The sequence below is a fragment of the Lytechinus variegatus genome, chromosome 1, assembly GCF_018143015.1.
Source record: "Lytechinus variegatus isolate NC3 chromosome 1, Lvar_3.0, whole genome shotgun sequence".
Lineage (NCBI taxonomy): Eukaryota > Metazoa > Echinodermata > Echinoidea > Temnopleuroida > Toxopneustidae > Lytechinus > Lytechinus variegatus.
Window position 1 is genome coordinate 91,709,744 of NC_054740.1, and position 127,229 is coordinate 91,836,972.

The window sequence follows — 127,229 nt, forward strand, 5'->3', positions numbered from 1 at the left end:
GATTTTTCTAGATGAACTATGAGATTTTTTTATGATTCCCTGAAATTGATAAAATTAGTCAGTTTGTTATCTAGGATGGACACAGACATCAGACATAGTGTTAGGTTCGACGCAAGAAGAAGATGTAATTCTATCGATGAACAGGTAAGGAGAGTTTGACAGATTTCGGTGTGATGGCTGATTTTTTTTCACAATGCTTCCAATCGATATCTGATAGCTAAGGTTCCGTGTCAATAATGATGATTGGATGATTGTGTCTGTAGATACCAATATGACAATTTTTAAGAGTTATAATGCACTTGTAACTTTGACCGTCACTTATAAAATACGATTTCTAACTTTCCAAATGCAAGCTGCTCTGAAATAGCGTTATTTACCACTGGGGTTGTGCAATGAGCTCTATTCTGCATCGTCTAAATGGTCAGAATCCCTTACGGAAAATAAATATTCACAAACACAAATGATAAGCAACTTTTTTCAGGAGAAAATTGAGTGGTAGATGGTATCAAACACAAGAAACGGGAGTATAGAAAAGTGCACGTCCTACAGATAGAGTGCAAACCCTAAAAGTAAGGAGGCATTTTCCATGCATCGGTTTGCCCCCCCCCCCCTCCACAGGGGGGGGGGCAAATTTGTCCGCCCAAAAATTTAACAAGTAAAAAAAAGGTCTTGAACCACAAATATAGGCTTTCGTAAAAGGAAAAAGGTTGACAAGCAAAAAAAAGGTCTTCAACCATAAATATAGGATTTCGTACCACCAAAAAAAGGGTTGTGACTCGTTGGGGGGGGGGGAGACTGCCTCCCCCGTAGGTACGCTAGTATCGGTATAATAATATAGGGTATTTATATTTCGCACATATCCACCTTGTTAGGTACTCAAGGGGCTCCTATATAAATGAGAAATTTTGTTCTTGAGAGCGCGTCTTTTTACAGATTCAACAACTTATCCTGGTACAGCTTTGATCATTTTAATTGAGATTGACAGTCAAGATGGCGTCAACGTCATCGAAGCATAAATCAATATTTTATTATGTTTGCACAGCCAAAAAGGGCCAAGCGCTTCGCTTCAAACTTTATCGATAGTCGAGAGATAGAAATGTGAGAAACTTTATGATCGCTGAAATTTAATCAAACCCAAAGTTCCTAATGACTTGACTGACAGGTCAAATGAAGGAAGGTAAACAGGCAGTTATGCCATTATCACTCAGTAGTATAGTACTACGGATGGATAATATTAAAAATGACGCTCGTATGGCATGTATTGGAAAGGTTGGAAAGCTAAGTGGTTAAACGAATGATTGTGCACAAGTTGCTCGAAGATTGGAGTAACTTGACGATAACCAGCTATAAGCTATAACCAGGTGATTTAGACATGAATATAACAGACTATACAATCGTCCTATAGTATATGAGAGACTCGCCTGACTGTATTGCGGTGTCAAATAAACAATAAAGATTGCTTTCTTGCTGACTGGGTGTCACTAGATGCACATGACTTTTGAAATGCTCTTGCTTGTACTGATCAGTTACGAAAGGCCTTATCTGGTTAGTGAATATTATGGTCTACATGTTATAGAACCCATAATCATTCAGTTGTGGATACTCCAGACAGAATGCTATTTTTGTCCAATTGTTTCTCATATAGGGAGCTTTAAAAAAAAACAACCGTGGATGACTGAGGGTTCCAATATATCAAGACCAGTTACAGACTTCTTTGACGGTTGCATGATTACACTACATCCGCGCTTATTCATAAAGCTGTTATTCAGAAATAATTAATATAGACTTCGTGCTTTTGGGGGATTATACTATCATATTTTGAACGAAATAGAAAAGATTAATCTTCTTACGAAAATGGCGGCTGGTCAAACTTCAAACGTCACTATGAATATCACGGAAAAACCTGTAGAGACAACAATTATTTTTGTGTTAATCATTGTAGCCTCCTCGATTCTGAACTCGATTGTTTTAGCCATCTTGCCGCAGCAGAAGGACCTTCAAGAATACATGAGAGTTCTCTATCAAGTCTTAGCATCATCAGACCTTGCTCTTGGACTAGTTTGGTGCATCTGGTCTACCATTTGGTACTTCTTCCATGGTCATCAATCTTGTGCTATAACATGCAGGGTGTTTCCATTTCTACACCGTACTCTCATTGATATCGTGATAGTATGCCTATGTGGTATTACTCTAAACATGTATCTTCTGGTGACTAAACCACTGCGTTATCACAGCATCGTTACAAAACAGAAATTTTTCTCCGCTCTTGCAATCATGTTATTTGCAGCTGCAATTGAATCCTGCGTCTACTTACCGATACCATTTGTTCCATTTTCGTTGTTTTCTGATTTGCTGACGGATCGATGCATGGGCCACTCTATAAAGATCAAATCCAGTGGGATTGCGTTAGCCGATGGGTTACTCAGTATTTTCCAGATCTGCTTGGCTCTTGTATTCATATTTGGAATTTACGGGAGGCTTCTCGTGATCGCATACCACAAAACTCGTGTCGATGTCAGGTTCAATACGACATTTCAAAGAAATCTTCACCATCAAAGTCATCAAATGCCTAGTCCATCTGGCAGCAATGATGTTGAGCTCGGGGAACAACCAATTCAGAGAGACGGGACTGGGTTCTACAAACGATTCAAGGGATTTTTCACAATTCTTCTTCTATGGGGATCTTTTTGTGCTGTTTGGATCCCATACATGATCCATTACTTGGTAGATGGGAATTCACAAGTTTGGATGAAGGTGGTTGTTGATATCGTAGCCTCAAGCAGCACATGGACCCAACCAATGGTATATATACTGACAAATAAAGAGGCCAGGGATCTCTTTTGTAAGTATATAAAAAGTCGAATCAAAAGGAACTGAGTGGCTCGGACATTTCACAACCCTGAATCTCATATGGGCCTATATATCTCCAAGAAGCGTATGACCATGGACCTACTAGCAGGTCCATGGTATGACGAACTTGTAGTGTATATTAGAATTTTTTTATTTTGCAATACTTTGCTTAGCCACGCTTAACATGCCTATTGTGCATTGTAGAAAGGCATTGACACCAAACCCAGCTCTTTGTTCAAATTTGATTTCTATACAAAGGCGCGCTCGTTTAACACTATTCGTTCTGATTCATTTTTTTTTTTTAAATTAGGATGCATAAAGACTTTGTAAGCGTTTTGTATCCTGGCCTGGCAAATCCAAATTAAATGAAATATGTCATATAAAATTAGAGAGACTATATAATATTGACAAAATTTGAAATAAACGGCATAAATATGGCTCGCGGACAAAAGATTTGCATTCTGTTAAATTAAAGAACAGCCCTTCGTCGTCCTCGTTTTAGAATTGCGGTGAAAAAACATAATGAACCGACTCCTAGCAAGTAGCAATGAACGAGACCAATAAACTTACAGAGATATGATGGTTATTCAACAAAAAACCCCAACATAGCCAAAGTTCATTGACCTTACATGACCTTTGACCTTGATCATGTGACCTGAAACTCGCACAGGATGTTCAGTGATACTTGATTACTCTTATGTACAAGTTTCATGAATCAGATCCATAAATTTTCAAAGTTACGATGGTAATTCAACAGATACACCCAATTCGGCCAAAGTTCATTGACCTTTGACCTTGGTCATGTGACCTGAAATGCGTACAGGATGTTCAGTGATATTTGATTACTCATATGTCCAAGTTTAATGAACTAGACTAATAAACATTCAAAGTTATGATGGTAATTCAACAGATAACCCCGATTCGGCCAAAGTTCATTGACCCTAAATGACCTTTGACCTTAATCATGAGACCTGAAACTTGCACAAAATATTCAGTGATGCTTGATTACTATTATGTCCAAGTTTCATGAATCAGATCCATAAACTTTCAAAGTTATGATGGGAATTCAACAGATATCCCCAATTCGGCCAAAGTTCATTGACCCTAAATGACCTTTGACCTTGGTCATGTGACGTGAAACTCATGCAGGATGTTCAGTGATACTTGATTAATCTTATGGCCAAGTTTCATGAAATAGGTCCATATATTTTCTAAGTTATGATGACATTTCAAAAACTTAACCTCAGGTTAAGATTTCGATGTTGATTCCTCCAACATGGTCTAAGTTCATTGACCCTAAATGACCTTTGACCTTGGTCATGTGACATGAAACTCTAATAGGATGTTCAGTAATACTTGATTAAGCTTATGGCCAAGTTTCATGAACTAGGTCCATATACTTTCTAAGTTATGATGTCATTTCAAAAACTTAACCTCAGGTTAAGATTTGATGTTGACGCCGCCGCCGTCGGAAAAGCGGCGCCTATAGTCTCACTTGCTTCGCAGGTGAGACAAAAAGGAGAATAGAAGATTTAACTGCGGAAATTTTAGCAGCGAAAACATAAAGCTGACCAGAGGCGGTTGCAAAAAATAGGGGAACTCGAAAGATTAATTGCCCCTTAATCGAACGTCTTTCGAAAAGCATAAAAGTTGTTATCATAATTGATCTTTCAGTAAATTTGAACAGAAACAAATCTCCCACAAAAAAATATCTTAATTACTAATACCTTGATTAACTTTGAATACACAACCGAAATGAAGAAATTGAAATACCAATCAAAAGATACTATAGACTTATTTTTGTACCTAGAAAGACTACATTTTTGGTTTCAAGATCATGAATTCGATTTTTTTCACAGTATGTTCTGATTATGTCACCATGATGATTATCATGAAGAAAACTAATTAAGATAACTGGAGATCACTACTCCACTAAAAAACGCACGCTGTTTTAATAGAATTTAACATTTCGATATGATTTGCATACACTAGGGAAAAAATTATAATTTTGATGAATAGATGCATTCAAACACAATTCAGGTACAAATTTTATTTTAAAAAAAACCCCATGAGATTTAAACCAAGTTTGAATATACTATTAACACGTCATTTTAATGACGGATTTCTGGCATGTATCTTAACATTTATATCGAGATGTTGTTAGTTGTATAGGTTGAAACGATACCGACAAATGAGATCCATGCATAAACCAATTCATCTTGAAAATGATTTTTACGCCTGCTTTGTGTATGATTAATCACTAACAAGTCGTATGTTACAGGGTCGTTATCTGAGTAAGATGTGAACTTACCACAACGTGAATTGAGAATAGTGTAAATCAATGAGTAATGCATGGAGAGAAATTTACAGAAGACAAACAATAGCTTAACTGTAAAAATATGCAAACGATGTGTGAAAAGATACCCGTTATGTTTCTTTACCCATAAATTGTCCAGTTTGCTCATTGAATATTCATGAAGACACAGCTTGAACTATTTCACCGGTAAATGCAAATCTTTGAAAAGGACCATAACTTTGTTATTCCTTGTCCGATTTTGATTAAATTTTCAGTGTTTTGTTTGTCTGATCTTTCTCTATCTGCTCAAATCATATTATTTTCAGCCTGGATTACCCATTTAAATGGTCAAATTTTCATCATCTCAGCGGAGTTCTCCATCGTCCTCTGCCTCAGTAGCAGTAATGAGAATATCCATCATCACCAATGTTATCATTTTGTACCTTAAGGCGACCGCACACCTTACAACTGGTCTGCGACCGGATTTCAAAATAAAATGTATTAGAATTTGATGCTAATATTGACACTTGGAATATCTTACTGTGTAATGTTCTAAATCATCGTACGAATACCTATGTTAAAATCTGTGACTATGATGTCATCCTTCTTAGAATAAAAGCGAATTTAATATCTAGTCGAATTGACGTCATAGCAGTCGTACGATTGGCTACGATTTGAAACAAATTTTGCCTTTGATCCAAAATAAAGGCTTGCAATCTTTCAAAATTGTTATATTATTCTTTGAATTAATTTTAACCTCAAATAAAATGCTATGATCCATTCACATCTTCAGAAAATGAGCAAAATGCGATTTGTTCCAAAATCGGATCGCTAACAGTCGTAAGATGTGCGGTGGCCTTTACACCCTATATGGTGGTCTTCCATTTTCTTTTCTCCTTCTTATACTTCTTCTTCTTTTAACTGTATTTTTTTAATAGATCAAGCACGGACAGTCATCGATATTACTAGCTTTGTAAATTTGGAAAATGAATAGAGAATCGTCTGAAATAGTTGTCAGTTTCTTGTCAAACATTATTTTGCAGAAATGATGATCGTAGTCATTCATTTTAATCATGAGCTTGATCCTTTGTTTGCTAAACAAGATTGATGATTACTATAATATTGCATCCGTCAAATGCTTCGCTTAATTTCTATCTTATTGGAATTGGCAGTCAAATTTAACACACAGTGATATTTGTGTACAGATAAAATCAAGAAACATGCAGTGAACTGATTTTTTTTACGGATCGAAACAATATTTTATATAAGTTACTTTTCACCCAAAACAAACAGTATTTAGCTATTGGGAATGCCTACAACACAAATTCACTGGTTTGTATATGAAATTATATTCTGCACATTCGGAGGCCTAGAGATTGATTTGGTGAATGTAATATGTCTCCATTTTCTTATTCTCTCTTCTAACTTTGGAAAGGTGTGATCGGATTAAACTTTCCTTCTAATGATTACAGAAAACTTATCTCCCATTCCCTTGTATTGTCTTTATCCCAGGATTTAATTACGATTGCTTACCTAGTTGTGTGCATTATTGAAATTTAATGTGCATTGTGTATACCTAATGAAACTTTTTGGGTTGCTAAATCGTGTGATAAAGTAATCACAATAGTGTTATATGTTAAACTGCAAACATCATAGAAGTATATTAAGTTTATTTTTGGTTATTGCTTGTCACAACTACAATTCTGACGATTTAGGTAGATCGATTTGTGAGCAGAAAATATATTTAAATTGAGAAAATGCTTTTTCAACATTGAATACCTCCATTAATCTATTAGAAAAATTAGAAAAAACTTAGTGCTTTGCATGCACAGTATTTCATGCAGATATAACACGCGATACAAAGAGAGATAAAAGGTGATCAAAATGAGAGGCAAAGGATATTTTAATTTTTTATCACATAAGCCAATAAGTACCGGTACTTACATCAATGTAACACATGTACTTCTCACAGTATATTGCACTGTTATTATACCATATTTCCATATTATTTCAATATATTCATATTTGTATATCTTAATCAGGCTAACTCCAAGTACTACATAGAATTCATGTCATTTAATCATTGCAATGCAAATACAAATGATTTCATATGAATTAACCATTGAAATTAGTTCAGCAAACATATAAATTCAATATATAGCTGTCATTTGAGTATACATGTAATACTTTTCATTAATACAAGGTCGATGTGGTTTAAGTTGATATTACTAGTAGATGGTTAACATAAAATCACAAATAAGAGTAATGCAAAATGAAACACCCATACACACAAAACTTTATAAAAAAAGAGACCAAAGATATATAAACTGTAGAAACTAAACTATTGAAAAAAAGGAACTTCACATATACTACACTTCAAAAATAAAATAAACTATGAATTCGTTGTAGATTATGTAGGAATACATATTGCACAATCATGGACTGCATATTCACATTATACAATAAGAGAACCTGAAATGTGATGAAAATTATATTTACAAGGAATTACATTGACAATGAGGAATGTTTAATATTCCATTTAGTAATGGTACATGAAACCATTATAGACTTTCAGATGCACACATTTAGGAACAAAGAGACATTACTAAATAATATCAATTATCAACCTTTTAAGTAGATTAATTAAATACAATTTTTGGATTGTCTGTTTCTTTCCATGGAAACTAATGATCCTTTTGCTATCCCAAAGCAGTATATTAAATTATTATCATACCCTTTCTTCAAGTGAATGACAGCATAACCACTGTTTTCATCTCAGTTGATGAATATCATATCCAACAATAGAGAGGATGTACAAACCAAGAGGAAAAAATAAATAACAAATCAGAAGCCAAATTTAATGACGGGGAAAATAAAATATTTTGCAACATAAATTCAACAGTAATAGGACCACCTGCAAACGTGAGTCTGTAGGAAAGAACAATTGTTTTTATAAAAAATAATACATTACATTGTGTTGCAAGAGTATTTTCACTACATCCTTGAATTTCTTTCTGAATATCGAAAAGGTTTTGCAGTAGCATAATCGTGCTTTCAATTTTTCAAGTTTTCTCTGAGAATGGACCTCTTGGACAAGTTCTGCAAAAATAAAACAATATTTAAAAAGAAAATTATAAATGATACCAATAGATAATATTTCATTTTAATTTGGGGTAATTCTGTAGAAGAAATGCAAGATCTTGTCAATATATATGAAACTATCTAATTTGAATTTCATCTGTATATAATCTGATTGCATCTCTAGAGAACCAGCACAACAGTGCATTTGAGCAACGGACAGAAGCAATTGCACACTACATTAATAAAACTATAAATACATATTAAAAAAAAAATGAATAGTGCCTCATGCATGCACTCACCCCCATTAGATCTCCACAGGCTGGCTTGGCCTATTTCTTTTTTTCAGGGGGGGGGGGAATAATACTGTAATAATATTTATTAGAAACAGTTCTTGTATAGCGCAAAGCACATTATAGCACATTTGTGTGGGGGTGTCGTGGTCTAGTGTTTAAGACTCTCATCTTTCAATCTGAAGGACGTGGGTTTGATTCCAAGCCATGGCATGTTTTCCTTTAGCAAGAATTTACCATGGGTACTGGCAGGAAGTAATTCGTCAAAAAGCTATGCACATTGGAATCGGTAGACTAGCTTAACCGGGGTAATATATGAGCGGCTTGAGCACCTAGCAAGGTGGATATGTGCACTATAAAAATCCTATATTATTATGATGATTATAACGTCTCTCTGTGCTTACAAAGGATTTGGATATTTTTACCCCAGGTTTTGCTTGGCACCGTAATTACTTACAGTGCAAGTTTTTCAAATACAAAATATGAATAACATCATCCTTGTCATTCATATTTGGATTGACAAACACATTAACATGTAAATCAGAAACATTACATGAATACCTTGTTAAATATTAACTGGAGACTTCAGGTGTTCAGTTGGACTGTTTGGGACATTATTTTCAAATACAAATCAAATACTAAATAATCCCCACATGGAAATATTTAATTGATAAAAGGGATGTTTGTATTGATTAACAAATAGAATTTTGCAATATTCATGTCTGGATTGTTTCTGTCAAAAATGATTTGGGGCCATTATCCCATGTACGTTCAATATATCCCTTCTTATAAGATAGTTGATTACAAGTCAAACACAATAAACAAAATGATGTTTAAGTATACATGCCCAAATCAATAAGTGAGCCATGGGACTATTTTAACTTTACACATGTAAAAAAAAATATTAAGAAAAAAAAACCTCACTAACAAAATTAAAACCAAGGCTCTCTTTATCAGTTTACAGGAAATTCCAATTAACTGTAGAAAGCAACATAATTTAACTTAACATTGACATAAATAATACAAACCAGAAGACATTATGTTGATGAAAGAAATTCCAATTAACTGTGAATAATGGAGTCCTTGAACAAAATAATTGATTTCATCCTTGACATAAATAAGATAGACAACAATGAAACCCATTTCAATACAAATCATTATCTCATCACAAACCTCAATCATGAGTGCATTTGAGAGCTTTTAAAGTAGTCTTTAATGTAACGCAAAAAAAGTAGTGACATGTACAGTAAAAACACCTTATATTTCACTTCCACTTGTACTGGATATACTCGGAATAGGATTTCAGAGACATGTAGATATATTAACTTCATGAATGTTATGTAGATTGGCCATTTCTACCTGACTTTTCAGTAATATTATCAATATTAATTGTCAATATTGTTTTTTAAAACATGAAGATTGTTTTTAACAACATTCCACACACAGTACTACTTTCATATTACACCTTCTACATGCTCCTTACATTTTACATACAATTACATATTGTTCACATTTTTTGTTGAAGAGATAAATAGCTATATACACAATTTACAAGCATGGAAAGAGACATTTACACATATATGCAATGAATTATACTCAAATACATGTACATCATGCAGTAAGTCAATTACAAATGAAATGGTAAAACATCAGAGATAAAAATGAACATTCATGTATACAATATAAGTAAAAATGTGATGAATGCCAAGACATATGTGCGTAAAACAGACTCTTCTCATTTTCATGAGACTTGAGGAGAAGGTATATCAGTAAATAATAAACACATTCTGATCATACTGCATATTCTACATTATGACCCCTTATTAAATGAAATACAAACAAAATAACTTTGATTTCTAGATATTGCAATAAGCAGACATATCCAATGACTATTAAATAGTGGATTAACATTCAATTTTTTCCATTGTGATGCCAAAGTTACAAAGGCACATAATTACCAAGAAATCAGACGACACAATCATTTCTGCATACAATGTCACATTAACCATAGATGTCAAGACCTCTCTATTAGAAATGATATGATTTGCGTACAGTGAGAGCATATCTTTTGGGTATTAGTTTAAATATCAAGCCTCAAAATGAACACATACATCGATGTATACAATCTACCAGAAAATCTGTAATCTCTTGGGTTACATTTCATGGCAGGAGTTGATAGTGCTTTATCAGACATTGTATGCTTAATCCGACAATTACGATAGGATATTAGGCTTCTCAGTCCTCAACCAATCAAAACAAAGGATATTTGTTAGGTCTGACAACTTCTCAGACAACAGATTAATGAAATACTCTCCTGGGCCCAGTCTGAAGGCAACCGCACACCTTACGACTGGTCTGCGACCTGATTTTGGAATAAAACCTGGTAGAATACGATGCTAATACTGAGACATGGAATATCTTACTGTGTAATGTTCTAAATCAGTGTACGAATACCGATGTTCAAATCTGTGACTATGCTATCATCCTTAGAATAAAGATAAATAATGTCTAGCCGTAATGACGTCACAGCAGTCGTAGGATTGGCTACGATTTGAAACTAATTTTGCCTTTACTCTAAAATAAAGGCTTGCAATCTTTCAAAATGGTTGTATTAGTATTCTTTCAATTGATTTTAACCTCAAATAAACTGATATGTTCCATTCACATTTTCAGAAAATGAGCAAAATGCGATTTGTTCCAAAATCGGATCGTGAACACTTGTTAAGGTGTGCTGTGGCCTTTTAATACAGAGTCCTGTGATTGATCTTATCAAACTCCAAGACATAAAACCACCTAGGTGCTAAATGGGTACCCGGTAGGATGCGAGATATTGTATGTTTGATTTTGCCAGCGCCATAATGTGGCTGCGATGAATGCAAGGAATGCTCCCCAGGGAGTGGAAATTGTGCACGTTTCGAGCTTGATTGAAATGAATCCAATGACCGGGGTAATAATATGCTGTAACGCGCTTTGGGCCACTCTGGGAAAAGCGCTTTATAAAACTTGGCTATTATTATTATTATTATCTATCTTATGATTCTTCATCTATTTAGCACTTCATCATCAATTTGTTACATAAACTCAATAGAGTATGAAGAGCTGTGATATATAAATGGACCCATTATCATAGAGAAGCAGACTGATTAACCATAGCAATAACATACACATGCTTGTTACTCACATTAGTTATCGTAAAGGTCTCAAGTCACATTTAGCCACAAAGTTTCGTTTGAATTTCGTCAGAGCACTTTCCCTTCAAACCATCAAATTTTGACACAGACAACAATGCGATAGCCCTTATATGATTGATATAGTATCTTATCAGAATTGTTCTCAGTACTAATATAAGTTTAAAATGCAATGATTCATTTAGGATATACATACTTTGGTCATGTAAATATTTCTAAGTCCACCATCCATGACATGTCATACAAAGAAAAAGGATTTATACATATCTTTGATACTAATATTGTTCCTTTCATTTCAACTACTCTTTGGCTCAATCATATATTCTTTCATTCAACTTTATATTGCCCCCCCCCCACCTTCACTTTTTCTCTCCCACACAAGCACACACACACCCAAGTTCTCACTAGTTATTCTGACATTTTTCCCAAAGAATTTGATCCATTTATCACTCAATAAATCAAATCCTATAATCTCCAATTTTCATCTTTTACCTCTTATTGGATTCCTAAAGAGGCATTCATTTCAATTACCAATACCTTTAGGACTTGACAAGAGCAGAACTGAAAGAATGGCAGCTGTACAATGAAGGAGTACCTATGAGTGTATGCTAATATATAGGTTGGCTTCATCTGACTAACTTCACAGACAATGGCAGAAAACCATTAATGAACATCTAGAAATGGACATTGCTCAATGTATTCCATATCTAGTTTCACAATCTGACTAACTCTAAAGATTATTTGGAACATTTCAAGTTATCTTAGGGCTAGGTGAACAGACTTCATAGTTTAACAGCCATCTTTAAGGTTAGTCTAAAGTAGACCTTAAGATTCACCAGTATTTGCCACTCATACATTAGAGTCATGCTGAATCACTAATCAGAGATACTCAATAATTATAGCAACATCTTTCCCATGATTCACTTACAAATGGGCATACATGAATTGCTCTGGGGGTCATGTGTCCTTTAAATGATCATCATAATTTAGCGGTTAGTGTAATCCTCAATGTTTAGGAATCCTCGATGATTATGTCCACTTGAAGAAAACTAATAATGGCTGATGTTGAGAGAGGTTGGATACCAATCTATAATGCCTTGAGGTTGTCATTCTTAGTATGCATATAACAAGCCTTGAGTGTAGTAAACATGATACCTAGCTTACCATGGGTCAGGTTAGGGTCCATCATATCATCAATAAACTGGATCTCAGAACCTAGATGAGGGATCCTGGATAAATACAAAAAAGAGAAATGGGTTTATTAGTTATTTTTCCAAAGAAAATGGAAGTCAGAGAATAAAACACAAACTTTCAAAGCTCAGCTAACAGAATCTAGTAATCAGCAGGGCATTGCTGCATAAAGGCTGTTAGCACTGACAAGCTTGCATTCACAGGCAGTCACTAGTGGACTGATGGCTGAGAAGCGATGATCTTTGACTTGTGATATGGTAACTATATGACAGACATGTCGATGCTGAGAAACTCTATGAACTGTTGAAGCCCCAATTTAACAGAGTGTCGAAATGAGGAGATTAATCCCTGTAGTAAATAAATCTATACATATTGGAATGAGGTCACTATTATGATTATCATTATTATTACTTAAGGCTCTTTCAATCAGGGGCATCAAAGCTCAGTCATACTTTTTAATACAAAGTCTATGGGATATAACGGGTAAGTCTGAAGACAAGAGGCAAGAGATTCATTTTGGCACTCGACGGGTAAAAATGGCTTACCAATCAAATCTTCAAAAAAGTTTAGCACAAGTGAGAACAAGTATATGCAAAAGTTTCTATTCAGAGTTGAATGAAACAAAAGCCATCAATACAATTATCATTCAAATGACTCATGATTTAGTAATGAAATCATAACAACTACATAAGAAACTTCATCATGGAATCATATTTTTGTCACTAATTCTTTAATGCAAATTTGTAACTTCTTGAGACTTGAAGCATCATAATGCACACATCGATTAGCAAAACTAATGTGATTTTTCTCATCATATTGGAGCACTTTCAATAGTATTGTTGAGCTTTGTCACATCCTGTCTGAATAAGTCTTTTCCTAAAGCCATTGGTCATGGGGTATATTACCTTGCTCTGACGACGACATACTGGAACACAGGGAATAGATCATCCATAGACCATACGTGTCCTTCAGAATGTTGTGAGTTGACAACATTATTGATTCCTTCAAATGATGCTTCTATAACGTGAAGCTTATCAATGGGACAGAAGGTTGTACTGATGTTCTGGAGACTGTCAATGGCTTCCAAGAAGGATGCATCCTTTGTCTCTTTCAGCTGACACCATGAAAAGGGAAAGATTAATGAGCTTGATTTAATGAATTTTATACATAATCAAAACAAGATGGTTTCTTGACTGCATTTAGACAAAAATCTGCCTTTGCCATTGCTAAATTGAAATAATATTACACAACTTCTAATATGTTCCAATAATTACCTAAGTGATCTCTGACCTTTTAACACCTAAATCTATCAGATTGTCACTCCAATGAGTACAAATAAAGCCAACTTTGATTTCGTTAACATGGCAGAATAATAAATACAAAAAGAGAGATAAAGGTCCTTGATATTTGGGCAAACCTTTCCACTATCTCTTATCTTTTTCCACTTTTGGGTTCTTTTAGGATCTGACATGATATCCACACTGCCAAACTTTGGCAAAATGAAGTGACACATCAGTGAAATTTGAGTTATTGTTGTTTCTGAAACAACCTTTGTATGTTCCATGTTCAGGCAAAATTTGGGGAAGAAATGATCGTTCTAAGGAAAGATATTGAAGAAAATATACTGTTAAATTGCATTGATGCCTACAATGTATGTAAATGACGAACACACATTGCTCATTTACAAAAAATGGTACTTTTGTACCATTTTGCTTCCTTTTGCCAAAGTACGGCAGCATACCACTTGAACTTGTTTTATTCTGAAAAAAAAAACCGGGAAAAGCTACCCCCCCAAAAAAAAAACCACACACACACTCCACACTACAATATATTAACCTTGATTAATTTCACATCTACCCAGCATGGTTCTGCAATAATATGTTATACATGTTTCCCTCATTTCACTATCACATGTCCCATTATACATCAAATACAAAGACATAGGAAGCTATTCCAAACAGGATGTTGAACTTTCTATAGAGACCCACTCACTTCAAATGAGTAGGACTCAATGAGGAGCTAAATCCCTATTGTGTTTGATCACATGATGGTTTCATTAACATCAGAATCTAAAATGTAAGCTATTCATTCTGTATACAAGGGGATTAATCAAAGAGATTGACTTTTAAGTAAACTAAGTCCCTGTAGACTAAAGAGAAAGATTGATCAATGATGTTTCCTCATTCAGAAGCAGTTTGAACATTTATGTTAAAGATATAAGAGGGGCAACAGACTGATATCAAAGTGGTAAATACAAGTCATCAAATTCTGATTACCCTTTCCAAAAGAATATACATGTATACTCTAATATGCAACCCGATTGCAATCATTTTAATTGAATCTAATTTTACATTTATGAAATTCAATTACCACTTGTGAGTCAGTGTTCATCAATCAATTCTGTACACTTGGGAGTACAGAATACATGCTTAAGTATGCCTATACTGCTTATGAAATTGGCTTGGTTTGATCTACTGCCACCACATTGAGGTGTCCTTACATGCAGTAATATATACATGTAGTGGAGTTTAAATTGAATGCAAACCACTATGTGAAGTTTGTCCTTTTAAAATGTTAGATAAAATGCATCCATTTTTGCTGGTATATTTCATGGTTATTCCAACATAGGGATTATATATAACTATTCTTCTATAATACATACTTTATGTAAACAGCAACACAAACAAATAAATTCTAAACATCATACTATGAATGACTATACCTTTCCAGGGTTAGCAAGTGTGGTCTCATCTACATTCCAGAATTTTCTGTAAGGGAATATAAGGATAGTATAAGATATGGTGTATATATCTGAAATATGCTTAGTAGGCAGGCTCCCTGATATTTCAACATATGTCAAATTTTCTTTGATTCAAAATGCTGTATTATCTAATTTAGATGAATGGTGCCATATCTGATCAGATCATGTTGAATCAGCTGATGTTACATTGTTTTTGTATTATGTTCATTTGTGAAATATGTTAAATAAATTCAAATTCAAATATATTACAAATAACAAGTTTACATTTCTTCTTAACCCTGTGTTAGAAAATGCAGATAAAACTTTGAAATGATAATTGGTTTGTCTACATGATTGATTTATTTTGAAATGAAAGAGGCACCATCTGATTTAAACACGGATCTTAGCTAGAATCCTGTCTTTTCTAGTGTTTGTGGTAGATATATAGAGAAAACAATGGGGAATCAAGAAAGCCACTGAAAAAAACAACCATGCAGTAAATAAAGCAGATGAAGAAGAGTTTTATTGAGGTAACTACCTGACTCCCTGCTCTGCTCTATAGATCCTCAGATTTTGATGGAGAGTAATTTAGTTTTCAGAGATATCAAAATGTAAAAAAAAAAACCTCATCCACGATCTTGTATGGATATCTTGTTTTAACTATGTAAAAACTTTTGATGCTATTAATTGAAAGATTTCTAAAAAATGAAATTATATAGAGGTATTTTTATACAAATATTTTAAGGGGGTGTTGCAAGAAAATATTTGTGATCAATTGCAAATATTCTGTTGCAATTTTACGACTGATAGATCAACGTTAGCTGTAGAAAATCTTATTAAACATCTTGTTTCAAGGAGCAAATTTGCAATCAATCACTAATTTGCAATTACCTGCAAGACATATGACTGATTTAGGGACCGAAATTGACTTGCAAAACCCCATTAGAAATATAAGAAAATAATAATAGAAGATTAAAGAAACATTGAATAGATATTATAACACTTACTGATCTACACCGAGATAAGCCATAAGACCAAGATCAGATTGTTTGTTCAGTCTAGTCAGTCTGTATCGGTAGTTCTCATCTTCCTTCTCATTACGAAGAGCATACAGAGTGAAGATAACAGGGTAGAGACGTGGTAACAGGGTTGGATGAAGGAGGCCCTCGCTTGTTATCTGGTGTGATCTGAAATTCATCAAACAATCATATTTTGTTGGTTAGAGTATAAAGATGAAATATATCAATATGATCTAAGAAGTACCAGCAAGCAAAATACTACTGTGGTTAGTGAACAGTCCCACACATAACACATACTAAATCTCTTAACCGCTCTTAGGAACACCCAGTGTACCCAGTTTTACCACATAATTTCATGTGTGTTGTGATTCATTCACATCTGTAAGAAATTGAGAAAAGTATCTAGATTTTATGACCATTCTTCAATGATTTATAAAAAACACAAGATGAGTTTCAGTGCCTTAATGTATTGATATTTCATATTTCATATAATACTACTAAACTCAATATCACAATATATGATGTAGTCCAGGCCGACACTTCTGAGTCATAAAGCCGTTGGAGGCAACCTTCTCCCATAGACTTTGTACATGTGACTCAGAAAGAGGCCAAGGCCGGCAAAATGTGGTCTCAGGGCCGGCCTTGACGACATCCCTGGAAATCTCACAGCCCATTTACATACTCAGTCCCATCTACTAACTTACATGTCATCCTTGTCTTTCTCCTTGGCATTACTATAGTATGTATTCTGTGATTGTGTTGATTGTGTATCACCATAGTCATAATAATAATGAAAGGAAGGGGTCTGTTCCATCACAGGGGTCTTCACTCTTGGCTCTTCGCTTGGTAAGTCAGGAAACAAAACTCTGTAACAATTCAAGCAAACAAATTAACAAGAGTGTTTATGAATTCAAAGAGTTTTCAAGAGTCTTCCAGAAGCACCATTCTCAAGAAATAGAATAAATCAACACCAAACTTTAGAAAAGACAGATCTGTTTTTTTTTTCAAATTCCATGGAAAATTGTCTAAATAAATTCTTTTGACTATATTTGACTATATTCGACTTTTGACTATATTCTAATGGTTTTCTATAAACTTATAGGAGTTATGTTTTTTAAACAAGTGCTGTATAGTATGTAGTTTGCTGCTATGTATATGGACAGATTGATTTAAAAAAAATTACCATCATGTTTATGAACAACAAGTGGTATTTCCACTGTTTAATTCTGACTAGTAATTCATTCAGTACATTTCCAGCAGAACCTGTGTCACCAAACATGTTATCAATTGCAAGGTGATATAAACTACTGTTTTCAGCTAATCAAATTGTGCAATTTGATCAGTCAAACTAAAATTCTATTGAATTTGTCATTAATAACAAGTTAAATAAATTGGGCCTCTGAATGTGACGCTACATTCTGGTGGAATTTTCACATAGAGGTGCAGAATTCCCAGTTGCGTGTGGTAGAGAAGACACCATCTCACTAGTCAAATCATGCTACGTGGACACACACTGTGTAATAATAAAATTGCACATTATATATCATACAGTATAATATCATATATTATATATCATGTGCACTTTATCATAAAATCATGACTCTTAAAGTCACACTAGAGAATCTTCTGTTTTGTGACCCCCCCCACCATGATACTATTTGAACTGACCTTAAGAGATTGTAGAGTCTCTTGACGTAGGAATGAATCTCAGTGACAGCGTAAGGGAGTAACCAATGATGAGCACCTACACCTATATAAGTTGCACGGTAGACATTGACTAGATTATCAACTAATCTACCCAATGGATGCAGTGGATGGTCAAAGGCCTGTCATGGAAAGAAAACATTTGTTTACCAAACTGCATTTAAGGCATATAATTTAGATGCAAGCCAACAAGGAATAGAGAAATTTGTGTATAACTTAGTTAGGTATAATCAAATCATTTCTAAAGTGAGAAGAATAGGGGTCATGATTTACCTTCGAGATAAAATACGAATGGGAAAAATCACTTTTGAATGATTCTAATGACAAGGTAAGCCTTCAAGTGATGCCCTAGGTCCAAGATTTCAATCTGAAAGGAAATAATAATTAAGGCTTAGCCACATTTCAGAGGGAAACAATCGTGGCATCCACATTTGTTCATTCATCTGAGTATATGAATTTGTCACCTTGCCAGTTAAATATTTTTTTAAGGAAGATTATATTTCAATAATAAACCACTTCCTACAGAGCAAAACAAAATAAGGGGCAGTGTATGTGTGTGTGTTAATATCTTTTACATTGCGTTATACCAGGCCTGCGTTATATATCTCAATATCAATCAATTGTCTGAGGTGAAGTTTTGCTGTCCATGTGTTAATTTTATGAAAATTAAGAAATTAGGGATCAATGGATATATAAGTATTGGTAATGGGTTTTTTACCCGATTGCTAAAAAAGAAAGCAACCAGAGGAATGATGGCTTAAAGTCTTCTCTGAGGGACCTGGCAATGACAATTAATGCCTTACCAAAGGGCCTTGCACATCAAGTGGGAATGGTCACCGGAATCCAAACCCCCATTTTACCAACTGAGCTATCAAGCCTTCGCAAGTTAAAAAAAAAAAAAAATACGTGTAAGGCTAAGAAGGATCCTACAACATTTTCTTTTTATGAAACAGATATTTCTTTGATAATTTTAGGTTAATACCTTGTCTAGGTAGTCTTGAATGGATGTATAATCATCTTGTGTAATCTTTCCTCTGTTATGGGTTGGTATCCTCTCCAGACCATCTAGTGATATCCTCCTGTCCAAACTAATCACAAAAATGTAGATGCATGATTCTTAACAAAAATATGACTGGCATAAAACCAGAGATGCCAACTTTTGGAAATCAGAATTATGTCGGATTTGCAACCGACATCAAATTATGTGTGCGTAGCGCACATCTCGAGCGCTGAGCGCTCAACCCTTGCGGCCGGGGTCCAGGGTTTCTAGATGCTCTCTGGTACAATCTGACCCTTATTTTGGAGCATTTCACATGTTTTTAAAATAACATTGTTCCCACTTTTTTAACATAAAAATTAAAGAAAAAAAAATTTAAAAAAATGAGGGGACAATAGAGGAAAAGTACCTGTTCAACAATAATAATAGGGAGGAATTATAATAATCCAGTATAGAAAAGCTCAGCGCAGATAACGTCTTCCTCCTCGCTGGTCCCTATCAAGGGTTAAAGCTGGAAGAAATCGTCTTCGCAATGTCCATATTCCCTGAAATGTCCACGCTGCAAACTGTGCAAAATGCATGGTAAATTCCTCTTTCCGACTTCCGAATACACGGGTACTGGAGACTGTATTCAGTCTTATACTTCTGAGACCATTTCTTGGTCTTCTTTTGTTGATTTTCTGCCATTTCGTGTCGATATCAACCCATCAATATGCCGAAATCTCGCATGGATATTCCACCGCACCACACGACTTGACAAATCCAGCAGTCGCATGGGCACATGCCTGGTGAAGCTAGCCTAGCCGGGCCTACCGGCCTGGTGCACAGTGGATTCCCGTTGGGCATATCACATGCACCAGCTTTTCGCTGCTCCGTATTTGTCTGCCTTTCACACAGAATTTAGTAGCAGCGAACGTAATGGAGTTACTACATGCTAAATGTAGCAGACGATACATTACTTTCAATCCAATTTGATCAATGCAAAAAATTGTAATTTCGGGAGGATAAGGATGGTAATCCTAAAGGCGGGAGTTGGGATGAATTTTCGGGAGCCTCCCGATGAAATCGGGAGGGTTGGCATCTCTGTAAAACACAGCAGCATTTTCAAGTCTTCTCAATATCTTTTGAGTTAGATTTTTTTCAGCATATTCAAAAGGTTTTTCATCCTTATAAAAAAAATCACTAGACCTGTTCCCAAAAGGGATTTGTTGAATTGCCTTTATATGAAAAAGCAGCAAAGAAATACATGGTGTTCAGGGCATTTAACCCCCATTTTTTTATAGCCTTGATTAGTTGAAAATATCACTCAGTAAATGACCATTGCGTTCAATACAAAAGATAATTTGGAATGAACAGAAGGGAAATAGCTTCCATAAAGAAAATATTTAACTTGATTAATCCTTCCTGTACAACAGCACAAAATATTTTCATATAAGACTAATTACTCCTATATTTGTAATGATAATAAACTAATTGGATTTATCAAGCACCTTTCCACAGAGAAAATAAAGCACTGATTGAAGCTTAAAGCAAATTAAGATTTATAATCATATAATTGTGTGATCAGAAGCTATCTGAATAGGTCAAGTGAGATAATGTTTTGTAGAGTTGGAGGGAAATTTTCCAAAGACATCGGGCAATAGATTGAAAAGTTTTGAAGTCAGCAAAATTGTAATCAAATTGATAAACTGATGTAAGGTTCGATTCATCCAGGGAAAGTCAAATTACGATGGAAAAAAATATATATATTCACCTGGACTTACTTTGATTGAAACAGAGAACAGTTTCACGTCCAATTTGTAATCAAATTGTAAATAATTACATAATAGATGAATAGGTGAATGACATTTGCTTACCATTCCTTAGTATCTTGCTGTCTCTGTCCACTTGAGAGAGCTACAGCGACTGCTTCCCAAGCCTTATGAGAGTCAGGAGGGGTAGAGTCTACAAACCCGAGCTGTGTCCTACACTGACCAAAGATATCTTCCCATTTCTGATCAGGGGGTACAGTATGTTTCCCTATAGCACTGATTAGTATGGAAAAACAATGATAGTTCATCAGGTAGATCTTTTATTATGTGCTTTAGCACTGTAAAATGAAATTCACATATCTTTAATTGATAATAATGTCATATATTTACACATAAGTGTTCTTTCAATCATAATCATAATCATTCCTGCATTAGGTGTTAGATCTTAGATAGACCAATTCTTACTCAAACTCATTCACATATATTAATTTGTTCACATTTCTTAAGGAATCAGGTAAAATCTCATTTACAGTTTTTCAAAGTGCTAAGGTAGATGATTAAAAGCAATGAGAAAATATAAATGGTTAACAATGCAGAAATACACTCTTATCAAGATAACATGACAAAAATTTGAACCAGGCTAATTCACATCCATTTTCTAAATACTTGTATTTTAGACAAAAATCCTTTCTCAATCTCAACATCTGTGCACAGACACTTACCATGGTCTTTTAACTTGTTGATCCAGCATGCTTTTGCTGAAGGTACCGTTTATTTTCACTCCATCTCCCCAGATACCATTGAATGTACCTTCCAATACATCTCCATTTGGAAGAGTTAAGATACCCTAAAATATCAAACAGAAATGAAAATAAACTGTTTATTCTTATACCTCTAAAATGCAAATCAAATTACCTCTAAAATGCAAATAAAATTTAAACAAAGTAATTATGAATTTGTTATGAAAATAAGGGTAAACCTTACATTTCTTAATATAAAGCATAATGTTTTATACATTACACAATGTGACTATACTTTATTGTACTCTACATGAAAATTCCATACAAAAGAAGTGAAATCTTAATTTGTAAAATAATTTCATTAAAAATGAAGCAATGGACGTTGAGTTCTAGCATCATGATATATATAGGCAATTCGTTACATTTTTTGGGGGGGTTATCTATCAAGTAGGAAAATATGAGTATTACCTTTCCATTGAGTGTTGGTCCTGTAGCAAGCTCACCTTCATAGCAAGTACCATCTTCAGTGACCAGTACACCAGAACCCTATTCAATAATGATAGAATGGCACATTGAAACATGAGGCAGTCTCCATATTGAAGATAAAAAACATTGGTATATTACAGTGGTGTTCATGTTAATATCTAGTTGCAACACATGTTATTCTTTTGTACAAACTTATCTGATATTCAGCACTTGAACCAAATGGAATTTTGTTTTGAAATATTTACTTCAAACCATAATAGTGCAATATGAATCTTTACATGCTTTCTTGTTGTAAGAATTACAGAAAACCATATATCTTATTTGTTTCTGAAAAACAGAAGTAAGAAAGGCAAAAAAATTTTTCAAACTCACATTGACTTTGTTATGAGCAAATACTGCCTCATAGTACAATCCACTTAGCGTTATGACCAGTCCGTTTCCATGACGATGATCATCCTGCCACAGGCCCATGTATTTTTCTCCTCTTGAATTGTCATCAATCACTCCATACCCGTGCCGTTTTCCATGACGCCAGTTACCTATGTAGATGTCATGAACGGCTGCATTGCCAATTTGAAGAGTTCCATGACCATGCTTGACACCATCTTGGAATTCACCTTCATACACATCTCCATTTTGATACCTTCAATCAATAGTGATCAAAAAGTCATTGATCAGTAATTTTTTAAATATAAAGTAAATAATATCTTGTCATACTTGATTGATGATTACTTGATCGAGGTTTAATAACACTACCAACATAATGTGTTATATGTCTGAATATCAATCTGTACAGTTATGCTAAATAAGAGGATTTTTTGTAAATGTTATTTATATGATATATGGATTGATATAGTGCCATAGAGAATTTGTTATTATCATCTTAATTTCACTACAAATCATTTAAACATTAAATTCTCAAACACACCAGTACACTTATAGTACAAATATCACTGTTCTTTTTTACACTAGACAAATTCACTGAATAGTCGTCTGTACCACCCTAACATACACAGAATGTGAGCTTTCTCCTCCCTGGGAAGTGTTCCAATGGCAAGAGGGAAAAGGGTAGAAGGGAGAGGGGTGAGGAGTGGGAGTAATAGAAGGGAATGGAAGCATGGCATCCCTAATGAAGAGCAAACTACAGTGGCACTTGCATCTATCAAAACACAAAGTTGAAAGTGGGAAACCTAATAACAATACAAGTGGAATGCCTCTGGCCGTCTCACCTGCATCACGCGGTTCAATATAGCAGCAGTGCTGACTTTGAAAACTACTCTAACTCGCACAAGATGTTTAGTGATACATGGTTACTCTTATGTCCACTTTTTATGAACTAGACCAATAAACTTACAGAGATATGATGGTTATTCAACAAAAACTCCAACATGGCCAAAGTTCATTGACCTTACATGACCTTTGACCTTGATCATGTGACCTGAAACTTGCACAGGATGTTCAGTGATACTTGATTACTCTTATGTACAAGTTTCATGAATCAGATCCATAAACTTTCAAAGTTATGATGGTAATTCAACAGATAACCCCGATTTGGCCAAAGTTCATTGACCCTAAATGACCTTTGACCTTAATCATGAGACCTGAAACTTGCACAAAATGTTCAGTGATGCTTGGTTACTATTATGTCCAAGTTTCATGAATCAGATCCATAAACTTTCAAAGTTATGATGGTAATTCAACAGATACACCCAATTCGGCCAAAGTTCATTGACCTTTGACCTTGGTCATGTGACCTGAAACGCGCACAGGATGTTCAGTGATACTTGATTACTCTAATGTCCAAGTTTAATGAACTAGACCAATAAACTTTCAAAGTTATGATGGTAATTCAACAGATACCCCCGATTTGGCCAAAGTTCATTGACCCTAAATGACCTTTGACCTTAATCATGAGACCTGAAACTTGCACAAAATGTTCAGTGATGCTTGGTTACTATTATGTCCAAGTTTCATGAATCAGATCCATAAACTTTCAAAGTTATGATGGGAATTCAACAGATATCCCCAATTCGGCCAAAGTTCATTGACCCTAAATGACCTTTGACCTTGGTCATGTGACATGAAACTCTAATAGGATGTTCAGTAATACTTGATTAACCTTTTGGCCAAGTTTCATGAACTAGGTCCATATACTTTCTAAGTTATGATGTCATTTCAAAAACTTAACCTCAGGTTAAGATTTGATGTTGACGCCGCCGCCGCCGTCGGAAAAGCGGCGCCTATAGTCTCACTCTGCTATGCAGGTGAGACAAAAAATCACATTATGATACAATGTCTCTATGCCCTTCAAAATGATTTATCTCCGCTATAGCCCAGCAGTAGATAAATGTCTTGCAAAATGTTGCTAATGATTTAGTTAGTCTTTACATTTTGTTAGATCTTATCCAGCAACACAAGATCAAGGATCTTCACCATGTTGTTAAACAGTATACCTTAGAATGCCTACTCCATGCATCTTTCCTTCAAGCCACTGCCCTTCAAAGATTTCTTGTCTGGTAGGATCAGGTCCAGGCACTGTAAGTACTCCATGACTGGTAAAGTAAAACAAATTAAAACACAATTATATTATAAGCATCTCTCGCATACTCCATTACACACAATAATTTAGTAGTCACAATAGGGTGTTTTACATAATAAAACCCATACCTGCATTGATATTTAGAACAAGATATTAACAGGGAACAATTTACTGCAGTGTTTGTTTTGGTTAATTCCAAAAGAATGTACATTTGATCCCTATATGTAAGACCTTCCTGAAATGATTAATCTTTACTCTGTGCTTCATATTGACAGGGGCAATGTCTCAAATTATCATGGCATGAGTAGTTCATGAAATAGAGTCAAGGGGTGATCACTTTTTATATATTGCCCTTTTCCTTTTCTTCCTCTTTGCAGTAAATGCAAATGCTGGAATGATAAATGTGTAGGTTGTAGATTTGTGACTATGAATTAGTGATCCCTTGAGAAAATTATATTGTCAATGTCACGAAGGATGAAAAGAACCTGTTATTGATATCAATTCTAATAAACTCCCCCACCCTGCCCTGTCACTTATCCAACCAAGATCATTAAAACAAATTTTTGTCTTCCTTAAATAAATGATTTAAAATGATTTTGTTCCTGTTTTCAAGAGGCATATCTACTTACCCATGTTGCACACCCTGTACAAAGCTGCCTGTGTACTTCCTTCCATCTGGCCATCGTAGTGTTCCCCTGGAAGAAAACATTAAAAAAAGCAAATATATATTAAAAAAAGCAAATATATATTAAAACAAGTGGAATGCCTCTGGCCGTCTCACCTGCATCACGCGGTTCAATATAGCAGCAGTGCTGACTTTGCATACTACTCTGACTCGCACAAGATGTTCAGTGATACATGGTTACTCTTATGTCCTCTTTTTATGAACTAGACCAATAAACTTACAGAGATATGATGGTTATTCAACAAAAAACCCCAACATGGACAAAGTTCATTGACCTTACATGACCTTTGACCTTGATCATGTGACCTGAAACTGGAACAGGATGTTCAGTGATACTTGATTACTCTTATGTACAAGTTTCATGAATCAGATCCATAAACTTTCAAAGTTATGATGGTAATTCAACAGATACACCCAATTCGGCTAAAGTTCATTGACCTTTGACCTTGGACATGTGACCTGAAACACGCACAGGATGTTCAGTGATACTTGATTACTCTAATGTCCAAGTTTAACGAACTAGACCAATAAACTTTCAAAGTTATGATGGTAATTCAACAGATATCCCCGATTCGGCCAAAGTTCATTGACCCTAAATGACCTTTGACCTTAATCATGAGACCTGAAACTTGCACAAAATGTTCAGTGATGCTTGATTACTATTATGTCCAAGTTTCATGAATCAGATCCATAAACTTTCAAAGTTATGATGGGAATTCAACAGATATCCCCAATTCGGCCAAAGTTCATTGACCCTAAATGACCTTTGACCTTGGTCATGTGACCTGAAACTTGCACAAAATGTTCAGTGATGCTTGATTACTATTATGTCCAAGTTTCATGAATCAGATCCATAAACTTTCAAAGTTATGATGGGAATTCAACAGATATCCCCAATTCGTCCAAAGTTCATTGACCCTAAATGACCTTTGACCTTGGTCATGTGACGTGAAACTCATGCAGGATGGTCATTGATACTTGATTAACCTTATGTCCAAGTTTCATGAACTAGGTCCATATATTTTCTAAGTTATGATGACATTTCAAAAACTTAACCTCAGGTTAAGATTTTGATGTTGATTCCTCCAACATGGTCTAAGTTCATTGACCCTAAATGACCTTTGACCTTGGTCATGTGACATGAAACTCTAATAGGATGTTCAGTAATACTTGATTAACCTTATGGCCAAGTTTTATTAACTAGGTCCATCTACTTTCTAAGTTATGATGTCATTTCAAAAACTTAACCTCAGGTTAAGATTTGATGTTGACGCCGCCGCCGCCGCCGTCGCCGTCGGAAAAGCGGCGCCTATAGTCTCACTTGCTTCGCAGGTGAGACAAAAACGCTTTTATCTTTCCCATTTCTCCTTGGTTTTTGTAGATTATTCATTTTCTTCACTTTTCCCCTAATATTACAAATGCTCATATCTTAGAATTTCCATGTTTAAAGATATGGAGTGAAGATTCATAGGACTGGATTGGCTCAGACTTCATGATGAAGTTTGATGATTAAGTATTTTACTTAAGTGATTGAGATGAATGAGAAGTAGTTTTATCTGATATTAAATAAACACATATAAAATTATAAGGGAGCAAATTGTGTCCATTGCATGTTTCCCACAATGTACACACATCATAACTACATGTTGGAAGTTATAACAAAATTGAACAGCTAACCATAATTTATACCAATCAAGGAACTTGAACTTACTTTCCATTGCATTTTCCATTCAGCCAAGTGCCTTCATATACAGCATCTTTGTGTACTCCTGCTGAGCTGAATGCATGTCGTCCTTGTCTTGTTCGCTTAGGTGGTACCTAAATACATTTAACGTAAAGATTGCTTCAATAAAATCACATGAGGTACTTTGCAAAAATTTCTGTTTGTAATAAACTATGCAAATATTTTGATAAAGGGGTGCAAATCTATCCAGATCCACAGAAATATAGCAAAGTAACCATTGTATAAAGGTAGCCATGCAATATAAGATATCGTGGAAAATCCGCGGTGTAGTGGTTCTGACTCTTGCCTTGAGAACACAGAGGGTTGTGTTCGAATCCCACCATGGTCTAGCATCCTTTGGCAAGGCGTTAATCCACACTTTGCCACTCTCGACCCAGGTGCTGAATGGGTACCCGGTAGGATGCGAAAGATATTGTATGTTTGATTTTGCCAGCACCATAATGAGGCTGCAATGAATGCAAGGAATGCTCTCCAGGGAGTGGAAATTGTGCACTTTTTGTGCGGGATTGAAATGAATCCAATGACCGGGGTAATAATATGCTGTAACGTGCTTTGAGCCATTCTGGGAAAATCGCTTTATAAAAATTGGCTATTATTTTTATAATTAAGAAGTTAACAAACTGTTTTCACAAACAGATATTCACATCAAGGTGGTTGTTACAGTGAGATTGTTATTCTGGATCATGTTGCATATGGTAACTTGTCAATATGACAACTTTCATGGAAACCATGATTATGATAGAGTCATATTACCATGGCGTTTACATGAATAGTACAATTTCAAGCGATGTGACTTAAGGAAAGCACTCTCAACAATCATCTTTTGAGAGAGCAATCTATGCAATCATGATAGAATTTCAGCTATTAAGAAAGGTCCTACAGGAGACAATTCTACCTCAAAAGAGCTCTATGTATTATACACCTGAGAGTTTCATGCTGTGATATCTTACTTTCTGAAAGGCTCCATCTTTGTGTGTGATATCAGGGCTAGGACTCTTCTGACTGGCTGTAAGAATAGCATCAATGGCTTGATTGATAGACCACAACCATTCGGCTTTCTCAACAGGAGAGGGCGCTTGTAATACTAATGTCTCCTCAGGCATATGCAGCTGTATGGCATTACTGCGTATGGAAAATATGAAGGATATGTAAAAATACTACAATTATGGTAACAATATACACATATTATTAGAAAGGGAAAGACCTATTTTAAATGTTTGTGTATTATACACCTGAGAGTTTCATGGTGTGATAATGTTGAAATAAAATGAATTGACTTGAATCAAATTCGAACAATAACTTTCTTCAACTACATGAGCCAATTTCAAGATTCCACATATGAAGGAGAGTACGCATAAGTATTTTTTTCAGTAAGAAGTGTCTAGAAGGGGGATACAGAGACATACACAGACAGAAAGATACAGTTACACAATACTCTATTTTGTCTTCGAGAGAGAGAGAGAGAGAGAGACAGAGAGAGAGACAGACAGACAGACAGACAGACAGATAGATAGATAGATAGATTTAAATACTCACATGACTTGATCTGTATCAGGAATAGGTTCTGCCCATACCAGGGCCAAACTAAATATCTGATGGTTGGAAAACTGAAACAAAAGGAAGATCAGAGATATATGAATAATTGATTTATTCCTCGCATATCGTCAAAACAATGAACATATTAAATCCTATTTTTACAAAATTCAATAGCTTTAAATTATAATTTCATTATCAAAACTGCAGTATGGAGACTTTGTTTCTTTACTCTTACAAATCAGTACCTGAACTAAACCAAATAAAACTTGAACAAATTTAATTAAAAACTAAAATAAAAACAGTCCCAAACAACATTCAAGTTATTTTACAAAATTTCCAAACCATCCCTTACTTGGTTTAGCATGATTTTCAATATCTTTAGAATTAGGGCAATACTGTTGGCAATTGTGGGCAGAAGGATTTATCATTATTACAAGAAAACTTTGCTTTAATTCACAATAAAAGATTATAGAATTTACACAAAATTTAATAGTAAAATTAATTCAAACCAATATCATGCAAACATATTATCACATTTAATACAGAGACAGACAATTACTGCAGCACATGCTTACACTGTATACCAATATATATAGACTTTCAAGAGGCAATACAATTAAAAATATAATCAGCAATGTAAATCATAGATCTATGGCTCAATATTTTACAATGGACATCAGCTTCCTTTTGTTTAGGGTGCTTTATTTCTTTTCATTGTTGATTCTCATCAAATCTTAATTAAATCACCAATAAAAACTATATATTACAATTCAAAGATTCAAATATGCTGCTTATGGAGTCAGAATTATGTAGCACTAGTAATGAATGAAAACAAGTTTTGATTGATTGATTGATTGATTGATTGATTGATTGATAGATTTTAAATAAAATAATCTTTGGGGGAGTTAATAATCTGAGAAGATATCAGTGGTATATGAATTAGAATATTATACATGTCCTGCTGCTGCATAAAATATCAATCTTCAAGGATCTAGTCCACATTGCAGAAAAGCTACTATTACGGTAACTTTGTCTTCCAATTGTAACTTTCATGGAATCCTTGATTTTTATTGTCTGTTGATCAGCGTTACCATGGTAGTTACATGCACCAATGGACAGTAACGTTACCGTAATAGTACGTTTTATGCAACAGGGCCCAGGTAGGCATTTTTTAAGCAGCTTCTGTGTCTTCATTACATATAAACTAAGCTCATATAAGCTCATACAAGGAATACATCTTACGATTCCTGATCAAAACAATACCTACAACAAGCATACTAAACTGCATAAAAAGTGAATTGAGGTATTACCAATCCAGAACCCTGAGAGCATTAGAAATTGTGGAAAGAATTTGAATGATTTAGATCATTTAGAATTATTTGATGCATAATGATCAACTGAACATTGTAAGGGACAATTATGAGATATTTATAGTTTCATTAAGCATACACTTATGGAAATGGAAATGGAAAGTCTCTATGTGTCCTGTTTGCATCCTTTTCGGAAAGGGTCTTGGAAAGGGTGGTGCCAAGCGTCATCGCAAGGTTCTATGAGACAACAGTTTTACATCCTAGCAAAACTGTTGTCAACCTCAGTTGTCTGAGAATGAACATCAGGTCCTTTCATTAGGACTTAATTTTGCTATGGCTCCTAAGCAAGTGAACCGAGAAGAATTTATCCAGTAGTTGTGTCTACAACTAACAACATCCAAGGTATCACAAACCTATTCTTTTTGGTTAACTTGCTTAGGAGCCATAGCAAAATTAAGTCCTAATGAAAGGACCTGATGTTATTTTTTTAACCATCTCACTTCAGGAGCATGTAATGTGCAGTACATGTATGAAAATATAAGATTATGAATTGGCTCTCAAAATGATATAAAAGCAGTGTCATTGTGCGTAACATGTACTTTATGAACATTAATGTGCGGAATGATACTCAAACATTCTACTCTCCACAAAAAAACACTACCAGAACTTAATGCTAGTAAATAACAAAAAAGAAAAGAATATTTACAATTTTGTCAATGAAAGAAAAAAAATGGACATGGATCATGGCTCTGACTGAGAACTTGATGCTAAATTATGATATTTATCAAGCTGACTAAACTGGCTGATACTTAACTGCTTTCTTCATAAAATCTGTTGGCTTTGAGTTAAGAATACTTCATGCATACAATTTTCTAACTGCTACAACTTCAGCCATTCACAATAAATACAACTAATCAAGGTTACACAAAAAAACATAGCAAGCTCAACGAGTTCAAGACTTGATACTCATTAACACAACAAAAAGCCTTAAGAATGAGTCTACCTTTTGTGGCTCAGGTGCTCTTTGAATGGGAGGCAGAGCAACTTTTGTGTCCTCCTTTGATGTTAAATTATTCAATTAAATTTGTAGCAAAAATAGAAACAAATTTATTCTATTTTGGAAATAATGATCATTATTTCAAGATGTTAAGTATAGAATCTCATGATATTACAGGTGTACAAACAACACTCCTCCCACACAAATAATGCATTTACCCAATGTTAAATAATATCATTTCTACATAGATTTAATACAGTTGATATATACAAAAGACAGGGAGAAAAAAAAACACTGAAAGCAAACTTAAGCTCAACTAATATAAAAAGTATGAATTCTATTGCAAATGCAAAGAGATGTTGAATAATGATATAATATGATTGATGACCAGATTCCAAATCCAATATCATATTCAGATTAATTTATCTTATCAGTGTTAAGTCAAATTACATCATAATCACCATCGTCATCACCACCACCACCAACAGCTAGAACATCATCATCATTATTACATCTTGTTTATACAGCATAACTTCATCAGTGATGTACACTGATCTCCCTGTTACATCATCACCATACTTTCATTCTTATTATGATCCTGGTGACATTCATTTCTCTTAAGAGCACAAAGCTATCACAAAAAAATGAATCCTTCAAATCACAATGGTTTATCATAAAAAAAACACCTAGAGATAGGCCTTTGTGTAATTTTACTCACATATGCATGAACAAATATATCATTGAAGAGAAGAAACCAATGGGTTGAGAGTCGTTTAGCATTGGCAAGCTGCAGGGGCTTGGTTCGACTATCACGGATCAAACGTCTGTCTGGTGATTTGATGGATTCCTAGGTCAACAACATACATATTTTTATCATTACACATTTTACAAAACAGACTGTGTCAGGTAAAAAAAAATGTTCAAGAAGAACTGGATGCCATCCAAATTAACTGATATGTAGAAATTATATCTTACTTTGAGGGACAAGATATAATGGGAAGTGTTAGCCAAAATAGATTTGTTGATAACAAGATAACAGACATATAACACCTGCTGAAAAAATATAAAAATAAAAGAAAATTAGGATGATGTTTAAACAGCTGTTTGTAACATTATGCAGGACTATACAAGTGATTGGTCTATGGAAAGAAAAAGAGATTTTCTGAATTATTTTCTAGTCAGTTACAATGTAATTTACATGGTTTGATATTATTCTTAATGCACATTCTGAATGCAAATTGAATTTCTTCACAACTTGTCAAGATTGTTAAGAAATATAGCCAAACTTTTGACATTGTATTTAGCCCTCTATATTCCAAGTATTCTTTAAATCATGTATAATTTTATAGAAGCTTTGTGAAAAGGCCCCTAGAACTGATATCTACATGTATAAATGTGGTTTTGTCATTTGTTTGCTGTTAGTTTTCTTGACTTACCGCTAGTTTAGCAGGACATGACTCCCAGAACGTCCTTGTGTCATCAGCATCAGATTGCTTCTTCTCTAACGTCTTCTTCAATTCTTCCCATGATGCACCACTCTCATTAAGAAGACTATACTCGCCAGAATCCTGGTAAACAAATTGATATCTAAATTAATATTCAAATCTATATTCAAATTTGAATATTTCAAAAAAATTGGTGAATGATTGTACATGGGAATACAATCTTTCTAACAACAGCGAAAAGGGAGCAAGTGACATGTAACAATTTGAGGACTTAGTATTCTCATACTTTACAAATATTGTGCTCTTCTGCACAAAATTTTATCCTAAAATACTTCTACTACTAGGAGATATGTTCAGCAAGACATCAAGGTATTGAGGATATGTCAATGCAACAACAGATTCATTTTTATCTCTTAAGAAAATGTCACTGTTCCCCCTTCTTTCTATTTGCTATAGAGTAAGAAAGTAACACCATTCTCTTTTTATAAAACACTTACTACAATAGATCAAGATCAATGGAACATACCTCTGGATAGTAATCTCTGAGTTTGGTAAGGAGATATGAATATGATTTGATTCTATCCAATGGTAGCTTCATAGCCATCCTAAGAGGAGCTCCATATACTGTAGGTTTCTCTTCATTCAATATTTCAGTAAATACACCATCATGTTTGGCCAAGGCATCACTAGAAAGAGAAAAATAAGGGCAATTAGGGCAAGCTGTTAAAAGTTGATTTTGTCTAGCCCAAGATATTAAACCACAATTACATAATAGGTCTAAACATACTAAACCAGTGAGACCACACAGACACCAGAAATTAATGAAATCTTATCCATTATTACTAGATTGAGGCATTCTGGAGACAAGTCACAAACACGTATTTTGTCTGTGCAATTGATTTTAAAAATACAAGTATTTTTCTTAAGAAATAGAACTTTGATATTCCTTTATCATTTTCTTTGATCGAGGTATCAGATTAAAGAGCAAATAATGAAGTTATGATATATGTGACTTTCTTTTTTAAGTTCAGATACCATCAGCAAAATGATTTTTTGGTATCCTTTCTTTCGATTGTTTTTAATCACTAATGCATGAATGAGTAATTGTCTAATTTATGAAATAGGAGACTCTAAGCCTTACAATGATGAGTCATTTGTCTATTACATTGACATTTGTGATAGACCTATGATAAAACATCAACAATTTTTGGTTATACTTTTTCTTGGATGCAATATACAATTGATAAATGAATGAATAATGAATAAAATAAAAATGTCTTTTTTGTGTCATACTTGGCAATTTTTCCTAGGTGGTTGAATCCAGTGATTGTAATGAAATCACAGACAGCGTTGGCGTACTCCTGGAAGAGCTGAATATAGCGACCAATCTCCTTTAGCATCATTACATCCCATAAGTCTTTGTTGCGCTGAACGAGACCTGTCAGATGTAGACAGTTCTGTGCAACAAGGCCACACACTGATCCATAGAGATCTAGGATAAGCCTCAGAGGTCCACTGTAGATAGTTCCTTCAACAGACTTCTGAACCTCTGTAAAAAAAAATATATAAAATCAACCTAAAAATCATACATTCTGGCTTCATCATGACACCATTTGATTAATACACAGGTTGTTTGTAGTAACAGAAAAAACAAATAAAAAGTTCTGATTAAATGCCATGTTTTAGCTCTTCATATTCTTTTATATTTTTGTCCTGGAGTGCATTACAGAAATATCAGGAAAATCAAATCTCAAGTGCGATATGATTTTCAGCCCATTTGAAATGCACATTAGGAACTTCTATCAAACTATTACGAGTTACATCTTGATTTAATTGGTCAGCTCAAGCTCCCACACCACATACACATCAATGGGATTACACTTTAAATAATATAATGTATGCATATTCAGCTTAGTATAACTTTTAGTCATGCTTAAATCTGTGTGAAATGCCAACCACGATCTTATTATTGGCTTTACACGAATTCTGTTAAATCTACCGTTCTCTTTGTCCCTTAACATACAAGTAGCATTGTTCAGAAGACCAGGGCCCTGTCTCAAAAAGAGTTGTGATTGATCCAATCAACCTCAGCTATATGGAAATCCATGAATGTCATAATATCTAATATGTGGGAAATTTGCACAATGTCTGTTGTAAACAAGGACAAGCACACTGAATTTTCAAGAAAATAATGAATGTATAAATATGCATCATATATGGAAAATATTTTGAACAAGCATGCAGTTTAGATGTTGACGTTGCCGGCTTTCCATAGTTGTGGTTGATCGGATCAATCACAACTTTTGTAAGACGGGGACAAGGACCTTACCTGAACTTTGTAAGGTCTTGATGATAGATGACTTGATGGAAGAAAGTTGACTGTAAAGAAGTCTCTCTGTGGCTGAAAATTCATGGGTGATTGCAACAAAGCCGTTACTGCTCTTATCGGCTATACAGGCACACTGGTCAACCGAAGCCGCAACGGCCTGTAACCAACCATTCTGGAAAAAAAAATTATATTTTGTTAAATATTGCATGCTCATGTGATGAATAAAAAAAATAATAATCACAGGGAACAATTAACAATCTAAAGGTATGTTCAAAGCTTCTCTAAAGGTTTTGATCACTATTCCACTTACAATATTATACCCTAAAGCTGTTATGATGTGGATGATTTGAAATATAAACATGTTTTAGAAGATGAATTTAGCAATTTTACAAGGAATTCATGAGGTCGGGAAACTGGCTAAAATAAAAGTAACTGAATATTTCTTTATGGATTAAACTTTTTCTCAAGCACAAATTGGGCTGAAATTTGCAGAACATAATATTTGTTTGCAATTTGTTTATGGGCAATAAGTTAATTTCATAAAAAGTGATCAACAGGCCTTTCTTAAAAAAAATCAATGCTAATAAAATGTGATCTTCAAATTTAAAAAAGAATCAGCAGAAAACAAAACAAATGCAAAAAAAATCTCAATGATCACCACACATTTGTAAGTTTTAATGTAAAATGATATTCAAATTTACTCAACGTTTTAGACATATCTTCAATATTTTACTACCAAACTGAACACTAGACCATATTGTGCTTTATCAAGTCACTAACTAGTTGTGTGAGGGATTAATCTTACAAGTATTTTAAAAACTTTTATTTCATAACTTGTTGTTCTTTTTGCAGGTTATTGTGGTAAACATTTGACATACCTGTCTTGTATTTTTCCTGAGGAAGCAACTTATGTTATTTAGTTTTTAAGTCCTTGCTCTGTTCCAAAAATATGTTTAATTTTTCATATCTATAGTACCACTTACAGCATGAAAAATTATCATGCCAGAGATATTGCATCTCATTAATGCATGTATATGGTGCTGAGAAAAAAGATTTTCTAGAATGTATCATCATTTTTTTTCTGAAATCTCAAGTCTCAAACATTTTTAAAGGCAAATTGATCATGCCAGAGAAGATAATTATAATGTAATGTTAAAGGTGTAATTTCATGCTTGCATATTGTGCTAGAAATGGCTCAAAAGATCACTAATATTGTTCTTATTGATTAGAATTAATAGATTCTGTATTTCATTTCCTGATTATAAAGATGAGCCATGAGGTTTGCAAAAACCAATGAAAAAAAATAGTTAAAATAATAGGAAGAACATTTAAAAATTCATTTGATATCATATTTATGAAGAATATCTGTTAACATGATTTTACATAAACAAAAATCTTTAATTATAATAACTAACATAAATGTATAAAAGATAACTTTGCCTGACCTTATAAGGGCTACTAAACTTGGCCTAGTGATCATTCTGTATTATGGTGAAAGCAGTGGGATAATATTCCAAGTACTAACAGACTCCTAAGACTCCTATCTTAGGCAAATCTACTGATGTTTTTACCTTCTTAAGAAAGGTGAGTTTCTCAGGCTGCTTTGCTCTGGCTGCATATTTGACGGTGGGTGACTTAGAGATGGATGATGACATTGGCCGTTTCTTAGACTTATCACTTCCATCCCGTAGAGGACTCTCGGGAGTAGGAGTACTGTTGGAGTTCCTTAATTCTTGAAGGCTACCACAAAAAGTCAGTAAAAAAAAATCAGTCATTATATATTCATATATATTTTATGTATGAAAGTATGCAATTCATGCAGTATCAAAGAATTAAGACATTTCCTGATTTTAAGACTTGACCTTCCCCCCCCAAAAAAAAAAAAGCTACTTGAATTCTTTAAATTCCAAAATAATCTGTTTTTGATTAAGTTCAAGATGTATTTATGGACAACAGGCTATCCAACAAAATAGGCTTTAGAATAATTTTGATAAGAATAAGAATGTGGTTATCAGAGACTTTTATAAACAAATTTGTAAAGGAAGGGAATAACAGAATTTGCTTTTAGAAAGTAATAGATTACAATACCCAGCAATGCCAGCATATAAAATAAAAAGATGAATCAGCAATAATCCTGATTGTGGGATTGTTTTAATGTTTAATAACGTTTGATATCACTGATATGTTATGACTTGGAGTTTGTACTATTATAATGAGCAAAAATATATCTTTGGGGGAATATTTTCAGTGTACGAACAGGAAAGTTGTACTGTAAAAGTGGAAATTTTCACGGTGTGGAAATTTTCGCGTATTTCGCGGCAAGATCGGCAAGCGTGACTTTAAAAACACGCGAATTTATGAGCATCTATTTTAATGCAAGTTTTGAACTGCTGTTCAATTGCGTGTATCGTCTTGGCAAAGAGATTGCATAGTTTGACCTTAAGAGGGCGGCATTTACGCAAGCAAGCTTGAGCTCCAAATTCGTATGCATCGCGAGAATTTGTTTCAAAGCAATGTGATCATTCTTTAACAGTCACAGATCGTATTTAAATTGTGATTTTGATTGAAATATAAATTGCTTTTGCTGTTTGATTGGTGAGTGTTTAGATCTGTTTAGTTTTTGAGAAGACATCGGGTCGATCGCCCATGTTTGTTGATTGATCCCATGCACTTTGAACAGCCGTAATCCCCCCAGTCCGTACCCGGTGCTCGGCCGTTCGTACCAGGCCAGCAGCTAGCAGCGCCTCCATTTTGCCTTCCCCGATGTCCGCCCCACAAATAAAATTTGCGTTATATGTCACAAAAGCCCACGATTAGATCAAAACAATGCTTAATTATGCCGCCCGAGAGCTAGAATTATGATCAGAAAATACAATTTCGTTGCAGAAATTTTAATTAAAACCCCCGGGGGGGGGCCACTTCCATTCACGAGTGGATACCATGCGCGACCAAGGGGTCTCGAAAAGCACCCTAAACACGTAATTTCCATATTCTGAAAATGAACCCCTTAACAAGTATTGGCGTGTGAAACCCTACCCTTAACAAGTATTGGAAACAAAAACGATACTCTTGGCAAATATTTCCTGAAATGAACCCCTAAACAAGTACAGGAATGTTTTATTGTTACGGTTCCTTCGGTCGTCGGCTTTACCTTATTTGGTTTAGTACGACCCCACTTCTACACCTCGCGCAAATCGGACTCTAAACACGAAGTGTTGGGGCAAAAATGACATCCTTTATAAAACATTTTAATTTTGTTTTATCATCCCCGCAAATTAGACCCTAAACACGTAATTTTCCTAGCGAAATAGATACCCTTTTTTCATTATTTTTGTGTTTTTGGCACCCTTATCACGTTACGTACGTAACGTGCCCTATCCTGAGAAAGACATCCTTTTTACATGTTTTTTTGGTCGCGCATGGTATCCACTCGTCAATGTAAGTGGCCCCTCCGGGTTAAAACCATTAACAGATCGGCAAGAAGGCCCAAAAAAGAAGTGACTTTGTCATTATGGAGAGAGCAGCGCGAATTTAAAAACCTGTGAAAATGTTTTGAAGCCGCCAAGCGCGAAAAATTAATCCCGAGAAAAAAAACAGCGTTTACAGTAATTCTGTGACATCACAAATCCTGGAAGGATCTCCTGTAATAGCATTATTGATTATGACATTCAAATGCTATAACTTTCTTCTTGTCCGTTTAATTGTTCTTGAGCTTTCATTGATCATATCCTTTTATTTTTCATACAAGCTGACTTGCTCAAAGTGTTTCATTCTAATCAAACTAGCATTTCATCCCAATAGTTGTTTATTCAAAAAGTGGCAGGTATTGTACCTTGGTTGTTTTCCTAAGTAGTACACATCTGGCATGCAGTTGGTTCCATCTGCAAGGAGGAGGGTATGTGTTCCCCCTACTGCTGCATCCCATACAGGTGTGTTGTTTGGCATCTAAAAAGAAACAAAGTAGTCAAAATCAGAAAAATCAACATAAATATTTGCAATGATTTTATTTTCCATTTGCTTACGAATATTTGCTGTATGGCATTGTTGTTCAAATTAAAAAACAAGTAGATATTGCTATGACGGGCATTAAATGTGAATGTTGTGAATGGAGCGTTGTGGCCCAGTGGATTAGCCTTCGGACTTTGAAACAGAGGGTCGTGGGTTTGAATCCAAGCCATGGCGTAATTTCCTTCAGCAAGAAACTGATCCAGTGTGCTGCACTCAACCCAGGTGAGGTGAATGGGTACCGGTAGGAAGTAATTCCTTAAAAAGCTGTGTGCGCTATGAACGCCTAGCTTAGCTGGGTAATATAGGAGCGCCTTGAGCACCTAACAAGGTGGATATGTGCGCAATATAAATATCCTATATTATTATTATTAACAATAACTCATCATTGTAGATATCAGTGTCAGTTATATTTCTGAGCAGGATATTATCATTTGGAATAACATGACACATCATAGAATTGATCTGACCAATTGGAAGTGCATGTTTGAGACTTGGGTTTGGTTTAATTGCATATGATTATTTATGAAACACACTCTTGAGAAAGGTGAATTTCCATTCCAGATACATGAATGACATCTTTCTAGCATGGGGACAGGAATAAATTCAACTTTACAATCAGCCACCTAATTTCAATCAGACGTATACAGGAAGTGATTGACATCCTGAAATACCATATTCATGAGTTACCATGGCATCAGCCTTACTAATAAACAGTCCCAAGAACAGCCACCTCTATTTGACTGATGGAGATGAAAATGTAATTATGGTTTCCTGTATGAAACTTTCACAGAAAAAAAGGGGAATACCATACATAAAAACACATGCACTTTAAAGAATAATAGTGAGTAAACTTTGTGAAGTTGATACATATTAATTACTTCAAATAGAATAGCAGAAATCATATCTTTTACAAGTCTCTTCTAAAAAACAAGTGGATCGCCTCTAGTAGTCTCGCCTGCATTACATGGCTCAATATAGCAGGCTTTTAAGCAGATGTTGAAGACAACTAAAAGATGAATAAATATTTTTTAAAGCCATTCATATGATAATAAAATACTAAGTTCATTGACCCTAAATGAGCTTTGACCTCGATCATGTGACCTAAAACTTGTACAAAATGATCAGTATTACTTGAACAACATACCTTGGTTTGTTATCTTTCATTCAAGAGATATCCATCATCCAGAATTCTTAGGAATCATCAGACACTCAGCAACTTCTCAGGACCACACCTTTCATTAATTCACCTTGCATTTAACAAACTCAATAATATGGTAGTACCAGAATTGCCATTTAAAATATCTGCTATAGATCTAAAGGGAATTGGAATGGCTGACCTGTCCAAATGAGTGTTTTTCTGTCCCAAAACTGGATAAACTCAGATGGACATTTCCTACAACGACTACCTGGACAGACTGCAAACGATGGAGAACCTTATAAAGACACTCTCTCTTGCACTCAACCAAATATTCTTCACTCACCTACATGTACCTACAATTGAAACAATCAACTTTCAAGGAAACAACATCATGGATGTCTCTCCCATCCAATTCCATGCAGCAGCAGTGCTGACTTTGAAAAAAAACAAAGGTGATTTTTTTCTTTCTTAAAATGCATCATTCATTTGATAACAAGATAAATATGTTTATTGATTTTAAATGACTTTGAACTTGATCACATGACCTGACACTCATGTAAAATGTTCAGTGATTAACCTTGTGTTCGAATTTCAGGCAATTAATTATTAATTTACTTTCAAAGTTATGATAAATTTCAAGTCCATCCCAGAAAAATTATGATTTGAAAAAAATCAAACAAGCTTAATTCTGAAAATTTCATCAAAATGAGATCTAAATTAAAAAAAGTTATATTTAAAGCTACATGTAAACCCTTCGAACCCTGAATTGAGATGGACAGGACCCTCACCCTGAATTTTTTGCAGATATCAAGCTTATCGGCAAAATGAAGGATTTACAGGACATTTTACATAAATGATCTGCTATACTCATGACTCAAACAGAGCTGGTACCCAGCCTGGCCCAGCTGATGTTGTTCAGGATCATGTGACCTGCAATTCAGGCCAGAAAATCAGTGATACTTGATTACCCTTGTGTCCAACTCTGAAATAAAGATCCATATTTTTTTTAAGTTATGATATTTCATTCACTTAACCTTGGTTAAGATATCAATGTTGATAACCCCAACATGGTCAAAGTTCACTGACCCTAAATGACCTTTGACCTCAATAATCCTCCTGCAAGACAATCAGGGATACTTCCAAATTTAATGAACTAGATTCATATATATATTATACATGTATTTTCAAAGTTATGATGACAGATCAATGTGAGAATATTGAAATGAGAAGAAAGAAAGATAAACAGAAAGAAATTAAAGGATGGAGACAGATCTTAGGAAGGATGATGGGGGATGGTGGCATTTCCTATCATTCTCCATCTTCCTTACCTTTAATCTTTTTGGAACAAGTTGACCGGTGTGTCCAAGCTGACCATCAGAGTTACATCCCCAGGTATAGACTTGACCATTGCTTGAGATAGCCACACAGTGAGATGCTCCAGCCACAATACGTACAATGTTTTTACTGCTCAGTTGCTTGATTATACTTGGTGCATGCCTGAAAGAAATGTCAATCAAAAAGTAAAACTACATTTACTGTTCCTGAAAACATGAATATCGGCAATAAACATACAAGTACATGTACGTAGAATACAAGCTAAAACAATATTCTCATCCTGAAGCAGTAGCCAGATCCCAAATACATATGAGTACATGTGTGAATGCATCCTGAAATACATGCATTGTACATTGTTCATAAACATGTATCATAAAAACTTTAATGTAGATTCAAGCAGAATGGAGCAATGCAATTATCAGCCTGTTTTCATTTTGTGGTGACCTCAAAATCGATTTTAGTAAACTTGAAAATGTGGAAAGTGTTTTTGTTTGTAACTTTAGCTAATGACCATGAATTTGAGTGATAATTACCTTTTTTAAAGAATAGCTCCTTTGACTATCGATATTAAATTTTTATCATTTGTTGACAAAAAAGTCTCAGAACTTGCCAGTAAAAAGTAAAATCAAGTGGTCGACGAACTCAACTGATGTATACATTTTCCATTTGTGATCATGAACAAATTAAATAATTTTCATTCTTTAATGAATGAAAATATTATTCCTATGGAAAGCAGTATGAAATAATGTGACTGAAGATATCCAACCCACAAATAAAATCATTTCAAAATTTTGAAAAAATGGCAATTTAGGGAATTTATATCATATGACATATGATTGAGCTGCTTGTTTGTGATCTCAAAAAAATCAGTACTTTAAACATTCATAAAGTCTCTGTTTAATCTTTAACAGATTTTCTTCAAACCTGCACCAATACAACTTTATACATGTAATTTCTTTCATTTAAAACCAACTTATCGTTAGGATGAACTTCAAGTATATACCTCACATCTTTTCATGGTCAATAGCATCTTCCTTCCATTCTACCCTAAGAAATACCTTCCTCAATTAGAACCTGACAAATCTGATTGAAGGAAGAATGCTTTAATAATTCATGGTCATAATTAATTCAATGTCCTTGAACAAGTATGTGAGTAATTTGACATTGTCCTTTCAGGTCAATGTATGATCAACAAACAAATCTAGACGTACACCTCATACATTTAAAGAATTTATTGCTCTTAGGCTGAGGAAATAAGGCTTTTCCGTCAAGTCAATTCATACAGCTACTCTTGACATTAGCTACCTAAGGAACTCATTACTCACACTGACAGAAACCCTCGATGAAGGCTGGCCAGAAGGAATTGTGACTCAATTGAAAAGGGCTATATTCAGGTCATTCATACCCGTAGGCATTTCAAGTCAATTTAGCCTGCATTACATTACTAACCTGTACACAACCTGTATTGGTAACTTGCTGTATGATGGCATATGGCTAGATTAAATTCAGGATTTCAGCAAATAATATTAAAACTGACTGAAAAGGGAAAAATATTTGACTGATAAATAAACTGCTTCAGATAACATACATGTACACGTAATACATGTACACGTAAAAGCCTTGCTTTTACTTCCATTTAAACTTTCTATGTTGTCACTCCCCTCCGATACTTTAAATGTGGTCATATAACTGTAATATACACTGTTTTCTTTATTTAAATCATGCTCATATTGTAGGCAATGTTCATGACATCATTTCATGTTTTTAAAGGAAATGCAGATCAGAATGAATGAGAAAACCTAAGATGCTTTATAATGGCAATTTGATAAAAAATTCAAGGAAAACAGGATATTTTAGATTAAAAAAGATTATATAATTTTTGACATCACAGGCAGGTAACTGCCCCATACCTGTATATCATGTACACACTCCATAAACACCAGCATCACTACTGCTCAAATTGAGCTGGACATATTAATTATTAAATAATTTTTAATATCTCAGAAAATGGTATTGATATACATGTACAGTATGTACATGTACCTTGTATCACATAACTACCATTTTAAAGCTCAAAACTATGTTTTTCTTTGATGCATTTTCACAAACCTTAACCAACATACAGTATCTTTTTTCCCTCTTAGATGCTTTTAAATTCTCCATGTATGCACAGTGTCTCAAGGAATTATTTGTACACTACATTGTACATACTGTACAACAATAAAAACTGAGAATAAGCACTAGATGCTGGAACAAAAAAAAAAAATACCAACTTGGCTATCATGAAACAATGAATTATCATGAAACGAGGAGAGAATAGCCTTTTTTCTTGCACCAAGTTACAAATTGTGATCAGTCAGAATGATTATGGATCATGCGATAGTGCATGATTTCATACTGTACCTTGTTGTGTTTATTGCAGTGTACATGTAGCATACAATGATTCAATGTTCATGATTTATTACACTTTTATTCTGAAAGATGAGATGACATGCTTTTATTTCCTAGTATTTCAATCGGTATCATTGTGCACATGATTTTAGAATAATGGATAAATACCTCAATGGTACATGTATATGTACAGGGGTATCTCAATTACTCTTCAATGATCAAAAAAGGTATAAAAATATGCATTATCACACTTGAAATGAATTAGAATCATTCATCATACATGTAACTTGCAACAACATGGACATGTAGGTAAAAATTATGAAGGCTATACATGTACTCTTCTCTTTCACATACATTGTACATGTAGTTCATTAGATTTTATGAAAGCCAGGTTATGAGATTTTTACTTTCACCATAGTTTTTAAATACCTAATGTCAAATAATTACTGGATACACTGTACCGAGTAATATTATGCATCAGAGTAGTAATTTGATAAAATTGACTAATAGATTCAATTACAGAGATACCCTGCAAACTTCCTAAATGTCAATTTTGGAAGTAATGAATGAAAATAATTGGATATACGTACATGTACATGTAAGATTGTATCTTTGACGAGCAAAGATGTAAATGTACTGTACATTAGCAAGCATTCAGATTATCAACCCTGTCACTCAAAGATTCTGAAATTTGTCATGTCATATGATACACAGGTTCAAACGAAATTATGAAGCATTATTGTGATACTATACATGTACGGCACTTCAAACATTTTTTGATGAAGAGATTATCAAGAAATTAGTGAATTTGTGTACGTAGGTCTACCCCACTGTATGAATGTGATCAATTTGAGAATAAAATAGGCCTACATGTATCTATGGGCTTTCAAAACAGTGGCAAAAGAACAATATAAAAAGTGAGGGGGGACCACATGTGCAAAAGAAATCACAATCAAATGGTCATTTTCATACATGTACATGTACAATGTACCATTTTAACACATTTAATTTTAAAAAAAAGTCAGGTGGGTGGCACTGTCCAAAGAACCACCACCCCCCCCCCCCCCCCCTTTCTACGGCCCATGAATCTGTATTAGATTTTTGAATTCTTGAACTTACTGTAATTATCTGTCATCCTTAAAACTTCTGTTCATACTTCATGTACATGTACACACCAAACATTAACAGTTACATGTACATGTATATACAGTTTATGTAGTGGCCACCTGTCTACAGCAACCACCTGCCCATAGTAACACTAAAGATGGGGGTAATAACAACAACGCGCCTCGGAATAGAATATTTTTAGATAGATGGCGCTATATAAATGCCTACTATTAAAATTGATTCTCATGGAAGCAGATTGTGTGTGTAAGAACCTGTGTATAGCAGCCACCTGTCAGTAAAGGCCACATTTTGTATTCCCTATGGTGGCTACAGGTTTCACTGTCACCCCAAATCAGATATAAAAAAATAAAGTGAAAAATGGAAAATACTGAAACCGACTTGGACTCTAAAAACCTCATAAATTATGATTCTTCTATTATATCTCCAGACGATACTACTCTCTGATGAATAATGCATATCTCATGTGCAATTCTACATGTTTACATTTAGGAGTGATAAATGGCAGTTGTTTGAAGGACAAGCATCTGTCACATACAGTACATGTAAATGCAGATCCACCTGGGGGAGTGTTTAATGACAGGACTTGTCATTGTCAGACATTTTATCTTACAAGGCCTGTTTTATCTCACAGTTACCATAGGAACAGTGCTTCTCAGCCAATTAAATTCAAAGGAAGTTGTCAGATATGACAACTAGTCTTGTCGGAAGAAAATATGTTGATGTAATGCTCCCCAGATATATGCATGTGAGTATTGACTACAAGGTAATACAAAATTATACAGCGAAAGGAGGGAAAAGCGATAAAGAAAAATAGGGGACATATTGTAACAAGGGGAGAAGAGAGGAGGGAGGGGAAAAGAAGGGGGGAAGAGGAGGGAAGTGAAAAGGGGCGTAGGGGGAGACAGACCAAAATGTACATAAATACATGTGGGCTAAGAGCTTTGAAACTAAATCTCTTCCTTATTAGCACAATTGTGAGGGATTTTATTTTCAAGCACAGAGACCACCTTGCTATTAATCATCCTTTCACCTCACTCTTGCAGCAGTTAATTATTCCTTATTCATTCAAGCGCTACATGTAGACTAAAACTTGTCTAGTTATCCTGTTCATACTTTTACCAGATTAAATGTTGTACAAGAGTACAATGTTGCACATATATTACCTCATGAAAATCGTTTTTTCTTTGTTTTTAAGTTACACCCATACCTTATTAACAAATATGTATTTAGTTTTGAGGATGCAAACGAGGGTATGACGTATGTACGGTATACATATAAAACCTTTCCTTCTCTCTGTTTATGCAAAGGCGAGATAAAATGGAGCAACCTCCCTAGGGGCATGCCTCAGTTCAGCATAAATAAATTGCTCTGTAGACTCCCAGACCTTTCCAACACAAGTGATATTAAAACGTGTCTGCACACTCGATAAACTGCTCACTACCCTATCCTTGGATGAATATGTGTGGTATTTTAGGCTCTTTCTTATTGCCATATGCGTGTGTTGTGACTGAACTACCTGTATGTGGTATATTTCTGGAATTTTCCCTTCTATTTTGTCAAAAGGCCTGTCGGTTGCAGTACAGTTCCTTGTCCATGACAGATTGTGAATTGGTAGATCATGTTTCAGGGTGTATAGGCTTTTTATTTTCTTTCTCTTTTTAAAAGAACTATACTATCTGAAAGGTTCTGTTTTGCATACTACTAGAACTAATGTACCTAGATGATGGATACATGCACCATATACACGTGTATTTGTGTCTGCAAGAATTATTGAATAAACTAACTGTACTATATTTATCTGATTCCAATCTTAGTCTTCAAAATAGACAACGAATATGTATTCAAATAGCAATAAACTACACTATACATTTACAAAATTACAAAATTAAGCAACTTTAAATAAAAAAATGTTTCTACATCTTTGTTAGATCTGGAGATAAAACATATACTTGCTAATAAGTGCAAGCATTCAATATTCAAATGTTTTATGTAAAATCATTTCTCTCTTTCTTTCTCTGATCTTGTTTCATTTTAATCACATTTATTCCTTCAAAATTTATTCTTTTATTCTATCCCAATCCTGAAAATTTTCATTTGCAATAAATACATCATTCCTTATTTCTTTGATTCTTGTGTTTTTCACTGTATAGCTGTATAAAACTGTCTAAAGCAGTGAATTTTTGCCACATATTAACAAATAAAAATTAAAAAATTTGTTTTATTTCAAATAAATGTGAGAAAATGTGATAAATAGTGTTATTATGATTAATTGGAAAATATAGCTCTAGGAAAAAAGAAATAATGTTAAATTATCCATTTCGGCCAAGTGATGGCAGTATTGCAAATTACAACATATTGTAGGCCTATGCATTTTTGAACTAGGAAGGACAATAAAATGTATTCAGTTCTTGCAGGTCCTTTTTGTTGTAAAGAAATCAATATTACCTTTTGAATGATTTGAATGTCAATATCTATTGTATATTGAAACAAATATATTTTGGAATTAATGAAACAATATTTTTTTAAATAACTTTAAAGTAGAATATATGTAATGCATTGCAGGAATACTTCCATGTATGTGTACTTTGACAACGCCATAGCTCTCTTCATTTGAAAAAAAAAATTCTTGGTTTATGTGAGGTTGTTAACCAAATCTTTACATACACAAGAACCAAGGTTTGATCATGACAAAAACATACCTGTCAAGTGTATCTCCCTGTCCAAGCTGTCCCATGGTGCCTTTGCCAAAACTCCACACCTCAGTCTGATAGACAAGATCATCCAGCCCACCCATCACAGGAGATATTGTCCGAAGCTTCTTATCTGGCAAGTTACAGCTTGATTCTAACACCTGAGCATCCTTATCCCTGATGATCAGCTCAGTCTCACAGATGGAGTTGTCGCTACTTGCCCTTGAGACAGTCTCTGTAAGGCTGGTTCGAGGCATCATGATCTTCTCCAGTCGTAGGGCCACAGACTGAGGCAACGAAGCCAGGATACGGGTACTAGGACCAGGTCGTTGCTGAGGGGTGACAGCTTGTACTGGACTCCCTTGTATATTCAGAGGTTTCAACTGCTCTGCCAGCTGCTCTTTGGAGCTCCTAGAAGTTGTAAAGACATCATCTTCATCTTCATCTGCACATTCTCCTCCATCAATGCCATTCTTGGCAACACCATTGGGTTGGCTACCACTCCGTTCACTCACTTCTTCTTTGATTCTCTTCAAGTTTCCACTAGAATCTTCTAAAGTGTAAGTACCTGTATAAAACAGAAATGAAATAAATGAAAATGCTTCACACTTTTGAGTGGTAAAAACAATTCTTGGTAAACATAAGCCTTATTTAATTTCTTATGATCAGATTTATATCAGGGCCTCGTCTTACAAAGATTTGCGATTGATCCGATCGATCGAAACTATGGAAAGCAAGCAACGTCAACATCTATTATGCATGCTTGTTCCAAATATTTTCTAACTATGATGTATATTCATGCATTCATTGTTTTCAAAATTTGCTGCACTTCTCATACAAGACATTGTGCAAATTTCCTGTAGAAAAAATTATGACACTGATGGATTTCCATAGAGTTACGGTTGATTGGATCACACATAACGGGGCCCTGTAATATATCAAAAACACTATGTTTTTCAAATCTTCTCCCCACTCTATCATCTCTCGATCTGCCTCTGTGCACCAGTCTCCATCCCTCTCTCTCTTTTTTCTCTGCCTATCTCTGTATCTCTATTCCCTCTATTGTCTGTATCACTGTCTAATTCTGATATCTCCACATGTACACAAGCACTCAACATACAGTGCATGCAGTCATTGGTTAGTAAAATGTTCCCATGCATGGACACAATGCAACATTCTCAAGTGCAAAGGCATTCATGAAAAGGAAGTTAATTGTCTTCAATATCTCAGAATATTCTCAAGGGTCTTTTTTTTTAATAAAATGGATACATGTAAGAATCCATTTCATGCAATCAGGCTGCAAGTTGTAAAATATGGTACATGTATGGCATTGAATTTGATTCATCCTAGAGCACAGGTCTTTCCATGATACATGTAACTTTTCAAAGGGTCTTCTTCCCAATGGTCTGCTCACAAAGACAGTGCATGCACCATTCCACCTACTCCCATCTACCCAATATTCAGTTTTTGTAAATTTTGAGTTTTAAATGTTTCCAAAAAATTACAAATTCACTTTATATTGACAAGATATACTTTCTGTTAATCGGTAAAAACAGTTTTGAAAATTGCAGAAAAGAAATAATATTCAGCATATCATGCCAGGTTAATGTTAACTTGTTCAAGCAACTTGTATTCTTACATAAGCTGTTTTAATCTGCAAAATATTAGCCTACAGACAGAGGAGAAAAATCTGAAAACATAATTACAGTATACCTATCATGTTATTGAAATAAATTGAAAGAGTGGGATTAATTATTCACTCTTACAAGCTTCTTTGCGATAATAACTATTTCAAATAGTTGATGGTGGTATTGCAGAGCACCATCAGAGTAAAATGAAAGAGGAAATAAAACTGAAGGTAGTATTTTGGTCCGGGGAGTGAAAGTCAATGAGCTTTGAAACACATAGCTGCCATTTTGATAATTTGTGTAACCACACGTCTGTCTATTTTCATTGTTACAAAAGGGAGATGGACTTTAATACATAAATCAACAAGCCCTTTCTATCTTCATGACAAACCACAAAACATGTGAACTCATGACAATAGCTATCTGGATCTACGCATAGCTATGGACTTAAGAGATGATCAAACTAGTACATTTACACTCTTGATCTACATGGAGTTAGTTGGTTAGTAAGGTAAGGGTGCCATGCATACCTTCACTACTACCTTGTGATGAAGTTGATCCTCTATCTCTCCGTTTCAGTTCCACTGCCTCAGTTGCAGCTGCCCATTCTGCCTGTTGTGCCTGAATAGCTGCTACATCGATACTATCAGGTGATATGCTCCTAGACGTAGTGTTGCCTGAATCGGGGCATAACAATGAGTTGTCTGATATGATAACAGTGTCACCTTCATCATGCATTGTGTAGCCTGTATCCTGGCAGGTAAGACTAGATCCAGAACCTTCTTCTTCTGGTTCATTTGACTTGTTACCTGGTGACCGCATCAATTTCAGTCTTTGGACCAGCACAAGACTCATGGTACCACCACAAGCCATGTGCAGTACTTTCCGACCCATGAGGGCACTGACTTTCTTTGGGGACAACACCGGAGTGGAACCGGTTGAGAGTCCAAGCTGTGGGCCAGTTCCCCATGCCCAGACTTCACCTTGTGTAGACATCGCAAGGGTGTGGGAGTCTCCGCAGGACAGCTGCGTGATCACTGGATCACAGTCTGCATCACTTATATGAACCTGGGTGGGAATGTTGATCTTTTCTGACACACCAATTCCACATTGTCCATTGGTGGAATCTCCCCAGCAGAAGACAATTCCATCTTCGCACACCACTCCAGTGTGGTTATTTCCACAGACAACATCTGCAACATTCTCGCTCTTCAGTTCCTGCACAAGCATTGGCTGCTTTGTTATGTCTGTGAATTTCTTGTGACCAAGCTGGCCATGCTCCCCACTCCCATACGTATACACTGATCTCTGGTCGGTTAAGAATGCACAATGCTTGCTCCCAAGTGAGATCTTGATGATGTTCTTTGTCTTGAAGACATCGTGGGTGAAAGGTGTGGTGTTACTGAGGAAACCCTTCCACATGTATGGAATGCCCTGCAAAGCCTTTTCTGGTCGGTCTCTCTCATCTTTTTTCCTGTGGGGAAAACCAGAGAAAGAATGTTAGACAAGTTCAAAAAAGGGGAAAAAAGGAAATACATTAGTGACATGTACTTACATACTGTACAGGTGCATGTAATATGTCCATCTACATCTACCTCATTTCATTCATTTCAATATGAGGACTCATGTAAATACCCATGATACTGACAACTGATACCAAATTAAATTTTGTCCCTTTTTATTGAATCATTCTCTGTACAAGGTTGAATTATTGTACTTATTGTTATTGTATTAAGATTCAGACACCTACATGTATAAATGTTAAATTAACATTACATGTACATGTAGGTGTTGAATTAAGAGTATGTGTTAATTATACATGTAACTTTATAGTCTTTATCATATTATAGCCTAATTAATTGTTATTTAAGCAGTTACATATGTACATACTTGGTTCATGGTGGAGTAGACATACGAAAGGTCTCTTTTACATTACATTTACATCATTGGCATTGGTTCTTAGAAGTATTGAATTCTTTTAAAGATTAGCTGTGTGTACTGTACATGTACTTGTAGTTCAGAGCTTCTGAATTCTTTCCAGTGAATATTTTTTTTCAAAAGAGTGATTTATGGCAATTTCTTTTCATAACTTCTATACTCACAAGGTATGACATTCCCAGCAGACTCAACACAGGCTGTGTTGAGTCTGCTGGGATTACACAGGTACTGTACCACTCATTCAGATTTATCCCATTGTGGACAACAAAATACAAAACTTTGTGATTATAGCGCAGGTACAATGTACATGTACGACATGTATTATTCTGAGTCTGAATACAATGTTCACTTCCCATTTTCCTGACAAAAATTGATTTATATTGATTTATCATTATTCTGAAGTCTGCATACCTCATTCCACACCACGGGCAGTGTGAATGGTATTGATCAGTTTTGAAATATGTAACAAACTGTCTCTAGATTCTAGAAATTGATACAACTGTTTCAATTCAATTATTCATTTGAAATGGAAAAATACATAGAGAGCCATGTCCTTTTACGAAATACATCTGATTCAGAACTTTAGTACATGTACACGTGCAGTACCTGTAAAAATACTGTATCAGACATGAATATATGCATTTTCTCCTAAATGTACATTAGTACATGTAGTGTGCAAATTACAACTGTATGAAGGTGGCAAAATCAGGCCCACAGAACAATCTAAAAAAAAAAAATTTTCCTTAAAAATTATAAAAGCTCTCTATACACATGTATATTAATGCAGTTAAAAGTGCTATACAATACGCTTTTTAGAATACACATAATTATCAACTGTATATCTTTGCACACTTGGATTACTAATTATGTATACATTTATGATTTATGATCATCGGTTTGTCTGTAACTATGTATGACACTCTGGGTAATGACATAATGTGACCAAATGGGGCTGGAATGAGCAATCCCAACACCATTACCTCGTAGACATTATGCATTTCAGCCCAAGTAGGCAGAACTAATGTGTCAAGATGGCAGTGACGACATCGCCTGACTGAGATCAGTTACACTACACCAAAATGGTGAGTGAGTCATCCTACATGTACACAACGTCATCTTAGACTCGTGGAAGAAGAAAGTGTCATCAACCAAATCACATACATGTACTGTGGGGTGTAGTAAATGGCTACCTGCCCTGGCAGTGATGTATTCCTTGAAATGCTTGTGTGCCAGCATGGAAGCCGGACTAAAGTCAAGCTAATAATTAATTAGCATCTTGGCTACTCTAGTGATTGGTCACTGGTGTAATCTGTACATGTCATTATTAATACTGCACTTCCCCCCCCCCAAATCACTCGCATTACAATCAATTTATTTCAAGGAATTATATAAACTACAAGTGTAAAATGGGTTTTAATACCTTTTTCTGAAAATTGCTAGTGATGGAGGCCGTCTTTGTACAATGTAAGTGGCAAATCATTCCAGTATTTTAAAGCCAACACTATTTACATGTAGTATCACTGGTTATAGTATAGAATGAGTTTATGAATACATGTAGATGTATGTTGTCATAATTTTCTGCTTGAAATTAAATATACCGTATATATTTGATGTCTTCATACTTTATACATGTATGCACATGTACGAAAAAGGTACCAAAAAGAACAATATTGGCAAATATGCAAAGGAGACATACTGTACATTGTAAATCAAGATGTGAATACAGTGAATTTCAATATGCCAAGCCTTACTCATTAAATAGCATATTATGGCAAATATTTTCTAATTCCTATGATGTACTCAACATGATGTCTAGTCTACTGTACATGTAATAAATGTTCATGTATATATTCCTACATACATGTACATTGTATAGCACTACACACCTGGCAGACTGGCATTTTCACACCCATTTCACTGCAGAATTTGTAGGTTAAACAGATTTGAATGCACTTGTACTGCACATTAAATGCCTCCACTATGCATTACATGTACAGTATACATGTAGTGCATCTTTCATACAGTGCAACCTTTGTGACTGTCTCTCCCTCTCTGTTTTGATGCAATATGCACTACAGTTTAGACGACTACTAGATACTCTTCAAATATTTCTTTAATGAAAACAAAATAGTTAAAATCATAATTCTTGACTGACACTTTATGTCCAATACCTTTCAACATATTCATTTACAATATTCACATAATGAGAAGGGCATGTATATCTATCTATGTATCAGCATGTCTACATCTTGAGAAGATAGTAAAGTACAACATACATTCATGACCACATGTACATGTACATGCACAAAAGGTTTTTTCTTTTGACCATTTCTGACAAAATTGTAAAATATTTATGTAAGTAGCTGAAGATTCCAAGGTCAAAGACAACCTATGCATGAGATCTTGACTGACTCAGCATGAGACCATCAAGCATTGTGCACAGTGCACATCAGATCATCTTACCAAGCATTTACACATCAGGGTCCTGTTTGCACATGAATTATACGAACTTTGGCATCTAATGGTACCTTTAATGGAATCCTTGATTTTGATTGGCTGTTGGGCCATGTTGCCATGGTAGTTACTATTGTTTGGCAAGGTTACCACAACAGAGCTACCAAGTCTCATGCATTATGCGTGAGACTCAAGCATTTTGGACTCTTGTTCATCCCCTCAAAACTGTCTCACACAACAATCACAGCCTATCCCAATATCTGTGATCTCACTCAGATTCACAGAAAATCTCACACATAGCTGGTCTTTGAACTTGGCATCTCTGCTACAATAGTAACTTTTATGCACAAGGGCCCACATCTCAACAGGGCCCATCTCAAATAAGAGTCATTTATACAAGTGTGTCATTCTTGTGATGCCTATTTCACAAATGAGTGAGTAAAAACAATTTGAAGAAAGGCTATCATGACAGGTCATCGTGCAGATGCCGATATCTGAAATTTATCAAAATTTTAGTTCATTTCATGTTCTACATGTATATTATGACACCCAACAAGCAAATTTTAAAAAGGTATGATTTTCTATGAACATGTACACAATTACTAGACCTGTATACAATTGGATAGAAGCCAGAATATAAAGATTTTACTCAGTATCTTTATGAAAATACTCTTAATATCTATCTTTGGTATTTTGGTGGAGAAGCATTTCGCTTTAAAAAATAAATCTAAGTCAGCAGCCTACCTTGCTTAGGTCTGGCCTGTGAAAACTTAGTTTACAAACTTGCGCTGTCATACATACTGTACTGCACACAGATGGATACATACATTGTGCATTCTTTGGCTTAAACTTTATGAAGTCACAATGTTTATCATAAAGTATTTCTTAAATTTGGCTTGAAAAAGAAAAATAATTATGTGATCTGAATACAAGTTTCAGAATTTTGCTAAATTCTTTCAATTGAATGCCAGCCATACATGTACAAGTGTATGTACATGTACGTGTAGATGGTAAAAAACAATAAAAAAACACACCTTGTTCCAACATAGGCAAAATAATCACAGACTGCAAGAAATTCTGAATTTAAAACGAACCTTTATCATGTTCTCAACATTTGTCAAAATGTTTCAAGCCATGAACTAAAGTGAGAATTGGGATGTGGCAACTGGGATAGCACACTTTAGCCTCATAAGAGGAAGTCTTTAATAAATCTGTAAACCAATGTTACCTTAAAAATAGCAGCTTTAAAAGATGTAATTGGAAATCTGTTAATAATATGTCAGTCCATGACTCATCTTGAGTAACAGACATCCATGAACATGTAAGGTACATCGTTCACTTTCATCGATTCATAATTTTTAAATAAAAGGCAACTTCAAAATCAATGTTACCTCCAGTCTTTGTGGGTAATTCAGAGGATATATTACATTACCCCAAAATGCCCAAAAGAGGTGCCTACTCACTTGGCATAATAATTTGATAACATTATCATTGGACATTAAATCACTGTTTTCACATCAAAGACAAAGTATTGCATGAAAACACATCATGAAATGTGCTTTTTCCAGAATGAAAGCTGAAAATGAGCTGCAAGTTTGTGCAAAAAAAATCATCACAATCATAATATTTATCTTTATTATGATCATTATTTATTATTATTACTATTACAGGGTGCTACATAAGTACCTGCCCGATTGCCCGGGGCAAGTAAAAGTTACGGTCGGGCAAGTGTTTTGAAGTAAAGACCAAAACTACTTGCCCGAATTGGGCAAGTGAAATTCTTCCAGTACAATGACCAAAGTTAGGGTCGACATGATATTGATATTGACCCTAATTTTAGTCATGGCAGGCAAGATAAAATCAATTTTGAAAAAGAAATTGCAATAACAAGGTAGATCGGTTCATGTCAAAAGAGAGACATATCAATGGTTTATAAAACTGCAAAACTTCTTTTAAATTTAGGTAAAACTATTTTTTCAATGATTTTTTCGGGCAAGTGAAATAGATTTATGGGCAAGTATATTTCAAATATTTAAGAATTTACTTTCCCAACTGGGCAAGTGCTTTTCAAAAGTTATGTACATGTAGCACCCTGCTATTATTCATTTTGTATTTACTCTGTGGCTAAACTGAAGAAAATCATTGTGATCATTATCATCATCAATTACCTACACTGTACAAGTAACACTCCAAAACAATGTTTATACATGTAACTAATATGTCTTCTTCTTCTTCCTCTCCATTATTCACAGAGATCAACATTTTATTAGTGGTAGAGAAATACATGTAAGGTAAAATTTGACATACACGGTACAAGGATGTCATTTTTGTCAAGTAGGCCTACAATGCATACATGTGTAATTCTTGCAGTCAAAGTTTTACTAATTAATACTACATGTATACTGTACAGTAGATGGGGCAAGGAGAGAAGCATCAATGAGGTCAGGCAGGTGAATTTTATTCCAATGCTTGGTAGGGACCCAAGGTGACAGTGACTTCTTCCCAAAGCACACATGTGTATATCAAATTTACAAATAAATTAATTCCAGTAAAAAAAATATCAGAAATTTTAATACAAATTCAATTTGTGTTTTTAGCAGTCTACTGATTGCAATTTTATGCATCTGTTGGCCATGAAAGAGAAGAGCAATCTTGATCACTATAATATTGATGGTCCCCTGGCCAACTCAACTAATGCACTCAGTTCAGTGGAACGTCTTCCAGGGCAGTCTTGCCTGCACTACATCATATGCAGCTCCTAGCAGTGAGGGCTCTGAAAACAATGTCAATTAATCATTTCTAATAGAATGGGAAAAATTCATTTGATACTAAAATCCTCAGTTCGTTGACCTCAAATGAGCTTTATCTTTGCCTATATGTAATGTAGTAACTTGAAAGTATGTTTATCCATTTGCTGATCTTTACTTTACTGACTTACCTCCCGGATACTGCCCTACATGTACATGTGTAAGTTATTACATGTATGTGGAGGTGAGAGGTGTTGCCACCTCGGCTGAAGAGGATCCATTTTGCTTACTTGCCAAATTATTTTGAAAATTCCAAATCTTATTCTCACTCTGCTATGCAGGCGAGACAAAAAAATTAGTTCAAAATAGAATATGTAGAAAATAAATTAAAGACAAAATTGAAAAAATCCCCACATCCGAAGGATAGGCGCCATCATTGGTTATTAACTGTAAAAAATAAAGATCCAACATTAACACGTATAGATATAACTGGGTGGGGTAGAGTGTATGGAAAAGGTCTTTGCAAGAACTGTCTTTTCTACTTTTACCTACTTTATTTCTTCTTTATACTCAGAAAAGCTGCAAAGCATAATTTATTTGCAGTCATGAATTCTATTCACCCATTTAAAGTAAACAAAATACTGAAAACAGTTCATGAATAAAATTCTTTTGTTATAAGAGCCCAGAGGGGCCACTTCCATTGACGAGTGGATACCATGCGCGACCATGGGGTCTCGAAAAGCACCCTATTTTCCATATTCTGAAAATGCACCCCTTAACAAGTATTTGTGAAACCCTATCCTTAACAAGTATTGGAAACAAAACGATACTCTTGGCAAGTATTCCCTGAAATGAACCCCTACACAATTTGTTGTCGTGGGTCCGTCGTTCGTCGGTTTTACCGTTACACATCATTTGGTTAATACGGCCCCACCTTCCACATCTTGCGCAAATGAGATGTAGTGTTGGGGCAAAAAGGACATCCTTTATAAAACATTTTAATTTTGTTTTATCATCCCCGCAAATTTGACCCTAAACACGTAGCTTTCCTAGCGAAATAGATACCCATTTTTCATTATTTTTGTGTTTTTGACACCCTTATCACGTTACGTACGTAACATGCCCTATCTTGAAAAAGACATCCTTTTTACGTGTTTTTTGGTAGCGCGTAGTATCCACTTGTCAATGTACATGTAAGTGCCCCACCCCCCCCCCCCCCCCCCGAGTATAAGCGTCGATTAAAAAATTGATTTTAAAAAGAGTCTAATAAATCAACAAAAAAGCAGTGGGCATATTGTTTATCGACCTCGAATTTGAAATGTAACTGAGTCTGAGAGACTTGTTATGATGACATTTTCAAATTCTGGTGGGGAAATTTGCTTGAATTTTGAAATTAGTTGAATAAAGTCACCCATTGCCTTGGCAATTGCATTGCAAAACTGATTAGCACCCCTTTGTTTTCCAATTAAAAGTATAACATAGGCCTTACACTTTTTCCATGTTTCCAACTAGCTGATTTAATATGCTGGAATTCAAAGGCTCTCTGCTCCTCCCAATCAATATTCCACTCTAAACACGTTTATTTCGGTCACGACATCAGTTCGATTTTCGACCTCTCTGCATCTGCAATACACGAACAGAGCTACTGTACAGGAGCTATGAGCACTTTGAACATGTCGCAGATTCGTGTTTCTCCAAAATTCTCACGGGAAAGTTCAGGGCACGGTCAGAATAACAAGAGGCAAAGTTCATGCCGTGCCGCCTCCTCCGGCTACGAGCGTCGAGCAGGATTAGAGTAGTTGGGAAATTCAAACTGTTAACATCTATAGGCTAAACGATTCATAAACAATTTCAAAGGCATCTGTAGTTAAAGAAGCTTAGAATAGAATCAAAGGAGCCGAATTAATCTGATGGCACAGCAAGATCAAGAGGATTAGCCGCACCGTATACCCGGTACGGTACGGTGGAGAGAAAGGATCCTTTTCGACGCGATCTCGATTTCGATTCTCGACTGCGGACACAATATGGTATCTTCCATGCAAAAAAAAAAGAAAATGGTCACAGACCCTAAAATAGATACTAGTTAAGTAGCAAGATGCCCATCCATTATTTTTTCATAGTAAGCCTACATAAACATTTTTTTTATTGACAAAATACAATTTTTCCAAGTTTTTCCAACTCTTAAAGATGTTTTTTTCAAGTTACAAGAAGTTGAAATGAGCTAGAAAATAGCATAAGTCTCTCATCCAATCCACCCCCTATTGTTATATTCTTCCCTGCACTGATATACTACCTCCTTCTATCACCCTTTCCCTTGTCTCGCATTCCCTTTTTGTATCCCTCTAATTCCATTCCCCTCACTCTCTGCCTCCTTAGGCTATGCAATAGCTACCAATTCTCATTTCTTTTTCCCTCTCTAACATCACTTAAGCTGCCCCTCTTCATTTTCATCTTGCCACGGCCTCTTCCCCCCCCCCCCCCCGACTCTTACCAACCCCCTCCCTCTTTATTATCTTCTCAAATTCATTTCCCTCCTCCCTCCCTTAGCTTTAGGCTACCCCCTTCTCCCACTCCTTCCTTCCTTCAACTGCCACATTTCTTATACTTAACAAAAAAAAAAGATCTAACTCAATACACACCATTATAGAAACAAGAAGCAATGTATCAAATAGGTTAATATTATTGTATAAAGGCAAAATGAAACCTGCTTTTGAGTCGTTCTAAAATAATATGTACATTTATTAATATAGGCTTATAATACACAAAATATTCAACATAGCAAAAGTCAGGTATTTTTATGTTTTAAACACAAATGCATGATCAGTTACAGACCATTCAATGCTACTAGAATGGAAATTAGTACAAAATGATTTTATTTTTCTACAAAATTGCTCCTCCAACTTGCCCTGGAATAAGGAGCAAACTCTTTATAAAACACTCTCCCTACCCTTTGGACATGGTAGACATGAGAGGGCACTAATTCAATATCACTTCTACTGATAAGGAGAGTGTCTATTCTTTTGAAAGGTCGACCCCCAACATGTTGATTTGAACAAAACAGGGAAAGCAGCAACATAAAAGTACAACACTAATTTGTAATCAAATTAGAATGTAAAATAAGAAAATGTGTTTTCAAGTTTGCATAACTTTACAAAACAGTGATAAACAGACAACATTCATTTCTTTCATTTTTCAATAAAGAGACAGTAAACAAATAAGGATTGCCAAAAAGCTAAACATTGAAGTCAAATGTCAATTGGGGCAACAACAACTACAAATGAGTTTGTAAAGAATCCAAATAAAGGACCACCTAAGAGTCTGTATTTATAAATAAAAATAGGTGCCAAAGCCAAAGGATTTTAGAAGAAATATAATTGCTGGGAAATTAGCAAAGTAATCATGACATTCCAGTCAATTTTTTGTTCCTGTGAAAATCTGTGTTGGTGAACTTTAATGCTGTTCTTGTTTAGTTTAGACTTCAAACTTTCTCAAAAATCTGTTCATATGAAGTACCAGATCTAGATGATATATATAGTGACAATCAATCTTGGTGTTACAGACTTTCTCATGACATCAGTGTTTACTACAAATTAATTTATCTTGAAACGTCTTTCTGTATCCAAGAATCTCAAATTATTCATGAAAGGTTTCAGTACCAAAAAGTTAAATACTACAATCAAAATTAGAGATCACTGCTTCTGATTGAATCAAAACACAATATTTAAGTGAAATTGTCACAGCTGAAAACTTTCATGAAACAGATCCTTAAAATTTTACAAAGGTTATGATTTTAGGAAGCCCTAAATGATATGTTCACAATATTATCAATTTCTCCACATGATAGAACAAGAACCATAAAATGGGCCCAATTAAACTGTATCTCAGTTTAGAAAATGGGATATAAAAAAGAAATCAGCAAAATATGAAGAGCTAGCTACCAAACTAACAATAAACTGAAATTTGCATAATAAAACAAATAAATACCCTACTGTCTTGCAAGAGCATGCAAGAACTTGAAAAACAATATCGGAAGCCAGAATTACTATATATCCATGAAAAGAAGTCAATACAATAATGCAAATTCTATGCATTTTCACTAATTAACACTATCAGTAAATATTTTTCGTTGAAATCACCTCACATTCAGAAGCTTAAAAAATAAACAGGTTTTATTACATTCATCATCTGCCTAAATTCTCTCATGTCATAAGAGCAAGTTTGAGTTTACATACATAAAAAAGATGACAATTATTTTCTAAGATCTCCAGATTATAGATTAAAAACATTTCTCAAAGAATCTTCCAAGTAAATAATATTGAAAGTATTTCAAGTTCTTAATGATATATTTATCACTATCATATGATGAAGCTTGTTATATGTATCTGCATTCTGATTTTGATTATTTTGGCTTGCATTGCAACCATAGGAAAATAACATCAACCGGAAACAAAAGCCACAAATATATGGTCTAGTGCTGAACGTTTTCATCCAATATTATTTTGCTTTGCAGATTGTTGTTGGAGAATTCATATTCCCAAGCAGGAAAGTAAGTAATTGATTTTCCAGATCTCGATCCATATTGATATAGCAACAAGTCATCTTTATTTATTTTACAGACTTTCTCATGAAACTATGTTTAATGCAACTACTTTCATTTATCTATAAATATCAGTGCTAAAAAAATTTAACCCCTTCGTTCCCATCAAAAGACATAAGTTCTGCTTTCCTTTGTCTTTCCAGACATTTCAATGATCTTTTCAGCAGCCAATCTTCTAGTCCATAGAACTCTGAAAGATATAACAGAATTGAAGAATGGTTTCAATGTGCGCTTACATTTGACTAAAAATATTTCTGATACTCCAGCAAAGACGACCAGCAAGATTAATATCAACCAAATCAGAGACTCCTTTGTAACTTTAAACAGGAGAAGTGGTCTAAAAAAGGATGAGTAATGTGCAGATTTAAAGATAGAATGTAATTATTTCAAGATTGATTTGCAGCATGAGCTAAATTATACAAACCTTCAACAGATAAAAAATGCCAACATAAATACAGCAATGCTAAAAGACCCAGACCGGAACTAATAGTGATATTGACAAATGGAAAATATCCAAGCTTCTAAGCTTGTAAGTTTCTCCGCTTCAGAGTTGAGTATTTTGCTTAAGAAAAACTCAAAGAAAATGACGTCTTGTTGTGTTAGAGGCGTTGTGATACCATACAGCAGATTTGTGCACAGAAAACTGGGTAATTCTGGGTTTTTCAGATTATGGAGTAGTTTTTTTTTCAATTTGCAGAAGAAAATGGTACTGGCAATTATTCAGTGCTCAACTAGATGGAAACCTACAACTCTTCACTAGGTTTTTAGCGATTTCTTTTTTTTCTGCTCTTACTGAGCCTTAATTGCCAAGTCAGGAAAAGCTAATACACAAAATCTGAAAGCAGATAGTATTGGATAGCTGTAACAAATAAGCAGTAAATAGAATATATGTATGACAAAAAATAGTCCAAAGTTGTAGCTTTCATCAATTCAAGCTTGCAGGAAAAGATATATACATATATATATCTATGCAATAGATGTGAACAAAATAAAATGCATAATCTGAAAAGCAGAAAAATCACCCAGTTTTCTGTGTATAAACCTATGGAATCACAACACTTCTAACGCAACGTGACATCAGTCTTGACCCCGGTGAAAAGCACAAGGCAGCCTATTTTCGAAGCAATTCATTGGCAAAAGATTCTGCTGGTAAGAAGTGAGCTTGCATTGCTGTGTCTAGTTGTCTATAAGCTTTCAAATTTATCCACATTGTGCTGCACTCAACCAAGGTGAGGTGAATAGGTACTTAGCAGGATCAATTCCTTGAATGCACCAAGTGCCTTTAGCAGCTAAAGCTACAGCCGGGGTAATATAAAATGCGACATTGAATAGGAAACTAGATAAATCGGCACCTCATAAGTGCTATATATTATTATTATTATTATTATTATTACTTGGTGTTTGATTTGATTTGTCAATTTCACTTTTGGGTCCAGTCTGGATCTTTAAAGAGAAATAACATTATAACAGTAGCATGCTCTCATTACTTTCTTCAGATATTCATTTCTTTTGCATAATATTTCCCAATACGGTCTGGAGATTCTGCCAATCACATTTCAGAAATTCCTCCATGCTGTGCTGAACTCAATACAAGTTTAAATGGGTCAAAAACAAGACATAAATTTACAAAAAAAGATGGGCAAGAATATTGCTTCCTTGAACTGCTTACAAATTGGGATGGCAGAAAGGCCAAACTCAGTCAGGGAAATAATATCATTTAGCATCTTAACCATTTCATACAGTGAATATGGGTACTTAATCATTTAATAAATGATTCTACTCCTCCTTTGGGCGATTTATTTCATTTCTACTTTACGGAGGCGGTAGTTTACAAATTTCAGTGAATTAAGATTAACACTCTTGCAAATTTACAAAATGCCCTAACTTTCTGACTTTCCAGAGCATCTATGTAAATTTCTGTTACTCATTAATTAATTGTAAAACATACAAGCATGCTGATGAATATAAATACAAAACATTACTCTGCCTCATTTACTTTGTAAATGTATATTGTTGTTGACCCATTTAAACTAAACTTGTATTGAGTTCAGCACAACTTTACAACTGTTTATCAGTTACTTTGTTAGTATCATTCATGAAGAAATTAGAAAAGAACTAAAATGAAACCTGTGGAATGTATATATACCTTCATCCCTAGTATCTTCTCCTTGTGCTATTTCATAAAGAGTACACACTGAGTTGTTCATTCCATTATTACTTGCCTAGAAAAAAATAAAAGAAAATCCTGTCTCAAGATATGACTGATTATTAAGCAAAAGAATTCATAATAAATTATAGACCTACATTGTAAGGATGTTGTACTGGGAAGTCCGAAAAATAAATAATCTGTTTTCAAATTAGAAAGTTCTCAGGTCAAAGGAGTATTCCTTTTTAATGATTCAAAGTAAAGTTTATTGCACATCAATATAAAAAGTTTGCAGTTGACATTCATTCCAGTTCTGTATATTAGTTACTTGCAAATTTTGCCACTAAGAGAGAAAGTTTTGTTAAAGATAAATTCCAGTTTTGGTAACGATCTCAAAATGACTTTTGACAGAATCTGATATAATGACCACATAAGTGTCTGTTTGTATGAATAAATAATATGTGCCAAAGGATTCTGGAAGAAATTGTGTAATTGCTGAGAAATAAGCAAAATAAGCGCGGATTCGGTCACTTCCGTCGGGTCTTTATTCCAGCAATATTAATACACTGTCCCACGTGTGTCTATCTGTGTTGGTGATCTTTAGTGTGAACATTTTTTCAGCGTAGATTTCAAGATTTCACAAAGTTCAGCTTATGTAACTGTACCAGATCTAGATCCTCGATTATATTCTGAAAATTAAGCCTGTTTTTACAGACTTTCTCATGAAATCAGTGTTTACTGCAACTACTGGCATTTCTCTTTAAGCTACTTAATGAGTAAATCATTAATACAAACCCATTTATAAATGAGATTTCCCCATTCTTCAGGTGTCCTCCACATTACAAGGCATCTTGTTTTTGCTTTGTCTGTCCATTCAATGTTTCCTACATGGAAGAAAAAGAAATAAAAAACAAGGTGCAAAATGTTCAAATTCTTCTTTTTCAAAAGAATATATAAAATATGATATAAATATATATGAATGAACAAGCTTGAACAAGCTTGAACAAGTGGAACACCCCTGGAATTCTTGCCTTCACTTTGCAAGACAATACAGCAACAGTCTTGATTTAAACTCATGCTAAAATAATCAGTAACACTTGATTACCCTTATGCACAAATTTTCATGAAATAGGTCTTTATACCTTCAAACTTATGATGACACGTTAAAACCTTAACCTTGGTGAAAATTTGTTGCCATGATGCTGCCATCAGCAGGAAAGCGGCACCTACATGTCCCTTCTGCTAAGCAGGTGAGACAAAATACTTTACAGATAACATAACACACAAATATAATTCTGCCAAATCAAGTGTTCTTGATGTATTTACATCACTAAATTTCATTTGCTTATCTAATTATTTCACAATGACCTATATTTATATATATTTACTCTCTCCTTTGCATTTTGAATATTTTTATCCCTCATTAACTCACCCTTTTGCCTAAGCTCTTCCAAGACTAATAATATTCCTTCTCCTGACAATTTACCTGAAGTTGAGAAGTTAAGGACTGCATTCTCCATGTTGGAAAAAAACACAGATAATGTACCGAAACAAATAATGATTCCTTATTCTTATTATAACTATTAATTCATTATTGTTGTGTCATTGTTTTAGTTGTTAGTAATGATAATCAATAAAAATATAATAAAAGCAATTAAGAATTATAAGATTTTTAATAAGAAATCATACAAGTTTTGTTTCAAAGGATACGGTTTAGCTTTGTATTGTTGAATAATTCACTGCTTGCCGCTTCTTTCAGATCTACTGTGTATATTCTGTGGTATTTATGAAATGCTAAAAATAGATCACACCAAGCTTGTAGTTGTTTTTTCCTTGTTTCCAAATTTGGTTGTATTCTGGAAAAAAAAGTGAAAGAATCATCAACATTGAAGCATCAATAACGGGTAATTTACTCTCTAAGTAGAACGAAAGCTATGGTCTCAATATTAATTGGTTGTTCTGCGAAACTCCCATTTTCTCCACTCACCAATTACATCACTCATTCAATGAAGAAGGTTATGATATTCTCTGATAGGACTCCCTGTGTAGGAGAAAATAAGGTTGGCAATGTTTTGCCAACAAATGAAATTTATAATTTCTGTTTATCAATGGCAGTCCAGATGGCAAAATTCCCCTAACACCCACTATAAAGTAATCCAAAAGTCGGTCTTACAAACACCGACTTGCTCATAAGAACGAGCAAAAGAAAAGATATTCCTTCGACTCTGATTAGGTCATATAGGACTAAATGAAGATCTCTGGCGAATGAAATACACCCTACGGGACACTGCAATTCATGTACGGAGAAAGAAACAGTTGAACACTACATTGTAAAATGCCCGAAGTATGTAATTGAAAGGTCAATGCTTCTTGTCGAGGCAGACATCGCCGATCCTGAGGAAATCCTTAGGCTCCTGAATTCTCAGTACCCTGGTGTCCAAAATGCAGTTTCGTTTCGGTCAAAGAAAGAAACGCTTCCAAAAAGAATAATTTGATAGCAGGAAAGTGTTTGTTTTTTTCTTAATCTGTGAAGGAAAGAGAGAAAAGATATCTATTTGATTAGTATCTAATTACTTATTTGTTCATATAGATACATATGTGTGTATTTGTGTATATATATGTCATTTGTATGAGTATGATGACCACATAAGACGATGGTCATTGTTCTGTTTGTTTTAGAATAAGATATCTCTCTCTAGGTGATTTTCCTTGCATTTAGTAGAGCTAATTATCCATTTTGAAAAAAAAGAAGAGAAAACAGAAAAAAAAGGAAAGAGAAAAGTAAAGGGAAAGAAAGGACAGGGAGGATGAGTAGAAAAAAGAAAAAGAAGAAGAATGGAAGGAAGAGAAGAAATGAAAAAGAAAATAGATGAAGAAATGGAAGAAAAAAAACAAAAAGATATGTATATGCATGTGTGTGTGTGTGTGTATATATATATATATATATATATGTCCATCTAACTTACAACCTTGATTTAACAATGCACCATTTCATTTATTAAAGCCCTCATTTTGGATGCCCCCATAAATTTCGAATCATCCAAATCTCCCCTATCAATTTTACTTTTTTTTTACAAAATGAAATGGACATACATGTATTTGATTGGTATATGCGAGATTCTTTCACAGTTTATTTCTCTATTTCTTTTCCGAGTTTCAAGACTATACAGAGTATCCCAAAGGGCACTCAAGGGTTCAAATCGTCTCGTGTGTGAAGGATTCATATGCACCAGTGCACGCGAATCTTTCACACCCTTTTTACTAAAATAACTATGACTTTACATCGTAGCTAAGCATTATATTTGAGCTATGACACTTACCGAACCATATGGATCGTTTGTTGAATTCTCCTTGCTGTTTTTTTTAATAAAATAAGAGCATTTTTCGTGATCTTCACGTAGATGCCTCTTGATCAGCGTTGATATCAACTTTTGCCTAAAGAGGGCGCGCGATATTATTTCAAAGTCGGTAGGCACTTAAGAACCAAGTTTGAAAGGATACTCGTAAAATTATGTCACTCTCGCCGATGAATATTCATTAGATCGTGGTCGTGCGTGTTCAATACACACTGAGTGCATGCATGCAGAGAGTTTTTATTGAACACGCACGTCCACGATCTAATGATTATTCATCGCGAGAGTGACGTAATTTTACGAGTGTCCTTTCAAACTTGGTTCTTAAGTGCCTACCGTACCTTTGTTTACGGTGTTGCAAGCTAGCTGCATTCTAGGCGATCAGCATTATTTTCTTGCTCGTTCAATCCACTTTCATCATCATCTTGTCAAAAGATGGCGTACTTTACCAATAAGTATATACATGAGATGCAACCTGTTGATTTTTGGTACAATTTCCTATTATGCGCTGACGACTTGAATTGAGAATGTTCGATACGAAAAATTGCTTTTCGATTGTTGTTTGCATACTTTCCACCGCAGTATTAAGGACGGATCGAACGGAGTATCCTGGTTGAGACTTGGAGGTAAGCGATAAAAACACTTTTATAAATAATTTCCAATTCATTTTAAAAAAAAGTTAAATCATAAAAACAAATTTTCATTAGTGGAGAAATACTGAAATGTTTGGCGTTTTTCATTCCCTCACATTCGTGTGATGAATGAAAACGTCAAAGTCCACTATGAAACCACATGCGTTGTGCGAGGTTAGTATTACTAACCTCGCATGTTGTGTGAGTGCCCAAAGGGAGCCCCCTGTCTACATCAGAGAGACAGGACGATGTCTGGACAGTGTCGTAAGAAAGGACGGTATCATGCGGTATAACCTGTAAGATACGATAGTCTTTATAATAATAATAATTAGAAAAAAACAAAATACAAATAAAATTAAATTAAAATTTAAGGAGGAAAAAAAGAAAGGAGAGGAACGATTTTAAAGGACATGTCGAAGAAAAGAAAATAGTATGCCTAACGAGTTGGCGGCAATAGTCAAATATAACTAGAAGTTTGGCTTATTGTTCTTGGTTTTACTTTCAAACTGTCAGTAACGGTTCTTCTACGATCAAAACTCGAAAGACCCTTTTATGCAACACTGCCAACAGTCCCCACTCTAGACTAGTCTTTAGTACATGTACTTTTAGATAAACACAAATTAACACTTATATAAATAAGTAGAACTCTTCAGATACAACCATAGCTGGAGCTAACATTTCCGGGAAGTCCCATTTCCCTACCGTACTAGGGCCTAGACTAGTAGTAGTCGTGAGTAATCATATTCATATGATATGAAAACGCTAGTGTGCAAACAATTAACAGTGCAGTGCAAACCCTTACACCGCAACTACAACATTAAACACGGTATGTGGGACCGAAAGAGAACAGCAGTAGACGACACTCGGATGATAAATGAATTACCAGTGATCGTTTAACTACATTTACCACAAAATTCGCTCTATATAGAATCACAAAAATTATGATGATCATTAAAACTCGCTAAATATATTAACTAATGGAACATAAGAACTAGTCTTACGAGAAAAACGGTGGAAATTCATACTGCCATGGCCACTCAAAGTTCCCCATTGTAAGTCAAGGCCCTTGTTGTAAGTGAAATAGCGCCATCTCGAAGCTAAGGGAAGCACACTGGGCGTTGTGGCGTGCGCCTGTAATCCAAGTTTGGGAAGTATTCAGTTTCGAGGTTCGAGCCCTGGTGAGCGTTATTTCTGTCTGACAAGTTGTCAGACCTGGCAACTTTCCTTGATTTTGATTGGCTGAGAAGCATTGTTACTATGGTAACTGTCGGATAAAACAGGACTTGTCGGATAAAACGTCCGACAGGTCCTTTCATGAAATGCCAAATGCTCCCCAGGTCACTTCTTTCGGATGGTGACGTCGGTCCAGACGTAAATAATCATATCTGATTGATACACGTCTGACAAAACTCAAATACACACCCCAAAAAATGGAATGGGCCTAATCAAAGTTCAAGTTTATCAAAGAGCACTGCGGTTCGCATGAATCATGGGTGTCGATCTAAGGGGGGGATAAACCCCCAACCATTGACCAATATTTAAGGTAGACTTTGGTTGAACATCATAATATTTATTATGAATCATTATGGTCATTATCATAAAGACGGAGTCCAAGATGACCATGATCATGATTATATTGTCACATTAAAGACCATCGATTTTTATTTTGTACGTTCTCTATAAATGTTCTTATATCTATTTTCATTTCAGAAATTGTTAGAAACAGATGGATGGAGAAAAAAATCCACAATTGAATAGAATAACATGCCCATGTTCAACTTTTTAAAAAGTTTACAGCTTCCCGCCATATACCAAGCGATTTGTAGGGATGTTCCCTGTTCATGAGCTGAAATCCCAGGCGGGCATGAAGATGCCCCCCCCCCCCTTCAAAAAAAGGGGGCATCATATGAATTCAAATGCCAACCACTATTTATGATCTTTTATGATGGATGAATACAATCATTCTAAAATGAAAAATTTCCCCGGCGAACTATCTCATCTTACAAGATTTTGGCCATGACAAATCCTACACTTAGCGAATTATTGCAAAGGTAATATCTGCTGGATGAGAGAATGGTTATATCAAGCATAATAAATTGTATGACACCAATGACTTTTATATGTGGTTATAAATTTGATTATAAACCAATCAAAACATCCTTTAAATAAACTGGCGTGGGGCACATCCTCGGAATCTTTGTGGAAGTGGGGGTTTGTACCCAAAAAATATAGAGATACCCTACATTTCAAGTTAAGTGTACGATGAGTTACTGATGACATTTACCAAATCAATGCCTCGGCAATGCCTTTAATGAAACAAAGAGGCAAGTAAGGGCAGTAATATTTCGCATTTTACAATATCATCCTTTTTATCATGCATGCCTATAGGAAACTTTTAATCGCATTTTATTCCATAACAATCTGATGAATATTTCAAAAATGAATTTGGCTCTAAATTTTGAACGTTCCATCATCTTCCAATATAATCTTAAATATTGTTTAAAATCGTTCTTTTCTGCATTATTTTTCATTCTCAATTCCGTCGATGATTTTGTACTTTTATTTTTATTTATTTATTTATTTATTTATTTGGGGGGGGGGGGTATATTGTGTGTGGTCTATGGTGCACGGCCTATAATAATTTCATTAAGCACCCTTAAACCCGATAATCATCATACAATTTTTTTTTCATTCTCACAATCATGTTTAACCAGTGAGAAACTGAGTATTAATTAAACAAAATCTGGACTGTTTAATCCTCATTTGCTCTTTATATTTCTTATCTTCTTATATTCTATTCTTTCTTCAGTTAATGTTACTGATGATTTACCGTTATCATGAAATAAAATTAACATAATGCTACTTTGGCTTGATTTCAAATGTTCATAAGAGTTTGTCAATTCATGGTTGCAATCACGCAGTGGCGTAGCAAGGGGTCCTTGCTTTTTCAAGGGGCACCATTTTTTCGAGTTGTGTATGTGTCACAAGGGCGGATCCGACTATCGCCAATAGGGGACGGGTCCCAAAATTATCTCCACCTATATTTTGCCCGATCAGTCACTTCTTAGTTTCGTTCTTATAAAACAACATAAACAGGAAATAATCTCATAAGCCTTATAAAAGTGCGAGTGCGAAGCGCGAGGGATTTTTTTTTTTACTTTCATGTAATATTGTGGGCAATGTTGTGTGTGATCCTGAACAAGATTCGTATGTAACTAGATTGTTACTGCGAATGCAAAGCGGGAGCAGAAATTTTTATTAACTGTTCTAGCTTTATCGAAAAGGGACCTGTTAAGGACTGCTTACAACTACCTAAGATTTTTTTTTTGATATTCCGACCTAAAAAATGGTACAAGCATTTTTGTATTAATAAATGGGATAGGTATGTAACTGAACAACTGATGGGAGCGCGACGCGCAAGAGGATTTTTTTTAGATTTTAGACCTAAAAGCGGGACACTCTATTGATATTTTGTAAATTATAAATAGGATATATAATTGGGTATCATTAATAATGCGATCGTAAAACGTGAGCAGACAATAATTGATACTCTGATGTGAAACTGGATAATTCAAGTACATTTTAAATAAAGAACATGCAGGCTATCGCGCATGTTTTAGATTTAGAATCTGGGCATTCTGAATACATTTCTTTAATTGAACATTATGGAGTACACGTAGAAAATAGGAACTTGGCAAATCAAACAATGTGACTCAGCGTGAGCTTTAAATCCTGATATGTATAGACCATAGAGATCACTTAAATTTGTAAATGAAAAAAAAAAGAAAATGAAAGCTCGATGTCCGAGCTAAAATATGTTTTGTATAATGACTTAAAAACTTGCTCCATATCAGCCTATTCAGCAAGACATGATTCTCATCGAACAGCCAATTCTGGGATGAAGCGCAAGCAAAAAATTAATATAGTTACATGAAAGATTTTTTTTGGCAAGTCTTCCCCTCACATTATTTCATTCACTCGTCTTCCTCTTCTTATTTTCCTCTTCTCTTTTTTCTTCTGTGTTTCTTATTCTTTTCCCTTTTCTTCTTTCTGCCCCCTTTTTTTGGCTCTGCCAATTTTTTTCAGGGGGAGGGCACACAGAATCTCAGGGGGGCACGTGCCCCCGGGCCCCCCTCCCCCCGTAACTACACCACTGCAATCACGGGCTTAAATCTCGGGGGGGGGGGGGTATACCCTCTCTCCATGGTTGGTTTCTTTGTTTTTCTTCTCTTTTTTCCTTTCGCACATGTTTTTTCCCCAGCCAATGGAGGGGGGGGGGGGAGGCACGTACACCCGTAGTTGCGCCACTCGGCCACTGGTTAATTTTTGTTTATTGCGTTTTTAAAAGCCCATCGTAATTTAACAGTTCATACTGTTTGTGCGTGAGTCCCAGCCGCCAGTAATAATTTCTGTCTTTTTAAAGTTTTATTTGTGGCCCAGTGGATTAGTCTTCGGACTTTGAAACAGAGGGTAGTGGGTTCGAATCCCAGCCATGGCGTAATTTCCCTCAGCAAGAAACTGATCCACAATGTGCTGCACTCAACCCAGGTGAGGTAAATGGGTACCGGTAGGAAGTAATTCCTTAAAAAGCTGTGTTCACTATATGAACGCCTAGCTTAGCCGGGTAATATAGGAGCGCATTGAGCACCATAACAAGGTGGATATGTGCGCAAATTATAAATTCCCTATTATTATTAACCGGGATTTTTAACAGAGCACTAATTCCCCTATCTTTAAAATGTTACCATTTTAATGGCATTAACACAACAACCCAAACTATATTTCAAATGTGAATGGAAAATTGCACAACTTTGAATGCTGCATGGTCTCTGAACATAATGTTACTGATTTTTCAAAGAGTTTCTGCGATCTTTTCTCAGTTTTAATTTGCATCATTGTGCTCTTTTTATGTCATTGGAACTTTATTTTGTGGTCTGTATAATGGCCATAATTATTCATTTCGTAAGCCCGGTTCACAAGGCGCCTTGCTTTAGCCCATATTTTGATAATATAAGCTAGTTCTTCTGATTAATTTTTTTAATCATTGTTTTTTCGTGGAGGGGTATGTGGCAAGTGCGATGCAAAGAAAACGGTTGGTAAATGTAAAATAATCTTATCATATTCACAATTTTCATAATAATATTTGGAATAGCAAGTGCGAAATTTTCTTGATTGTATTTCTTCTAGTTGTCATTTTTAAAGCACTGAAATAAAGGTGTCCGGCAATAGGATGCACTTTCATATCTCATCTGGTGGTACACTATCCATAACATTGAACACAACACACACACACGCACAAGAAGAGATACTTAACACAAGAAAGAACTATCACAATTAGTACGTATGCAAAACTGAAGGAAGAAAAGATAATGCTACCTATTATACACTTGCTCATTATGTGAGAGCAGGTCATACATGTAATTCAATAGTCACAGATATATAGATATACATATATATCTATGTTCTTTGTCCAGTGTCTATTCAGACGATTCTTGAATTATCAGTGGCATTGAAACAGTGATGCACTTATATATTTACCTCCGGCATTGTATACTAGATATAAATTGGGTCTTTTTTGTGCTTTATTTGTTGGAAATAAATGTACTCCATTCATTCAAAGACTTTTAAAATCAATTTGTCCCGGGTTCAACCACTGAATAATAAGAAACTTAAGCAGTCTTTCGCCGCAGATGACGCTGTACAAGCTGATCTGAGCAGATGCTGGGGTCTCTGAAGATATTTTGTGCATAGGAGCACTCCAGTCACGTATTTACACAGTAGTGCAGCGAAATCAAAATGCGGAAGTACAGTGGAGGGACATCACTGATCTCTCCCCTAACTGGATATGCGGGGAGGGTCCTTTGTTTGAAGCCCGCGAGTTCTATTGTCCGCCATACCAGTTCCCCCAAAAGGAACGCGATCGCTCCATTAGCATGTGCATTGTGAGCGATACGCTAGCTGTCTGCACACTGAAGCACTCATTGCTTTTTATACAAAACTTCATATATTTAAGCTGCCAGAATTCGCAATTTTCTTGAAACCATGGTACTTTCCAAGTATACAATTCGGAAACATAATTTTGAAGGGGTTGGTGTTTTTTTCACCTACGGAACAATGGATGAAAGCCTTGACTTGTCAGGGGTATTTTGGAGGTTTTACAAATAACCATCTTAGGATCGATATGGCGAGGACTTTCTAGGTTATGAAGGCTTATAACACTGGGCTTGAAACCCCCCTTTAATTTAAGTCTACCCCAACCCCCAAAAAAAAAATCAAACAAGTGTAACACCGAAACTCGCTTAAGTGAAACTTTAAAAACATAACTTTCATATTTTATTTTTGAATTTGATTAAATTTTGAGCATTATTGTGTGTTTTTCTCTCTATTCAAATAATCATTTTCATGAGGTGGACTCGCCCTTTAAAGAACAAGTCCACCCAACAAAAACTTTATTTGAATAAAAAGAAAAAAATTCAACAAGCATAACCCTGAAAATTTCATCAAAATCGGATGTAATATGAAAGTTATGGCATTTTAAAGTTTCGCTTCATTTCACAAAACAGTTGTATGCACATCTCGGTTGGTATTCCATTATTTTAACATTTTGTGCTTTCGGCAAGGAGGTCCTAAACGTCAAATTCGTAAAAATAGAAATATTGTTTAATTCAAACTATAAAACACAAAAGAAATAGTGAGTGAAATCATTGACTCTCTCATTTGGATGTAACTGGCTCGTTCATACCACTATTTTTTTTTAAATAAGCGAAACTTTGAATTGTCATAACTTTTAATTTTACATCCGATTTTATTGTGCTTGTCTGATTTTTCTCTATTGATTCAAATCAACATTTTTCTGAGGTGGACTTGACCTTCTCTCTCTCTCTTTCCTTCTGTCACATCGATCGACCCTCTTCAATTATCCTCTACCCAGTTTGTTCATATACACTGTAGGAAGCGGGGGGGGGGGGGGGGGGGGGGTCCTGTACCCCTAAATTCGGGGACAGACCCCCAAAATTTATGTTGACAACTTTTTTTTTTGTTCTTTTTGCTTGTCAATTTTTTTCCTGCATCCCCCCTAAATTCAGGTGGACCCCCCTAAAATCGTTGTGGTCCGCCCTGAAATTCTGGTTGATAACCCTTTTTTGTTGCTTGTCAGATTATTTCTTTTGTTTTGCATCCCTTCCTAAATTTTGGGTTGATAACCTTTTTTTGCTTGTCAGATAATTTTTATTGCGTCACCCCCTAAATTTCTGGTTGATAACCCCCCTTTTTTTTGCTCCACCGAGACATTTTTTCTTTGAATTAAGACATTCGGCATCTCAAAATAAGTTCTGTTAAATTTCAGAAGTCTGTAAATCCGTCTCTGTCTTTTTTACGTACTTAAAAAAAAGAGTTCTCGGAAAAAATAATTCGATCTATTGTACAGAGAAATATCACAAATTCACATGCCACAAGTTACATAAGCCCCCTAAAGTCCTAGTCCTATACCGTACATGTACCTATAGCTTGTAAATTTTATTGTCCTTTCACAAATAAAAGATACAAGGTATTTCAGAATACCTTGTAGATCCAGTCCTTGTCCCCAAAATCAGTCTTTTTCGGTCAGGATCTATGCTTTGCAAAAATTTTTTATTTTAACTCCTCCAAACGGCAGATGTTCAGTCTTAACTTAGTTTCACAATACATGCTACACGGTCAGTATTTTCGTGTCTCAGTCGTGATATTCTTCTGTCCAAACATGATTGATAAACTCATAAAACTTGGTGACATTTGTGAACATTAATAAACTGAATACTTATTTGAATCATGGTTTGAACTTCACGCTTCCAGAGAAATCACAACAATCGATAACCCCCCCCCCCCGGAGTTTTAAAGTTTTGGAAACTTGCTCTGGTAATTTAGAATTACCACACGTGTATTTGAGCACATGGGACTACATAAAGTCTACAACTATGCAGTTCACCAGCTTGTCTTATCTGTGAAAAGTAATCCCATTTTCTCTGTTTCCACGGTCGTCACAATAAGTGCAATTATACGTGGCACAGGACGACATCTTAAACTTTGTATCAGGTATAAATTCACATTGAAAAGTGGTGTTATAAGAGTTGATTTGGTAAGTATAATTAAGAATTGACACTATTGCCGTGTACCAGACTCTACTCCGATTTTGGCTTTTTTGGGGGAACTCGGCGTGCGGAGGTACCAACTTCCGGTGCTTCAACACGGAATAGGCCAATCAGCGTTATTGTTCCCATCCAGGTAGGGGAGAGATCAGTGAGGGACATGCGCATCTATGGGATTTTACATTGACTATTTTTGTACACAAACGTAAATACCAACGTAAACGAGATCGAGAGATCGAGAATCGACAGAGAGCACGACAGGAGGAACACGTTAACAACATTAGAGGAATGAACATGACTACTCAACTACTACTAAGTACTAGGCCTAGTCTACTTTACTTACTACTCAGTATTACTACTAGTACAGAAGTAAGATTTCTGCTACGAGACGACTCTCTGTTGACTGTTGTGTGCTCAGCAGCTTTAATACGACCATTTGGTCTGAACTTCTGACTGTTTTTGAGTCCATACCGTACCACCACCAGGTATTAAAACAAGGACAGGTTTTTACTACAGTTACACTTCACTAACTTAGTAACACAATTCTTATTCAAAGGTTCACAAGAAAATTCGAGGCAAAGAAAGTCAAAGTGGACTGAATCGAACTGAGCTGAGCAGCGAATGTGATTTCTTTAATTTCCTTTTTTTTTGGTCTGGCCTGGCCCTGGCCGGAAATCGTCATTTGAGAAATTCTGTCCATGGCATGCCAGCAATTGCATTAGGATTGAAAGATTGTATGGTACAGAGACAGGGAGAGGGAGAGCAAGAGGTAAGTTGAGTTTTTTCTACATAGGCCTAACTTGTACTAGCCTGGGGCGTTTTGGGGACTGAAAGTCTTATACTGTACGTATGGAGTCACTCCCCACTAACGCCTGGTACTCCTAGTCCTACCTATATTTCCCCACATATGGGTACAAAACCAGAAACTTTCGCCCCCGAGAATTCTACTTTCCCTCTAAAAGATCTAGCCCTAAAGCATGGGGTCCAACTTCATTTCCAACATTTCTGCGATATTTATTTCATTTTTAAAGAAGAATTCATTAAAAAAACGAGAGATTTGTTATGAAAAGATGGGAAGAGCTTACATGTATGCCATGGCAGTGTTTACGTCGCCATCTTGATTTCTTTGTCTTCCGCTTGGCGACAGCACGCGAATCGCGGGATTTCTTTGAAACAGATGGCTGCCTGCTGTCTATGGGAATATAAGCCTGGATCTACTGTACTGGACGATGTGAAAAACAGCAGGTTCTATGCTACACCGACGGAGCGGGATCTTGGAACTGTAGATCTACTGGATACAACGGTGGTGCGCGCTAGCGGCTAGCACTATCATGACTGTGCATGTGGGTGCTAGCGTGCATGGCGCCATGGTATTAGAGGAAATATGTGGTGTGTGCAATGATGTGCAGCTGCAAGCTTCGCGAAGCTCACGCCAGACAATTTAGACATGACTTGGGGGAAATGAGATGTTTTGTAACACGGGCCTTGAGAGCGGGGCGTGCAGCTTCTAAATGGAGCTTTTGTCATTCAGAGTAAGCCTGAGTCAAATCAATTTCAAAATTGGTGTTTGATCGATGTCTTAATCAGTGTGAAGAATTATTCTTACGTTTGATCTACGGCCTTCCTTTGGTACACAAAATCATCAAAATGATCAGTAATACTAAATAGGTTCATTATTGCGGATTGAAATAATTGCTAGAGGGTATTCATTTGTCTCGCAATCTACTATGGTCAACAAGGAAATTCGTGATCACTCTCGCAAAAAGTGTTCACAGGCTTTCTAGGAAATTCGTGATCACTCTCGCAAAAAGTGTTCACTAGCTTACAAGTTCACGAGCTTTCGAGTCCCGCTGCAACTCTTTATCAAGTGACAGAGATTTATCCGATATCGTACTCTATTTATACTAATCTTCAAGACCGTACGCACAAACGCGAGAACAATAGGTGGGCACTGATCCGTTGTGTGATTGGTCAGGAGTTATGCAAATAAGCTGGGGGTATTTGCATAACTCCTGACCAATCACACAAGGGATCAGTGCCCACCTATTGTTCTCACGTTTGTGCGTACGGTCTTGGAGATTAGTATAAATAGAGTACGATATCGGATAAATCTCTGTCACTTGATAAAGAGTTGCAGCGGCACTCGAAAGCTCGTGAACTTGTAAGCTACATGTAGTGAACACTTTTTGCGAGAGTGATCACGAATTTCCTTGTTGACCATAGTAGATTGCGAGACAAATGAATACCCTCTAGCGATAATGATCAGTAATGTCTAAACTAACTACTCCTTACTTGAATTATATTCCCCCATAATGAAACTTATTTTATGATACTTACTTGCCATTACTTTGAAGTTTATTTTGGTTCCAGTTTGAATCTTGTCTGTTAATACTAAGAATAAGATAATTTCATCCACGATGTATGAATTAAGAATGGAATATATCTCCATCAATGGCGTATTCGCACTTTGCTTTAAAATCAAACCTGGGCTCCGTAACACAAAGATTAGCGATCAATCGCTAAATGATCTGACCAATCAACGTCAATGTTTGACGCGCATTTGGTTTAAAATACTGACCAGGAACCAATCAGTGCAGTTCTTTCATATTTGCAATCCATCGCAAACCTTTGTGTTATGGAGCCCAGATCGTAGTGGATAGAAAGGAAAATTATGATGTAATCAATGTAAAATAAATCTTGCTATCACTAGCAATATTTCTGACTATGATCATAGCACATTCTTTAATTGTAATATTTGTACAATAATTTGCATTTGGGCAGTTTCAAGCATAAGCAGACATTTAAAAAAAATTGTATTGGCTATATTTCAAGTCTGGATTTTTTTCTATCAAAACTAAACTGGAATTTCATAAATACAAAAGGGGAACATAATTAGCCACAATTTTATTGTCTCACCTGCGAAGCAAAGTGAGACTATAGGCGCCGCTTTTCCGACGGCGGCGGCGACGGCGGCGGCGTCAACATCAAATCTTAACCTGAGGTTAAGTTTTTGAAATGATGTCATAACTTAGAAAGTATATGGACCTAGTTAATAAAACTTGGCCATAAGGTTAATCAAGTATTACTGAACATCCTATTAGAGTTTCATGTCACATGACCAAGGTCAAAGGTCATTTAGGGTCAATGAACTTAGACCATGTTGGAGGAATCAACATCGAAATCTTAACCTGAGGTTAAGTTTTTGAAATGTCATCATAACTTGAAAAATATATGGACCTAGTTCATGAAACTTGGACATAAGGTTAATCAAGTATCACTGAACATCCTGCATGAGTTTCACGTCACATGACCAAGGTCAAAGGTCATTTAGGGTCAATGAACTTTGGCCGAATTGGGGATATCTGTTGAATTCCCATCATAACTTTGAAAGTTTATGGATCTGATTCATGAAACTTGGACATAATAGTAATCAAGCATCACTGAAAATTTTGTGGAAGTTTCAGGTCTCATGATTAAGGTCAAAGGTCATTTAGGGTCAATGAACTTTGGCCGAATCGGGGGTATCTGTTGAATTACCATCATAACTTTGAAAGTTTATTGGTCTAGTTCATTAAACTTGGACATTAGAGTAATCAAGTATCACTGAACATCCTGTGCGCGTTTCAGGTCACATGACCAATGTCAAAGGTCAATGAACTTTGGCCGAATTGGGTGTATCTGTTGAATTACCATCATAACTTTGAAAGTTTATGGATCTGATTCATGAAACTTGTACATAAGAGTAATCAAGTATCACTGAACATCCTGTTCGAGTTTCAGGTCACATGATCAAGGTCAAAGGTCATGTAAGGTCAATGAACTTTGGCCATGTTGGTTTTTTTGTTGAATAACCATATCTCTGTAAGTTTATTGGTCTAGTTCATAAAAAGTGGACATAAGAATAACCATGTATCACTGAACATCTTGTGCGAGTTAGAGTAGTATTCAAAGTCAGCACTGCTGCTATATTGAACCGCGTGATGCAGGTGAGACGGCCAGAGGCATTCCACTTGTTGTCTTATGCAGTGGCGTAACTACGGGGGGGCATGGGGGGCACGTGCCCCCCCCAATCGGCTGACAAAAAAAAAAAAAAAAACGGGGAAAAGGAGAAAAAGAGGAAGAAAGGGAGAGAAACGTAGTGGAAAAGAAGACATTATTGTTCATTATAATGTTATATTATATCATAATTATGTTATATTACATAAGAAACATTTCTTTTCATAACTTTATGAAACATAATTTGCATAGGGCCTATGTCTTCATTGTTCCTGGTGCTCGCATTGTCTGTTTACCGAGATATATAATCCTGTTATACTATAAAACCTCCCGTTTTCAATTCAATATACAACAAACTGCCAAATGTATTTCCTCGCACTTCGAGTTATTATTGTTTTATGTACAATAGTGTGCTTCTTTTTCATGACTACTTAAAAGTGATGGCCCCATTTAAGGTCTTAATATAAATCATTTCCTTCCGTGCTTACGTTCGCAGTAGTGGTTTTGTGTAATATGTCTGCTCTCCATGAATTCGTAGAATCAGTCCTTAAAAATAAAATGTCCCTTTTTCTGATCTGAATATCAAAAATTTGCACTCGCACCATTCGGTTAGTGAACTACGTATGGTCTTCATGAATTCCTACAAATAAGCCTTAAAATGCCCCCCTTCAGGTCTGAATTTCCTAAATTTTCAGCTCGCGCTTCGCGCTCGCAAGATTTGATTAGTGAGATGGGTATGTTAATCATGATTACAAGTGCTTTATGTGCATGTTAAGATGTAATTCTAACAAAATAAGCAAGCGCTTATGGGCAATCGCATTAGATGACTATGGTGAGATGTGTATACTCTAATGGATTCCTAAAATATAGTCCTTAAAATCTTCCTGTTTGGAGAGTCAATATTTATAAAAATTTCAGCTCGCGCTTTGCGCTCGCATTATTTAGCGAGACAGGTACATACACTGTATCATGGTTACAAAAGACTGATTATAATATCCCTATTTAGGTCTGAATGTCCGTTTAATGGCACTGTCCTTAAAATGTCTCTGTTAGGTCAGTATACCTGGCAACTGGGCGCGCTTCGCGCGCTCACGAAGTGACTCAAAATTTTTGCTGGTGCCCCCCCCAATGCCGTGACCCACGGTACGCCACTGGTCTTATGCATCTCTTTAAAGGAGAATCCAAACCATACAATCAGTTTTATACATGGGACTACATACATGTGTACATGTGTATATTGTTTTTTACTTAATTTCAATTTAACAGAAAGCTATTGCTTGTTTTGTAAAATTTTCTTTGAGATAATCTGGAGGTCATCATTTTACATCGTACAATGTATAACAAAAATATTGAAATATACATGTGAGTTCATTTTACAGTACATTGCCTTTTTGTGGATATTTCTGATGTCACTCTATAACCATCACTCCGTAACCAGCTAACGTTTCAAGTCGTGATGAATGAAATAATACTCCAATTTTTTAATGTAAAGCAGCACATTAAAGCTAAAGAATCCAATCAATAAATCAAAATTGTGATAGCAAATTAACACAGAGTTTGAGTAGTATGTTGTCCATTTTGCATCACTCTGTAACCATGTTTATGAATATTGATCTAAATTTAGTGGATCAAAATAACATGTTATCATTTTTAAGTGTGGGTTTCAGCAATCAATGTCAGGAACCATTTCTTTGCAAATAACTATTCAATTATGGGTGATATCTTTGTTTGAATGCAAAAAATTGTTTCTGAATGTCACTCCGTAACCGTGGAAGTGCCCATTTGATAATGAATATGAATTTAGAGCTTGATTTTAAGTACTTTAAACATTTGTAATTTGTGTCCATTTTTAATGACGGACGTCACAAATTCATGATTCATGTCTTTCATTTCATTTCAAACGTACCATATGTTGTCATCTACAAATGTCATTGTTTTAGATATTTTATGCAGAATTCAGTAATTCTGCATTGGTCCTTTTTTTGTAATTATGGAAAATACAAATGTGCAAGGCACACCCCACACCCCTGATCTCAGCACACATCGTTACACCTGTAGTGTGTGCATTGACGAAGCCACAAAGTTGGCTTGATTTTCCCGCCTTCAAAATTTGATGCATTGATGATGTTCAATTGAATTGAAGCTGTCGAATACCAGTTTACAAAATAATCAATATGACTTGGGCCTAATTTGGAGTATCTAGGGAACTGATAATTAGGTCTAAAAATGGGGTTGAAAGCGGCACACCCCTGTACCACATATGTGAAAGCTGAATATTTCTCTGGAAACATCAAGTAGAGGAACACAAGTATCAAAGTAGTCTAGTCTATTCAGAAACATCCTGTTTCAGCTACATGGTAAATGATTTGTCTGAACAGGCATGGACCTAGCACAGAACCTTGTGGGATGTATGCTTTGACACGGAAGAAGGATTTGATTTTACCATGAAGTAGCACAGCTTTAGCACCTGTCGAAAAGGAATCTGGCTTTATACCCAGGCAGGTGCACCCAGGACCCATTAACATTGTATTTGGTAGGGTGTTGTTCACTTTTGCAAAGTCCATTATCATGATACATATTAAGTTGACTTTCCAGAAAGTGTATACTAGTACATGTAGTTCCTCTGTGAACTCTAGGAGCTGTTTATCACAAGAATGATTTGACTCTGCCAACATTTCAAGCATGATTGTGAAAGTAATCCACTGTTCAGCTCTATGATCTTTCACACAAGTAGGTATTAATAGAGGTACATGTACCGGTAAGCCTGTAGTGTAGTAACTACATGTACATGTAACCATGGTTGTAATGTTCTCTCTATTGACATTGTATACATGTAGACAAGGATGACGTACGTATGTGCATTTCCAGACTACTGGTAGGCCTACTTGCAAATGAATGGCCGAAAAACCCAAGTGAGTGCCAGTTCTATGGAGAGAAATCTGTGCTATCAGGTCTGCTAGCTAGCCTTGTAGGGGTCTAGATTTTGTGCATTGACATCATCCATTGTGGAAAGGCCTAGTGGGAACACCAAAGAGCAACTGTGGTTTCCTGCTTGCATCGCATGGTCAATCGTCTAAGAAAATGATACCTCCAGTAGCTCTGCCCAATGTTCTCACATACATGTAGTTGATTCTTTTAAAAGAAATTTTAGTGAAACTATATATTTTTTGATGGTGAAGGGATTTACTCCTTATTTTAAGCCACAGTACAGCCTACAGATACTGTACCCCTTAAGATGTGCAAAATAAGATTGATTTTTTACCCTTCTACCTGACACATGAGGAGCTCCTCAGTCTCTGTGAAAACTCTGCAATGATTGTAAATATTATTGTTATAATATCTCTTACCTTTGTGATTTATTTGCTTGACTTTTTAAAATATGATATACCTACATGTACATGTGCAGTATATGTAATCAGTTTCAGATCAATGTTATTTCAGACTTTCTGACATCACACTAGAAATGAGCTAGAAAGTTTTATACATGTACATGTAGATCTACATAGCTGTCATCTATAAAACGGTTAGAATTTTTACACATGAACACAGGGGCGGCTATCAAAAAAGTGTCCTATTTTACACAAGAAAAATGCCCCCCTAGGCCCTCACGAACATGTAGTATGTACAGTACTGTGCCCCTTTCACCTGAGGAGAACCCGTTTTAGGTGTTACCAAGTGCCCTTTCTCGTATACATGTAAGTGCCATTTTTTTTAAAGCAAAATACTCCCGCTCGAACGTGTTTTCTGCCCCTTTCACTTGAGCAAGTGCCCTATTGCCTTCTTGTACATGTAAGTGCCTTTTCTCGAATCAGTCCCCCTTTTTACCCAAGAACAGTGCCCCTCATAAACATGTTCTTTGCCCCTTGAGAAGGACCTGTTTTATGTGTGAGCAAGTTCTCCCTTGCCTTCTTGTTAAAGTGCCATATCTCGTATCAGTCCCCCTTTTTACCCATGAAAAGTGCCCCACACGAAGGTGTTCTCTGCCCCTTTCACCCTAGGAAGGATCCATTTTATGTGTTATTGTATTAACGAGTGTCCCTTTGAAACAAAACAATATTATCTTTTAGTTTGTAAGGATAGTCCTACATGGTCGAATTTCATAAGTTGGGTATGCAAAAAGGGTGGCGTATGAACAATTTTCCACACGGTGCCATGGATAAATTGTTGCTACATCACAGTATCTTGACCAAATTTATTGAGTAATATCTCATTTTGAAGGTAGAACTATAGGCTAAATATATTATTATGAATTAAATCAATACAATATCAGGAACAAAAACTATAGCACATTAAGTTTGAAGTAACAGGGGTGGCGGAGCCGGTGGATGCGGAGCCGGTGGATGTGGTAAATGATAAAATATTAATTAAAACTAATTAACAACTTACTATAATATGTAATATGACTGTTATCCTCATATTTCTGGGCGTTTTAAAGCAGGGAACAACTAAATGTCATAAAAATTTGACAATTTTGAAAATATGCAGCAATGGAATACATGTGTATGTCAGCTTTGATCTGCAACCTAATCAATTAGTAAACCGGAGAGATTTGGTTAATTATCTAATTTGTAATCTTAATTTTTAGTACAAATATTGTGTATCATTGCAACAAACATTTCTACCCATGATATTGTCATTTTGCCAAGCATATAAATACAGTGACAGGTATTTTGGGGGCAAAAATGTGAAATTAAATACTGTTAATTAATTAGTATAATTAATATGCATACAATAATAGATAATTATTTGATTTTTGGTACAGATTTAATTATTGATGTTTAAAGATTATAACTGCAAAATACTAGGGTGATCCAACGTTGCATTAACTTTTGACACCATTTTATGTGCAGCAGGTCCAATTTGAGTAAAACACATTTCAAAATTCACATTTTACATTGACGTCTATGTAATAATTACATGTAGCTGTTAATTAGTCATTTTAAGGAAAAATAAAGGTATTCGAGACTTTTTCATTATTTAGAGAATGGTAATAGCTATAACATATCAAAAAATGAAATTTTTGACCATGTTTACCCTGTTCGCGAAATTGGACCACCTTGTGACATGCGACCACATGTCTTAAAGCTTTATGAGTCATGTGAATGGGGTAGATAAGCAGAGACATACAGATGGGGGGCTTGGGGGCTCTTGCTCCCCCCCAAAAAAAATTTTCACGACCAAGAAAAAAAGAGAGAAGTGTGAAATGTATCATTTTCTGAATATTAGTCCCCAAAATCGATCACAAAATCAGATTTTTGTTATAAAATTGTCAAAATTTTTGCTCACTCGCAACTTATAAATTTACATGATAAGACATATCTAGCCCCTTTAAAATTTTGGCCCATTTTCTTTGTTTTAAAGATAGTGCCCTTTTGAAAGAAAAGGTGCCCTTTTTTCCCTGTGCCCCCACTTTCAACTTTGCTCCGCCGCCACTGCATGAACAAAACAACCACTTTTTATGAACACCTTTCCAAATTTTCTTCCTAAGTACAATATTTTGGTACATATTTGTATGTGAAACTAGTGAAAGTCAGGAATCAAAATAATGTTTCTCCTTTCTTTTCAATAGTGTTTTTTTTTCTCTGTTTATTCAGACCCAAGTACTTTTGGCTTGCTCATCAAACATACTTCCTAATTTCAGTTTATTCTGGCTAGCCTGGATTCAAAGTTGACTTGTCATTTTCCTGATAACACACTAGATACTAGATATATTAGTTTAAATACATGAATTATGTCAGCTAAAAGAAATATACGCAATTATTTTAGTTTGAAAATTTAAAGATTGGTGCATGCTCCAAGTCACACAATTTTAAACTGACCACATACATGTACATGTAAATAGATGAGAGGAAAGTTAAAGATTCAGAGGTATCTCTCGATCCCCAGGTTTGCAATCTTAAACCTCAATTTTTGCCCAAGGCTCAGTTTTCTTGGAGTGAAGATATGAAAGACATATTTTGGTTTAAAAATGTATTCTGATGCTGTATTTGCCATTGTAACACTGGTGGTATTAAACTATTAATCTCCTTCAGATATATATTTCTAGTTTCCAGTCAGTACTCATAATGTGAATTGCACTATTGGTTGGGCAAGCTACATAATTATGTACATGTACATTCGACTTTTACATGTCAACTATGGGGAAACTTTTAGTTTACTATTTTTCAAAGATATGGAACGAGAGACCTCATTATTAAAGTTATCTCCCTACTTTTTAAAATTGTTTCTTTGCAATTTTGAATATTTCATCCTTCTTTGATGTATATTCTTATTGATATTATCATAAGTGTTGCAAGTCTGTGTCTATTGATTTGGCATATTTTTTCTACATACTGTATATGTAGAAAGAAAATGAAATAAGGATAAAGAAAATTAGGGGCGTATAAATATAATCTCACTCTTCATGAATGTTAGTCTTGTTTTCAGATGTATGTAAAACTGAAACTTCTTCCCCCCTTTATTTCATTTTAATCTGTTTGATTTATTTCATTTTTTTTGCATTTTGCATGATTGGTTTAAATCTAGTTCATTTCCAGGGAAAAGTACTTGTGTGAAGTACACAAATTTGAGTACACATAAAAGCCACATTACTGGACATGCACAGGTAAATTATAGCAAACTGGAAGAGTTTCAAATAAAGATTTAAATCAGGAAGGATTTATTGATTTTCATAAATCCTATTGCTCTCACTGACTATTGATTCAAAAGATGCAGGGTAGTACATGTAGCAGTTCTACTGTTAATTAGTATTAGTCATGCTCCTGTATTGATGAACAATATAAATTTGCATTTTGGAGCAGTGGGGTTGATGGGACTAAAAATCAAGTTGGTGGTGGGATGTGATACATGTAGGTTTTTTAAAAAATATTTTGTTTACTGAATATTTTAAATGAGCCACTTTCAATCAAAGGTATTCCTTGATAATTTGGGTCTTTTTTAGAGAGATATTCTGTCAGATTATTGAAGTGATCATTGATATTTTTGCTCAAAACAAGTAGAGACTGATTTTCCATTTCAAAAAATTGTCTTTTCTGTTTCTTAAAATCTGTAATTCTGTTTCAACTTGATCTAAAATTGGAAATTCTGTTTTGTCACTGAAAATGTACACAGCAAAAACCTGAATTCCCATTTGAAAAAGTGAATTCCATGAATTTGTACATGAAAAGTATAAGAAACAAACAGAATTTCTGTTTTATTTACCGGTAAAACAGAATCATTGTCACTTCATAACCTGGCGGATCCCATGACATTGTCATGAGCTTATACAGCAAGCATCAGGGTTTTGTGGTACTGTCACCTTTCAGAAAGAATGTTTGGGGTTCAAATCCAAGACTATAATGAAGCACAGCTTGTGTAGGCAGCACTATATCTATTTTTGTGTCCCAAATGAATGTTAACAAATTTTCTGCACACCTTGATATTGACATTGAAATTTCAAACACTTCATACTCATTGATGCATAACTTTGTGTGTCTAATAAAGAAGAAGAAAAAAATAACTTTGTGATTATTAAAACTAAATAATCATTGGTCATTTGCTGATGCAAAACAACAACAACAATTAGATCATGATGTTTGATATCCTTTTTTGTGGGATGCAGTGTACATGTATACATGTATGTAAATGTTGTTTTTATCGTGAATTTGGCTATTTTTGAAACTGAGATTTACCTTTCTTTTCTTGTAACACTTAATAGTTGTTCTTCCTGATTATCCTCAATCATGTGCATATTATTGTACCTGTTTGTGCATAAATATAGACTGCAAAATATAGCAGGAAACCTTCATGTTCAAGTCCAAAAATAAACCACATAAAGTGAGTTTGTAAGAGAGAAATGATTAGACTTGTCCTCAGTTTGGTTTCAAGTTTCACAGTCTCTGTAGCAGTTGCTTGCTTTCATCAACAACCACTGTGTCCTGTATGACTCATCCTATTCTATTTCTGGTTCCTGAAGAATACAGTGTTTATACTTTCCACATAATGTTATAATGAAAAAATATACTTCCTTTCCAACAGAAATACATTGGACATTAGTCTGTACATTTTGGGATGAAATTAGAAATTGAATGTTAAGAAATATCACAATATTATTTAAACATTAAAAGTTTTTTTCATTTAAAATTTATTTTATTAATTTTAATCTGGTATTGATAAAATAATCAGTCATTTTGATGACTTTAAGTGTTGTGCACTGTATGCAGGCATGATCTTGGGATTTTTTTAGGCCAAAAGTTTTGTACACTTTCCCATTTGGAGTCAAGTCTGTCCAAATGGATGTTTCGTAATGCTGTTTATAAGTTACAAATGACTTTAATAATGTGGCGCATTAACCAACAAGAACATGTTCCAGTCGTTTAGGAGTAAACTGTATGTTTACAAGTCATCTTTGCGAACAGCTTTATGAATTATTATGTATGAATCATTACAGTATGAATTGTTATGAAACACTCATACATGTATGTGGCCCGTAACACAAAGGTTAGCGATTAGTCGTACGCTTGATTTTCACAATGGATTGTACATTGTAGTCAGTGAAATCAATCGTAGAAAAATTTTCTACGATCATTGGTAAGCTTTGTGTTACTGGTCAGACCTGAACCACCTACACATGTACCTTCTTCGTATTCCTGTCCCCAAAGATTTGATTGGAGAACACATTTTGGCTGGCCATGTTGAAGGCCTACATGTACGTTGATATTGTATTTTTTGCTTGCTAATTATGACTGTTCATAGGCTCTAACTACATGTGTGTGTATGTGATTGTGAAAAGGAACTGAGAAATTAGAATAAAGAATTTAAGAGATGATGAAAGAAAAAGGAAAACAGAAATCTAATTGATTAAATTTTTGCATTCGCACATTTCAAGTCTAAATCAAGGTCACTTTGCAAAGCAATGTGCCCTGAGCCAAGATCTTTATTGGATTTTCAAGGTGGAGAAATTCAAGTGTGCGTCAGCATATTAAAAATTGATTAGAGGTGTTTTGGGGTAACCCTGTCAATCTGGTGCCCTACCAATCTAATTTATTTGCCATTTTCCACTCTTCTTGCCATTGGAGTTGAATGGAAGATTAATTGAGAAATCAATCGCATGAAGCATTTTCAGAGTAGGCACTTATAGGTACTCTATTTTGCTGTAGTTTGGGATCAGAGACTCTGTTCTTCAGACTGCTGCCCTTTTCTCTAAGTTTTTCATTTCAAATTATCTGTTTTCACGAACATTAATTTATGCTCAAGTATACATGTATCAGACTAATTAGTAGTGGAATTGTATAAGAGGATTATGGTGATACCATAGATTGAAATGAAACCATAGATTTATGTGAATTTGCAGCCAACCTTTTATTTTGTATTATTTTGTTTGTAAATGTGTTATTGTAAAATATGTAGAAACTAGGTCCTAAAATAATGCAATGTTTCTTATGAACTCCTTCTGGTGGCACAGAACGGGTTCTTTGCTTCAATTTACTGGTTTTAAGCGTAAATTGTTTAACTTTACAGCCAATCACAGCTTGCCGTTTAAGGCCACCGCACACCTTACGACCTGACCGGTCGCCGACTGGCTTGCGACTGGGTGAGGGGAGATGTGACGTCACAGCTCTTGTCAGCTTGAGCGTCGCAGACCGGTCAGAGACAAGTCGCAAGGAAAATTAGAAGGATTTGAAATGTCGAATCCTTGTGACTGGATCGCAAGCTCAATCCAACCTCCAGCCAATCAGACAGCAGAGTTGCACAATGCGTATTATGATAAACAACGCGCATACGCAGTAGTAAGCGCAATTTCTCAGATGCTATGCCAAAAAGCAAAAAGCGCATGCGTGAGCCGCAGATCAGATCGCAAGGTGTGCGGTGTTGAGGCTTATGACAACATTGCAATTCACCTCCCCTCACTCAGTCACAAGCCAGTCACTAACCAGTCGGGTCGTAAGGTGTGCGGTGGCCTTTAGTGTCTATTGTCTCTTTCAGTTCAATATTGTTTCACTGTAAAGCGTTCTAGTCATTTATGCTATTTTACTCCAATGAGTGCATGTCGAAAAGCTTCAGTATGTCTGTTTTTAAAGCTTTTTTACGATTTTACGGAACCTTATTTGATTTAAATGTGTTTATTTACATATACAGTCAATTCTTAATTGTGCTCTAGAAACAAAGAGACATGTATTATTTTTCTGCATTAAAACCAAAAAAAGGACTGGGGAAATACATGTAAGCAAGGAGGTTAGAGCCTCCTACATCTATTCAAGGATGATCTGTAAGCCCACCCCACCATGCCTCCTGTAGGAAAATAAATTTGAGTATTTGTTTCTTTTTAGAGCAAGAATACTTAAAGGAGATTGAATGTTATCATCGATCTTTGGAGTAGAAGGGTAGCAAAGTTTGAACAAGAATATCGGTGTCTATTAAAATTCATGGAGATGTGGGATGGTTTATTCAAAAGCAGATCCGTAAGCTCCTTACCTATTCTCAATGATCAACGTTATGGAAAGCCCTCTCATCTCCCATTACTACTTCAATTTTCATCCAAGGGATAAGGTTGCCATGGGAACGTTCCCACTTTTGTGTTTCACCTTCTTTAACGGGCTGTTTACACTTTGTTATTAGCTGCTCTCATCTGCATTTTTCAATTTACTATCAGTGGATCAGGCGAAAATACCCTGAACTGCATGATATTGTCTGCAATTTAAGAAAAAGGTGGTGATGAGGAAGAGGAGATTAATGTGTTGGTGATAGTGATGATGATGTGTGATGATGAAGATGATTATGATGATGACTTGTGATGATCGTGGGTGATGATGATAATACACAAGGTTTGTATAGCGTACTTTCGGTCTTGATTAAATGCACAAGGAGCTTCACAGTAGAACAACAAATATGTCTAATACATGTCTATGATGATGGTGGTGGTGGTGCTAAAATATTAAGTGAGTCCTTCCAGAAAATGTAAGTACGCCTTCTTGCTGATTGTTGAATGGAGACAACACTATAACGTCCGATGAGCCATGAGAAATATATTTTATCACCTGACATCACAATTAAATGTCTAAATGGCAGAACTAGAATACTTGAGGTATGATCATTTTCTGATGAGGTTTACTTTTAATACTTTTTAGAACCAACTCACTCAGAAAGACAGAAAAAAAATCCCATTTGCTACATGTATGACAGTGACAAAATTAACTTTCAAAGCGAAACAAAACCTTTTTATTGTAAACTGGAATCCGTACAGTAGGCCTACATTTACAAGGCAAAGCACTTCAGAATAGATGGATTGATACAAAATTTGACTTTTCATTCCAAATTTTATCTTCATTATTAGTAAATTTTGATATTTTTTATTACATGTAGGGAGTATTTTAGCATGTGTGCAGCAGCAGCAGCCTGGCAAGCATATTCACTCTCATATCATCAGTCAAACATCATACAATATCTGTCATTCTAGACTGTATTTTGTTCAGATAAGGGAGTACCTTGTCTCCAATGTGCTGCACATCTTTGTCAAGACCCGGCCAATTATTCCAGATTGTTTGCATAGATTGTTCCATTTCTTCAGTTACTCTTAAGTAATACATTATGGTTAGTTGTGAATCAAGACAATGCTTTCTTTTATTAAAAAAAATAACTCTTAAATTCCTCTTCTTGTTTTTTTAATTGAAATAATGAATTCAATAATGTCAAACATGCAATCATATATCAAATTACTCTTTTTCCTCTAATGTAATTCTTATCCATGTATACTGCATATTCTGTAGGTCAAGAACATACATGTAGCCTACAGATTATTTATATTTCCAAATTACATCTAAAAGAAACGACTATTAACTGTTGTATTCATCTATGTGTCGCTATTAGTACATGCTTTTATATTCTGCTTTGCCTGACTTTGGAAAAAAAGATGGACTGACAATATATTTAGGATTGATCTCGAAGGCATCTGAGGCAACTGAGGCATCAGTATTAGGAACTGTATTATTATTAACCAAATGAGTATGTACAGCATGTAATTGACGATTTTAGTCATCAGAAAATTATTGGACATTTTCAAAATGGAAACCATATAGGTTGATTTAGAATTGCAATGTCCTTTCAGTGTCACTCATATCTTAAAAAACAAATTCAAATCCATTTTAGTATTCACAAGTACATGATATGTACATGTAGGAGGTACATGTACATTGAATCTAATGGAATCTATAGGCCTATACTAAAGAATAGAAAAGTCTTTGTTTGAATATTTCTTCATTTATGTTTGCATGCCACTTATAAATAAAATGATCGTCTCCTCTTGCCTTTTTACTTTTTACTGACCTCAAATCAAGACTACGATTTGTGCACAGTTAGTAGTTGAAGCATGTTCAGGCACGAGACTCGAGTCAAGTGTAATCTGACCATGCTTATTTTGCCTGTCCCATTAGTACAAATTGGTAGGTGTGAGGCCAATGGAGGCATTACGCAGGCTTTGCTGGAACTAGAACGAGCAGCAGTATGTAGGCCTACCCAAACACACAGTATTCAGCCGATAGAGGGTAGCAAAGAGAGCTGCACTTGACAGTGAGAAGATATTATGTGTCATTACATGTATGTGTCATTTTAATACACCGTACCCCAGGGTTTTACAGCTATTATCATGCGTGGATTGTCCCGGTCATTTCTATTAGCAATCAAAGTATGGGCCACAAATCAAAAACCTATTTGAAAAGTGAAAGTGATGTAATGGTGTACAGATAGTGCTCAGAACTAATCATTCATTTGTTGCATATTCTTAATGGGTTTCAGGGATATCGGACAGTCAGAGAGCCATCCCATGTACGTAATGGCAACCATGGCATTCACAGAGTGACCGAGTTTTACAAACAAGCAAGAGTCAGGATTTATATTGGCCTGCTTCTCACAATCTCATATTATTGAAATCATTGTTATCTAAAGGCGTAAATTTATTAAAGTTTTCTCGGTTGAGGACATTAAGGAAAAATGAGTGATGCATTCATTCTGGATGACGTGTTGAAGTGATTGTGGAGCTGTGTAGATGATGTTGTTTGCCTTAGAGCGAGCTAGCAGCAGCCAGAGCACCGTTCCATCCATTCAAGGAGCCAAGTAAAAAGTCTTTGCTCTTTCAGGCTTTAAATTGGCCCGCACCTTACCGTGGCTCATTTCACGCCATCGACAGCTCCAAAACATGGCTAAGATCACGTTTGCCCATCTACACACACCTGTATGCAACCCTGAATGGAGCAGCTATTGATTTGGCCCGCCTTGTAATTTGATTTTAGACCATGAGATTTGCTCTTGTGATGTACTCTCCACATACAAGGCAAAGCACTTTGATGCCTTTTAACACCCCCCCCCCCCACCACCATGTATACAGGTAGGGAAATATGTCATGGAGATATTAACACATGGTAGGGTAAAACACTTGAATTTCTACAATACATGTATATCATGCCCCCTCCTGTCATTAGAAAATGTCATTCCGATACATAAAATATGTTTCATTCTTTCCATTGGATATTTTGCCCTCTTGTTTTAATCTCAAAATCATTTATACAAAAATGGAAAATAATTTCACAATCTACATGTATATGTAAATGGCACAATAAAGTGATATTCTGATAATCACATTTGAGCATGTGTTTGTAAAGCAGATTTATTGAATGAATTTTGTTATAGGACATATATGTATGTCAACATACTGTGGAAGATTCATTTAAAAAGTTCTAAGGAAATGGAATTCCTAGATTAATATTTTGATATTCATTTCAAAATAATATTGCAATGATTACTAAGTAACGCTTCCTTGTTTTTTTTCATTGTGATTCATTTTTCAAGTTAGTTTTGATTCTAGTAGAAAGCCTATTTTAAAGTGGGACTATTTATTATAGCGTGCAATGTAATTGAAACTTATGCTTAGTACTGGTATAAACTCTTCAGTAGAGAGTATTAGTCTATCCTCAATTCTTTAAACAACTTTTTAAAATGACTGATGTATCTTGGAATCAGGATTTATTAGAGAGTTGCTGTATTAATGAGCAAAATATGCTGACAGAAAAAAATGAGATGATCATCATACAGTGTACATACACATGACTGATGTGTAAGTATACATGTAGCAATGATATCCAACTATCAGAATGTGTATTGTGTCAAAAGAGAGTTTGACATTTTGGGGGAAATAGTATTCATCTACCCAGGAGATACTTATTTGAAAATCATTTAAATCCAGATGTATAGAATCAGGGGCGGTATTCTGAACATTGTCTTTTCTCCATATTTTATCTTATCTCAGAGATATGACAAAATCGGTATTCTGGTGGATGTCATAACTTTTGTCACAAAAATTGTCATAAATTTTGTCTCTTCTCTTTAGCGCGCAGCAAAAATACGCGGCTTTAATTATACAAGCAAAAGATATGACAAAAGTTATGACAGGGGGGTAGCAGTCATAAATTTTGTCATATCTTTTAGTACCAAATATCCCGATACCCTGCCGACTGAATGTCAAGCAAACAATTATATTATTTAGATTAGATTGTGGTATTAGTTTCACTCATCTTCCATGACAATTTTCAAAATTATTTTTTCATGCTACAATTAGTTAGGCCCTACATATTTATTCCTCCTTTTTTTTCTCTGTTTTCCTTTTATACTTCTCTAAAATTCTTCACAGCTCCCTGTCTCTCTTTGTAATTAAGCGCATCAATATACGCGTAGTTGCGCGATGCCAGCAACTGTTTTGGGGATACGCCCTACTTGCCACGGGGCTTTCCTATTGGCTAGAAGGGCTCCAACTGGGAACTAACGATGATTTTGATTGGTTTGCTTCCGAAAAGATGGGTGGGAACTTTGAGAGATATGACAGGGAAAAGACAATGTTCAGAATACCGATTTGTGACAATCATAGCGGTGTCACATCTCGGAGAGAAATGACAAAATTTATGACAAAAGTTATGACAGAGTTACAGAATACCACCCCAGGTTTCTGAGATTATCATATCCTAGTCAGAGGGAATAACAATAACTTCTTAATTCAAGACTACATGTAGGCCCTTAATGTTGCGGCTGCTTCTTGTGAAAGTTTCACTTTCCTTTTCTTTGTAATTTATATTACACAAATGATGTAAGGACTGATCACATAGTCTCTTTGGACAATCTTTCAGGTTTTCATATTAAAAGAGGAAGCAAAAAGAAATCATTAGATATTACAACACACTCTTCCATAGCTTTATATTAGTCAGCTGTTGCCTAGGATCTTACAAATATTGCCTTTTTTAGATAGCAACTGCCTAGCAGCGAGGAAAGGAGCAGTGCCTTACCACCAAAATGAACTGATTGGAGTTGAGTGTAGTTCATTGTATTAAGAATCTACCATGATTTGTGTGACATTGGTGTGATATTCTGGGAAAAATCTTCATTCATATTTTCATTTACTTTACACAACCAAGATGAAAGCTGGTAGCCACAAGGAAAAAAGGTAGCACAAGTGAAAGTGTAGTCTCTAGACTTGAAATATCATTGTAGATATATTGTATGCTTTTTCTTCCATGTCAGTTGATATTGATATGTTACCATTTGCATTGTATTAATCTTAAAGGCTGTGCCATAACCTTCATGATGTTATATGTGAATTTCATATGAAATTGAATTACATTTTATGTCTTGACATTTTGTTAACAGCATAGAAAGGTTTTTCTCATTTCATTTCCAAGTGTACATACATGTACCATAGACTTTTAATCAAGCATTATTCTATCAAGTTTCCCTCTTTATTTTCTTATTGCAGGAACTCTGGGGCTGATGTGCAGATGAGAATGCCCTCAGCCAAGCCCCCATCCTCCAACAGCCGTGATGTTCGAGAACTATCAGGGAGAAAGGAAGCCACAGGGTTGATGGGAAGGATGAGGCGGACGTTGAAACGAGGGGGCACCAAGTCTCCAAAAGAAGATCCTGCAGGACAGGTATTACCAGGATATCAGAAGAACCTAGGAAATGGTGTCGTAGTAAATCCATCTGTTGGTCATGGGTTGAGTGGAGACTTACAACCATCATCAAGACTTGATAATGATCCAGACAGGATCTCACTGAATGGAAGAACAAGCCATTGTATTTATCATAATGGATGCGATATCAGAAATGGAAATGACGTGGAAAGGCGAGATACTGATATGGATCACCATTGTCTTGTTAAACATGGGAGGGGAAATGAACATTCAAATGGAAGATTCTCACAGAATGGTAGCAATGGTCCACTGTCGGACAAGGATTCAAGCAGCAATCAGAGTTCTTACAGTGGTGTTTCTATGTTTGATAAGCAGGGAGCTCGTCCCAAAACCGGATTGTATCGCAAGAAGAGCAGTGGGGTTGGTAAAAACTTTGAGTTGGGAAGCGTTGTTTTGAATGTTCAGGCAAATCGCTGTGGAAATGAAGGTAAAGGAAACAATGTAGATGTGAAGTTGAGTGTTGGAGGTTTGATGGGAGATGAAAGCGAATCAGATTCCATTGTGCCTTTACAACGGAAAGCATCTGTCAGAAATGACATCTCAGTAAACATTGTCCCCAGTGGAGGACTGCCACCCAACTCCGATGTGACTGTCAATTGCTCTGTTAATGTACATTGTCATTTTACAGGGATGGAGGAAGACAGTGTGGAAGTTGAGCAAAATGGAGCAGGAAGTGACACTGACTCCAGGACAATGCAACAGAATGGAATCATGTCAAGTGCCGAGTTAGAACCTCTAGTAATACAGATGACACACCAACCTGATATTGAACCTCTAAACAACCCTCGTACACCTCACATAGCTGAAGTCATGATGAAAGATAGCCTGGCAAGTTTAGATAGTGAATCTTCGGACCGACACCACAAAAGTTCATCAGATTCGCTTCATAGGGAATCAAAGACGCAACGTAAGGGTAATTCAGAACAAACTGCAAATGGGGACTTAAACAACAAAGTTGCGAAAGACAAATTGAAAAAGGATAAATTTGAGGAAGTTGTCCTCTTGCCAAAGGATAGTCAAATTGTAGATGTTGTTACAACTCAGAAAAATCCAGCATGTGACGAGAGCGATATGAGGTTTCAATATAACCTTCCAAGATCAGTGTCTGATGGAGCAGCAATTTTAGCCAGCTACAGAAGTGATGAATCTTTTAAAGAAAAAAGTATGTATGGACCAGCAATAGACCGTAGAACAAAACCCAAATCTGGTTTTGGAGACTATGCTCAACCTGAAGGAAGTCAAGATGATGATGAATCACCTCCACCTATTCCTCCTCGTATGTCAATGGTCTTAGATGAGGAATCCAAGAAGGCTGAGTGGGAGACAGAGCCAACTCATATGTGTCTACCTGCTCTTATGAATGGTCTTTATAGTGATGATGGAGGAACCAGTGCATCTTTGCGAAGTAAATCACTTCCACGCCACTCCTCCCTAAATGATGTCTCTCTTGACCCTAGCATCCCACGCCGTTCAAAGACGGCTCACCTAAAGAACAGAGTGTCTCAGCTCTTTAAGACTCCCCGTCGTAAGTCCTGTGCTTTCCCTGACAGACCCTTACCGGACGTACCAGGCAACAAATCGATAGTCCAGTCACGAGAGAATCGAAGGAGTAATATCCAGAGACCGCAGTCTCTCTATTGCCCTACAGATGGTAGGAACCAAATAGTACCTCCACCACCTGCTAGACCTAGTCCTCAAAGACCATCTGCAGGTCCTAGACTGACACCCCAAAGACCAGGTCAAGGTAAGTATTTGATATGAGAGCAATTCCTGCATCCAAGTAGATGTACCTATTACTTCAGTCATTACCATAACCTAGATATTTGTTGTTATGTCTTGGCCAAATAAAGAATATCAAGAGGTCGATATCAGCTATTCTTGCAAGTCCATTTTAAGCTTTTTATTACATGTATGTATGATCCTGTGTGAAAAAAATTGTTATATCCATTTATGGTAAAGAATGTTTGCCTACTCACACTTTATTTTATCTTTATGAGGAATATAGATTTCAGCCCAGTGGATGAAAGTATTTAAAATCAGAATTAATTATTGAAGAGCAATTTTTGGTTTCAGAATGATATGAGGTATTATAGTGATTTTCCTGCATTTTTTCTTTGAAATTATTTTGGCTTTTAACCAACAACAGTCATTTCTTCCCCATTGCCTGGAAAAGTAGTTTCAGGCATAGTCATCAAAATGAATCATACAGAGTCAAATACACCAATTTTATTCTTGGAACAAAACAAACTTGGAGGCTTTCCTGGCTCTTTCAGTATGTTGCAATGTTATTTGTAACAAAAGCCAATTTTTTGGTGAAGGTCTTTGTCTCATTTGCATGTAGTTCCCTCAATGCAATTATGAAAGCACATCACTAACTCTTATTTTGCTCAAGAATTTGAGGGAAGCTATGACATTGTATACGCTTATTGCTTCATTTCTTTCTGTATGTATGTGCAGAGAACATGGTCGTGATTGAGAGAAGAGAGGGCTTTCCTACTAAGGATGAAGTTGCTAAATGCCAGGGAATGTTTGCATCAAGTTTAAGAAGGATTAGTGAGGTAAGATTTTGTCTTGTTTGGTTATAATTCAATTTTTTTAGGAATCTATAATCGATAATGGAAAACCAGGTACTGCAATACATTTACCCCCTCCCCTTAAAGATATTTGTCAAAGTTTACCCGAACTGACACCAGTTGGACACCAACACCAAAGCAAACTGCAGTGTTTATTACCCCTGAATTGTTGGTTTTGATAAGATTAAGACTGAGATGTTACATGGGAATTCCCCCAAAACAGGTTGTTTGGAATATGTTTTAAAAGAAATTATGACTTCTATTCTGTCTGAATTTTAGTACAGTACATTCACTTCACATTTACATCATATATCCAACAAGTGAGTATCCTACTGCACAATGGGTGAAATGTTAATTACCCGATGAAACACTTTTCCTTCACTCACCAAAGAAGAAAAGTTTGATGTGCTATCTTGGATCTGTATCTTAAAGCTTGTCCATGTACATGTAAGCACTTGAAAACAAGATTTCATTTGTGCAATCATGAAGAGGACAACATTTTTTATTTACACCCTTTGCTTATACTTCAATTGGAATTGTTGCCTAAATTAGCATTATATAAAGAAATGCACTACTTTTCATACTGTACCTTTCTTCAAATGTAAATAGAGTCGCCAATCTCTGGTATTAGACAGTAAAAAGTGATGCACAGTGTACATACAGTTTATCAAAGTTACATGATTTCACTATTTCACCATACATGTCCATATGTATTTTCCCAGCTGTTTTTTTTTTCATTGCTTCATGCAATAAGAACTGTAGGTCCCATCATTTTCATGGAGGGTAGATGATGTTACTTCTAATTCTTTATTTTAAAGTTCGAGCATAAAATACCAATTTGAGCAATGCTATCCAGCCTGTTTACACCTTTAAGAATGTTGAAAGATTGAGTGGAATATTTTTGCTCAAGATTAATTTTGTTGAAGTGCAGTTTAATAATACATCATGGAATAATTTTCTTCGTATCGCATCACAATTTGCTCCACATTTTTAAAGACTGCTATGCATAAAGTCTTTTGTATAGAATTTTTTTTCATAGGACTGTACATTACTTTTTTGAGAGCTTTTCTCTTAATACCAAAAATGCTATTCAAATTTGTAAAGAAAATTAATTCCCTGTCCATGTTTTAAATGAAGATCATTCCATTGAAATCTGTCATCAATCATACAGTTGTATTTCCTTGTTTTTCTCAAACCTGAGCATTAAAACTGTGTTTATACATGTAATTTCATTTTTTTTTTTAAATCATAAAACGATATCAACCATGGGTAAGCATTATGAACTTCAATTATGGTACATCGGTAGTGGTGTGCATCAATATAACCTGCTCTTTAACCTTATTAACTGCGTAAAAATTCCAATTAGTCGGCGAGAACAGACGATTGTTTCAATTTGCCTCTTGGCATCTCGTCAGGGCTTTTAATAAGTTTAATCACATCATGGGAATGAGATAGAGCAGTGGGGGTATTATGCCTTTCCCTGCTTATTTGCCGAAGTGTTTACACATTTAAGTTTACATCATGTGGGACTAGTTCTGTTGGGATTGCTTTGATTAGATGTGAGTACCAGTAATGATATGGCCCAATTTTTGGATCATACCCTGAGCAGATTATGCATGTTTACAGGTGCATTGTATGCATTGACGCATTTGTCAATTTAGCATGAAAGTTTTAAGTTCTTAATGGGGCCTGTATTCATGAATTCTACTCTTGGCATGAAATATGGAAATTAAATGGGTTCTTCAGGTGTGTACATACTTTTCTGGAGAAAGATCAGTATATATGATTCTATACATGTTCAAACTGAAGTGAACTGCCACATACTTGGCCTGCATGTACATGTAAATAGAAACATGTTCCTAGAGCTGTTGGATGCACAGCGATCATTCGGTTGTTCCTTTCACAGTTTTCAATTGTTGCTATTCCTGTGTACTTTGGACCTTGGTTGTAAAAGATTGTATTGAAAACAAAGACAGCACTTCCAGAATGCTTTCAATTTTCTTGAACTTGAACAAAGGAAAGACTGCACCCATCATTCCAACATGGTATGACTCTCATTAATAACACCTTGACTTACTGTTTTTTTAGCGCCCCCCCCCAAAAAAAAAAGCTATAGTACTCTTTCCAGGAACAAGGTCTTGTAATTTCCCTTCCACATTCATAGTTAATTACACTTACAATATTGTAAGAAGAACAGCCGGGTTGGTAAAAACTATGAGTTGCGAAGTTTTGTTTTGAATGTTCAGGTTAATTACTGTGGAGATAAATAAACGATTAAATTTCTTGTTTACATAAGAGAAAAATAGCCTTAAACATGAACATACTTTATAATTTTGCTCTGATGAATACATGTCAAAAAGCTTTATATGTCCATTTCAGTGCTATTTTCCTAAATATACCATTTTTATATTTTTTTTATGTTTGGGTTACTAATTATTCATTTTCTAGATTTGATTAAGACAGGGGCAAAGGAAATATATGGGAATAGGGAAAGACATGGAATTGTTCACTGCGATTCCCTGATTAACCATTATTCCATTTGAGTGGATTTCCCCTTTTTCAGATTTCTGCTAAATTGCCTCAAGGAAGGATTTTACATGTCCAGAGATGTTCATGATTTGTCCTGATTCTTTGTAGAGCAGCTTTCTGACTTTCCTTAAGATCTGACTCAGGTGCTTTTTTTTGTTCCTCACGTTAAAGATGCATTATTTTCAATTCAAGTTGCCTTAATAATAGGAGCCTTTGTGAAGCCTTTTTTAAGTGGTATTCACTGATGAATTTGCTTTCAGCCAATAAGATTAAAGAATTTCAGTAGCTTTTAACAGATTTTAATGACGACACATTTCATGAAATGCACTCCTGAAACCTGAAAGGAGCTTGCTTGGTATGATATCTAGTTTGGATGTTTTGATAAAGATACGTGAAGGACTTCAGACATCAGATTATATTTCATATGTTTCCTGTTACATGTACATGCTATTTTTTTATTCTGTTAAGGTGTTCAATGAAATTGAATAAATTGAAAGGTACTTTAAAACATAATAAATTGTTTATAGAAGTTCAAAGTACATTGTACTTGCTCAGGACATGCATTAAGGGGCGTTTTTTCATTGTAGATACAATGTTATAAACCCATGTTGTATCACTTTTGTTTACAATCCTCTGTGTAGACATAGAAATATGTAGAGAGATGTCTTTGACTGGTATGAACCAAATGTTTAGTTGGCTTGATCTTCAGAAAATATTATCAGATATGAAATCTTTACTCTTATCTTTTTTAAATAGTGATATAGGATAGGGAGTAATCTGAAAGTTTCTTTTCTTTCTTCTTCATCTTATTAAACTTCTGTGATTTATTCGACAACTGCTTCTTTAATACTACTCTTTTTTTTCTTCAACTTGAATAAAGCGTTTGATACGATACCTTTCTTATTCTTAGCAGACATACAGCATACATGTACATGTAATACATGAATGTCAAATTGGTCTTGAGTTCACCCATCCATTCCATCGCAGCTTGTGTAGAATGAACTTGGTCTAGATAGATGGGGACGGACCTTCATTGAGTGAGCAATGAAGAGCTATTCAAACAGTCAGAGTTGAAGATGCTGTTTGATTTCTTTTCACCAGACTGTTTACTATTGTCTCACCAAATTATAAATTACCCTTTAGGACTCGTATGGCTATGGAATAGGATTGAATGAAATGAAATCACACTCAATACATTTATACTATGCAAAAATGTATGTTTTCATATAAGTTTTCCATTGTGGTGGTTACATGTATTTGTAAGGGTATGAAAATGGAAAAATCAAGAAAAAAGTACCAAATACAGCAGATTCCAAGATTGCGATGAAATACTGGAACAGTCTCATGAACTATAACTATAAAATGTGGAAAATATGTACACCCTGTATATAGATTTTTTAATCATGTTATATCAGCTAGGTGCTTTTATTTAGATTTCATAAATGCAGAATTTGGCTGAAAAATTTCTCTTCAAGTCTTTCTCCCATTAGAGTTTCCTTATCATTTCATATGTCACTACATGATTTCAAATAGATGTATAAGACTTTACTGATAATGAATCAAATGTATTTGTTACAAATCTAAATTTTGGGCATGGACAGAAATAAATATATTTTACCAAACAGGAAGAAAACATAAATTTACAAGTAGGTACCACCACATGAAACTGAAGATTATACCTCCTGCACATACATGTAGACCTGTGCAGTAGAATAAATATCATTGAAAGACAAAACAATAACTGCTATTTGTTCAGTACACAGTATCTTCAAAGACAGACACTGAATGAAATATGAAGGAAATGAAAGGGGGAATTCCCTGTTGGCAGTCATCCATACATTCTCAAGACCAGATCTAGAACAAGTCACACCTCCCCAGGATGTTGTGATAAGTGTTCCATTGATGAGAAAGGCTTCCTTTAGTCTAGGTGTGATACTCTAAAATGAATCAGTTGTTCCTGTTCATTAAGCTTCTGGTTTTGCCCATCATTGTTTTTACAAGTGTAGGAAGTATTGAAATTGTAATGTTCTACTTAAAATCCCTTTCTGTATTTTAAAATGGGTGTTCTCTATGGAGAAGGAGGGTCAGTATTAATAGACTCAGGGGCTGTTCATAAAGTTGTTCGTAAGTTAAGATTTAACTTAAGAACGTCTGGTGATCCTTTCTTGGGTACATGTACATTTATTACTATGCTTAAAAAATTAAATGTTCATTGGTGATTTTTTGCTATTTTTGCTATTTGGAGAGTAGCAAAAAACCTCTTTTTTGCTACTCTCCGAATAGCAAAAAAGAGGTTTTATTCAGAAAAATTACAATCATATAAAAACGACCTTAAAAATACATGGAAAACAATAAATGGGGCTCTAAACAAAATTAACAAATCTAGTGCTGGTAATAAATTATGTGTAGATGGAAATATGGTTGAAGATACTCATTCTATAGCAAATGAATTTAATTCATATTTCTCTCAAATTGGACCAAAGTTAGCTGGAAATATTATCCCTGTAGAAAATTCGTTTGAGGACTTTTTGGACAAACAAAATGATAATTTAATATTTCTTACTCCAGTTCATAGAGAAGAATTACTTGAGATTGTATTTAATTTGAAAGCAGGAAAGACACCCGGATATGATGGCATTACAAATAAAGTATTGAAAAACATTATACATTCTCTTGCTGATCCCCTGCTTCATATATTTAATTCATCATTGCAGCTTGGCCAGGTCCCAAAGAAGATGAAAATAGCTAAAGTTATACCCATTTTCAAGAAGGGGGACCAATTAATTACTAGTAATTATCGCCCAATATCTTTGTTAACTTCGTTCTCAAAAATTCTTGAAAGGATCATTTATAAAAGGACAGTTGCTTTCCTTAAGAAATATAGTATTATATGTGATAATCAATTTGGTTTTAGAGAAAAACATAATACAACTCATGCTATATTGACATTAATAAATAAAATATCTACTTCTTTTGATAATTCTGATCATACTGTAGGATTATTCCTTGACTTCTCAAAAGCGTTTGACACAATAGATCATGAAATACTGTTATGTAAGCTATCAAATTACGGTATCAGAGGGACAGCTTTACAATGGTTTAGGAGTTATCTTACTGATAGAATTCAGTTTGTTACAGTAAATGAATCAGAATCTCCAACAAGGCCAGTTTCCTGTGGAATTCCACAAGGTAGTATTCTTGGCCCCTTGTTATTTATACTTTATGTTAATGATATGAAAAATTCATCTCATGTTCTCTCATTTATTCTCTTTGCTGATGATTCCAATATTTTCTATACACACCATGATCCACATGTACTTGTGAGCACTATGAATACAGAATTTAAAAAAGTAACAAACTGGATTAAAGCCAACAAATTGTCACTGAATCTGCAAAAAACTAATTATATGCTTTTTAGTCATTCATTGAAACATCTACCGCATCAAATACTTTTAGATAATACTGAAATCAAAGAAGTGCAAACAACAAATTTTTTAGGTCTTACTATTGATAACAAGCTTACGTGGAATGCTCATATCAACAATACTTGCAAAACTGTGTCAAGAAATATTGGAGTCGTCAATAAGCTTCAATACGTTCTACCAGCAAAGGCGCTATCCATGTTGTATTGTGCATTAATTCTACCATATCTTAATTATGGAATTCTGGCATGGGGTAATGCCTCTCAAACGAGACTAAATAAAGTCTTGCTACTTCAGAAAAAAGTACTGAGAATAATATGCAATATGTCCTTTAGAGCTCATACGGATGAATTGTTTCGTCAGAAACGTATCCTTAAAATCAATGACCTGTACCGCTTGCAACTATTCCAATTTATGTATCAGCTAGATAGAAATAGTGTACCTAATGTCCTACAAAAGAAATTTATGAGAAACAATACTTTACATTCATATAATACGAGACAATCAAATGACTATCACTTACCTAAAAGTAAAACAGTATTTTCTAGCAAAACTGTATTTTTCACAGGACCAAAACTTCTCTGGACAGAGAAATGAAAGAGGCAGCTAATCTTATACGATTTAAATTACTCATCAAAAAATTTCTCCTGAATTCTTATTGATTCAATCTAATATTTGTGAACTTCATACTTATCCACGGTAGTATTGATTATTTTTTTAAGTCAATATTTAATTTTGTATATAGTGTAAATACATTTGTGTTACAGTGTTTATATCTATATAATTTTATAGAATTTTGCTGATTATTTTACTCTATTTGTATCATATTACCCTTGTATAAAGTTTTGATAGGGGGTCTACATTTTACAAGCTCTGCTTTTTAGTAGGCCCCTCCACTTTTTTCTTATTTCATTGCTACGTTTCAATCCTGCATATGTTATGCATTTTTTTTTCATTGTAAACATGATTACGAAATGTACTTTGATGATTGTGGAATATGAATATATCAATAAATAAATAAATAAATTTAGCACATAAGAAATGTTCACCAGTCATTCTTAGATTCACTCTTAATTTTAACAGCTTTATGAAATGACCCCCAGTTCGTAAAATTGAAAAGTTCATTTGAGATAAACAATCAAGATAACTTGCAAATTCAATGACATTAGCCTAAATTGTGATTTGATGATGATAATTTTCATGACATCCAAACAAAGTGTACATGATCACTGTCAGAAGCCCAAATAATAGTCAATGTGATAATAGCAGACAATACTATGAATGATTTTCAAATTTCTAAATCATAATAGTAGTTTAGCAATTGTCGGTATCCTCATAGAAAAGAGTCTTGAGACCATGCTTGCCGTGGCTGGTCTGCATTTTGGACATGAACTACATGTACAGTCCTTCTAATGTAGATATGTGAGACTCTTTCATTAATGCATGCTAGCAGCTAGTTATACCATTAAACAATGTATGTGACCTTCATTAAGAAATGTATGTCTGTCATCCACAGTACGGGGCCTCACACAGTATGCTCATACTGGTATACAGTACATGTTGGTATGTGTTCAATAGGAGCTTCTGGGTACAATCAGACCTCTCAAATTTACATTTAGAAGTACAATCTACCCACATTTGCTGATTGCACGATCCTAAAAGTTCTCAAATTCATAAAATTTCACAATGAATAGAGTAACTGGAATAATGCGTGAAATACAAAATATGAATAAAGTCCAGATTGTATTGTATGTTTACTATTCACCACACTTGTCAACATTCTTTGAGTAGTTCAATGTCAAAGAACATGCAGCACCCCAGGTATGCTTCATCACCAGCCTTCATATGAACATTTCATTTTTTATTGATCATAGAAAGTTTTCATCTTTGATCAAAATAATGACTTCCTGGGTGTGATGCATAAAGCTTGTTTGAGTCGAACTGATCAAAAGCAAATAATGACATTGATGATGTATATTGCATTCAGCTTTAAAAACTCTTTCATGGATATGTGACAAAATAAATGCATTACGTGCCTTTTGGCCTTGGAATACAAAATGTAGGACACAATAAAGACTCATTAATGCAAGTCATCAATACATGTAGATTCTATTTTTGTCATTTATCTATTCAAATAAAAAGGAAAACAAATTCTTTCATAGTACAGTACAACAACACTTTTATAATGTTCATTGAATAACATGTGTAGTGAATCTCTATTTAGTTCTTCAAAATATTTTTTTTTTTTTTTACATAAAAATTATCAGTTTTGTAAAGATAATGATTTAGTTTCTTTCATGTTTTAAACCGCTATCTGGGATGTGTCTGTATTCCCCAAGCTTCCTTTATAGTAGCCAATTAAATTTGAGTCTTCTGTGCAGTACATAACTTGAAAGAGAACCAAATTTTGAAGTATTGGATAAAAATTGTTTTTCTTTCATTAAAAGTGTACATGATTATTATTCAATACTTTTATTTGATATTTCATCGACATAAACTCTAAATTGAATGGATTTAACTAAATCCAAGTGGACTGTAGTTACGGAACAGATTAATTTGTGATTTAGTTTTAATCCTCAAGATTATATTTTTAGTATCAAAGGATTCAAATTTAAATCCTGTGAGATTAAAAATGATTTTTTTTTTAGGATTAAAAGTTAATCCCAAACTTGATACATGTACATGTAAGTCCCTAAAAACAGTCCAGTTGTATTTATTATAAATCCATGCAATTTAGAGTGTACCTATATGTCATAACTACAGAATTACTTCAGTTTTCAATCCTAGCTTAACCCCCCCCCCCCCTAGGCTTGACCAGATGAAATACCATCAGTTACATCAAGGAGATATATCTCCTTGGTTACATCTACCCTCTAATACTTAGCAGAAAGACTCTACCAAGAACAACTGTACACAATGATTGAAGTCTACCTTGATAGATTTATAAACAGTATTATCTTTCAGCTTTGACATTTACATGTAGGAAGACTCCATACAAAAGTTTCACTGCAGACACTTGGCATTTGAAGTAAAAAAATGGGATGAAACTGATACTGTGCTTTATTTTGACAGTTTGATTGATTTGAATTCATTCTTGTTAATGATTCTTGTGGGGAGAATGAGTCTTATGGTATCTTTAAAAAGTAAAATGATGATCCACTGTAGATCTTCTAGCCTGGATTTCTTGAAAACAAAATTAAATCCAGTTTGGAGTGAAATGTATTGGGTCACTTGTGAAGCCAAACGTCAGTGAATTGCAATGGGCATCAATAATAGCAGGAAAGTTCTTTTATCATCAATGATATCAAAATAAGTTCTGAAGCGATCCAAATGTTTTGAATAATAAGGACTTCATGGAGCTGAAAAACAAGCAAAATGAGGAAAATAGGTCCCATTAATGTCCATGCTTGTTTTGCCAATTACTGACCCATTTTTCATTTTCTGCCATGATAGCAGATAGTGTAAATTAATATAAACACACATTTAGTTTGATTCTGTTAAAATTCAATGACTGGAATTGCCCTTTAACATTCAAGTTCTGACAGAGCTCATGCTTAGGAATTGCTCAAATGCAAGTTGTTTGCATTCATCTCACAACCTTTATGTTGATATGAGAAAAAATTGAGAGTAGAATTATTTTCATGAAATACTTATAAATCTGCAGTGTAGTTTTAAGCTGTTTGTAATGACCAAACTGAAATTAATCAAAACACTATTAAAGATAGAGAACTATGGAAGCAATCTGATGTGAAGAGGATATAAATGGTCTTCTTGCGGCAGAAGCTTCTTTACAAGTCTCCATCTCCCTCTCTACACCTTAAGATGAAACATTATCCCACTCCTGACACCGATCGCCTCTCTTCAATATTGTATAGTCTGTTCAGGGATTGTCTTAGGGTGTTGACTGACCTGATAATGGCATTTGGAACTGGCTACCTTCACACCAAGTATTGCCCTCCTGTATCTGTTTGTGGCCAGAGATGTATCATGGGTAGTTTATCTTTGTCTTTAAGAAGAGTATTCTTTACATATGTTGCAAGAAATGGTCAGTTGAAAAAAAGTATGGGAAATCGGGTCAATATGACTCACCCGATTGCTTTTGTTTGTTCAGAGGGAAGAAGATTGCCCCAGTATCATCAGCAGTGAATTGATTATTAGGTGGGGTAGAGAGACTCTATTAGGGTTAAAAACTAATTGATGCCAGACGTGGAGCAAGGTACAGTGGTAATGGCCCATTAGGGAGCTATTTTCCTGGTATCATTTATCTTATATTCGAGATGAATATTATTTTACTAAGACAAATAATGATGAGACATTTGTCCTTCTATATTGTGTTGGCTATCGATAACATTATCTTTGTACATATGTAGATGACGCATGAGGTGTTCCTCAAAATGGTTTAGATAGTCTCTGTCCAAGAAAGGATAGACACATGTTTTGTCTTTTGTTTCACTCTCGAACCTGATACATCCAAGAAAAACAAATTGTTACCTATAAAAGCTGTACTGTACACAATTATTCAGTACGTTTACGCAGACAATGCTAATTTTTAAACCATCAAGTGATTTTGACCTAGTATACTGCTATCAATTTCCCAATGTTATAGTAGTTAGCATGAAATACATGCGGCCTAACACTTTCAAACAGTTTCACTTCTTCATGACAAAAGGTGAAAGGACAAGACAGAAAAGAAATGATAAAACTATTCCAAGAAAAACCCGAACATAAGAACAAAATCCTTTTAAGTAAGGCATTGCAAACTTCAGCAAGTTGATAGTGCTGTTAGGCAAGTTTGATGTCAAAGTTCTGTACTGCCCCCTCCACTTTTATTAATACAGAATTCATGAAATACGGATTTGGAAAAAAAAGAAATATTGGACATGATTTGTGCTTGCTTATACAACACCCATTATGGCACCATGTAGAGCACTTAGCTGGATTGTTAGCTGCCATGTTTGTTAAAATGTGTGATCACGTTTCATCAGAAATTTCCCTGCAGCATTATGAAAGGAAACGGCGCTGTAAATGTATCAAGATTTTCACACTTACTCAATTTATTTTCAGCCTCCTCCTACATCTTTGATGCTCAATTAGTGTTGTGTCACTCGATGGAAAAACCCCATTATTTAGCTTGAGAATATCTTTTTGTTTAATAAAGAGTATCAATATTTTATCTATCATTGATTTGAAGGGAAAGAAATCTCTCAATATATGATTTTATATTTTGGCTTACATGTTGTTCAATTTATTTGAATTATGTTTTCTATGGATCTAATAGCAATTCATGAGAGTGAAATGCAGAGATAATTATATGTAGGTAACAACTAGTCTTCTTTTTGTTTATTTTGGATAATTTCAGAATTTAAATACATTCTCACTCAATTCACTAGATGTTTAAACTTTAATGGTATAAAAAATTATATTCAATCAGGTTCTTACTGAGCCCCAAGACAAAGCTAATTTTTAAAAATGTTTTTTTCTAAGTTCATTTTGTTTGTTGAATATATCTCGTGCAGTTTGTGAAAACACCAGTGACATGCAGTCTAGTACATCTACAGAGACTAATTTTCTAATTGAACCACACAATACTAGTACTCATTGCTTCCTTTGGAGATATACATGTACATGTACTTGTTGCACATCAATAAAAGGGGTTGACAGGCAATGGAAAACCACATGCTGTAGATTGATAACTTGGATTGATTTAGATTTTAAAAATACATTAAAAAGAATATAGGGCAATCATTCATGTCTATAACATAAAACACCCCCTCATGATCATGGCTTGAAGAATATGAACTCAGCTTGGTATACTAAATACAAGTGTATTTCCTACTCTTAGGCAGTTATTAATTTTTTTAACATTAGGATTCACCCTCTAGTACAATTTTTCACGAGCAAGATATCATATGAACATGAAAATGGCACAGAATAAAAGACATGCTTAACAGTTTGACTTACACTTATGGAGAGCAAAGGCAAGAATTCAGCAGAAGACAAAAACAAACTAAAAGTGAAACAGAAACACCTTGAGGTTGTCTTGTGTACATTCTTTGTTTATTTTCCTAAATACATGCAAGTCAATTATTTAGCATGTCTTTCTTCATTGCCAGCAGGGGCCTGTTGCAGAAAAAGTTGCAATCAAACGCAACTATAAAAATCATGTGCAACATGATTTTCAACCAATCAACAGCGCGCATTCGGGACTTGCGTTTAATTGCAACTCTTTCTGCAACAGGCCCCTGGATAGAATGGTACCATATATCTTCATTGATGTGAATGTATTAAATTTGCTTTTTATTGTGATTTATTTTTTATCAAGAATGGATGTGTGAAGAAAGTCTCAAGCAGAGAAGAGTTATCAAAAGAAGATATTTAAAAAATGAAACTTTGTTGTGGATTGATTGCCATTGTTTTTTATCACTGACCATATTATCAAGCTTTTGAATCTGCATAAAAATGTAGCGCACGGATTACAATGCTGGACTGGAATACCATCTCATGCCTTTAAAGCTGATATGCTGTCTTCAGTAGATTGTGAAGGAGAATATGAACAGGGTTTTGATGGGTGTTGAAGCATAGCTGCCAAGAGTCACAGTGTCTGATACTGTATCCCTCCACTCTCATTTGAACCTATCAGCTATAAATCATTCTCCTCGAGATGGTGTGTTTAGCATATAGCTTTATGGAATACACTTTCACGGTTACTCCACTGTTAAAAATAATTTAAACAATGCTGTTTACTATGCGAATAACACAGTAGTTGTTTAAACAGTTTGAACAAGTGTTTAAACAGTTTGAACAAGTGTTTAAAATCTTAAACAACCATGATTTGATTATTCATAATTGAGTATTTGAATTTAGATTTTGTTCAAGAATAAGATTTTAAACACTTGTTTAAACTGTTTAAACAACTACTGTGTGATTCACATAGTAAACAGCGTTGTTTAAATTATTTCTAACAGTGTACACTGTACATGTAGATGCAGTAAAGGTATCAATCCTGCTTCATCCCTTTTATTGAAATAAAGGGGTTTGAAATGCATTAAGTCCTTTATTTGTAAATGGGTAGCTTCTTACCTTTTTATGTTTTTCACACAACTCTTTTTTTTTCTTGTTCTAAGAAATAATGTGTAATGTTAATGACTTCATTAGGTTTAAGTTATTGTGCATATACATGTAGTTTTTAAAAATTTTCAATTTTATAAATTCCTGATATGGATGCATGTTCCTTTCTCTATCTGAAATATATTTGCTTCAGTAAATGACAAGTGAAAATGAGCAATCAGTGAGCTATTTTCATGAGGAATGATTTGATTTTTTTTGTAACTCCTTTTCATTTATCTTGTGGAGTTACATCCTTTTGTAAAAAAATAGTGTACATCCATTGTGATCAGTGCTTTATCAGTTCATTTAAATCCTACATCGGTCGAATACGCCTCAGTCTATTTGAAGTGCCCGATGCATTTATTCAGTGGCTGTTTTACAAGCGCTTTACGTACTGATTGAATGAGCTGAGCCATAGAAGGAGTCAATTTGGCAAGACCACACTGGGATTTGTCACTTTCCAGATGAGAAACGATCACTTTAGATCTCTCCACCAATAGGTCCCATGTGAGTTACTCCTAGAATAGCCAATCGGCACTGGTGAGCTTTGGCAAATAAAACTGGGAGATAGAAAGAAAGAGCGATTGGAAATCATTGGTGTTGGTTGTCACATGTATTGACTTCCCACCACCCAATCTGTAACATTTTCTGAGAATCTTTACTAAAATCTTAAATCTGACATTTAGTTAGCTTTGCCTGATTTACAACATTGTCAGAATGTAAAATATAGCATTACATCTTGTGATGTAGTGTGACGTTGTTGTGGTAACTCTTACAGCAAGGATGATGGATTGATGTAACAAGTGAGAAGGATAAAAGAGAAGAATTCTACTCTAGATCTCAAGCGGAGATAATCTAGGCTGAATAAATTATGTGAAACCTCTCAAGGCATTAATCAAAACTCTCCCCGTAATTTTTTTTTTTTTGTAAACTGACATTTAAGTTTATGCACATTGTTCCGAAGGGGAGGGGGGGGGGGTTGTTAAGTGTGAAATGGTCATGTAGTACTGTATATATGGTATTTTACTTTCTCTTTATCTATCTCTCTGTCAGCACATGTGCTATCTTTAGTAGATGTGGACTTACATCTGTTTGCTAATGCTATCTTTAATTTTAATTTTCCCACTTTTTTCTTTCTTCCTTTTCTTTTTTGTTCTTTCACATTTCTTCTTCATTTTCATTTTTTTCAATTTCACTATTTGTTTAACATTTTTAAGATATTTCTTATATGTAGAGTACATCTAGGTAGAAAAAAGCACTGAGTAACTGATCTTTGCTATGTTACATAGTAATAGCAAAATTTCTAATGATGATCAACATCCATTAAAAGCTAAGCGAATGACGAAGAAAGCGAGTCAGAAAATAGAATTATAAGTAAAAGTTTGAAAGATAATGTAAGTGCACATTTTGCTACTAATATGAAAATAAAATAGGGCTGCTCTTATGTGTGTATTTCCAGTGGGAGAGTGTACCCTTTGATATTTTGAAGATAGAAAGTGGAGATTCGGAGAGAATATCAATTGATAGATTATCTTGTCATTCAAACAAAAATGTAATTTTCCAAGATGAGAGGTCCCTAGCAACATACATCCCCTAAAGAGTGGAAGTGTCATTATTTTGTTGTTCTTACTCTCAAAATTCAATTAGAATATTGAAAAGGAAAAAATCTCATGAGCACAGCAGGGGAATGGTTTTTTTTGGTATCCATTTTTGCTACATGTATATGTAGGTCAAAGTGCAATGTCACACAAAGACACATGCATACAGTCCATCTAACTTTCACTCAACGTTGACTATATTTTATCATATTTTGACGTTTGACCAGCAAAGTTTTAATATCAAATATACAGTATGTCACTGTGCATAAATATTTGTTCCTTGTAGATTTGTCTTATTAATCTTAATGAGATTATAATGAATATTTATATGTATATTTATGATTATGAATAACCATTCTACATTCATATTGTGAACAACTGATAACAATCTAATTTCCAAGTACAACTCTGTATGTGTGTATGTTTTCATCATCTTTGTAATTTAATGTTTCTTCAAAATGAACGAAATTAATTATACATCAATATCAAATTGCTTATATATCGTGTAATAAATGATTTATTTCTATTTTGATTTGTTATTAGTGCGGCTGGTACTGGGGTCCAATGAGTTGGGATGATGCTGAGATGAGATTAGAGAATACTCCAGATGGTTCCTTCTTGGTACGAGATAGTTCAGATGATCGTCATATACTCAGCTTAACATTCAGAGTTCAAGGCAGCACACATCACACACGCATTGAACATCATAATGGTAATTTCTCATAATCTTGGATAATTAAAATCTTATTAGCAGCGCAAGTGGGTAGCAATAAGCAGGAAAACACAGCAAAATTAATTCAGGTCTTTTTTATGTATTTCTAATATTTCTTGGGACCAGTAAATTTTAGGTTCGGACCGGTAAAAAATTGAAAAACTGGGTGCTTACTGGTTAGACATGAACAGGTTGGACCAGAAGAAAAAAAGGGTTATTGTGGAGCCCTGATACTAGGCAAAAATCATGGTAAAATTTGTTGTTTACAGTATGCCAGTGAAAATTCAAAATGAATTTTATGGACTGTTAGGGACTTGTATGAATGGAAATAAAAATACTCCTGCCTTCAAGTTGAAGTCTGATTTGAATATTGTATGGAGAAGTGTTCTGATATTGAGGCTGTGGTGGAAACCTATGGGACTGTATTGTAGGCATGAAGAAAACCAAATCAAATTGCATCAACGAGCCTTGAGACATTATTAATGCAAGATCATGCATGCTAAAGGCTATTAAAAAAATTCCTTTATGATTGTGAAGCCCCTCCTAGTGTCGTGTGACCACTGCTCGTGAATTGGGCTCCAGAAAGCCCCCTTAAGAATTATGGAAATTTACTTTAAAGTGAAGAATTTCCAACCATACAACTCTTTGCTGATGTTACGCAAGAAAAACAACTGAGTCATTTGAAATCTGTGCATTTCATCACAAGAGGAAAAGTGCAGGGTTTTTGTGTTTGTGTGCGTGGGGGGGGGGATTGGGATGGTTAGTCAATTTACTGTTACATGTACGATGATTATCCCTTTGTGTGGTAAAACTCTTCTGAAATCGGAATTGAAACTTTATTCACCACATCCACATTCATGAAGTAAAATACGTGAGAATATTTCCAAGAATAGTCGAAGAATCATTAAGTAATTACCGTAAGTAACGGTGTATTAACCGCACCCGTGTATTAACCGCACCCCCAACTTTGGACTAAAAAAAAAAAAAAAAAAAAATTCTCACATTTACATGCATATTTAAGGTACATGTACGAAGAAACAAAATCTAAGTTTTTAAGATTTCAAAGTATTCAAAGAGATTACTGGTATGCGGAAATATGCTGTTCTTGATCAATTCACCTACAAATGTTAGAAAGAAAGAACGGTCCCCGGCCGACAATATTGGCAACTTATACACTCACTCACCTCACAGTCACAGTGTACACACACAGCACTGCCATTACATTGCAAACTACGATACAGTACCAGTCATGCCAGTACATCTATCAAATTATGATCTGTGTCTTTCCCAGCGTAGGAGGAAGAAACATTCACATTTCTTGCATCACAATCTCACAATCACTTTCAGAAATTTGATTTCTTAGCATGAATTTCGGATACAGGATTACAGCAAGGTTCAAGAAACAAAGAAATTGACATTTTTTCCAGTTGTTTTTTACGGCTTCGTGCCGTCTCTCTCGTGCGTGGTTTACATGGTATCTTAGAAAAGCAAACAGGAAGGAAAAAAAACAAGCTGGCGCGAAAAGGGACTTTGAATAGCGCCAGCTTAAGTCGCACTACAACCACATTACAACGCAATAATTAAGCTCACTCAACTCTCGCTCAGCAGTGACAAAATATTACCGAGTATGCTTGGCGTCTCTTTTAAATTAGCCAGGGAACTTCACTACTTTGAATCAAGAATAAAGTCAAAATTAGTGTCATGAAGGTGGGTGCGTTTGTTATGGACAATATTTGATTAAGATCATAATAATTGCTTCCCATTACCCTCGGCTCATACCCCTCTAAACGACATTGCCTGGGCGGCTACGCCCGGCCACTCGATGTGTTGTGATCTGGCAGACATCGTACATGTACGGGAGGGGTTACGGCGGGCTGGCTCAGACCCGTCACCGTGTATAAACCGCACCCCCGACTTTTGCTTCTATCCCGCCGAGAAAAAGGTGCGGTTAATACACCGTTACTTACGGTACTTTAAACTCATAAAGTGATGATCCTGATTCAGCATTCTAACGAATCATGTATTATTCTAAGTAATCACTCTACAACCTTCCTTTAGACTTGTGTTTCAACTCACAGAACAGTTGTAAATCATCCATCACCTTTGTACCTTGTAACTCCAAAATGTACCTGAAGGAAAAAAAAGAGACAACCATATCGCAATCTTCAAGTGGTATGGGAGTTCAATCTTTTTTATTCAGCAGGAAATATGGAAACTGCTTGAAAAAGGCAGAAGCTTTTTGGGTAATGATGGTTGGATGCTAATGCTGAAAGGAAGTAAACTCTTCCCTTGGTACAGAGACATGGTTGAGATGACTTGAGTTCCTTATACATAACGGGTCTTCCTCTCACTAAACAACTGCTAGAAGTATGGAAATTATGAAAGATATTTAATGCAGGGCTGCAGATACATGTAGGTGGCATTTTGTAGGTTATGAGTTCAGAGTGTATCAAGGCAGTCCATTTATCAAGGATCTTGTGCATTTACTCCTTTTCATTTTGAAGCATTTCCTTCATTTATTTTAAACAACCTGATAAATAAAACAAACCCAGATTAGATGAGATTCACTTTTAAGGTTTTGTATAATGGCAACCAAAAGACGGACATGATGCTCTAATTGAGAATACAAATACAAAAACTGAATATTCGTTCAAGCAATTCAGAGATGTTATTGTGGAATCGTAATCCCTCATACCCTTTTAGGTGATTTCCTTGTGGAGGTTGTGTCATTTTATGTGAGAGTCGCCTTAGGATAGCTTTAGAGCTGAAAGTATTGTACAGCTTTCTGCAGACTTTTCTAGATCTGATGGACTAGAAATGGTAATTTTTCCTGCATCTCTTTGTCAGCCCATGAGGTGATTATGAAACAAAAAATGACAAAAATAAGGAAACATCCAAATATTAATACTTTCTTCATCATGTTTACTGAAAAATTGTTTTGATAATGGCAAATCAAATCCCAAAACATAACAGTTTTGGGGAAAAAATATGACTGGAATTTGTTTTTACCATGATGTCCATGCCAAGTGAATTAACAATTAATTCCTCCCTGAACATGTGGAATTAGCTTTGATACTTTGATACTATATAGTTCAGTTGGTCCTTATTGTCAAATAAGTAAAAAAAAAAAAAATATCATAACTCAAACATTAAAAGCAAAAGAAATGGTGGGTGAAGGACATCATTGACTGTCTCATTTGCTTGCCACTGAATTGTGCATATCACTGTTTTGTGAAAAGTAAACAAAATATTGAAATGTTATAACTTCCTTATTTTACTCCTGATTTTGATGAAGTTTTCTGCATTGTGCTTGCTTGATTTTTCTCTTTTTATTCAATTTAACATTTTTCTGGCAGGCTTTGACCTTTACATTTTCTGTGTGAGTTTCTGCACTGGGAAAATAAATCATTAGTCTAGAAAGTTGTCTTCAAATTTATGATCTTTTTAGTTTTATGAAAATATCTAAATATATATTTGTTTTGTTTTATTCGAAAAAAAAATCCTTTTTGTTTCACTTTATTTTTATCAGATACATTTCCACCATGACTCATTAATTTTCACATTTTCTATCTAACTTCTCATTTCAATTTTCAGTTTATTCCAAAATTACAAACAACACTACCATAACCATGGTATAAATTGGCAGTTGACAAAAGAAGCAAAAGAGAAAATTGACTCATAAATAAATCATATGATGCTAATTTCTCATTTATGCTCTTGTTACGAATTGCATGACTAATGACAAGACAAAATATGAATACATAATTTGGGTGGAGAATTCTGAGGAAAAGAAGATTTCTAAATCCTGAGTGGTCTTCCAATGGCAAAATGCATGGCCGTTGTAAAGCAAATCTTAGATGAATTTGATTGTCATAAAATTATTGTTTTTAATGTGAGACTTCTGTTTCTCATTTGTGTATTAAACCGTCCACAAAATACATTTATTGCAAATTTGGAATCATTGAAGTCTTTAACACTCAAAAGTAAAGTACAGTCCCACATACTGATTAACTTGTAACCTGCCACCTTGGTCATCTATCCAGTCACTCCTTGATACCTCGGAGCCATGCCTACCTTACCTACATGTAACCTGCATTTGCAGTATGACGTCAGTAATGGTTTATCTGGTTACCTCTGATTGTCATTGATCCTGTAACATTACCTTTTCAATCAATGAAGGCTTGCAAGTGAAGCAACCAATACCATGTATGAGTCTTCATTCATTCATATTGATGGTCAAACTGTCATTTCATTCATCTTCATTCAAATCTCAATCTTCAAGAGAGAAAAATTAAACTATAAAATATTGATTCTTATTTCATTCCGAATTATTATAATGCTCGAGATTTAATGTTATAAAGGTGTTTCTTACAATGGTCAATTCTAATAGTTTGTTGATGGTATAAAACAAGATACATGTATGAGTGATGAAGCTTAAAGGCATTGTTTAACTTTGTGAGCAGCCGATTTAAAAAAATTCTCAAACCAAGATGAAACATGTGTACAAGTGCATGTATTAGAAGTTTAGAACTAATAAACTCTGAAAACCATTATTGAAAATGAAAAGCTAAAACTACAAGGCAAACCCTGATTTTGTAAATACATGTAGGCATCTTATAGACACCTAAATAGTACACATACATGTAAGTGTTGGGATGAAATTAAGATGGTGTTTCCAGTCACTTAATACTTCAATTTTTGAAGCACTAAATAATTATTTTCGATTGCAATTTTTTCTGGGCTTTATTTTTATATTCACAGACACAGGTGACAAATGTGACCTTCTAGCTCAGATTTTTTAAAAGTCGAACCAATGTTAACCATCACTTTAAGTGTATATTTTGTTCATTTACTGCAAGGGATCAATTGAAAACTGTTATTGATTTCACTCTAAATCCTTTGGGGGATATATGTCTGCGGTATTGAGCAACCAAAGCCCATTCACTGCTCAGCAATATTGCAGTTAAATGTCCCGGGAATTGTTGCCCCTGCCCTTTTTATGCTTTCTCAAATCTAAATACTACAATACATTCACAATATTACTCTATGAAATGGAATTGCCAATGCTTTCTAAATCGATATAGTAACTTGTCTATTGATTTTTTTAATATAAAGTACCACAGTGTATAAACAGATTTTGTGACTTCTTGTTTTAAACAATAGCTTTTTTATTATTACATCCCCTGAACTAAATTTCCTTGAGTACCAAATTTGAAAGAGCATTTTCTTTTATTAAAATAAGAGTGGTATATCTTTTACTGCATTGGAATAAATAGTGTATGGTTTAGAAGGGCCTCAATTCTTTCATTCTATTGGCCAATATCATCTTTGCAATGATATTCTTGATGTTTGGTGAAAAATTGATCTATTCTACCATTGCATCATGACTCCATATTCTCACCTAACCCAAGTCCTCTTTATTTCTTGCATCCTCAGGCAAGTTCAGCTTCTGGTCCCAACCAACCACTCATGGGAGTTCATCTATCGTAGAATTTATAGAGGAAGCGATGCGCCACTCTAGGAATGGCCGCTTCCTCTACTTCCTTCGCCCAAGATGGCCAGGACTCCCTCCCGTCCCTCTTCAGCTTCTTTATCCAATCTCTCGGTTCCAGAAAGCTCGCTCCCTCCAGCACATGTGCCGCTTTGTCATCCGCCGACACGTCCGGCTCGACCATATTGATGCCCTACCGTTGCCAAGGCGACTGAAGGAGTATCTACGGGAAGGGCAGTATTATACCCCAGATGATATTAAGCCCTAAGCTAATGTCAATGTGAATAGGAGGAAAAAAGGATAAGTATTAAACATGTTTTGTCATAATCACAACAATATTACTCCTGAATGTCATTTCACCCTCAAGGACATTAATTACAGCATACTTTGTTGCGAAGCTTGCTATTTTGATGTGTAATGATGGGGAAATTGGTACAAATTTGTTCCCTTGACTGTGGCAAAACCACACCCCCCCCTCCATGTCGCTCTTCACAGTTCTACAAATAACTCAAATCAATATCTCTTTTCAATCATTCCTGAACCAAACTAATGATATGTGAAGAATTCCAGGGCCAGGACTAAGAGTTATAATTTCTGTATTGCTATAAAGAAAAAGAAATTTTTGTTTCACATTCAAGTATATGTTGCATATATCACTTGAAATCACAAATCATTCAGTAAACTGTATGAAATACATGGTAATGAATAGTTTGGATTACTTAAATACATCTTTATACTCACCTGAATTATACTCTAAAAAGCTTGATATAGTGTAGATAATTGATGCAGTTGATATTCCATATTAAAAGAGGTTCATATAATGTTGTCACAATGCATTTGTAAGTTACTTTGCATTCATATTAGAAATTGCATTTTGAATCACTGCAAGCATGATGATGTCACCAGAGTATACATCAGTAATATCACTGCACATACAAATATTCACCCAAATTCAGGGAAAGTAGAATGTTATTTTTTATATAAAAATATTCTAACCTCTTAAAAAGTAAGCAACCACAGGTATATATGTATATGGTCATTTTCAAACGTGAGTGACACGACAATCGGAGAGGTTTAAGGGCTCATATCTTCAAACTTAAAGGTTATGAATCAATCATGACTACTATATTATATACAATGTAGGACTGGCATGGGCCACTGTGAGTTTGATTTGAATTCAACAATTCGTTTAGTAGATATGATTAAAAAACGGTGCGTGAGTGACACGACAAATTTTGGACATGGGTTTCTGACCACTAAGACATATGGTTGGATTCGTGCCCAAGTAGTTGTCATGGAGTACTGTGAGTACCAGTAAATGTACATAAATAGTGTACCTATCTAACACATATAGTCAAAATCAATCAAACCTTCTCTATGGAAAATGGTACCCTCCTATATACCGTGAGTGACACGACATCCAAAACGTGAGTGACACGACAAGTGCAAAAATACAACATTTATCTCAACATTGAAAGTATTTTTTGCATGATCTAGAAGAGTAAAATACCATTAACCAAAAAAACAAGCTTAATTACATAATAACTGCTTTCTTTAAGTTCATAATATGTCATCCTGATGTTTTATTCTTGGTTTATGGTCATATTTGCCCATCAACTCACATTCCCTATACCATACGACATTGTCACACTAGGGCTTCTACCACTCTCCTCTTTAGAGGAGGAGGGGACACTTGAAGGAGGTGTTATGAGGTCTTGGCATTGACATCAACTCAAACATTCTTTTTGTGGCCTGATATCATTCAAAACTTTAACTCTTTCTCCCTATCTGTATATGAAAGTTTACAGGTTCATACAATTCAGCATCCACAACGGATGGAATAATTTTTCCTTGTAAGAAAGGTATTCTCAATAGTCACTAACATCATCTGGCATGGTCTGGTAGCCAATGATGTCATGTATGGCTCCTTTTTCTTAAAATATTGGATTACAATATTATCCTCCTTTAATATTTTAGGCATTGTCCAAATAGGACATGGCAGTTTCAATGTCTTTTTTGGTACCAAACCCCAATCACGTTGCTGCACACTTCAGATGGACTATCAGCAAATCCTTGAGAAACTTGGGAATTCATCTCAACAAGCATAGGTTTTCTCCTGAACACTGCTTGTATGTGGACCCTCCCAAGGCAGTACATGTACTGTAGGCACTGTACCAAAATTCAGAGCTATGCTTTTAGCTGGAATCTTGTAAGCACCTTTTCATTGCTAATTATTTGATCATATACCATACCACGGGAATCCAGGGAAAGCCACAAGGTGAAAGACGCAGTCAGTACCTGATTCTTGCAGTCTGCTACTATTACATAACAACTACAAGTTATTAGCCTTTCCTTTTCTAAGCCCTTGGATGTCACACTAAAATCCAATTCAGCATCCCAACCAGGCTCCCTTTATACCTCAATAGCTTTTTCCCCTCGAGGTCCAGCTCTGTTCTTACCAGGGTACCCCCCCCCCAAAAAAAAAATTGATCTACTGGTACATGGCAACCCATCCAAAGTTGCTCAAATCAAAATGCAGTCTTGGTTGGGACTTGTTGGGACCTACATGAACATGCATCATTTTGTTGTAATGAATATGTGTAAATGCAAACCTGCTCTGAACACACATTGGCCCGCTTACGGTAATTTGCTGTTCAGACCCTACATGTAGTTAATCACTAGCGGTATGAATGGTGGCCGAACAAATAATGATTTTGAACTTGGCATGTAGCTGCTTCAAGCAATATCCAAAATGTTCTATCAAATCTCAGTACATTCTCACCTGAAATGTTTATGTTTTCTTGCAAATTTGTTTATTTCATGTCCTGGAATACCAGCTTTATGGCAAATGAAAAGGTTGATTTAATCAATCAGAAGGAAAAGAAAAATATTTTCTTTTCCGAATTTGAAAAAATGTTTGGTGTTCATGGTGATCTCTTATATCTCATGTACACTACTTTACCACTAAATTTCTGCAAATTTCAAAAAAGGATCCCTGACTTTTCTAAAGCTCTATGAGTATAACAAAGAAATAACATTGCTCAAAAGAAAGGTGAACTTTCTGTTCATTTCTGTAAATGGAGACAGAGAATGTTCGAGTAATACCTACATGTAGGTATGACTTGAAACATCACCATCACCAACCCTTTATGCATTGTAAATATGTCCTTTGCTAAAGTATAGTGGTTTTTCTCTTGATACATTCATAATTTTGTGTTGATTGATTATGTTGTTATATTCTTAATCACAGTACATTCACCAAAATATGAATTAGGATCCGAGTCTTCACACCAATGGAAAATTGTCAGGATTTTTTAAACCAAGGCAACCACAGAGAGGAGAGAAAATAGATGAACTCAATGTCAAATTCAATATTTCCATAAAAAGGAGTAAAATTAGGAAGATGGAGGAAATTATTAGCCTAAAATAGGCCTAAATGATGTCAGGAACAACATTTTGACTGTATCCCTGGTAAAGCGCTTCAAAAATTACTGGATGTCCTTTTTTTTATACACAATATAATACCGTGAGTGACACGACATTTCGTGAGTGACACGACATTGTGAGTGACACGACACAACTTTAACAGTTAATTTTAGCTTTACCTTAACACATTGGACCAAGTAACTTTATATACAATAAGGTACAGATAAACTGTATTTGCTCCAGTACTGGGATAAATTGATTATCAGAATACACAGCTCTAGAAAACTTTATGCATTTAAAACGTGAGTGACACGACAACCAGTTTTGAAAACTTTGAAACAAATTTTTTTTCAGAAAAACACTTCACAGAATTTTTTTTGCTATTTAGGAGTTAGATACAATACACAGCTTGTATCTTGCCAACAAATGTGCTTCTAATACAAATTTTATATTGTGATAGGCAATATGTGAATTTTAATGCAAAAATCAAGATTTTGTAACATTTAATTTCCCTTGCTTAAAATTCACTGTATCTCAAGACATAATTAATACTTTTATGTAAATGAAATGGAAAAATATACTTTAAGATGTCTAGTTTCAAAAAACATTGATGCCTAATGATTTCTACCAAGTTTTAATTTTCACCCTCATGTCCACTTTTGTTTGAAAATGACCATATGAAACAGAGGGGCCAATATCAAATACACATATGTACATTGCATTGCAAGATGATCAGCAGTCAATTGAAAAAAAAATGTCCATATGGATTTGCACTTGGTTTAAGTGAAACACATAACTCTAGAAATAGCTAAGTTAACAGGGACTTTTAAGAACGACTGGTGATGCTTTCTTGTGGAAAATGGTAAATTCATTGGCGATGGTTTAAGTGCATAAGAAAGGATCACCAGTTGTTCTTAAGTCGCACTTAACTTACGAATAGCTTTATGAAACGGGCCCCCTGTTCTGTTAAATCTTAAATGGCAAAATGTACTTCAGATTAATGCATCGCTTCATTGTTGAATTGAAAGGATTGTTACTCATTTCATATAAATTGATGAATTCATGGTAATGATTTTCAGGGATTTTCTCTGGAATATTTTACTCCTAATTTATATCTTTGTGTCCTCAATTACCAACACACAAATCTTCCCCCCCCCCCCGAAAAAAAATTTAAAAAATATAATAATAATAATAAAGAAAGAAATGTAAATTATGCATTTTTGATTATTTTTTAGAGAATGGAAAGTAATAATGCATATCTGAGTGCCAATCAACTCATATAGTTCAGTGCCAAACCCAACTATTTCTAAGGTCCATGTAACTTGTTCATATATCAGGAGGATTCATGTTCTTTTGTATTGAAGACCTGCTATTTGAGGTTTTTATCAAAGATAGAGGGTTTTACAAATAACAATAGCATTGTGGTTTTATAAAGGTTCAAGGTTTTAAATGATATATTAAATGATATGATGCCAAATCAACTTAAAATGAAACGATCCAGGAATTTTTCTGAAAACCAATTTAGGACATTTATATAAGTGCATACGTAGGAAACAGAAAGACATGCATTACTTGAAATTGTTATAGTATAGGAGGTGATTACCACATGGGTTGAAAAGATTTGTTATAAGAAAGATGAGACTTATAATGTCAAACTTTATGTAGGACTTTGCCTTATCTGAGTCTCCATAGTCTTGTTAATGTATTCTGTAAAAGTGAGTAACAAAGACCACCTATCTGACCCAACAAGTGTGTAGAGTGTTGCTGCAACTGTTCTCTCCTTTTTTTGAAAGGATGTTGTCATGGTAACCTGCCAGTATGAAATCTCATGGGCTCAAAAGGTGCGCAGGGTCCACCTTCAGTTCCATGATTTCTGCTCAATCAAGATGCAGTGCAATCGAGAAGAGAAACAACATTCATAGGAAGACTTTTTTCTTCACAAGAATTATTACTCCAGAACATTTTAAGAGAGAGAGAAAAAAATTAACACAACTCACATTCGATTCATTGATTCCAAGTTGTTTTTACCTGGTTACTAATCTCTCTCACTTTCTTATGAGAGATTGATTTGAATTTTATAGAACAATTTATGAAGGTAATGATGCATGGTTCATAGAGTATCTCTAATTTCTTTCCATGTTTGCAGTTATCAAACATTATACATACGTTCCTCATAATTTATATTTTCATGAAGCAAGTGAAAAGTAATAATGCACTAATGGGAAAGGCATTTGCTCATGTGAAGGGGGGGGGGGACTAGTGGAATGTTGAAATGTCTTTTGTACATATGCAGTAAACAAAATACAACTATTGAAATATTTGCATATATGTAGAAAACATCCCATGTAAAAAAAAATCAATGAATCCATATCTTAAGGTGAATCATGATGCATTGTGATGAATTGAAAGAATAATTACTCTTACCAGTGAAACTTCTAAAAGTAGTAAGTAGATGTAGACAAACAAACTATGAAATCTACTCAAACACATGTAGGATAGACATTATCTTTATTAAAATAATTTATATATAAAAGTAAAAATGAACCTAAAATAACCAAAGATACCGATGATTGCCTTCGTGTGTATACCTCTTCTGGGAGACTTTCATAAAGCAATTTGTCAGTGATTTCGATAGACAGCTGTTATAAGCTACTGAAATAACTGTATTTGATTCGGTGAGAGTGAATCTGTCAGTTAAAAATCACTAACAAGATACTTCATGAAATGCTCGCTATATGTTATTTTTTTCCCCTGATTATTTGCTCTTTTTTAAAAGGAAAACATCAAACCGAGCGTACATGTAAGTTATCTGCATTGAACATTCATTTGTGATTGATATTATTTAATGTATGTTGATATTAGTGCCAAGTTTAATCTCAGAAAAGTCTGTAATTAAGACATCAAAGGGAAATTGAAATTATTAAATGACCAGACATGATGTCCTGTTTTTTTTCGCTAAATCTCACATGATGAACATGTAGTGAATTAGCTGAAACAGTTCAGGATGTATTGGGTATGTTATGTTCATAGATGAAGTTTCTGAAAAAGATATGTCATGGAACTTTCTGTTTCCTTCACACCGACACTTAATTGATGCCATGAAATGTTACAGAAAGTGTAGTAATTGTCACATGTGTGGGGTGACAATTACTACACTTTCTGTAACATTTCATGGCATCAATTAAGTGTCGTAATTGTCACATGTGTGGGGTGAGGGATTAAACAGGGTGGTGTTTCCTTGCTTGGCGCAAATTATGTGCGAGGATTTCACTAGCTTAAAACAGATTATTGATGAAAATCATCGTGAAATGGTTTCATGTAATGCTACCTATGTGTGTAGCTGGGTCAAAGTATCAAGGGTGACAAGCCTAACCTAATTAATGGACTAATCGGAGGACATTGATGAAACCATTCAGTACCAATGTGAAGGCCTTGAATTTGAAGATGATCTACTTAGTTGATAGTATTTGTTATCTTTCAAATCATAGTCCTTAGTATCACACACTGCTCATAAGTGCACAAAAGCTGGAAATTTCCCCAAAAATATCAAAGTAATGAAAAATTGTTAAAAAGTAACAAGAACAACATTGGAAAAAACATACTCAGTGACATTGTATCCACCCATCAACACTTGTCAAAATGTGCATTACAAAGAGAGAGTTTTTTTTTTTTTTCATCCACTCATTTTCTTGTTTTCTACTGTAAATGTATTTTATCTCCTGTAAAGTATGATGAGTTGTGTTCTTCATGATCATAGCCAAAATTGTAGATTTGAGGGTTACATGTAACAAAATGAAAAATACATGTAGCAATGATCGCCCGAGACATCTTCATTATATTTATTGGCAGCAAGAAGTTAGCCTCAATAAAGGGGATATATAAATGAGAAAATAGAACTATTTGGGTTACCTTCCTTTATATATTGGGGATAGGATCAACTAGTCTAGAATGTCATACCCCCATTCACCATTCACCAGAAACTTCAGGAGAAAAACTTATTTCCAAAGTTAAATCACCACTGTGTTGTACCTTGAATAATTTATCTATAATACAACAAAAAAGAATATTTATTTTAAAATTGATAATGCTTGCCATAGATCTCTGAATACTTTCCAGTAATGAAGAATTTATTGAATGGGTTTCTGTTTTTAAAGACTAAGAGTTGGCCATTTGAACTTGCAGAATCCTTTGATGCTGTCCAAGATCGGCCGTGTGAATGTGTTCTTTAATATCCTGCCCACAAATTGGATTTCTTGTCGCATGGATTTATTTTTGGAGAAGTGGGGAAATTGGGGTGTCTGCTCTTACCTCACACTATCTAAAGAATCTCAGTTACATTTATATGTGAATAGAGTCGCAATGATATGCTGAATGATAGCAATCCCCATTTTTCACCAAATTATATTTTCTCTGTAGGATTGTTGCATTATACAGAAAAAGAAAAGCTGTACTTCATCTGTTTTCAAGAAAAATGTTCTTTAAGCTGTCATGGTAACTGAAAAGAAAGTAACAGGAATATATGGCAAGCAAAATGGAATTGTAAATCAGTATAACCCCAGTAGAAACAAAATTATTCTAATCAAAACATTTTTTAGTGCAAATTAAGTTTTCTGTCACTATTTAGTATAAACTTATCTTAGATATTAATCATTTGTGAAAATTATTAAAAAATACAATAATTATTTGTGAAAATTATTAAAGATACAAAGAATGTTTAAGAATTATTTAAATACAGTGACTACTTATTTAGATATTTGGAAAAGCTTTAATATTTTAGCATTTCACATTTAAGTTGTTCATAAGGTCATGCTTCATTTTACAAACAAATTTAATAAGAACACCACAACCCATTACCATTTACATGTAGGCCTACATATCATTTAACATCATATTCATTCACCTTTTGAATGTATTATATTTTTGTGTAGAGAGATTGATATCTGTGTGTTATTATGAAGAAAAAAATCAGGCAAAACCCAGTTGAAAAGAAATGCCAAAGTTTGCAATTGAATTCTCAGATAACCTTCGATTTGTAAGTAATTTTCTTGTGTATGTACTACTGCAGGATGCTATAACTTTTTGTTAATTCTTGCTAAGTGAGTGCTTCTAGCAATGAGGTTGGTGAAATTCTCATTAATGATAGATTACTTTGCCTAGTCCATT

At 35.0% G+C, this 127,229-nt stretch overlaps 3 protein-coding genes across 7 annotated transcripts; 1 reads left to right on the top strand and 2 right to left on the bottom strand.

Moving 5' to 3' along the window:
* Positions 1 to 11,807: 11,807 nt before the first annotated feature.
* LOC121428536 (alsin-like) lies at positions 11,808 to 58,238 on the bottom strand. Of its 3 annotated transcripts, none has more exons than XM_041625238.1 (28): positions 57,865 to 58,238; positions 49,779 to 50,710; positions 47,618 to 48,176; positions 41,393 to 41,561; positions 38,751 to 38,863; positions 36,490 to 36,658; positions 34,919 to 35,090; positions 33,883 to 34,138; positions 33,116 to 33,275; positions 32,581 to 32,712; positions 31,863 to 31,991; positions 31,151 to 31,204; positions 28,838 to 28,908; positions 28,252 to 28,423; positions 27,269 to 27,375; positions 25,502 to 25,567; positions 24,787 to 24,885; positions 22,706 to 22,976; positions 22,316 to 22,393; positions 21,830 to 21,954; positions 21,213 to 21,383; positions 19,342 to 19,447; positions 18,324 to 18,481; positions 17,360 to 17,521; positions 16,644 to 16,823; positions 15,619 to 15,664; positions 13,802 to 14,010; positions 11,808 to 12,934 (listed from the first exon to the last, which is right to left on the bottom strand). In XM_041625238.1, exons 1-28 carry the CDS (start codon positions 57,873 to 57,875, stop codon positions 12,793 to 12,795), a joined length of 5,019 nt encoding a protein of 1,672 aa, XP_041481172.1. In that variant the 5' UTR covers positions 57,876 to 58,238; the 3' UTR covers positions 11,808 to 12,792. The 3 variants fall into 3 exon arrangements, with proteins under 3 accessions (XP_041481172.1, XP_041481164.1, XP_041481180.1); XM_041625230.1 differs by having other exon boundaries at positions 49,767 to 50,710; XM_041625246.1 differs by lacking the exon at positions 31,151 to 31,204 and having other exon boundaries at positions 49,767 to 50,710.
* An 816-nt stretch (positions 58,239 to 59,054) lies between these two features.
* LOC121428553 (vacuolar protein-sorting-associated protein 25-like) lies at positions 59,055 to 68,168 on the bottom strand. Its single transcript, XM_041625259.1, has 6 exons — positions 68,105 to 68,168; positions 64,829 to 64,974; positions 64,551 to 64,604; positions 63,914 to 64,002; positions 63,119 to 63,194; positions 59,055 to 61,162 (listed from the first exon to the last, which is right to left on the bottom strand). The coding sequence occupies exons 1-6, from the start codon at positions 68,152 to 68,154 to the stop codon at positions 61,050 to 61,052; spliced, it is 528 nt and encodes a 175-aa protein (XP_041481193.1). The 5' UTR covers positions 68,155 to 68,168; the 3' UTR covers positions 59,055 to 61,049.
* A 7,294-nt stretch (positions 68,169 to 75,462) lies between these two features.
* On the top strand, positions 75,463 to 119,669 carry LOC121428560. 3 transcript variants are annotated; one of them, XM_041625288.1, is made up of 5 exons: positions 75,463 to 75,542; positions 94,992 to 96,952; positions 97,666 to 97,766; positions 112,981 to 113,149; positions 118,586 to 119,669. In XM_041625288.1, exons 2-5 carry the CDS (start codon positions 95,014 to 95,016, stop codon positions 118,906 to 118,908), a joined length of 2,532 nt encoding a protein of 843 aa, XP_041481222.1. In that variant the 5' UTR covers positions 75,463 to 75,542; positions 94,992 to 95,013; the 3' UTR covers positions 118,909 to 119,669. The 3 variants fall into 3 exon arrangements, with proteins under 3 accessions (XP_041481222.1, XP_041481213.1, XP_041481206.1); XM_041625279.1 differs by lacking the exon at positions 75,463 to 75,542 and adding an exon at positions 75,879 to 75,995; XM_041625272.1 differs by lacking the exon at positions 75,463 to 75,542 and adding an exon at positions 94,577 to 94,682.
* Positions 119,670 to 127,229: the final 7,560 nt, after the last annotated feature.

Excerpts from the sequence above, each read along its gene's own strand:
- LOC121428560 (XM_041625272.1), top strand. The coding sequence starts at position 94,654 with ATGAAAGCTGGTAGCCACAAGGAAAAAAG. Across the intron at positions 96,953-97,665 it reads ACCCCAAAGACCAGGTCAAG|AGAACATGGTCGTGATTGAG; the intron begins GTAAGTATTTGA and ends ATGTATGTGCAG. Across the intron at positions 113,150-118,585 it reads ACGCATTGAACATCATAATG|GCAAGTTCAGCTTCTGGTCC; the intron begins GTAATTTCTCAT and ends TTGCATCCTCAG.
- LOC121428536 (XM_041625230.1), bottom strand. Across the intron at positions 32,713-33,115 it reads TCAGAGATTACTATCCAGAG|GATTCTGGCGAGTATAGTCT; the intron begins GTATGTTCCATT and ends TTTGTTTACCAG. Across the intron at positions 24,886-25,501 it reads GTACAGGGTGTGCAACATGG|TCATGGAGTACTTACAGTGC; the intron begins GTAAGTAGATAT and ends TTACTTTACCAG.
- LOC121428553 (XM_041625259.1), bottom strand. The coding sequence starts at position 68,154 with ATGGGGAACTTTGAGTGGCCATGGCAGTATGAATTTCCACCGTTTTTC. Across the intron at positions 64,605-64,828 it reads CAACAATACAAAGCTAAACC|GTAAATTGTCAGGAGAAGGA; the intron begins GTATCCTTTGAA and ends TCTCAACTTCAG. Across the intron at positions 63,195-63,913 it reads GAAATCTCATTTATAAATGG|GCAAGTAATAATGGAATGAA; the intron begins GTTTGTATTAAT and ends ATTTTTTTCTAG.